Source organism: Amblyraja radiata, chromosome 4 (genome assembly GCF_010909765.2).
Source record: "Amblyraja radiata isolate CabotCenter1 chromosome 4, sAmbRad1.1.pri, whole genome shotgun sequence".
NCBI classification, from domain to species: domain Eukaryota; kingdom Metazoa; phylum Chordata; class Chondrichthyes; order Rajiformes; family Rajidae; genus Amblyraja; species Amblyraja radiata.
In genome coordinates, this window is record NC_045959.1 from 81228773 (window position 1) to 81359517 (window position 130745).

At 44.9% G+C, this 130745-nt stretch overlaps 1 protein-coding gene across 1 annotated transcript; it reads right to left on the minus strand.

Moving 5' to 3' along the window:
- Nucleotides 1-20822: 20822 nt before the first annotated feature.
- rab31 (RAB31, member RAS oncogene family) lies at nt 20823-118005 on the minus strand. The gene is made up of 7 exons (XM_033019824.1): nt 117858-118005; nt 82982-83061; nt 82801-82882; nt 59873-59944; nt 49355-49461; nt 48148-48257; nt 20823-21007 (listed from the first exon to the last, which is right to left on the minus strand). The coding sequence occupies exons 1-7, from the start codon at nt 117942-117944 to the stop codon at nt 20910-20912; spliced, it is 636 nt and encodes a 211-aa protein (XP_032875715.1). The 5' UTR covers nt 117945-118005; the 3' UTR covers nt 20823-20909.
- Between the last annotated feature and the right edge of the window lie 12740 nt (nt 118006-130745).

Sequence of the window (130745 nt, forward strand, 5' to 3'; positions counted from 1 at the left end):
CCCCCCCCCCCCCCCATCAGTCTGAAGAAGGGTTTCGTCCCGAAACGTTGCATATTTCCTTCGCTCCATAGATGCTGTTGCACCCACTGAGTTTCTCCAGCATTTTTGTGTACCTCCTCTAAAACAATATTAACTTCAGATGAATAGGCAGAAGCATACTGTTAATTTATCAATTACAATTGATAATTATGGGCATTGTATTATTTTACACATTATGAGCATAAAACACTCATGTGACGGATATGACTCAATGTGATGGAAACGGTCAAGTTCGGGAGTGTCGCGTGACGGAGCTGACTAAGTCTATCTTTAGGGCCAGGGTTAGGGTTAGGGCTAGGGCTAGGGCTAAGGTTAGGGTTAAGGTTAGGGCTAGGGCTAAGGTTAGGGTTAAGGTTAGGGCTAGGGCTAGGGCTAGGGTTAGGGTTAAGGCTAGGGTTAAGGCTAGGGCTAGGGCTAAGGGTTTTTGAAAAATTCAGAAGATTAGTCAAGCATGATTTCCCCTTCATAAATCTGCCTTCTGTCCCAACAGTTTATGCTAACTTTGAGCAATCCTGTCACTGCTTTCCAAATGTGCTGCTATAACATCTTTATTAATCAACTCAAGCAACTTCCCCACTACCGACATAAGCCTGACTGGTCTATAATTCCCCATTTTCTCTCTGCCTCCTTTCTTAAAAAGTAGTGTTACATTAGCTACCTTTCAGTCCACAGGAACTGATCCAGTGTCTGTCGAACATTGGGAAATGATCACCAATGCATCCAGGATTCCCAGAGTACTCCTTGATTTATGGAGTTCTTAAAGTCTTTGCCATTGCAATGCGATCTTTAAGTCTTTGCCATTGCAAGTCCAATGTCAACCGTTTAAGTATAATTTGTCAGTCTATCCTAGCCAATTCCCATCTCATACATTCAAAGTCTCCTTTCTTTAAGTTCAGGACCCTAGTCTCTGAATTAACCGTATCACTCTCCATCCTAATGCAGAATTCCACCAAATTATGGTCACTGTTGCCCAAGCGGCCTTGCACAACAAGACCATTAACTAATCCTTCCTCATTACACAATACCCAGTCTAGGATGGCCTGACCTCTAGTCAGTTCCGCTACATATTGGCTTAAAAAACCATCCCGTATACATGCCAGGAAATCTTCCTCCTCAGCGCTGCTACCCATTTGGTGGGCCCAGTCTATATGTAGATTAAAGCCACCCATGATAACTGCTGTACCTTTGCTACATGCATCTGTAATTTCCTGCTTGATGCTATCCCCAACCTCCCTTCTTCTGTTTGGTGGTCTGTATACAACTCAACAAGCATTTTCTGCTTTTAGCTATTTCGCAGTTTTACCCATCTCTCCTTGCTATTGCATTAACCTCCCCTTTGACCAGCAATGCCACCCCACCTCCTTTTCCTTTCTGTCTATCCTTCCTGAATATTGAATACCTCTGCCTGTTTAGCTCCCAGCCTTGGTCACCCTGGAGCCATGTCGGCATAATTCCATCTATATCATATTCCTTAACTACTAACTGCGCATTCAATTCACCCACCTTATTACGAATGCTCCCCGTCTTAATGCACAAAGCTTTCAGGTTTGTTTTTCTTTTCTCTCTTCTATCTTTCGCTTCTGCCCTCCTTTTATGGCCCTCTGTCTCCTTACATTGGTTCCCATCCCCCTGCCCTGTTAGTTTAAACGTGACCTTTCTGACACTCTTTCCCGTTAACTGCACGCATACGTTATTGACCCCTCCCCTCCCCCCCACCCCCCATTCCCCCCCACCCCCCCACCCCCCACTGTTTAATTTAAACCCACCCGTGTGGCAAGGTGACTCCTGTGACTTACTTCCATTCTGGTTTTGTAAGGGTTTGAGGTGGCTCATGAGGATAATGAGGTAAGTGTAAACTGGTGGTGGTGGCTGTTAGGACAGATGGATCGATAGTATGTGAGACATGGCTCACTGAGTTGCTCCAGATTTTTGTGTCTATCTTTGTTGTAAATCAGCATCTGCAGTTCCTCCTCCCTCGCACCATGGACCCGCTGCAGTGCGCATACCGTCCAGACAGATCCACGGATGATGCGGTCTCCAAGGTTCTGCACACTGCTCTCTCTCTCACCTTGACAGCCAGAAGGAGGACTATGTGAGGATGCTGTTCATTGACTTCAGTTCAGCTTTCAATACAATAGTCCCCACCAGACTTGCTGAGAAGCTGCTGGAACTGGGGCTGAACACTCCCCTGTGTGCCTGGGTCCTGGACTTTCTCACCGCCAGGCCCCAGGTGGTCAAGTTGGGGAGGCATACCTCCAACCCCCTCACCCTGAACACGGGATCCCCCAGGGTTGCGTCCTTAGCCCTCTACTGTACTCCCTGTACACACATGACTGTGTGGTCAGGTTCAGCTCCGGGACGGCGAAATCCTGTACCGACGGGCGCACATGTCTCTGTACCTTGGAAGTCTGGCATGGGATGCAGGAACGAGCCCATGCTGTGACCTGCTTCCTCAATCCATGCCAGATGAACTTCGGCCAGATGAGCCAAGGCAGAGGTGGCGCGAATGGACGGGTGTGCTAGGCTGTGGATAGTGTCGAAAATCTGACGCCGCCAAGCAACCGGGACAATGCCCGTGGAGATATCGCAAAGGACTCGCATGCCGGCGGCGCCGCAAGGTACCTTAGCCAGCTTGAGACCTAATCCGGCATTGCGGTAAACCTCCATACCCTGGCATCCGCCTATTGGGCAGCGGCCAGCTCCTCGTAATCTACGTCTAGACTTAGCGCTGAAACTTCGGGCAGCGCTGGACGGGACAACGCGTCAGCCACAATGTTCAGCTTCCCTGCCACATGCCAAATATCGGACGTGAATTCGGAAATGTAGGTGAGGTGCCGTTGCTGTCTGGCAGACCAGGAGTCAGATACCTTGGTCAAGGTGAACGTGAGTGGCTTGTGGTCTGTGAATGTGGTGAAAGCGCGCCCCTCCAGGAAATAACGAAAATGGCGGATCGCTAGGTAGAGTGCAAGGAGCTCCCGGTCGAAAGCGCTATACTTAACTTTGGGGGCTCGTAGCTGCCTGCTGAAAAATGCCAGCAGCCCCCAGCGACTACCTACGCGTTGCTCGAGGACGGCGCCTACCTCGACGTCGGAAGTGTCCACGGTGAGGGCTGTTTGGGCTGACGCCCTAGGGTGTTCTAGCATAGTGGCGTTGGCCAATGCAGTCTTAGCCCCCTCGAACGCCTTCTGCGCCTCCTTGGACCAGACCAGGTCCTTAGGCTTACCGGCCAGGCATTGGAACAACGGCCGCATGATGGCGGCTGCTGACGGGATGAATCGGTGGTAGATATTAACCATCCCGATAAACTCCTGTAGCCTCGGGAAACGACGGATAGCGTCGACCTTCTAGGGAAGTGATGCTGTGACCCAAGAATGAAATGGAACGCAATCCGAACTGGCACTTCGCGGGGTTGATCACCAACCCGTGTTTGCGCAGCCATTCGAAAAGCAGGCGGAGGTGCCTGACGTGCTCTGCCTGCGAGCTGCTGGCCACCAGAATATCATCGAGGTACTTGAATATGAACAGCAAACCCTGACCGACCTGATCCATTAACATTTGGAACGCCTGAGCAGCGTTCTTCAGGCCAAAAGACATTGTAGGCCATTCGAAAAGGGGTGATGATGGCCGTCTTAGCGACGTCGTCGGGATGGACCAGAATTTGATTATACCCGCGAATAAGGTCAACCTTCGAGAAAAAGGTTGAGCCTTCCAGATGGGCCGAGAAATCCTGGATGTTCGGGACTGGGTACCGATCGGCTGTGGTTACCACATTCAAACGCCCGTAATCACCGCAAGGTCTCCAACCCCCGGACGCTTTAGGCACAATGTGTAGCGGGGAAGCCCAAAGGCTATCCGACCGCCGGACAATCCCCATGTCCTCCATAAGCTGGAACTCGTCTCGTGCGATGCGCAGTTTATCGGACGGGAGACGGCGCGCGCGGGCGTGTACCGGTGGGCCCTCGGTGGGAATGTGGTGGACCACGCCATGATGGGGCGCGGCCCTGTCGAACTGGGGCGTGAGCAACCCTGGGAAGTCGGCGAGCAGGGCTGCAAAAGGTTGCTGGATCTCAGCTACCTCGTTGAGTTGCTGTAGGGGCATGGACGGAACGAGCGGCTTGGCAGGGCACAGGTCCAACAGAGGGACCATGCGTCCGCCTCGCACATCGACTAACAGGGAGAACGCGCGCAAGAAATCGGCCCCCAGGATCGGTTGGGCAACGTCAGCAACGATAAACTTCCACCTGTACTGGCGGGAGTCGTAATTTAAGTCCGCGGTCTGCGTACGGTAAGTGCGAATGTCGCTCCCGTTAACAGCCGAGAGGACGGGTCCTACTTTACTGGCGCGAATATCTTGGGCGCTCGGAGGCAGGATGCTGGCATGGGCACCGGAGTCCACCAGGAAACGGTGGCCGGAATAGCGATGGCGGAGGTAGAGGAGTTTGTTTGGGCCGATAGCGTTTGCCTCTATGGACGATCGGCCAAGGCATTTCCCTGGTATGAGCAGGGGCTCTGACATCTTCGAGCTTCGGGCCCGTAGCGTTGATGGTAGTAACACCATCGGTGTTGACGGTAGACCACTGGCCGCGGCGATGCTTCTTCGGCACTGGGCTGGGCTTCTTCCTCCTCCCGATGTTGGCTCGGCTGCACCCGCTGAGTGACCAGGGGGCGGGCGAAAGCAAACACTTCCCACTGTGCCCACAGTTCATCAGTTCTCTCCGCGAGTTGTTGCCCAAATATGTTCTCTTCCCCAATCTACTTTATCTTCTCACATTTTATCCCTCATTGTGAGTTCCCTTAAACCCCCTTTTGTAAGCCATAAGACAATTTTTCATCTACCTTCATTTCCCTCACACAGCACATGCTTCAACATCTTTTTGTTTGCTTGCAAACAGTAATCTTGCTTCATTTGCATTTTAAAAGACAACCTCCAGGGTGACCAGGGCTCCAGGGTGACCAAGGCTGGGAGCTGAACATCCAGGGATATTCAATATTCAGGAGGGATAGACAGAAAGGGAAAGGAGGTGGGGTAGCATTGCTGGTTAGAGAGCAGATTAACGCAATAGAAAGGAAGGACATTAGCTTTGAGGATGTGGAATCGATATGGGTAGAGCTGCGAAACACTAAGGGGCAGAAAACGCTAGTGGGAGTTGTGTACAGGCCACCTAACAGTAGTAGTGGAGTTGGGGATGGCATCAAACAGGAAATTAGAAATGCGTGCAACAAAGGTAAAACAGTTATAAGGGGTGACTTCAATCTACATATAGATTGGGTGAATCAAATTGGCAAGGGTGCTGAGGAAGAGGATTTCTTGGAATGTATGCGGGATAGTTTTCTAAACCAACATGTAGAGGAACCAACGAGAGAGCAGGCTATTCTAGACTGGGTATTGAGTAATGAGGAAGGGTTAGTTAGCAGTCTTGTTGTGCGTGGCCCCTTGGGCAAGAGTGACCATAATATGGTTGAGTTCTTCATTAGGATGGAGAGTGACATCGTTAATTCAGAAACAAGGGTCCTGAACTTAAAGAAAGGTAACTTTGAGGGTATGAGACGTGAATTGGCCAAGATAGACTGCCGCTTGATTCTTAATGGGTTGACGGTGGATATGCAATGGAAGGCATTTAAAGACTGCATGGATGAACTACAACAATTGTTCATCCCAGTTTGGCAAAAAAATAAATCAGGGAAGGTAGTGCATCCGTGGATAACAAGGGAAATCAGGGATAGTATCAAAACAAAAGATGAAGCGTACAAATTAGCCAGAAAAAGCAGCCTACCAGCGGACTGGGAGAAATTCAGAGACCAGCAGAGGAGGACAAAGGGCTTAATTAGGAAAGGGAAAATAGATTATGAAAGAAAACTGGCAGGGAACATAAAAACTGACTGCAAAAGTTTTTAAAGATATGTGAAGAGAAAAAGATTAGTTAAAACAAATGTAGGTCCCTTGCAGTCAGAAACGGGTGAATTGATCATGGGGAACAAGGACATGGCAGACCAATTGAATAACTACTTTGGTTCTGTCTTCACTAAGGAAGACATAAATAATCTGCCGGAAATAGCAGGGGACCGGGGGTCAAATGAGATGGAGGAACTGAGTGAAATCCAGGTTAGCCGGGAAGTGGTGTTAGGTAAATTGAATGGATTAAAGGCCGATAAATCCCCAGGGCCAGATAGGCTGCATCCCAGAGTACTTAAGGAAGTAGCCCCAGAAATAGTGGATGCATTAGTGATAATTTTTCAAAACTCTTTAGATTCTGGAGTAGTTCCTGAGGATTGGAGGGTAGCTAATGTAACACCACTTTTTAAAAAGGGAGGGAGAGAGAAAACGGGGAATTACAGACCAGTTAGTCTAACGTCGGTAGTGGGGAAACTGCTAGAATCAGTTATTAAAGATGGGATAGCAGCACATTTGGAAAGTGGTGAAATCATTGGACAAAGTCAGCATGGATTTATGAAGGGTAAATCATGTCTGACGAATCTTATAGAATTTTTCGAGGATGTAACTAGTAGAGTGGATAAGGGAGAACCAGTGGATGTGTTATATCTGGACTTTCAGAAGGCTTTCGACAAGGTCCCACATAAGAGATTAGTATACAAACTTAAAGTACACGGTATTGGGGGTTCAGTATTGATGTGGATAGAGAACTGGCTGGCAGACAGGAAGCAAAGGGTAGGAGTAAACGGGTCCTTTTCACAATGGCAGGCAGTGACTAGTGGGGTACCGCAAGGCTCAGTTCTGGGACCCCAGCTATTTACGATATATATTAATGATTTGGACGAGGGAATTGAATGCAACATCTCCAAGTTTGCAGATGACACGAAGCTGGGGGGCAGTGTTAGCTGTGAGGAGGATGCTAGGAGGCTGCAAGGTGACTTGGATAGACTGGATGAGTGGGCAAATGCATGGCAGATGCAGTATAATGTGGATAAATGTGAGGTTATCCACTTTGGTGGCAAAAACAGGAAAGTAGATTATTATCTGAATGGTGGCCGATTAGGAAAGGGGGAGATGCAACGAGACATGGGTGTCATGGTACACCAGTCATTAAAAGTAGGCATGCAGGTGCAGCAGGCAGTGAAGAAGGCGAATGGTATGTTAGCATTCATAGCAAAAGGATTTGAGTATAGGAGCAGGGAGGTTCTACTGCAGTTGTACAGGGTCTTGGTGAGACAACACCTGGAGTATTGCGTACAGTTTTGGTCTCCTAATCTGAGGAAAGACATTCTTGCCATAGAGGGAGTACAGAGAAGGTTCACCAGACTGATTCCTGGGATGTCAGGACTTTCATATGAAGAAAGACTCGGTTTGTACTCGCTAGAATTTAGAAGATTGAGGGGGGATCTTATAGAAACTTACAAAATTCTTAAGGGGTTGGACAGGCTAGATGCAGGAAGATTGTTCCCGATGTTGGGGAAGTCCAGAACAAGGGGTCACAGTTTAAGGATAAGGGGGAAATCTTTTAGGACCGAGATGAGGAAAACTTTTTTCACACAGAGAGTGGTGAATCTCTGGAATTCTCTCCCGCAGAAGGTAGTTGAGGCCAGTTCATTGGCTATATTTAAGAGGGAGTTAGATGTGGCCCTTGTGGCTAAGGGGATCAGGGGGTATGGAGAGAAGTCAGGTACAGGATACTGAGTTGGATGATCAGCCATGATCATATTGAATGGCGGTGCAGGCTCGAAGGGCCAAATGGCCTACTCCTGCACCTATTTTCTATGTTTCTATGTTTCTAACCACTGTTATCATATCAAAACAATCTTTCCCAAAAGAACTCACTCAGAATCAGTAATCAATAATACATTTTATTTTTCTCTGTAATTTTGACATTTCCAATCTCATTTAACACTTTAATCGGGATGTCTTTTTTTTTAACTTGGCTCAAAAGATGTATAACAACCAACACCTTTTATCATTTGAGTATAGCTCCGCCCCCCATTCATGACTGTTTCTTAACGGAACACACCATAACCTGTCTGTCCATTTGCATTTTAAAGGACAAACTGTTCTTAAAGCGACACACACTTTTGCTCATTGCTTCAAATTTCATACATTCCACATAAAAAACATTGTTTTACAAGCAGTACATATACAAAAACATTGTTTTACCAGCAGTATATAATATTTCATCTTCAAAGATGTCTCTTTGTAATTTACTTTCCCTTTTTCTGACAAGACTTCTGTTTACCAAAATCCTGGTTACCTAACCCTAATTGGACATTGATCCAGATCATGATTAGTCAGACTCCCCGTGACTTTTCAGTCTCCCTACCCTATCCTCATTTCTCCACCGAATTTTCCTTCATCCCCAATTTTTTATAACATAGTTGCCTGTCAGAAAAAGGATTTACCCCGGGGTAATTTTGTTTTGCAATCCCCATTGACTCTTTCCACCATCCCAGATGCCTGTGGGTGGTGTACACAGTGAATTGCTGTCGGATATTAAAATGTGCACATTTTTCCTTATTAATAGTGGCAATAAAATGAGGACCATTGTCTGATCTTATGACAGTAGGTAGGCCAAACCTGGGATTAACGACAATGTTACTGTAGTTTCAGCAGTATTATTAGTGGTTGGTAGAGCTTCACTCCACCTGCTAAATAAATCTTAAATCACTAAGCAATATTTATAACACTGGGCCCTTGGCATTTCAATCAAATGAATCTGTATGCATTCAAACGGTCGTGATGGCATTGGCGTCACCCCTGAGGCTATCTTATTTGGTTTGCCTGGATTACTTTGTTGGCAAATTTTACATTCAGAGGCCTGCCACCACGTTTCCTTTGTTATCCTATCATTCCCTCCTTACCAGCATGGGTAAGACGGATAAAAATGTATCGAATACACCAACTTGTCCAAGCGGGATGTGCTGAATCAATGGCATAGCCCTCTTGTTTCCATAGTTATTTTTATATATAAGAGGCATCCCTCTGTAATGTACATACCTCCCTCATGTTTGGCAGGACCGTTCTATTTGCTAGCATCTGTTTACGTGCTGTCACTACGCATTTGGATGTACAGGCTGCACTGTTTGGATACACTATCGGCAACTCATTGCCTTTTGCTATAGGGTCCCCAGCACCAGTGTGTGCAGCACATTTAATAATGGCCAGCTGTTCTGGTAGCATCAATGCCTCAAGCAAATTATGCACAGAAAGGCATTCCCGTGCTCCCAATCCTGGGGAGCTTTGTAAGGTCAGAACTTCGAGGTATAGGGATGTTACTGACGGAGCTGCCACAGGTAAGGATGCCATTGCTACTGGTAGGACATAGGGAGGTGGACATCTCCCAAGATTATCTAACTCCCCATCTTCACTACCAAATAGGGTCGTCGTGCCAGACATGAAGTCTCCTCCAGATGATTTACCAGTACTGGGTTTATTTTTTGCTAACCATCACCTGTTTCTCACCTCCTGTCTGTCTTTTAATTCTTTTCTCTTGTTCCTCTGCCCACTGGCATTCTAGTTGCAATACTTTCCATCCTTTCATAGTGCTATCCTTGTTTTTTAACTCTATCCCTTTCTTACATACAGTATCCATCCAACGTCTAACTCTGCTCTCCTCATGCTTCTTCTTTGCTTCTTCTTTCCATGTTTTAATTCCTTTCTTCCATTTCTTTCCTGCCTTCCTTTCCCATATAATTCTCTCTACATTCCATGTGCCCCCTACTGGCCAGGCTTCATCCCCTAACCGTTTGGTCAACTTGTAACTTAACATTCTAAATTTCTTATTATACTTAGGATTCAAATAACACATATGTTGGACTGTTATCCAGACTTCTTAATTCTGAATCGTTCCAAATATATCAACCAGGCCGACCCGCTAAACGAGACCCCAGTTTCTCAACTTGGCAGACGTCTTAATACTTTAATATACAACGCCACTTATTTCTCAATCCGACAACTCTTCGGATGTCTCAATAAGCCAGACGCACACCTCATCCCCCGTATCTCAACCCGACAAATCATGGATGTCTCAACGAGGCCAATGAGCCCTTAGTAGAGAGAGAGAAAAAGAGAAAACAAAGAGAGATAGACAGAGAGAGAGAGAGAAAGAGAAACCGCTCAAGTCCTTCTTAAAAATATACACAAGCCCATCTTAAAAATACAAACACAATTCTGTCTTAAAAATACATACACTATCCCTTCTTTAAAAAAACCCCATATAAAGCCCAACTGGTCTTACCTTTGTCTGTTTCTAAGAACCTCGGCAGGGAACCAATTCAATGTCTGATGAAGGATCACAGATGTTCCCGGGAGTTTCTAGGGAGTCGGTTTTACAAGGGGGCCGATAGAGCTCAGTTATCTCCCTTCCAATCCCGGCAACCTCTGCAACCTCTTGCACAATCAGCTGTTGATGTGGTCCCAGCGAGGCCTGCATAACTACGCCAATGAAAAAGCTACTTTTATAACAACTAAACAGGTTCGCTTCTTAATAAACAGACACCACACAAACTGTTTGGTAGACCAGTTCAAAACTTTACTTATTATCGGCCGATGGAAGGGAGGGAGAACTCCAGTCAAGTGACCACTGTAGACACTTGACCGTCCTCAGTCCACTTCCCTGAACAACAAAATTACATCGCATTTTATAGTGTTTCTTTGTCACCTTAGCACATTCCACAGACATTAGTCATGGTCAGAGGTACAGGAAAAGGTTTCTACAGAATGCATCACATCAAAGGCATTTTGTCACATGGTACAAGATATATTAAAAACATTGGCCATTTGGTTTACGACATTTTATCTTTCTACTCCCCTAGTTCCTCTCTTCCTCTCTGTCACCTCCTCCCTCATAAACATAGGACACGGTTTACGACATCTTACTTTTCAAATACATCAAAGAGATGTAGCATCTCTGTCACCTCCTCCCTCATAAACATAGGACACTTGGTTTACGGCATCTTACTTCAAAGAGATGACTCAGCTCTTTCTCTCTTCCTCTCTGTCACCTCCTCACTTGGGAGACAATGTTATAGTATTTATTACCTCACACACCGCAACCTGAGGCAAGCCTAATGTGGGACTAAATATAAGCTGTAAGCTAGCCCAGAAGCCAATTTAATATCTTCTTATATTTTAACTAAAATTCGGCTTCATCACACGCAGGAACATTGGACCAAATTACGGGAAATTTTACTGGCCAATTTGCACCTTAGAATCATTTTGTTCATCTAATTCGTAGTAATGATCATTGAGGAATTGATGCAAGCACATTCATTGTTTCCCATCTGAAACATGCCCGGCATCGCATGAAATCACCTGTAGAGCTGCAATTTTGTGACTATCAGCAGAAATTGGACTTCAAAGGTGCGTTCAAAAAACCTGCACTCACAAAAACACGAAGACCAAACCCAACAGCAGCTCCGCAAAGACACAAACACACTGCTCCCTAAATCTGCCAGCCTCAACTATAAGTCCGAAGAACCCGTCGCCTGTCCACAGATGGGAAATGAGTGCGGCAGTGGTGCAGCTAGTAGAGCTGCTGCCTCACAGTGCTAGAGACCTGGGTTCGATCCTGATTTAAGTTATTGTCTGTGTGGAGCATGCACGTTCCCTCTGTGACCGCGTGTGTTTCCTCCGTGTGCACCAGTTTCCTCCAACATCCCAAAGGCGTGCAGGTTTGAAAACTAATTGATCTCTGTAAATTGCCCCTAGTGTGGAGGTAGTGGATATGAAAGTGGAATAATATATAACTAGGTTGAACAGGTGATCAACGGCCAGCATGGACTCGGTGGGCCGAAGGACCTGATATCCTTCTGTATCTCTGAACTAAACACGATGGCTGATCCGCTGAGTTCCTCCAGGCTGTTGCGTTCAGCTACAGCTTCTACTGCTCAGAGTTGCTGGTTGAAGCCCTAATACGCATTAATACGGATAACATAGAGATCTCTACAAGAGTCATGGATGGTACCATGTCTTGCAATGTTTGGGGGCCACACTTGCAGCATGATCGTCATATATGTGTCGATGATTGCAGGGTAGGAGTGAGACACATTCTCCCCCTCCCCCCAAGCTCCCCCTGCCCCCCGCCCCTCCCCAGCATTTTCTAAATGTTCCCTTATCTCCATGGCAACCTTGCAATTGCTCTGCAGCTGTCATGGAGAGAGATCTGACACAGTTCGGCCTTCCCCTACGTTGCAGTGACAATGATGCATCTGTAAGCCATGCAGTTGCTGCTGTTGGAAATTACAGGTAAAGACTTACCTGTGTGGTAAATGCTTTTTTTTAATAAGCCCTTTTACCAATTTCCTAATTTTGATTTTGTCGGTCACCCGATTACACCAAAATCATTTTGAGAGAAAAAAAATCATGAGAAAATCATGGCGGCACATTGGCAGAGTTGCTGCTTCACAGAAGCCAGATTTGATCCTCACTATGGGTGCTGGCTGTAAGGAGTTTGTACGTTCTCCCTGTAAGTGCATGGGTTTTCTCCAGGTGCTCCAGTTTCCTCCCACATTCAAAAGATGAGCAAGTTTGTAGGTTAATTGGCTTCTGCAGAATGATAATCCATCTCAGTACTCATTTAGGCAAGTCCCAAGCTATAAATAATTTCCCCCCACCCTCAATCCCCCTCCCCCAACCTTTTTAACGCAATTAGTATATTGATTATTGTGTTGCTTTCAAATTTTCTCAGAAGCCTGAACAAATATTCTGCAAAAGCAAAGAAATGATCTTAGTCAATAACAAGAAATTGCATTTAGATAGATAGATAGATCCTTTATTGTCATTCAGACCTTTCGGTCTGAACGAAATTATGTTACCTGCAGTCATACACAGAATCAATAATAACAAAACATACAATAAACACAAATTAAACATCCACCACAGTGAGTTCACCAAGCACATCCTCACTGTGATGGAGGCATAGATAGCGTCTCCAACCAGTCAAGCTTTCCACATGGACAGGTGGGAGAGTTATAAAACAGTATTTGATAGGAAGGAAACGTTACAGCAACTGAGTAAAAGATTGGTCAAATGGTAGGTTCAATGAAGATCGGGTGAGGGGGATTGGGGGTGGAGGAAAAGTATCTATAGCTTGGGACTTGCCTAAATGAGTACTGAGATGGATTATCATTCCACACCATATTTCTTAGACCGTTTATGCAATTATCACAACATTATGCTGGATATGGATCAAAGGACTATGTATGGTACATAGAAACATAGAAACATAGAAAATAGGTGCAGGAGTAGGCCATTCGGCCCTTCGAGCCTGCACCGCCATTCAATATGATCATGGCTGTACATGCTTGTAAATTAGTAAAACAAATGTTCTTCTTTAGGTACTGTTGTTTCTGGGATGGGGTGACTGATTACTAGAGCCAGGATGTTTAGGCACTAAAAATCTCTGTAATAGGCAGGCAAAAAGGCAAAATAAAATTACAAAAAAGGCCTGAAAAAGCATTTATAGACAAAAAAGGCATAAAAAGGCATTTATTTCCACCACCAAAATATGGTTAAAAATGATAATTATAAAGGTATACTACATTAAATGACCAAAGTTGCCTGGTTGCACATAACTACCAGCAATTTTTCAAATTATCTGGTGTTAAACTATGCCGTCTGTCAGACAGAATATGCTACAGTTGTGAAAAACTTCTTTCTACCCCAGCTGAGGTCACTGGTGCATTCCTGAAACAAGCTACAAACTCTACATTCATGTCGATATCTTGTGCATTACAACTACCTTTGAGAAATTTAGTTATGTTTTGTACTTCTTCAAGATCTTTGTTAGCTAAAATGCCCCTCTCACATTTTCCTTGTATGTCTTTACCTACATCGCCAGGAACTTTAAGTACAAAGTACAGCAAGTGAAGATGTAAACAACTGAACAATAGTTGTGCTTTATGACTTCTCCAATACATCCAATGTCAAGAAATACTCCTTTGATGGTTGACCTGCCTCCAGTTTACCGATGGCACATTGGACAACATATCTCCCCACAGCATTGGTTGTCTCGTCTATTGAGATCCATATTTTGATGCATGCAACTTCATCTCTAATTTTCTGCACAACAATGTTGAAGTTGCTGTCAACATAATTTTTCTGTAATGATGACTCGCTTGGTATAGGTTCCTCTGTGTATTTCCCTAAACAACCTCTGAGAGATTTGTTTTCCAATTTCCACAGTGGAATTCCAGCATCAATGAATGCTTTGCACAGATCACTCGAAAACTCAGATTTGCGATTGGAGCCAGCAGTAAATGTTGTGAGGAGACAAGCTTGCTTATTTCCCACCTTCAGTTTCTCTGCCGTCAACTTGTGTTTAGCTGTCTGTACATGCTGGGAGACGAAATATTTCTTCTCGTGATTCACTGCTTTCTCACATGTTGTGCAAAACTGCACACAGTTGTCTGGAGAGAATATATCACTCCCGTACACTCTCACCAAATTGTTCAGTTTTTTACAAGGCGTTGACTTGACTTTAGGCATTTTGACGCTTGCAGGGGTAGATCCTACAGGAGCAGGGATGCAGACCTCTACAGGCAAGCAAGTACAAGCTGAGAAGAGGAATCAGAGCTGCCAAGGAAAGGTACTCTGAAAAGTTGAGGAGCAAGTTCTCAGCAAATGACTCTTCTTCAGTGTGGAAGGGCTTGCAAGAAATCACAAGCTCCAAGAGGAAAATCCCCCGCTCCGTGGGCAATTGTCAGATGACCAATGACCTGAACGAGTTCTACTGCAGGTTCGATAAACAGAAACTTAACCCTGGTACCCCACACCCCATCCACAACCAACACCTCACACCTACTCACAGCTTGACTCCAGTTTGAAAAGACTAGATCTTTCCCCACCTACTCCTCCCCAATCACCACTTCACACCTACTTAAAGCATGATTCCAGTCTGCAAAACCTGGACCCTTTCCCAATCACCCCTCTCCAAACACCACTTAACACCCACTTACAGCCGGGTTTCACCCTGGTGCTGTAAAATTTCTTGTAATGTTACGTTAAAATGGCAAAAAAAAAGGCTGATTTAGGCACTCAATCATGAAAAAGGCATTATCATCCTGAAATCATCAAAAAAGGCATGAAAAGGCACATGGCATTTATGGCAAAGTCCTGGCTCTACTGATTACAAATAACCTACATTCTATATTTTGTCATAATGTGGCTGAAACAATGGCATATTTTGTGATATTTATTGAGATAGAAAGATACAACTGAGTTTAGGCAAGATATTACCTTGCAACATTCTGTATGTCTGATAGATATTGTGAAATGGAACTCAGAAATTATGGGAGGATTACATAAAACTACAATTCAAAGGTAATGAATATACAGAGTGTTCTTATTTCCATCATGAACATACAATAGTGATATAGGACACCAGGTCCTACTACGGTAAACTCACGAGCTACTAGGGTAAACTCACGAGCTACTACGGTATAACTAGGAGTTAAAAAGTATCAAATTTTTCCATCACGAGTATATTTTACTCGTGGACATTTTTCAATGTTGAAAAATCTTCATGAATTACCACGTTTCCCGAGTACCTGCCGTTAGCGCTAAGAGACGTCCCGAGCTACGTGCTTACCACGAGTTTGATTTTTATTTAAACTCGTGAGAGCTCTTGGGTGAACTCGCACAGTGGGACAGGGCTTTCAGACTGTGACCGCAAGTGAGATCCACATCTGGAGACTGGGGGAGGATTGAAAAGGAAAGTGCTTTCACCTTCATTCCCTCTGGTGACTTCACGTCCTGATTGTCCCAAGATGTTCATTGAAACGACCCAGTTCTGGACTGTTAAGATGCTACACTTCACTGTTGCTGCATGCCCAGGCCCAGTTTGATACAATCCCATGAGTTTTACCATAATTGCTGATTCTCAATAAAATTCATAATTCTTCTGAAATGTTAAAATCTTGGAATTGGAAGAAGGGTCCAACCCAAAATGTTACCCACCCATGTTCTCCAGAGATGCTGCTTGCCCCACTGAATTACTCCAGCAATTTGTCTTTTTTTTGCAAACCAGCATCTGTAGTTCCTTGTTTCTATAGGAGAGACTACTTGACTTCTTGTAATAATTTAAAAATCTATTCATGTTCATTTTCCAGGCTTTATATGTCAATAAACACAATGACCTATAAAGATGACAAAATCATTGTTCTTTCCTATACCAAAAAGCTAATGATTACACAATGGCATTAAAGAGGCTATTCAAGCCATTGAGTCTATGCCAGCTCTCGGGAGAATCCACTTTTGTCACGGTGATCTGTTCTCTCTCTCATGTACATTAACACCGTACTGATTCTCCTATCAGTCACTTGAGGGTAATTAACAGTGGTTAATCAACACAACAACCAGTAGGCCTAGATATGGTAGGAAACTGGAACACCTAGAATAAGCTTGTGCAGTCACTGGAAGAATGTGCAAACCAGATGTACCCAAAGTCTGGTTCAAAACAGGGCTGGTTTAGGATCAACAGCTCTAACAACCAGATACTCTAAACTCCAGCAAAATCCAGGAGGAACTGAGCAGGTCAGCAGCATCTATGGAGGGAGTGAACAGATGACGTTCCAGCTCGGAACCCTTCTTCAGTCCCGACATGTAACGTCGCCTGTCCATTCCCTCCCTAGAAGTTTGGTTTGGTTTGGTTTAGTTTAATTTATTGTCACGTGTACCAAGGTACAGTGTAAAGCTCTTTGTTGCATACTATCCCGTCAGTGGAAATACTATACATGATTAGAATTGAGCTATCCACAGTGTACAGATACAAGATAAAGGGGATAATGTTTAGTGCAAGATAAAGCCCAGTAAAGTCCAATAAAAGATAGTTTGAGGGTCGCCAACAATGTAGATGGTAGGTCAGGACTGCTCTAGTTGGTGAGATAAGGATGGTTCGGTGGCCTGATAACAACTGGGAAGAAACTGTCCCTGAATCTGGAGATGTGCGTTTTCACACTTCTGTACCTCATGCCTGATGGGAGAGGGGAGAAGAGGGAGTGTCTAGGGTGTGACTCATCCTTAATTATGCTGGTAGCCTTGCGTGAAGTGTAGTTGGAGTGAATGCCAGGGAGGTTGGATTGTGTGATGGACTGGGCTGCGTCCACAATTCTCTGCAATTTCTGGCATTCCAGGATGGAGCTGTTCCCAAACCCTGCTCCTGACCCACAGAGTTCCTGCTCCTGACCCACTGAGTTCCTCCAGCACTTTGTGTTTTGCTCAAAATTCCACCAACTGTAGTTTCTTGTGTCTGCTAAACCCAAACTATTCGCAGAGTTTAAGGGTTTTTTTCTCCAGTCTTCTCCTTATAAGACCATTAGCTTCCTGCGAAGGCATCTGTTCTGTTTATCCTTTGAATTCAGGGATCAATTGTGTTTGACCTCCAGTAGACAAGTCTTTCTTTGGAATAGAAGGTGTCATAATCCAGGTGTGGTAAGGATTTATAATTATTATTACATTTCTAAACCTGTATGGTGATTCGTAACTTTCTTCCCATATAGTAGTGTATTGATCATCTATAAAATGAAGGTGATGAAATAAAGCATTCACTTTTGATTGTTATGAAATATTGTTTATTAAAGGTACATTAAAACTGCTTATCTGGCCATAAGGCACCATTTCTTAAGCCACATCACTATTTCAATAGTCGTACTATACAGTATTAGTAGAGAGTAACACAGACATTGTACCCATTCAATCGGCATGTTCTACATGGGGCCAGCCCAATCTAAAAAAAAATAAAATATACTTGGCATAAAATAAGATACACTTGAATGACAAAATACCTAAACTGTTCCAGCTGTGTCAAGTCACCAAAAACATTGTTGTTCCTATTGGTGAAGACTTATGTGAAAATAAATTCTTGAATCGCAACTGATTGATTCGGAGAATAGATTTGCCTTTACAATGGTAGTCACGTTTTCCAATGTCACATGAGCAACATGCAGATTCATTTGCACTATCTATATAATTACAAATATATCAAAATCAAAATTTAGTTGGGATGTTTTTATACAAAGTTACACCAGAGAACCATAACATTCAGTCATCATTCTCAAAGACTACATGATATCAAATCAAGACAGTTAAAGAAATCAAAGGCAGCAAAGATTCAATAATTATACAACAAGATATGTTGCAGTATACATTTATGTTACAGTTATACAACACATCAATGAGGCTGTAGAAAGATGCCATTAAGTTGGAGCGGGTGCAGAGAAGATTTATGAGGATGTTGCCAGGGCTCGAGTTGTAGGGAGAGGTTAGGCAGGTTAATACTTTATTCCTTGGAGTGCAGGAGACTGAGAGGTACATAAAATCATGAAGGGAATAGATAGGGTGAATGCATAGTCTTTTTCCCAGTGTGGAGAATCAGGAATTAGAGGACATCGTTTGCACTTACCTGTAAAACTTGCAAACATAATTCACATTTCCAGGTTCAGGGTCTGTGGAGTTCATTAACAAATCTCCAGTTTAAATGCTGAGGAAGATCTACAATTACTTCAATGACCAAATGATCTCTAGAAGGTGTTGCACGGTGTCAATCTCTGATTCACACCCGCCTACTTAGCGAAAGCTAATGGAAATTAAACAGAAAAGGGAGGAGATATGTTTACACTCTCCAGTTTACAAAGGTAACTGGATAACATTTTGGAATAACTAGTTAAGTTTACTTTCGATATCATTCTACCTTGAATCATTACTTGATTTAACATAATTTAATGGCTGGCATTTATTGTACACCACGATGATTCAGAAACTGGTAGGACCATTATATTATGTTAATTAAAGTAATGATTCAAGGTAGAATGATATTGAAAGTAAACTTACCTAGCTATTCCAAAATTTCATCCAGTTACCTTTGAGAAGCAAACTATTCAGTGTCAATGGAAGGACCTGGATTGTAGGACGGAATGGCTCTTTCAAGTTTTAGCAAGATAAAGGCCAAGAGCATAATCAGTTTGGAGCAGTTTCAATCCAGATCCAAATATAGGTCTGCATCAATAATCTATTCATAGTTCAAAACCAACTTGGACAAAATCAGCAGTCATACTCAACTGGCCCTCAAGAATAGCCAGTTATAGTGTGCAGTTTTGGTCTCCAAATTTGAGGAAGGACATTCTTGCTATTGAGGAAGTGAAGCGTAGGTTCACAAGGTTAATTCCTGGGATGGTGGGACTGACATATGTTGATAGAATGGAGCGGCTGGGCTTACATACTCTGGAATCTAGAAGGATGAGAGGGCATCCTATTGAAACATATAAGATTATTAAGGGATTGGATGTTGGGGGAGTCCAGAACTAGGGGCCACAGTTTAAGAATAAGGGATAGGCCATTTAGAACGGAGATGAGGAAAAAGTTTTCACTCAGAGAATTGTGAATCTGTGGAATCCTCTGCCTCAATAGACAATAGACAATAGACAATAGGTGCAGGAGTAGGCCATTCGAGCCAGCACCGCCATTCAATGTGATCATGGCTGATCATCCACAATCAGTACCCCGTTCCTGCCTTCCCTCCATATCCCCTGACTCCACTATCTTTAAGAGCCCTATCTAGCTCTCTCTTGAAAGTATACAGAGATCCGGCCTCCACCGCCCTCTGAGGCAGAGAATTCCACAGACTCACAACTCTCTGTGAGAAAAAGTGTTTCCTCGTCTGTGTTCTAAATGGCTTACTCCTTATTCTTAAACTGTGGCCCCTGGTTCTGGACTCCCCCAACATCGGGAACATGTTTCTTTGGTATTAGGAAGATGGTTCAGGATTTAACATATGGAACACATTGAGCCATCTGTACTTAGAGCATTATTTGTTTCATCTTTTGAACCTACTACTTCTTTGTAAATTAAGATGTGGTTATTTTTCCCATTCATAAAGACTGTGTCCATTAATACTATATTCCACCAACCTACCCACCCACACACTCTTCTAAACTTCTCTTCTGAAGCCACTGATACATATTGGGGATCGACCAGCCTCTTCTAGTATAGGAACATATTCAATGAGTTGGGTAAACTATGTATCCTTACCAACAACGAAACTCCATTCTGTTGAATAGGAATCACTTACTAGTAAAAATCCTAACATAATTTCTCCAGATGCCTATTCACATTCAAGTTCAAATCAGATTGCAGTAAAAGTCATTGTTCCATCTTTATGAAATTCATACCACATTGCCATACACAAATAATCTCTGGATTATTTTAGGGTACATTTTAATTTTTATATGGCCATGCATCTTAACAGATTTTAAATATGGAACATGTCATTAGGAATAGGAGTAGAATTGGGCCATTCGGCCCATCAAGTCTATTCCGCCATTCAATCATAGCTGATCTAGCTCTCCCTCTAAACTCCATTGTCCTACCTTCTCCCCATAACCTCTGACACCTGTACTAATTAAGAACGGTTTAAAGTCAGTTTTTGCCTTTGACAGTGTATTTAGTTATTAATTCTTGAAAATCTTAAAAAGTGCCATTTAAGATTGAGGTTAACATTACAGATAAAGTATTTACCTTTAGATCAGGCACATTAATTAGTATCATAGCAAAGGAAAAACATAATTTGTGTCTGGATATTTGCAAAGTGGATTAAAAAAAAACTTCAATCACTGCACTCAGAAAGCAAGCAGAAAGTCCAGAAAAGAAATCTGAGGATGAACAAAGGGAATAACTGGCATTTTAATGTTGGCATTCATAGTGCATCTATTCTCTGTGGAACTCCTTACAGGAACCTAATGAAAGCAGGTCAACAGTGTGCTGGAATGAAAGAGCCAGCAGTCCAACAATTGACAACTGACCTTGAGACTGCTAAGTAATTCAAACAATAACACAAAAACAAGTATTGTTTTTCTTTTTTTCCCCCTGTTTAACTGCTTGGTCCGAGGGTGATGATTCTATACTGCTGCTTGGCCTTGTTCTCCAGCAAAACTCAGCAGCAACGCTTACTAGATTGTACTGTGTGCCTTCCGACTTTGAATGCTCCATTGCTGCTGATCTGAGCGGGATCCAGAGGTGGAATTTGCTGACCTGAAAAAGCAGAGTAAGATTATTACTGATCATTGATCAAAGATCTCTGTGGCTCTATCAGGTGGGACTAGTGAAGGTCGGCATGGGCAAGTTGGGCCGAAGGGTCTGTTTCTGTGCTGTATGTCTCTATGACTTGTTACACATGGTACAAACAGTTTTAACATCTCACAGATTCTGGGTTTACTGGAATAATAGCTCATGAACTCATATGTAGCAGATAGGGACACAGTGCTGATATAACTCAGCGGGTCAGACAGCATCTCTGGAGAAAAAGGATGAGTGACATTTTGGGTCAGAACCCATCTTGAGACGATATGTTCATATACAACATTTGTATAGAAATGTCATCTCCCTTTTCATTAAGAGATTTATGTAATTGAGTTTAGTTTAGTTGAGAGCTACAGCATGGGAACAGGTCCGTTCGCCATCCGAGTCCATGCTGACCATTGATTGCCCGTTCACACTAGTTATCCCACTACACACGTTAGGGGAAACCTACAGAGGCCAATTAACCTACAAACCCGCAGGCCTTTGGAATGTGGGACGAAACCCATCGCGGTCACAGGGGGAACGTGCAAACTCAACACAGACCGCACCCGAGGTCAGGATCGAACCTGGGTCTCTGGGGCAGTGTGGCAGTAGCTCTACTGTGCAAGTTCTTTAGTATTTCTAGTTCCGGTTACACGGCGATCAGCCTGCAGCCAAGGCAGTAAACTCTCGACTGTTGCAACGATATATGGAAAATCATACCAAGCCAACCAAGATGTCCCATGTAAGCTAGTCCCATATGCCGGCACTTAGCCCATATCTCTCTCATCCTTTCCTATCCATGTACCTGTCCAAGTATCCATTCAATGCTGTCATCATAACTGTCGCAACTACATTCCTGATATCTTGAGGAGCGTCCGTATTATGGTTGGATGTCCTAAGGCATATGTAGGTAGATAAATCTCCTGGGCCTGATCAGGTACATCCAAGGACACAATGAGAAGCTAGAAAATAAATTATAGTAGCCCTAGCTGAGATATATCTTTAAAACTTCATTCCCTGCATATCCATGTGTCAATCCTTGCCACGGAAGGCTGTGGAGGCCAAGTCAGTGGATATATTTAAGGCAGAGGTAGATAGATTCTAGATTAGTACGGGTGTCAGAGGTTATGTGGAGGAGGCAGGAGAATGGGGTTAGGAGGGAGAGATTGATCAGCCATGATTGTATGGCATAGTAGACTTGATGGGCCGAATGGCCTAATTCTTCTCCTACCACTGACTTAAAAGCCTCTTAAACGCCATAATCATATCTGCCTCCACCACCATCCCAGGTAGCTTGTTTCAGGCACTCACCCCCATCTGTGTAAAAAAACATATCCCACACATCTGCTTTACATTTTCTTGCTCTCAGCTTAAAGCTACAAGGCGGCACAATGGCACAGGGTAGAGTTGCTGCCTTACAGTGTCAGAGACCTGATGCGAACCTGACTGCGGGTGCTCTCTGTACAGAGTTGGTACGTTCTCCCCGTGACAGCGTGGGTTTTCACCGGGTGCTCCGCTATCCTCCCACGCTCCAAAAACGTACAGGTTTGTAGGTTAATTTGCTTGATAAAATTGTAAATTGTAAATTGTCCCGAGTGTGTAGGATAGTGTTAGTGTACGGGGGAATCACTGGTCGGCACGGACTCGGTGGGCCGAAGGGCCTGTTTCCACGCTGTATCTGTAACTCTAAACTCTATGCCATTTTTTGTATATTTGATATTTCCATCCTGGGAAAAAGACTCTGACTGTCCACATTATTTACATCTCTCATGTTTATATACTTCTATCAGGTCTTTCCTCAACCTCCGATGTTCCAGTCACAGTGTATGTATGTGTCATCTACAACGTACTTTTCACCATTGCTGGCCTCCATCCCCATTCTAATCTGCTGGCCTCCATCCCCATTCGCTTTTTTCACTGCCTGCTGCACCTGCAAGTAGGCATGCAGGTGCAACAGGCAGTGAAAAAAGCGAATGGTATGTTAGCATTCATAGCAAAAGGATTTGAGTATAGGAGCAGGGAGGTTCTACTGCAGTTGTACAGGGTCTTGGTGAGACCACACCTGGAGTATTGTGTACAGTTTTGGTCTCCAAATCTGAGAAAAAACATTCTTGCCTTAGAGGGAGTACAGAGAAGGTTCACCAGACTGATTCCTGGGATGTCAGGACTTTCATATGAAGAAAGACTGGATAGACTCGGCTTGTACTCGCTAGAATTTAGAAGATTGAGGGGGGATCTTATAGAAACTTACAAAATTCTTAGAGGGTTGGACAGGCTAGATGCAGGAAGATTGTTCCCGATGTTGGGGAAGTCCAGGACAAGGGGGTCACAGTTTAAGGATAAAGGGGAAATCCTTTAGGGCCGAGATGAGAAAAACATTTTTCACACAGAGAGTGGTGAATCTCTGGAACTCTCTGCCACAAAAGGTAGTTGAGGCCAGTTCATTGGCTATATTTAAGAGGGAGTTAGATGTGGCCCTTGTGGCTAAAGGGATCAGGGGGTATGGAGAGAAGGCAGGTACAGGATACTGAGTTGGATGATCAGCCATGATCATATTGAATGGCGGTGCAGGCTCGAAGGGCCGAATGGCCTACCCCTGCATCTATTTTCTATGTTTCTATGTTAATGAATAGAGTGACGAAGCATGTGACAGATTTCCCAGCATTTTCAAAACCAGGGGAAGATGGAGTTTTGTTGTCAAACACCATGAGCAAAGATAGACACAAGGTGCTAACTCAACGGGTCAGGCAGCATCTCTGGAGAAAAAGGTTGGATGACGTTTTGGGTCGGGACCCTTCTTCAGACTGAAAGTATGAGGTGGGGGGGGGGGAGGGAAAGTGAAGAGTTGGAGGCAAGAAAAGAGCAGAACAAATCAGGGCCAGCCACAAATGACCTCAGGCAGGGCGGTGCATAGTAGGTCCATTATTGGCTAGGGAAGGTGTGCTCTCGAGAGAAACAATGTGGAGATCTGTGCAACTGGTAAAATGACTAGGGAGCAGGAAGGGGGCAAGAAGGGGGGGGGGAGGGGGGGGGGGGAGGTGAAGTTACATAAAATTGGAGAATTCAATGTTCATACTGATGGGTTGTAAACTAGCTAAGCAAATTATTTTCTACATGGAGAGGTAGAGCAGGCTAGGACTTTATTCCTTGGAGTGTAGAAGGATGAGGGGTGATCATACAAAGGTGCATAAGATAACGACAGGAACAGAGAGGGTAAATGCAGTCTTTTCTCTGGAGTAGCGAAATCAAAAGTCAGAGGACATAGGTTTAAGTTGAAGGGAGAAAAGATTTAATAGGAACCTGAGGGCAATTATTTTTACACAAAGGATGGTAGCTTTATTAGCATGCCAGATGGATTTTACCACAACACGGAAGTTGCAAGGTTAATAAAGTTATTTTTAAAAATTCCAGATTTATTTAATTACTGCTTTCTAAATTGTCCATCTGCTGTGGTAGGATTCCAATCTATGTCACTGGGTTAATGATCTGGAACTTTGGCTGGATGTCTGGTAAGTTGACCACAACTGTGGGCGGCATGGAGACACAGCGGTAAGGTTGCTGCCTTACAGTGCCAGAGACCTGAGTTCGATTCTGACTAGGGGTGCTTTTCACTGTACCTCGGTACTAGGAATACAGCTTTTCACTGTACCTCGGTACTAGGAATACAGCTTTTCACTGTACCTCGGTACTAGGAATACAGCTTTTCACTGTACCTCGGTACATGTGACAATAAATTCAACTAGACTAAACTGTAGATGGGGCATGTTGGTCATAAGGTCATAAGTGATAGGAGCAGAATTAGGCCATTCAGCCCAATCATGGCTGGTATATTTCTCAGTCCTAATCTCATTCGCCTGCCTTCTCACCATAGCCCCTGACACCTGTACTAATCAAGAATCAATCTATCTCTGCTTTAAAAATATCCATTGACTTGACCTCCACAGCCTTCTGTGGCAAAGAATTCCACAGTTTCACCACCCTCTGACCAAAGAAATTCCTCCTCATCCCCTTCCTAAAGGAACGCCCTCTAATTTAGTGGAAATATCCTCTCCACATCCAATCTATCCTAGCCTTTCCCTATTCAGTACTTTCAATGAGGTTCCCCCCTCATTCTTCTAAACTCCGTCAAATGCTGTCAAATGCTCACTATAAGTTAACCCACTCATTCCTGGTATAATTCTTATAAACCTCCTCTGGTCCTTCTCCAGGGCCAACACATCCTTCCTCAGATATGGCACCCAAAATTGATCACAATACTGCAAATATGGCCTGACCAGCACCTTATAGAGATTCAGCATTACATCCCTGTTTTTGTATTCTAGTCATAGAGTCATAGTGATACAGTGTGGAAATACCAACTCGCCCACACCAGCCAACAATGGGCCAGCTACTTTAGTCCCACTTGCCTGCATTTGGTCCATAACCCTCCAAACCTGTCCTATCCATGTACTTGTCCAACTGTTTCTTAAACGATAGGATAATCCCACCTAGCCTCAACTATCTCCTCTGGCAGCTTGTTCCATACACCCAGTCCCACCACCCTCTGTGAGCTCTTGAAATAAATGCTAGCATTGCTTTGCCTTCTGTACTACTAATTTGACTTGCTGATTAACCTTTTGGGAATCCTGCACCAGCATTCCCAAATCCCTTTGCATCTCCGATTTTTGGATTCTCCCCCCAATTAGAAATTAGTGTATGCCTTTATTCCTACTACCAAAATGCATGACTCCCCATTTTGCTACATTTTATTTCATCTGCCACTTCTCTGCCCACTCTCCCAACCTGTCCAAATCTTTCTGCAGAGTCCCTGCTTTCTTTGCACTACCTACTGCTCCACCTATTTTCGTATCATCTGCAAACATGACCACAAAACCTTAAATCCCTTCTTCCAAATCATTTATACAATGTGAAGAGTAGCGGCCCCAGCACCGACCCCTGCGGAACTCCGCTAGTCACGTAACCAACCAGAAAAAAACCCCTTTATTCCCACTCTTTGCCTTCCGCCATCCAGCCAACCTGCTATTGGTTGGCGTGGGCAAGTTGGGCCGAAGGGCCTGTTTCCACACTGTATGACTCTATGACTCTAAGTTAGCCAGGAGTATCTCCTCTTGCCAGACTGCAATTTCTTTGAAAAACAGATTTTTAGATCTGGCCAACTTGTCCATGGACCAACTTGCCCATGCTGACCAGCAAGCCCCATCTACACTAATCATACCATGAATCCATGTCTTTAATCAGACTTTACTCAACTTTATCTTGCACTAAACATTGTACCCTTTATCCCCATTTACCTGGACAGTGGATGGCTTCATAGTAACCTTGTCCAGTTTTTTCACTGATTGGATAACATACAACTAAAAGCTTTTCACTGCACCTCACTACATGACGATACTAAACTAAACTAAGATATTAATTTCTTGAAGACACCGACCCAATACTTCACATATCCATATCCTCCAGAAATGCTGCCTGACCTGCTGACTTACGCCAGCACTTTGTATTTTACTCAAGATTCCAGCACCTACAATTCCCCATTCATTTCTTAGGTCAAGTCAAGTTTATTGTCACATGCATGAGTACAATGAGATACAGCTACTAAAATCTTGCTTGCAGCTGCATCACAGTCACATAGACTCAAACACGCAAAGCATAAATTATACATAAATTACACACTGCATTTTGCAAGAAAGTACGAAAGGAGAAGTCTGTGTAAAAAAAACCCAAGTCTTTAGTAAACAACACAAATAGAGAAATAAATCTGGCCATGGTAGTACAAGAGGTGGTCTGTCATGTTCTGTTTTCAGTAGGATTAGGGTTAGCCTGAGTTCGGTGGTGGGAAAGATGCTGGTGTGGCGTCAGCTAATACACGGGCCACTTATGGCCAAACACTCGTCAGTAGATACGAGGGCTGGCACGTGATGTCATGGGCTAGAGGGAGTGTCCTGCTACTTAAGGTTATCTCACCTCGAGACCTTAGCAGTCAACAGGTAGCTGAGCCCGAGAGAACAACCTCGCTCAGCTACAGTAGCAATGATAATATAGTTAGCGCACCAACCTAACGTGTAGAACCAGAATAAACGACTGTTTGAACCTGCCTGACGTCTGGCTTTATTCACCACGTTTGGTGCCGCTACACTGGAGTCAATTATTAAAGAAGTAATAATGGGGCATTTGGATAGCAGTAAAACGATTAGTCCAAGTCAGCATGGATTTATGAAAGGAAAATCATGCTTGACTAATCTTCTGGAATTTTTTGATGATGTGACAAATAAAATGGATGAAGGGGAGCCAGTGGATGTAGTGTATCTAGACTTTCAGAAAGCCTTTGATAAGGTCCCGCACGGGAGACTGGTGACTAAAATTAGAACACATGGTATTGGGGGTAGGGTGTTGACGTGGATAGAAAATTGGTTGGCAGACAGGAAGCAAAGAGTAGGAGTGAATGGGTCCTTTTCAGAATGGCAGGCAGTGGCGAGTGGAGTGCCGCAAGGCTCGGTGTTGGGGCCGCAACTGTTTACCATATATATTAATGATTTGGAAGAGGGAATTAGGAGCAACACTGGCAAGTTTGCGGATGACACAAAGCTGGGTGGCAGTGTGAACTGTGAAGAGGAGGTTGCAGGGTGACCTGGACAGGTTGAGTGAGTGGGCAGATGCGTGGCAGATGCAGTATAATATAGATAAATGTGAGGTTATCCACTTTGGTGGCAAAAACAAGGGGGCAGATTATTATCTCAATGGGGTTAGGTTAGGTAAGGGGGGGGGTACAGCGAGACCTGGGTGTCCTTGTACACCGGTCACTGAATGTTGGCGTGCAGGTACAGCAGGCAGTGAAGAAAGCTAATGGAATATTGGCCTTCATAACAAGAGGATTTCAGTATAGGAGTAAAGAGGTTCTTCTGCAGTTGTATAGGGCTCTGATAAGACCACATCTGGATTATTGCATACAGTTTTGGTCTCCTAATTTGAGGAAGGACATCCTTGTGATTGAGGCAGTGCAGCGTAGGATCACAAGATTGATTCCTGGGATGGCGGGACTGCCATATGAGGAAAGATTGAAAAGACTAGGCTTGTATTCACTGGAGTTTAGAAGGATGAGGGGAGATCTTATAGAAACATATAAAATTATAAAAGGACTGGACAAGCTAGATGCAGGAAAAATGTTCCCAATGTTGGGCGAGTCCAGAGCCAGGGCCCACAGTCTTAGAATAAAGGGGAGGCCATTTAAGACTGAGGTAAGAAAAAACTTTTTCACCCAGAGAGTTGTGAATTTGTGGTATTCCCTGCCACAGAGGGCAGTGGAGGCCAAATCACTGGATGGATTTTAGAGAGAGTTAGATAGAGCTCTAGGGGCTAGTGGAATCAAGGGATATGGGGAGAAGGCAGGCACGGGTTATTGATTGGAGACGATCAGCCATGATCAGAATGAATGGTGGTGCTGGCTCGAAGGGCCTAATAGCCTTCTCCTGCACCTATTTTTTATGTTTCTATGTGTGGGCCGAAGGGCCTATTCCTGTGCTGTACTGTTCTATGTTCTATATTTGAAGGATCGTTTGTCTGACATTAGTTGGATAGATTCAGGCAACCTCCATTTTAGGTATAATTTTGGTCTGTAAATGCCATTATGCGTCGTATTTGAGAAATATATTTGGGCAGGGCAAACTATTCTTCATTAAGATTACAGTAGTATTTTTATTCAGATGCCATGTTTGGATGGCTGACGTGTTCACAGTGTTTATATCTGATTGTTTTTTGAACTTTTAAATGGAAAATCATGTGGTTTTGTTTGGATGAGAATGTCTTAAATTGTTTTTTCCTGTGATTGTTGAAGTCTGTGAATGACTCAGGTTATTAATCAATTATCTGGCTTGTGTGTCCGAACTAAAATATAAACAGATGTAGAAGTAAAACAGAGAGCATATCACCGATTACACATAGCAACAGAATTGCCATCTGGAGTTTTGTTTCATGGGATCAATTTTTGAGTATTTAAATTAATAATTACAGTAACAAGAAAACCAATATACCTCTTTGGAATGTTTTTAGTTTAATATTCAGGGTAGCACACAGTGGTGTAGCTAGTACAGCCACAGCGTCACAGCGCCAGAGGCCTGAGTTCAAATCTGACCTGTCTATGCAGTTTGGATGGAGTTTGCACATTCCCCCTGTTACTGCGTGGGTTACCTCCGGGTGCTCCGGTTTCCTCCCACATTCCAAAAACATGCATGTTGACAGGTTAATTACCCATTGTGTCAAGAGTTGTGAGCATTTTATTGTTATACTAGGCTAAGTGGGACCCGTTGGGTCTGGTCCCCCAACGCAACCCATTCCCCAACACAATATTCCACCACTCACCCGTTCTCCCAACGCAATATTCCACCAATCACCCAAAGCCCCTAACTGCGCTGGCGCGGCTCATATGCCCCAGTATGTGGGAGGGGGTGTATGGAGCACAGGAGAACGGTGAATGAGCTGGCGAAAAATCATAGAGCTATCGCGTACCGTTTTTGCACAAATAGAAAACCCCCGAAGAGCACAATATCAGAGTTTTAGTTATGTCCCGAAACAAAACAATTAATTTCTTTTTTTGCAGCAGCTCAACAGATATGGTCGGTGAAACACATTCCTCCAGATTCAGGGACAGTTGCTTCCCAGCTGTTAGCAGGCAACTAAACCATCCTCTCACCAGCTAGGGTGCAGTCCGGTCCTCCCCATCTACCTCACTAGAGACCTTTGAACCAGCTTTAATCAGACATAACTGGACTTTATCTTCCACTGAATTTTGTACCCTTTATCTATTCTTCGGATGGCTTAACTGTAATCATGTATAGTCCTTTATTTGACTGAACAGGAAACAAAGAGTAGGGATTAACGGGTCCTTTTCAAAATGGCAGGCAGTGACGAGTGGGGTACCACAAGACTCGGTGCTGGGACCACAGCTATTTACAAAATATATTAATGATCTAGATGAAGGGATTAAAAGTAACATTATCAAATTTGCAGATGATACAAAGCTGGGTGGCAGTGTGAACTGTGAGGAGGATGCTATGAGGATGCAGGGTGACTTGGGCAGATGCATGGCAGATGCAGTTTAATGTGGATAAATGTGAGATTATCCACTTTGGTGGCAAAAACATGAAGGCAGATTATTATCTAAATGGTGTCAAGTTGGGAAAAGGGGAAGAGATCTGGGGGTCCTTTTTCACCAGTCACTGAAAGTAAGCATGCAGGTACAGCAGGCAGTGAAGAAAGCGAATGGCATGTTGGCCTTCAGAACAAGAGGAGTTGAGTATAGGAGCAATGAGGTCCTTCTGCAGTTGTACAGGGCCCTAGTGAGACCACACCTAGAGTATTGTGTGCAGTTTTGGTCTCCAAATTTGAGGAAAGACATTCTTGGTATTGAGGGAGTGCAGTGTAGATTAACGAGGTTAATTCCCGAGATGGTGAGACTGTCACGTTGACAGAATGGAGCGGCTGGGCTTGTATACTCTGGAATTTAGAAGGATAAGAGGGGATCTTATTGAAATATATAGGATTATTAAGGGTTTGGACACGCTAGAGGCTGGAAACATGTTCCCGATGTTAGGGGAGTCCAGAACCAGGGGCCACAATTTAAGAATAAGGAGTAAGCCATTTAGAATGTGGAGGCCAATTCTCTGGATACTTTCAAGAGAGAGTTAGATAGAGCTCTTAAAGATAGCGGAGTCAGGGGATATGGGGAGAAGGCAGGAATGGGGCATTGATTGTGGATGATCAGCCATGATCACAGTGATCACAGAGCTGGCTCGAAGGGCTCCAATGGCCTACTCCTGCACCCATTGTCTATTGGCTAATGGATTGCACTGTAACTTGGTGCACGTGACACTAATATACTAAACTAAACTAGTTCTCTGCATCACTCAATGATAGATTCAGAAGGAAGTTGAGGAAAATGTGGGGGGAAAAAACAAAATGTGATTATCGTAGCATTAGTGTAAACAGGGTCAGCATGGATGTGGTGGGCTAAAGAGGGCCTGTTTCTGTGCTGTATCTCTCTCTCGCTCTGAGATGTGAAAGGTTCAGAGAAGGTACCATAACTTTACAGCAAAAATGTTTATTGGTGGTTTACTTTTTAACTTTAGGGTTTAAATCTCTTTTCACTGGCAGTTCATTTGTCAGAGTGTGAAGTATTTTAGCCAAGGGTGTCACCTGGCAGTGTGATTTGCCGGGTACTTTGCTGGGGTGGAGGACCTGGGGTGAAGTGTTTCCTACATGGACCAGCAGTTTATTCATGATGCAGAGTTTTAAAACAACCAATCCTGAAATCTGGAAGAACTCAGTGAGTCAAGCAGCATCTGTGGAGGACATGGATAGGCGATGGGTGGGCTCAGTATCCTTCTTCAGGCTGACTGTAGTGGGGGCGATGGAAGGGGATGATAAAGCTAGAAATGAGAGCTGGAGCAGGATAAAGCCTAACAATTGAATCAGAGATGGGGAGCGGTGGGAGGGGGTGTCACAGAATTCCCGTCAGAGAGAGGAGGTGAGCTTCTTCTAAGTAGCTTTGTTTTAGGAAGATTTTGCAGTAAAATGGGGCTACAAGAAACTGCTGATAACTGGAATCTTGAGCATACCTAAAATGCTGGAGGAACTCAGTGGGTCAGGCAGCATCTATTGAGGGAATGGGCGGATGCCTTTTCAGTTCGGGACTCTTTGTCAGACTGATTATAGTAGGGGGTAGAAAGCTGGAAGAGAGAGGTGGGGGCAGGACAAAGCCTGGGAAGTGAATCACAGAGGGGAAGCAGTCATTCCCCCCACAGATGCTGCCTGACCGGTTGAGTTCCTCCAGCACTTTGCTTTGCTCCAGATTCCAGCATATACAGTTCCTTCTGTCTCTAATCTTGAAATCTGTTTCTCGAAGAAATTGCAGTCTCTAAATGACTTCATAATCATGGGCCAATTTGGAACGTCCTGGTTGAAACTTCTCTTCTTCCTGTCATTTGATGCGTGCATCCTTCAAATGGTTTCCAGCTAAGTTAAAACAAACGTTGAAACGCAACGACTGGCAGTGGGTGAGGATTTGTATTTACTTTTGGCAAGTGGTTAACATATCTCAGGAGTTTGTCATTCACTACTGATTTGGCCCATCTCGCTTGTGGAAATAAAAACAAAGAGAGGCAGGAAGTCTCAGAGCACTGCTGAGTTTCATTCCAGACAGCTTCAAATAGTCTCTGCCCGCTTGGCCACCCTCCCAGAGCCACAAGCAGCTGGAGCAGCTGTAGCGAGGGCACAACACTGCTTCATTGCTCTTCTCCATCCACTGCCTGCCAACTCACTCGCTCGCCTATCTGGTAAATCCTCTTCTCCATTTTATCATTGAAACTGTTGGCCTCTTGTACTGCAGTTCTAGCTACACCTGTCACAGTCAGTCTTTAATGAGAAATAGGCGTTTGGTCAGTTTATTGAAAGAAAATCCAGTCCAACTGGTCTCTGACGTTCAAGAGCTATTAAACTCTCAAACCATATATATACACATCAGTACATATTAAGGGCAGCACAGTGGCACAGCAGTAGAGTTGCTGCCTTACACGCCAGAGACATGAGTTCGATCCAAACTAATGGTGCTGTCTGTATGGAGTTTGTACGATCTCCCTGTGACCCTGTGGGGTTTCTCTGGGTGCTCCAGGTTCCTCCCAGATTGCAAAGACATGCAGGTTTGTAGGTTAATTGGTGTCTGTAAATTATTCCTCGAGTATATGATATAGTGTACGGTGATCGTTGGGCAGCATGGACCCGGCGGGCCGAAGGGCCTCTTTCCACACTGTATCTCTAAAACTAAGCCTGGCACTGGGCAGGTATTAGTGCTATAATTCACTGAACTCAATTTCAGGATCATAAAACTGAAGTCTGCAGTAAATTTATGAATCGCTGGTCTCAAATTTCAAAATAACACAGGCAGACTGATCAGCTGCTTTAATCTGGCACAAATTGTTACCAATGATTGGAGAAACATATTCTGAGGGGTGAGTAAAAATGAATCCGATTTTTTTAAATTGTTATAAAAGAAATTGACGTTTTTTAGTCATAGAATCATACAGCGTGGAAACAGGCCCTTCAGCCCAACTTACCCACACTGACCAACATATCCCACCTACACTAGTCCCACCTGCCTGCATTTGGCCCACATCGCACAAAAACTATCCTATCCATACATCTGCTTAAATGGTTCTTAAACATTGTGATAGTACCTCCTCTGGCAGCTCGTTCCATACACCCACCATCCTTTGTGTAAAAAAAGGCACCCCTCAGGTTCCTATTAAATCACTCCTCCATCAACTTAAACCAATCTCCTCTGATTCTTGATTCCCCTACTCTGGCCAAGAGACTGTGTGCCTACTCGATTTATTCCTCTCATGATTGTGTACACCTCTATAAGATCACCCATCATCTTCCTGCGCTCTGAGGAATAGAGACCCAGGCTGCTAAACCTCCCCTTATAGCTCAGGCCTTCAAGTCGTGGCAACATCCTCGTAAATCTTCTCTGCACCCTTTCCAGTTTGACAACACATTTTCTAATAACATAGTACCCAAAATTGAACACAAACGTGGTTTCATCAATGTATTATACAACTGTAACATGACCTCTCAACTTACATGTTCAACACTCTGACTGGTGAAGCTCAATGGGCGAAAGCATTTTTGACCACTATCTACTTGTGACGCCACTTTCAAGGAACAATGTGCATGCACTCCCAGATCCCTCTGCAAAACAACACTCCCCAGCGCCCTACCTTTCACTGTGCAGATCCTGCCCATATTAGACTTCCCAAAATCCAAAATCTGTATTAAATTCTATCAACCAGTCCTCAGCCCACCTGCCCAACTGATCAAGATCCTGTTGCAATATTTGACAAACATCTTCACTATAATAATAATAATGATGGATGGGATTTATATAGCGCCTTTCTAATACTCAAGGCGCTTTACATCGCATTATTCATTCACTCCTCAGTCACACTCGGTGGTGGTAAGCTACTTATGTAGCCACAGCTGCCCTGGGGCAGACTGACGGAAGCGTGGCTGCCATTCTGCGCCTACGGCCCCTCCGACCACCACCAATCACTCACACACATTCACACACAGGCAAAGGTGGGTGAAGTGTCTTGCCCAAGGACACAACGACAGTATGCACTCCAAGCGGGATTCGAACCGGCTACCTTCCGGTTGCCAGCCGAACACTTAGCCCATTGTGCCATCTGTCATCCCCAATGTGTACAATGTGTACTATGTACAATACCATTCACTTTTGTGTCAATGTGTGTCAAGTGTCGGCACGGTGGTGCAGCAATAATGTTGCTGCCTTATAGCGCTTTCAGTGCCAAAGACGCAGGTTCGACCCCGACTATGGGTGCTGTCTGTGCGGAGTTTGTACGTGCTCCCTGTGACCGCATGGGCTTTCTCCGAGATCTTCGGTTTCCTCCCACACTCCAAAGATGTACAGGTTTGTAGGTTAATTAGCTTGGTATGAATGTCAATTTCTCTAGTGTGTGTAGGAAAGTGCTAATGTGTGGGGGATTGCTGATCGGTGCAGACTCGGTGGGCTGAAGGGCCTCTTTCTGCGCTGTATCTCCATAAACCAAACTAAAAGAAGTTGCTAATCGTGCCTTGTACGTTCTTTTCTTTGCACTCTTCCAATGTTTGAAAAATGACTTTACGTTTTGTTTTTGGTCTAACCAAATATGTGTACACAAAATAAATGTTATTTGCATCTCATGTGCTCTGGACAAGAAAGCTGGACTTACTGATGTCCGGTTCAAAATACAGAACAACTTTCACTTCAGACCGTGAGACCACACATCGGCAGCAGATGGCAGTATAGCGCTACATCGCCCAGAGATGTCACACCTTTAAAAAACATATTCTGCATGGGTTCAACCCAATGACATGAACATTAAGTTCTGTAATTTCAAGTACCCAGTAACCTTTTCACACAAAGGGTGGTGGGTGTATGGAACAAGCTGCCAGAGGAGGTAGTTGAGGCTGGGACTACCCCAACGTTTAAGAAACAGTCAGACAGGTACATGGATAGGACAAGTTTGGAAGGATATGGACCAAGCACAGGCAGGTGGGACTAGTGTAGCTGGGACATGTTGGCCAGTGTGGACAAGTTGGGCCAAAGGGCCTGTTTTCACACTATATCACTCTATGAAGGGCCTGTCCCACGAGCATGCGACTCCATGCGGCAAGCGCGACCTAACGTGGTCGCTTGAGCCGTACGGCCTCGCGGGGCCCGTCCCACTTCGATCGCCGGAACCGTATGGAGTTGTGCGGAGCTGGTCCCGACATCGCACGGGGCTCCGAAAAACTGACCGTGTTCAAAAATTCCGCGCGGCAACGGCCTGTCGGCCCGCAGTCGCCTCGACGGGCGTGCGCAGCATCTCAACGCCGTACGCATGTCTTGACGCCGTACGTCACGCGCGAACTTCCCGCGGACTTCGCTCGAACTTCACGTCACTCACTCGATATCCGCGCGGCCCCCGCTTCCGGTTTGGTCGCGCTTGCCTCATTCAGGCGCATGCTGGTGGGACCGGCCCTGTACGGGGATCACTCGACCTCCGCGCGGCCCCCGCTTCCGGTTTGGTCGCGTTTGCGGCATGCAGGTCGCATGCTCATGGGACAGGCCCTTTACTCTAACCTGCTCCCCCTGTCCCTCTCTCTCTCCTTCTGATCAATCCTGTTACTTACACACACATTCCAGATTCAGGGACAGTTTCTTCCCGGCTGTTATCAGGCAACTGAACCATCCTATCACCAACTAGAGAGTGGTCCTGAGCTACTATCTATGTCATTGGAGACCCCCAGACTATCTTTAATTGGACTTTATCTTGCACTAAACATTATTTCCTTTACCCTGTACACTGTGGATTGTAATCATGTAATCATAGTATTTTCACTGACTGGATAGCATGCAACAAAAAAAGCTTTTCCCTGTACCCGTGACAATAAACTAAACATCTTTTGAACCACATCTCCATGCTCCTTCTTAGAAACCATGTAGAAATAAACAACTACAGAAGGATGCTGGTTAACCCTGTTATTATCCAGTTTCTTTCCACTCCCCCACCCATTCCACATGTCCATACGATACAATTAGATACGATAGAACTTTATTCATCCCCGGAGGGAAATCACCCTCTTACTACCCCCACTTCCCTTCCCAGTTCCCATCTGCCCATTCAACCTGTGTAGGAAGGAACTGCCGATGCAGGTTTAAACTGAAGATAGACACAAAAAGCTGGAGTAACTCAGCGGGACATGCAGCATCTCTGGAGAGAAGGAATGGGTGACCAAGAAGGGTCTCGACCCAAAACGTCACCCATACTTTCTCTCCAGAGATGCTGCCTGTCCTGCTGAGTTACTCCAGCTTTTTGTGTCTACCTGTTCTACCTCCCTTATTTGGTTCTATGTTTCATAGAAAATAGGTGCAGGAGTAGGCCATCCGGCCCTTCGAGCCTGCACCGCCATTCAATATGATCATGGCTGATCATCCAACTCAGTATCCCATCCCTACCTTCTCTCCATACCCCCTGATCCCTTTAGCCACAAGGGCCACATCTAACTCCCTCTTAAATATAGCCAATGTACTGGCCTCAACTACCTTCTGTGGCAGAGAATTCACTTCCCTTTCCCATCTGATTCCATCAAATGCAGCCATTCCCCCACCTGCTACCTCCCAACCCGTTGCTTTTTCCACCTTTCTCTCCCACATCTGACTTTATCTGCCAATCAGCCCCTTCTCGACTGAATGCATCCATTGCTTGGTAGCTCCTGTTGCTCTCCTCCCCCTCACCTCATTGTGCTGGTTGTCTCCCCTCTACTCTATCAGCCCAGGTGAAGGGTTCTGACCCGAACCATTGATTGTCCATCTCCTTCCACAGATGTTGCCCAACCTGTTGCATTCCTTCAGCAGATTGCAAAACACACAGTCTACTGTGGTCCATTGAAAGTAAAATAGGAAAGCTTGAAACAAAAATATTCATTAAATAATCTCACTACAAGATAAGGCTTGACCCTTTTAACACCCAATGAACTACATCCCAATGCTTCCTCATCCATGAATGTTGGTGCCGCATGCAATCACATTCAACCAATATGATCCAAATGGACCAAACCATCAGCCAAGGAGATTCCTAACAACCTTCAGATGATCAAAAGTTCATAAATTATAGGAGCAGAATTAGGCCATTTGGTTCATCAAGTATATTTTCTTCCATTCAATCATGGCTGATCTATCTTTTCCTCTCAATCCCATTCTCTTGCTTTCTCCTCCTAACCCTGACACCCATACTAATCAAGAATCTATCAATCTGCGCCTTAAAGAATAACCATTGATCTGGCCTCCACAGCCTTCTCTGGCAACCTGTTGCAGCTCACCACTTGATCTCTCTTCCCATTGAATTGCAAACAAGTTAAAGGGGCATTCATTCTAGGATGCCACCAGATTCGAGGTAGGATGAGTCAGTTCATGGATTTCCCAATAATTTGGTTTGTGAACCATTCTTTTGGTATTAGCATGCAAGGATAAATTCTGAAAAAGGGTTCTGGCCCGAAAAATCACCTATTCTTTTTCTCCAGAGAAGTGCCTGATGTACTGAGTTACTCCAGCATTTTATGTCTACATACATCTGTCCTGTCTGCTTTGCTCCCTGGAGAACAATTAGACAGTATATGTAGATACAATACTAGGATCATGAGTACCATACCATGGAACCGTTCATTGACTTGAGAGGACAGAGCATACATATCAAAAGGATTAAATTGTGAGGAGATATCTTATTAAACAGTAATGTATTCACTAGGACAAAAAAACCTGCTAAAGGGACTCGGTGGGTCAGGCCGCATCTGCGGAGGCAGAGGCATTGTTGACATTCAGGGTCAAGTCCCTGCAGTCTCACATGCACATTGGGAGTTAGGGTAGAGGTTAATTTGACAAACATCTTCAAGGTGTTAAGTAGAACTGATAGGGAAGAAGAGAAATGCTTCTGCTGATTGGGGAGTCTGGGAGAGGAGATTAGAGATTACAAAATTAAAGCCAGGCCTTTCAGGATTGAAGTTAGGAAACATGGCTCGATTGTAATCATGTATTGTCTTTCTGCTGACTGGATAGCACACAACAAAAGCTTTTTCACTGTACCTCAGTGACAATAAACTAAACTGAACTAAACATTTCTATATGCAGAGGGTGATAGAAGTTTGAATATGGTTAAAAGACGTCACCTATTCCGTTTCTCCAATGATGCTGCCTGACCCGCTGAGTTACTCCAGCACTTTATGTCTATCTTTGGCATCTGCAGTTCCTTCCTACACTCAGTCAATTCTTCAGTTTAGATCTAGGATTATGGTATTTTATTAACCTGTGCTAAGGGATATGGAGAAAAAACAGGTAAACAGGTCATGAATTAGCCCTGATTTCACAGAATCATGGCTTGAGATTAATTAGCCTACACCTGCCCTATATCCCATTACAATCAAAAGGAATAATTTTAACATATGTATTCCCAGTTTGCTTACATCACTCCTCCTTAAATATCTCTAATGATTTACAACTGATAGCACATTAATAAATCTATGCTCCTTACTCCTCTGTGCCGTATGAGTTGAGGAACTGAACACACTGTTCTTATTACTCACTTCATCAAAATATCACAAGGATTAATTAATTTGTTAAACAATGCTGGGAAAACTAACCAAACAAATGCAAAAAAAAAATGATAGTTGATAGAATTCGGCAGGCCAGGGGGCACATTGGTGCAGCGGTAGAGTCAGTGGCGGACTGGCCAGGGTGTCAGCTTGCCCGATGGCAAGTGGGCCCCTGATGAAGTGGGCCCCCTTTGTCTCCTGGCAACCAATATTTTTAGACCCAGTCCTCCACTGGGTAGAGTTGCTGCTTTACAGCGCCAGAGACCCGGGTTCCATCCTGACTACGGATGCTGTCTGTGTGGAGTTTGTACGTTCTGTGACTGCATAGGTTTTCTCTGGGTGCTCCGGTTTCATCACACATTTCAAAGACGTGCAGGTTTGTAGGTTAATCTGTAAATTAATCTGTCCCTCATGTGTGTAGGATTGGACTAGTGTACGGGTGATCGTTGAATGCTAACCAGTCAACTGAAACACTGTACATGATTATAATCGAGTCATCCACAGTGTACATTTACAGAGTACAGGGAATAACATTTAGTGTAAGATAAAATCTAGTGAATTCTGATTAAAGGTAGTCAGAGAGTCTTCAATTAGGTAGATAGTAGCTCAGGAACACTCTTTAGTTGTTGAGTGGTTCAGTTGGGAAGAAATTGTCCCTAAACCTGGAGATACCTGCGCGTATTTTCACACTTCTGTACCTCTTGTCTGATGGGAGAGGGAAGAAGAAAAAGTGACCAGGGTGGGAAATGTCCTTGATTATGCCGGTGGCCTTGCCGAGGCAGCGTGAGGTGTAAATGGAGTAACTGGAAGGGAGGTTGGTTTGTGTGATGGCCTGGGCTGCGTCCACAATTCTCTGCAATTTCTTCTGCTCAGCAGAAGGACATTTTCTATGGCATATATGATTCTCTGCCTCAGGAGTTACAGTGTCAGTTACAGTATTCTTTCTGTGTTTTACTGGCAACTCAACCGAGAGCAGTTAATCCAGCACAAAAATGTTTAAAAGGAAGATTATTGAAAAAAAAGGCATCCCCTTTGAAGTAAATGTCAGGAATGTGAAGCACAAGGTAGCAGTTTTTTTTCCTCAGAAGAAATCATATGTACGTTTATATTTTAAACCTGCTTTCCTGAACACATCTGCATGCACACGTATGCACATAAGGATCAGGGATTTCACGGTTGTTAAAGTGAGCCATTTCTTTCCACTTTTGCACTGATGGCCACAGTCAGCGTTAGCAGGTCAATTGGATGCAGCCATCTGCCTGAAATGGAGTCTCTGGAGCCCTCTCCTGCACACGCTGTGGCTTTTCCATTTCCTGCACCATCTGGTTTATTGAGCAGTGTGAAGGTTAATCATTTTCAGATTCGCTGCGATCCTGCTTTAAGAAGGTATTGAATTCTAAATTGCGCGACACCAAATATTGCAGCAAGCCGCAGTTGCAATTTAAATGCAAAATGTAATGAAAATGACTATTCATGTAACATTTTGCATTGTGAACCTTGAAAATGTCAAGCAAATTCACTATATACCTGCAACACAGATTCATCAAATCTTTTCAGCAAATGGCTGACATTTCCAGCACTGTGTTCAACTGCTCCTGTCAAATGTCTGACAGAATTATCAATAAGATTGATAATTCACCTGTATAGAGAGAGACAGAGAGAAATATAGCACAGAAACAGGCCCTTTGGCCCATCAGGTCTGTACTAACCATCAACCACCCCATTTATGCTAATCTTGCATTAATCCCATTGGAACACTTAGCACAGGAACAGGCCCTTCAACCCAGGCCCTTCTGTGCCAAGCATGATGTCGAGACCAACTCTCATCTACCTGCACATGGTTCAATGGTGATTTTATGGTCACGTGCAAATGCACAGTGAAATTATTTTCTTACACACAGTCCAGTACAGTATTCCCATAGCTAAGCACATCCTTGATTAGCAAGTGTACAGAGATAGTCTAATGAGCCCGCATGCAAAAGGCACAATGTTTTGGCGCCATTTTCAAAGTTCAGTCCACGCTCTAGTTCTTATAGGAACAAAGAAACATTAAAAAATAGGTGCCATTCGGCCCTTCGTGCCAGTACTGCCATTCAATATTATCATGGCTGATCATCCAAAAATCAGTAACCCCGTTCCTGCTTTCTCCCCACATCCCTTGATTCTGTTAACCCTAAGAGCTACATCTAACTCTCTCTTAAATACATCAACGTGTATTCAAGAGAATACATCAGGAATAGTTGGGGCTCATGTTGTCGTGGTGAGCCCTGTCAACTGACCTTAGTCTGGCGAACGACAACAAACAGAGACAGCAGCAGCACCGCAGCTTGGCACAAACCCAGAGCATGCGCCCTTTGGAGGGCGGGCACCTAAGGATGTCGAACCAGATGGCATCAATCACCCTGCCGCAGACTTCTGCTGCCTCAAATGCAAGAAGATTAGGAACAGTGAATTTGAGCGGTGCCCGATCCTGGCAAGCCCTGGGCTGCATAATCCATACCCTGCCATTCCCTACATATCTATATGTCTATCCAAAAGTCTCTTAAATGGCACTAATGTATATGCCTCTACCACCACCCCCAGCAACATGTTTCAGCCACTCACCACCCCCTGAATGAAAAAAACTTGCTTTGCACGTCTCCTTTAAACTTACTCCTTTCTCCTTAAAGCCATGCCCTCCAGTATTTGATATTTCCATGCTGGGAAAAAGATTCTGACTGTCTACCCAAAATTCAATCAACCCTTCCCAGATTCTGCCATTTACTAAGGAAAATTTGCAATGACCAATTAATTTACTGATCTGCTCACCTTCGGCGAGGGAGGATACAATTAGGACTGAGATGAGGAAATACATTTTTTAGGACTGAGATGAGGAAAAACTTTTTCACCCAGAGAGTTGTGAATCTGCGGAATTCTCTGCCACAGAAGGCAGTGGAGGCCAATTCACAGGAAGATTTCAAGAGAGAGTTAGATTTAGCTCTTAGGGCTAAAGGAATCAAAGGAATATGGGGAAAAAGCAAGAACAGGGTATTGATTTTGGATGATCAGCCAGATCATATTGGGCGGCGGTTCTGGCTCGAAGGGCCGAATGGCTACTCCTGCACCTATTTTCTATGTTTCCATACCAAAGCAACCAGGTGAAGCCCGTTCGATCAGAGGGAGGATGTACCAACTTCCCACAGGTAACATCTGACGTCAGGATTGAACCCTGGCTCTCTGGCGCTGTGAGGCAGCTGCTATAATGGCTATGCCATTGTGCTGCCCCATCGCCACAAGTTTCTATCACTATGAATTCTCCCTGACTCAAAGTTTCTGAAAAGAAACTGCAATACTACAACCAGAAATAAAAACAGTAAATACTGGAAAGAGGAAGGTTTACGAGGATGTTGCCAAGACTCAAGGGTCTACGGTAGAGGGTAAGTTTGGTCAGGCTAGGAGTTTAATTCCTGAAGTGCAGGAGACTGAGAGGTGATCTTATAGAGATGTGTAAAATCATGAGGAAATAGATAGGGTAAATGCACACAGTCTTTTATCCAACGTTGGGGAATCAGGTACTAAATCAGCCATGATCATATTGAATGGCGGTGCAGGCTCGAAGGGCCGAATGGCCTACTCCTGCACCTATTTTCTATGTTTCTATGTTTCTAAAGGACACAGGTTTAAGCTGAGAGGGGCTAGATTTAATAGGAACCAAAGGGGCAACTTTTCACTCAGAGTATGGTGGATACGTGGAATGAACTGCCAGAGGAAATCGTTGATGCAGGTACTTTAACAGTATTCCCAACATATATTAGTGTTTGACTCTATGATACTTGGGACAGGTACATGGATAGGAAAGGTTAAGAGGGATCTGGTACAGGCAATTGGGATAAGCTTATCTGGGACAGCTTGGTTGGCATGGATGGGTTGTGCCAAAGGGCCTGTTTCTGTGCCATAAGACTCTATGGTTTTTGGGCGGCACAGTGGCGCAGCGGTAGAGTTGCTGTTTTACAACGCCAGAGACCAAGGTTCGATCCTGACTATGGATGCTGTCTGTAAAGAGTTTGTACATTCTCCCAATGACCGTGTGGGTTTTCTCTAGGTGCTCCAGGCTCATCCCACACTTCAAAAACGTACAGGTTTGTAGGTTATTTGGCTTCTGTAAATTGTAGATTGTCCCTTGTGTGTAGTGTATGAGGTGGTCGGAGCAGACTTGGTGGGCTGAAGTGCCTGTTTCCAGGCTGTATCTCTAAAGTCTAAAACTATAACTCTACTCAGCTGGTCAGTAAGGATCAGAACTTTCTCATTAGAGGTTACCGACTTAAAATGCTGTCTTTTTTCCTTTTGCTGAGTATCATCTAAGACCTACAGAAAGAGCATAATTAGGCCATCCAGCCCTTCAAGTTTACTCCACCATTCAATCATGGCTGATCTATCTTTTCCTCTCAAGCCCATTCTCCTGCTTTCTTAAAAACTGATATATTTAAGGCATAGATTCTTGATTAGTACGGGTGTCAGGGGTTATGGGAGAAGGCACGAGAATGGGGTTAGGAGGGAGAGGTAGATCAGCCATGATTGAATGGCGGAGTAGACGATGGGCCGAATGGCCTAATTCTGCTCCTGTCACCTATGACCTTGTGATCTTATGAGCCAAACGCAGGCAGGTGTGACTAGTGCAGATGGGATATGTTGGTCGGTGTGGGCAAATTGGGACGAAGGGCCTGTTTCCACAACTCTATTACTCTATTTCTCAGGTATTCAGTTCTTTCTATCCACTACCTTTCTGCTCTGGGATTCTTCCATGTCCAGCTCCTAGTTAGACAGACGGCCAAATGCTGCTTTCTAACACCAGTGCTTGGAACTCAAATATGTTGTGATTGTGTTTCACTAAAGAGGCTCCAAGGGCTAATTAAAACTTATCATCCATCTGTAAACTGATATGCCATGTGGATTCATTGTACGTTTAATTCAGGGACATTGATTCTAAAGATTAACAGCTCACAAACTCACCAAAATTACCAAAAGGTCAGGTTTTAAAGGCATGGACACAAGGAACTGGTTTACAACAAAAAAGACATAGTGCTGGAGTAACTCGACAAGGCAGGCAGCATCTCCGGAGATCACGGAGAGGTGACATTTTGGGTTGGGACCCTTCATCAAACTGAATGTGGTGGGGTAGGGGAAAGAAAGCTGAACGAAAGGTGTTAGACAAAAATGCTGGAGAAACTCAGCGGGTGAGGCAGCATCTATGGAGCGAAGGAAATAGGGTGGGATACATTGTAGAAACTAAGAACTGCAGATGCTGGATTTTACTAAAGATAGACTCACTTCAGACATGAAGAAGGGTCCCGACCCAAATTGGCACCGATCCTTTTGCTCCAGAGATGCTGCTTGACCCGCTGAGTTACTCCAGCATTTTGCGTCTATCTGTGACAGGATACAGTCGAGCAAGTCATAGGTGGATACAGGTGAGTGGGGTGTTTGTTAGGCAGATGGTTGGACAATGGCCAGACAATATGTAGGTGATAAGGGTATTGTGAAAAACTTTAGGCCCCATACATGAGGATGGATGAGCTGTCTCGCACGAGGGTCCAGGGGTGGTTTACAAGAATGATCCTGGGGATGACTGGGTTAATATATGAGGAGTGTTTGAAAGATCTGAGTCTATACTTGCTGGAGTTTAGAAGCATGAGGGGGGATCTCATTGAAACCTCCAGATACTGAAAGGCCTGGATAGAGTGGATGTGGAGAGGAAGTTTCCATGAAATATGGAAGTGGTGGCGCTGCCTTGCAGCTGCGGCTCGCCTGCAGTCCGTTTGTCTTTTCTGTTTTTTGTTTTCTTTTGTCCTGTTTTTACAGTTTATTTCGGTTTATTTAGCTGTGTATGTGTGGGGGGGTTGGTGTAACATGTTTTTTGACTCTTCCTTCGGGGGGATGCGACCTTTCCTGCCATATCCCCGTCTCCGTATCCGTCTGCGCTGAGGCCTATCGCGGAGCTGGCGGCCTCCAACTGCGACCGACCTCGAGGCTGTGGAGGCAGAGCCAGGACTTACCGGCGCGAGCCTGGCCGACTTCGGGGTTGTGGTTGCGGTGCGACACAACTTCCGACCCGACTTTGGAGCCTCGGAGGCTCGGCCGCGGGCCAGTGGTCGACATCATCGGGAGCTCGAGTTCTGTTTTCCGGAGCTCCCGCAACTACAGCTGCGTCCGCTGGACTGGAGGACGGCAGCATCGGCAGCTTCGACCGCCCCGGGCCGCGGAGTTTGAACCAGCCCGTTTGCGGAGCTCGGATTCAGCCGCGGGACTTACCTACCATCACTCGGCGGGGTCACAACATCGGATGCTTGGATTGCCTCAGCGCAGAGGGAGAGCAAGGAGGGAAGGGACAGTGACTTTGGGACTTTAAACTGTGTTGAGAGTTTGTTATTTATTCTATGTTATGACTGCAGGCTAAACCATATTGTTTGTTTTGTTTTGTTTTTGTCTTTTGTTTTGTCTCTTTTCTTATTGATTGATTGTGTTGTGATGTGTTTACCTTGTTTACCAGAGGGACTAAAGATGGAAATTAGCTACTGGCTACAATCTTGCGTATTACATGTAAATGTTTATTAATATGCACTGTCCCTATACAAATAAAACTTAAACTTAAACTTAAACTTAATAGGAGAGTCTGGAACCGGAGGGCATGTGCCTTAGAATAAAAGGATGTACGTTTAGAAAGGAGATGAGAAGGAATTTCTTTAGCCAGAAAGTAGTGAATCTGTGGATTTCATGGCTGTGGAGACCAAGTCATGGTGAGAGGGAAAAATAAATCAGCCATGATTAAATGGCGGAGTAGACTCAAAGGGCTGAATGGCCTAACTCTGCACCTATACATAGATACATAGACAATAGGTGCAGGAGTAGGTCATTTGGCCCTTTGAGCCAACAGCACCATTCAATGTGATCATGGCTGATCATCCACAATCAGTACCCCGTTCCTGCCTTCTCCCCACACCCCTTGATTCCTCTGGCCCCAAGAGCTCTATCTAACCCTCTTTTGAATCTATCCAGTGAATCGGCCTCCACTGCCTTCTGAGACAGAGAATTCCACAAATTGAGGGAGTGCAGCTGGGTTCACGAGGTTAATTCCAGGATTGGCGGGACTGTCATATGATGAAAGATTGGAGTGACTGGGCTTGATTTCACTGGAATTTAGAAGGATGAAATTTGGACCTTATAGAAACATATAAAATTATTAAGGGATTGGACACGCTAGATGCAGGAAACATGCTCCCGATGTTGGGGGAGTCCAGAACCAGGAGCCACAGTTTAAGAATAAGGGGTATGCCATGTCTCAGCCACATATCTAAGATGTTGACGCCATAGATAAAGTCCCAGCCATGGTGGTAATTCCCAATTACATTCAAAACACAAGCTGCAGCACTGCATTTGACATTTTAAATTTATTTGTGTACAGGATGTAGGATGCCACTAGCAATATCAATATTTACGGTTCATCTCTATTTGACCCCGAGTGGAGGAAGCTGTTAAGAGTGAATCACATTTGTTAGTTGCGCCTGAATTTATATTCTAGGCAAAACTGGGAAGAACCTAACCTCTACTGGATGGGTTTTTACAAGAATCTGGTACTCTGTAAAATAAATATTTGGGCAATGCTCTGTATTATTACAAAAGAAGCCTGAATCATAGGCCAGGCTGAAAGGGCCTGACTGGGTAAGAGGCCAGATATTGTGTATTGTGTATGGGGATGCACATTGTTCACATATAAGTTAATAAGTGATAGGAATTAGGCTTTTCAGCCCATCAAGACTACTCCGCCATTCAATCTTTCCCACTCAACCCCATTCTCCTGACTTCTCCCCATAACCCCTGACACTCACGCTAATCAAGAATCTGTCAATCTCCGCCTTAAAAATATCCATTGACTTGGCCTCCACAGCTGTCTGTGGCAATGAATTCCACAGATTCACCACCCCCTAATTAAAGAAATTCTTCCTCATCTCCTTTGTGCATCCCTTTATTCTGAGGCTATGGCCTCTGGTTCTGGACTTTTCTAGTGGAAACATCCTCAACACGTCCACTCTAACCAGGCCTTTCACTATTCGGTAAGTTTCAATGAGGTCTCTGCCTCAACCAACTAAACTACAGTGACTACAGGCCCAGTGCCGTCAAATGCTCATCCTATGTTAACCCAATCATTCCTTTGTGATGCTCTGATCTGCTCATTGTGGGATAAGTTGGTGCTGAAAATATGCAGCAGCTTTACAGGGTTGGTACTTTGTTGCTCGATATACCTGGTGTCTGCTCCTGACATGGAACAAGGGTTCATTTCCTGCTTTCTTCTGAGTTGGAAGCTGCCACACCATGAAGTCAAAGCTGCTGTTACACAATTCTACTTCTGCAATCCCGACTTCCTCTTTCGAATTTCAAAATTGTTTGTCCCACTTAACGTAACAGCAGGATGACAACACATGTACAATGCAGGATGTACTCAGTGTGCAGAAATATATGTTCTTGAAACATTTAAATCTCAGCCATTAAAATCACCATTTCATGAATTACTATTTCATCAATTAACTTGCAAGATGTCGTAGCGCAGTGTTTGAATTTTTGAATTGCTGTCCACAATCCTATATTATTAAGTCATAGAAAACGGAACAGTACAGCACAGAAACAGTGCAGGGGCAAGACACATGTGCACTGGTGGAGTAGCCGCCAAAGACCCAGGTTCAATCTTGACCTCATGTGCTGTCTGTGCAGAGTTTGCACATTTCCCCCTGTGACCGCGTAGGTTTTCTCTAGGCACTCTGGTTTCCTCCCACATGCCAAAGACGTGCAGGTTTGTAGGTTAATTGTCTTCTCTAAATGATGCTGAGTTTGTGGGATAGAACTAGTGTACAGGTGAATGCTGGTTAGCATGGACTTGGTGGGCCGAAGGGCCTGGTTCCATGCAGCATCTCTAAACTAAACAGGCCCTTCGGTCCACAATGATGCCAATGACTGGCTATAAAAGTTCAAATTCCGTAACTTCAGCTGGATAAATTTAAATGACGTTAACTAAATAAATCAACAAATAGGAAGCTTGAATTTGCTGCATTTGAGAAAATGTTCGACAGTTAACTGAATACGTCAGTCAGTGGAGGGGCAATACATGCTGGCATGATTGGTACTGCATGATTGAACTTTTAGAACCAGTAAGTTTGTATCATGTTCAGCACAGTCATCGTGGGCCAAAGGGCCTGTTTACTTTAGAGATACAGCATGGAAACAGGCCCTTCGGCCCACCAAGTGTGCACCATCCGGCATTGTTACTCAGGATGGTGCAGAGACAATATTCCTTAACACAGGCAGTTGCTCTAGTATGTTTACATAAGGCTTTGTGGAAGGACTGCTGTTCACACGATAGTTTTGTTGACCGGCAGTATAATAACAAAGGAAGAAATATAACTTACTGATCATTTCAAACAGCTCAGCAATATTCATGGCATTCTTTGCACTTGTTTCGACAAAAATTGCGTCTATGAACTTGACGTATTCCAGGGCGTCCTTTAACGTGACCTCCCTGCAACAGGAAAGAGGATCATTGTCAAGCACATATTGATTAGCAATTGAGAGATTAGACACAGGAAAATGTCTAGCCATGAGGTTGAATAACTTTCTGACATTGAGTTATTACTCATTCACACATATGGAGTGATCTTTCTTTTTAAACGCATTCTATCTGCCTTATGATGTTGTACCTACCTTACATTGAATGACGGCCTCTTATAGTGAAGACTGTGCACATCATTTCCAGAATAATAGACCATAAGACATAGGAGCAAAATAGGCCATTTGGCCCATTGAATCTGCTCCGCCATTCGATCATAGCTGATCTATTTTTCCCTCTCAACCCCATTCAACCAACGAGTCCATTATGGGCATCAGACCACCTTTCACCCGAACACCTTTTCTATCCTACACATTAGCAACAATTTATAGGTCAATTAACCTACAAACCTGCACGTGTTCGGAATGTGGGAGGAAACCGGAGCACTTGGAGAAATTCCACTCTGTCACAAGGAGAACATGCAAACTCCGTACAGGCAGCACCCATAGTCAGGATCGAACCCGATTCTCTGGCACTATAAGGCAGAAACTCTACCACAGCACCTCTATAACCTTTAACTTATCTATTATAATTTTCCAAAACAATGAACCTGTTGGCAGTGTGGCAGAGAGCTGAACAGAGTGACACCAGTAGATAGACACAAAATGCTGGATAATTCAGCAGGTCATCTGTGGAGAAAAGGAATTAGGTGACATTTCAGCTCGAGACCCTCTTCAGACCCTTGCGAGTCTAGGTTAAAACGTGGTCGGAGAGCCGGAGGAATCACAGAGGGGGTGCAGCGAGAGAGGATGTCGCCGAACGGCCATCGGAGAGAGGAGGAGAAGTCAGCATACCTCGAGGAGATTTTGCAGTGGAGCAGACAAAATGTGCAGGAAGGAACTGCAGATGCTGGTTTACCCCAGCTGGTTCACCAGCATCTGTAGTTCCTGCCCACACTAAGTGACAGCAATGTTTTGCACAGATGCCATACCAAGACTCTCATGGACAAAACTAATCTACATTGTATCTTCTTTTCAAAGCAACATTGTTTGTGCAGTGCAGGTACCAACCTGATGTCTGCCAGGTCACACTTGTTGCCAGCGATCGCCACCACGATGTTCTCAGGCCCGTGCTCCTTCAACTCTTTGACCCATTTCTTCAAAGTGTAGAACGATTCCTGAGGGAAAATTTGCCAATTTGATAGAGCTCCAAATAAAACAGATTGTTCTCTCACAGTTCAATAGTTTGGTTTTAGAAATTAAAATACAACATGTTAGGGCTGAAATTCATCTATCTGTGCAAACCAGTGATGCGTGTGCAAGGAACTCCTAAAATTCATCTCCATTTAAGTCAATTTAACCCTGCCCATTTTGGGAATTTTTTTTCAATTCTCATTGTCTATTTGGTTATTCTATATTATTATTTTTCATACATTAGAGATGCTGCCAGGAAAAAGGTTCTTCAGCCTATCCGTCTGAAGTCTGATTTAGCAATCAGAAGAAGGCTCCCGACCCGAAATGTCACCCATCCTTTTTCTCCGGAGATGCTCCCTGTCCCACTGAGTTGCTCCAGCACTTTCTGTCTATCTTCAGCCCATTAAGTCCACGCTGTCCATCGAGCACCTGTTCAAGCTAGTTCTATGCTATCCTATCTTCTCATCCACTCCCTATGCACTAGGGGCAATTTACAGAGGACAATTAACCTACAAACCCGCATATATTTGCAATGTGGGAGGAAACCTAAACACCCAGAGGAAACCCATGCGGTCACTGGGAGAACACGCAAACTCCACGCACACAGCACCCGAGTTCAGGATCAAACTCAGGTCTCTGGCGCTATGAGGCAACAGCTCTACCAGCTGCAACATTTAATCAATATTTATTTCCTTTATCTCACACCAATTACCAATGAGAATGATGTTGATGTTTACTAACCGTCACCATATTCCTTTAGCAATGAACAATATACTGGAGAAACTTAGTGTGTCCAATTGTTGCCACTCTTCCCACTGAGTACAACCTTGGATTGCAACCTTGGTCGTGGTCGGGGAGCGTATGTGTCTCAGTGACCCTTAGAGCTATGCCAGCGGGAGATTCGTCTCCTGTTAGGGTCTCCCATGCGGGACAGGTCGAAGGGTAGAGGCGAGATGAAGAGCGGTCCACTGGTCCTCCAGGTTGGAGGTTGAGCACAGGGCTAACAATCCTGTCTCGTAAAACAAATATGTTACGGAAACAGCAACTGAAGGAATCAACACTACTGGGCGTGATGGACTTCCAGGACTTTCGACAGATGCTAGGATGAATGTACCAGACAGCATCCCAAGGATAGTCCTGCACTGGACACCGGAGGGGAAAAGGAGAATGGACCTGGCCTGGGGTAGTGTCCAGAAGCTAGCCCAGAACAGACAGGAGTGGAGGACCTTCGTTGCTGCCTTACATGCCAGGAGGCATAATAGGCAGTAAGTAAGTAAGTTCCCATTGAGTTCATTCAGCAGATTGTGGTCCTAGATTCCAGCATTTGCAGTCCCTTGTGCGTCTATTTTCCATGTTCTCTCTCCACTACAATGGTCACTGTTTGCTTTCTTCACTTGATCGTGTTTCACGACAACTCTCTATTGCACAGAATAATTGGATCCAACAGCACAATAGTCTCCATGAATCATCAGTAGTCCAGGCCTCTGGATTATAAACCGCCGTAATATGTATAACACAAAATGCCCTCTGCAATCTTTTATCTTTCAGACAGAAACCACCATTTAAATATTGGAATTTTGAAAAGTAACCTATTCTTGTTCATTTTTTTCACCCAAAGGGTGGATGTAATCTGGAAAACACTGTCCAGCTGTGTGGAGGAAGTTTAAGAAGTATCAAGAAAAGCAATTGAATCGTCAAGTACTGAGAAATAGGATTGATATAGATGGGTACTTGGCGTTCACCATGGTTGAAGGGTCTGTTTGTGTCCTGTCCTACTCTAAGCCTCTGGAGGGAAGGGCTTGTTGTTCAATGCTCCTCTTTGGTGGGCTAACCAGAGGATTTCATTCCATGGGGCGAATCATCTATTTTGTTTATGTTGCATCATCGTCATAATCACACAGAACAGAAACATGACTTTCGGCAAAACTTGTCCATGCCGACCAAGATGCTCCATCTAAACTAGTTCTATTTGTCCACATTTGGCCCATATCCCTCTAAGCCTTTCCTATCCATGTACCTGTCCAAGTGTCCTTTAAATGCTGGTATAGTACATGGCTCAACTACCTCCTCTAGCAGCTCGTTCCATATACCCACCACTATCCCTTTGTATAGGTATGTTGCAAAGCCTACCTGAAGCGTCGTTGAATATCTGCCGCTGAGGTTGTGCGCGATTTTGGCGCCGTTTAGAGGGGGCGGGTTTAAAACGCGATTTTCTCTAAGCTGTTCCAATCGAAAATGTTCAGCCTAGTTAATTATTAACGAAAAATCGCTGATAGACCCCGTCGCAAAAGCTATTATTAGGTTTAAAGGCCTTGAATAATAGTTATAGTAGTTTAAAAATCAATCTTTAAACCCGCGACCGTCAGCAACCGCAGCGTCTCATAAAGCAGACAGCTGAAGGTAGGCTGTATATTTTTACATTCAAAAGGGCTTCTAAAGATCCTTTTATACAAAATTTAATATTGCGAGTAGCTCAATTTGGGCCCATTATATCGCGCAGTATTTTTCTCGGCATTTGAGGCACAAATCTACCGCAATGTGAACGTTCTAAACCAGCGCGTTCCACAGGGACCCACTGGAAAGCTGATTTAAATGGGCATTTATTTACAGCAATTGAACACTGAATTCCTTCCATTTGGCCTATAAATTAATGTAAATGAGATTTTAAAATCATGTTTTATTGTGAATTATTTGTGAATATTATTTGGACATTTAGGCTATTTAAAAATGTTAATCATTTATTAAGAAATGGATAGATGTTTAGATCTAGTAATTGAAGTCTGAAATTAGCTACAATTAGGTAACTAACTAATTATATGCTTTAATTTCAGGTCATCCAAGTAAGATTATTTTATATTTGTTTCAGAATGCTTCAATCTATGATAACTGAAAATTTCATTCAGTTCTCTTAATTTTTAAGAAAGTTATGGGCTTTTGACTGTTCACGATCACAACTTTTTTGTTATGTCCAAAGAAAATCAATAGGGAACAAGATGCTCATTTCCGAGTATGAAAATGGCCATAACTTTTTAAATACTTGAGATATGAAAGTGAATTAGATGTCAAATTAAACTTATTTTTATGCTTTATCTGATGGGATAAATTACAGACTTGATTTTTAAAATCTCAAAATTTTGTAACATTGCTACTTTGTATGTTTCTATGTCCTTCAAATTGAACTCTCTCACCATAATACTAACCATCTCTCTCAATAAGGCCTAGCAGGCTGATCATACTTTGGTACCAAATCTGGTGACTCGAAAAATAATTCCACTGTGTTTTACACATGTGACAATAAAGCACCATTGAACCATAATAGAAACATAGAAAATAGGTGCAGGAGGAGGCCATTTTGCCCTTCGAGCCTGCACCGCCATTCATTGTGCTCATGGTTGATCATCCACAATCAGTAACCCGTGCCTGCCGTCTCCCCATATCCCTTGATTCTGCAAGCCTCTCCAGCTCTATCAAGCTCTCTTTTAAATTCATCCAGTGAATTGGCCTCCACTGCCTTCTATGGCAGAGAATTCCACAAATTCACAACTCTCTGGGTGAAAACGTTTTTCTCATCTCAGTTTTAAATGGCCTCCCCTTTATTCTTAGACTGTGGCCCCTGCTTTTGGATTCCCACATCATTGGGAACATTTTTCCTGCATCTAACTTGTCCAGTCCTTTTATAATTTTATACGTTTCTATAAGATATCCTCTCATCCTTCTAAACTCCAGTGAATAAAAGCCCACTCTTTCCAATCTTTCCTCATATGACAGTCCCGCCATCCCGGGGATTTACCTCGTGAACCTATGCTGCACTGCCTCGATAGCAAGGATGTCCTTTCACAAATTAAGAGACCAAAACTGCACACAATACTCCAGATGTGGTCTCACCAGAGCCCTGTACAATTGCAGGCTGCAGATCAGGCGCAGACAGATGGTCCAGACATGACAGACAGGCTTTTCACACCAGGGTGACCCTCCACCGGGAAGTGATGTGGGGTCTGTTTTGTTTGCCTGGAGCTGCACATCTGGACCAGTATAATATCAGAAATGTTGCAGATGAGATTATGGCTCTCTCTGACCCCAGCGCATGCAATCAGAAATAGACACCATTCAGGTTGGAAAGATTACTATTTGAGATACTTTACCATGGTCCAGCTGTCCTGGGATGCTGAACACTAGATTTCGTCAAGCATTGCAGGTAAGTGCGAGGTGTTGCAGATTGGGAAGTCAAACCAGGGCAGGACCTTCACAGTGAATGGTTGGGCTCAGGGGAGTGTTGTAGAACAGAGGGATCTAGCAGTGCAGGTACATTGTTCCTTGAAAATGGAGTGACAGGTAGATAGAAGAAGAATTACCTTTATTGTCATTCAGACCTTACGGTCTGAACGAAATTTCGTGCCTGCAGTCATACATACAATAATACAATAATAAACAACAATAAACACAAATTAACATCCACCACAGTGAGTCCTCCAAGCACCTCCTCACTGTGGTGGAGGCAAAAATCTTAGGGCTGCAGTCTCTTCCCTACTCTTCTCCCTCTGCGCTGAGGCGATACCCCACCGGGCGATGGTACAAACAGTCCCGCGGCTCACCGAACCCCGCAAACGGGCCGGCTCAAACACCGCGGCCCGGGGTGGTCGAAGCTGCCGCCCTCCAGTCCAGCGGACGCAGCCGCTGGCCCGCGGCTGAACCCCAGACTCAGGTCGCCGCCGCCAGAACGCCGTCCCAGCCACCGGAGCACCGTTCCAGCCCCGAGCCCGATCGCCCTCACGTGAGTGCCGTTCCTCCCTCGAGCTGGGCCGCTCCGACGGGAGCGCCGTACCTCCCTCGAGCTGGGCCGCTCCGACGGGAGCGCCATACCACCCTCGAGCTGGGCCGCTCCGACGGGAGCGCCATACCTCCCTCGAGCTGGGACGCTCCGACGGGAGCACCGCACCTCCCTCGAGCTGGGCCGCTCCGACGGGAGCGCCATACCTCCCTCGAGCTGGGACGCTCCGACGGGAGCACCGCACCTCCCTCGAGCTAGGCCGCCCCGACGGGAGCGCCGTTCCACCCGCGAGCTGGGCCGCTCCGACGGGAGCGCCACAGCCCCTCACGGGAGAGTCTCAGCCCCGCGCCAGGCCGCCCTCACGGGAGCGTCACAGACCCTCATGGGAGCACCGTTCCAGCCCCGAGCTGGGCCGCCCTCACGGGAGCGAGCCCAGGGCAAGTCCTGACTGGCTCTGCCTCCGGAGTCTCGAGGTCGCCAGTTCCGCCATTAGGCCTCAGCGCAGACGGAGGCAGAGAAGGGGGATACGACAAAAAAGTCGCATTCCCCCGAAGGGAGAGACAGCAAGCCCCGTTTCAACCCCCCCCCCCCCCCACACACATAAACACAACCTAAAAACCAAAAACTTAACTAGACAAAACAAAAAAAAACAACACCAAAAAGTAAAAAACAAACGGACTGCAGGCGAGCTGCTGCTGCCAGATAGTATGGTCATGATGTCTTTCACCATATTGGCCTTCTTCAGATAGGGCATTGAGTACAGAAGTTACCAAGTTGTGACCCATTCATTATGAATGGAAATTTACTATGCGGCTTGTGTTTTGCTCAGAAGATAGACACACAAAAGCTGGAGTAACTCAGCAGGTCAGGTAGCATCTCTGGAGAAAAGAATAGATGGTGTTTTGTGTCAGGACCCTTGTTCAAACTGACTTTACCTTGCACTAAACGTTATCCACGTGATTCCCTTTATCATATATCTGTACACTGTGGACAATCCATTATAATCATGTATTGTCTTTCCGCTGACTGGTTAGCATGCAACAAAAGCTGTTCACTGTACCTCAGTACACGTGGCAATAAACTAAACTCAAAGTTCTCATTAACAAAAAGCTACCTTTAGGAAGGAGATGAGGAACTTCTTTAATCAGAGGGTGCTGAATCTGAGGAGAAGATAGATCAGTCATGATTGAATGGCAGAGTAGACTGAATGTGCCGAATAGCCTAATTCTGCTCCTATCACATGAACTTACATTCCAACTTTCAAATTACACTTAATTTCACCCTAAAATACGCTAAACAAGCATTTTCCCCTCAGACTGATAAGATCGCTCCGACCATATCTTCAAATCCTTTAAACCATGAGCTTCTTCCGTTCACTGAAAGATATGATGTTTCCTGCAGCTGTGAAAACATCTCTTTATCTGTTGGTTGCTACATAGAAGATGTATTCCCAATTTGACCCTTCAGCCATTTTAACCTTAACCTCTCCCTTTCATTCTTTCTACTCAGCATTCGTCCAAACCATCTCCTATTTGAAGCTTTACTTTACGTACATATTCTTACAACACAAAGCAGCATTGCTCACGATCTCTCTCTCTCTTTGAAGTTTCACAATCAATCCGGAACTGTTATCTTTCCTTTTGTAGACACAAAGTGCTGGAGTAACTCAACAGATCAGGCAGCCTCTCTGGAGAAAAAGGATGGGCGACTTTGCGGGTTGGGACCCTTCTTCAGACTTAAGAAGACTGCAAATGGATGGGTCACTTTTTGGGTCGGGAACCTTCTTACATAGAAACATAGAAAATAGGTGCAGGAGTAGGCCATTCGGTCCTTCGAGCCTGCACCACCATTCAATATGATCATGGCTGATCATCCAACTCAGTATCCTGTACCTGCCTTCTCTCCATACCCCCTGATCCCTTTAGCCACAAGGGCCACATCTAACTCCCTCTTAAATATAGCCAATGAGCTGGCCTCAACTACCTTCTGTGGCAGAGAGTTCCAGAGACTCACCACTCTCTGCGTGAAAAATGTCTTTCTCATCTCGGTCCTAAAGGATTTCCCCTTTATCCTTAAACTGTGACCCCTTGTCCTGGACTTCCCCAACATCAGGAACAATCTTCCTGCATCTAGCCTGTCCAACCCCCTAAGAATTTTGTACGTTTCTATAAGATCCCCCCTCAATCTTCTAAATTCTAGCGAGTACAAGCCGAGTCTATCCAGTCTTTCTTCATATGTGATTTGCCACCAAAGTGGATAACCTCACATTCTTGAGACTTCTTCAGTAGAAGAAGGGTCCCGACCCGAAATGTCACCCATCCTTTTTCTGCAAAGATGCTGCCTGACCTGCTAAGTTACTCCAGCACTTTGTGTCTATCTTTGCACCTGTAGATCCTTGCTTCTACTTCCATCCTACCCTTTGGACCTGTTTGCTATCTTCTTTGCTAACTGTACATTAGTAAACAAAAATATCTCAATTTATCTTCAATCCCTTTAAAAATGTTGTTTTTTCCCCCCACTCGCTATGTGGTTTATTTCAAAGACTTAATTAATCACTGGTGCTTCCTGGTCGCATGCTAATCTTTTCCTGGACATTTTAAAGAGAACAAAGTAGAAAGACACGGAACTGCAATTGCTGGTTAATACACAAAAGGACACAAAGTGCTGAAGTAACTCACAAGGTCAGGCAGCATCTCTGGAGAACATGGAAAGGTGATGTTTCCGGTCGAGACTCTTTTTCAGAGAAGCTTTATTAATAACATATCTCTCTAAAGATTGGGAGATTTGTTCCTGTGCAGCACAGTGGCTCAGCGGGTAGTATTGAGGTCTCACAGATCCGGAAACCTCTGGTGTTACCTATTTGGAAGTTGCCTGTATAGAATTCCTCCAAGTGCTGTCTGATTTCCTCCCACATTCCAAAGACAGTATGTGTAGGAAGGAACCGCTGGTTTAAACCAAAGATATACACAAAAAGCTGGAGTAACTCAGCGGGACAGGCAGCATCTCTGGAGAGAAGGAATGGGCGACATTTCGGGTCGAGACCCTTCTTTGACACACAAATGCAATGACCTGCATTGCAGCCCATTGCAATGCAGGTTAAAACAGTAGCCTGCAACATGGTGCAAGTCAAGTCAAGTTTATTTGTCACATACACATACAAGATGTACAGTGAAATGAAAGTGGCAATGCTTGCAGGATTGTGCAAAACAGAACAGAACAGAGCAGTACCAGTATTTACATTAAAAAAAGAAGACACAACAGTATTTACGCCCTGGTGAGATCAGAGTTTAAAGTCCTGATGGCCTGTGGGAGGAAACTCCAACTCATCATCTCTGTTTTCGCAGTGTGACAGCGGAGGCGCTTGCCTGACCGTAGCAGCAGGAACAGTCCGTTGCTGGGGTGGTAGGGGTCCTTCATGATCTTGCTGGCTCTGGATCTGCACCTCTTGGTGTATAGGTCCTGAAAGGGGTGGGGGGGGTGGGGGGGGGGGTGAGTGTAGTTCCCGTGGTGCATTCGGCCGAACGCACTACTCTCTGCAGAGCCTTCCTCAAGAAAGGCTCCCTGTGGTTCCTCCGTAACCACAAATGAATTGATGTAGGATGAGGAGAGGAACATCTGCAAGTGATCTTCCAGACTTTATACATCTAGATAGACACAAGATAGACACAAGATAACTCAGCGGGACAGGCAGCATCTCTGGAGAGGAATGGGTGACTTTTTGGGTCGAGACCCTTCTTCAGTCTGATTAAATTATACATGAATACGTGGATTGTTTCAAACATCTGTACAGACAGCACCCATAGACAGGATCGAACCTGGGTCTCTGGCACTGTAAGGCAGTAACTCTACCGCTGCGCCACCTCCTCTGGCAGCTCGTTCTATATACCAACCACCAAGATGTGTCCATGGCGTTACGGTCCTGTTGAGGTTTGGAAACTGGAAGGGGCGGGCTTGTTTTAGGCTCTGGTATTTCTGACTTCACCTTCCCAAACTAGGCATAAAGTGCTGAAGTAACTCAGTGAGTCAGGCAGCATCTCTGGAGAAAAGGAATAGGTGAAGTTTTGGGTCGGAACTCTTCTTCAGACTGAACGTAGGGAGGGAAGAAGGGGGGGGGGGGGTGGGGAGAGAGAACTAGAGGTAGGAAAATGACAGAACAAGTCAGGTCGGGGGGAGTTCCCCCTGCCATGGGTACCATGTAATCCCGTGCTACCTGCTCCATAGTCGGATAGTCGGCGACTAAACCGTCTCCCCCACTTGGTTTGCCAGGTGAGGAGGGGGCTGTGGACCCCCAGCAGGACCAAAAATAAGACCTGTCAAAGGGCGGATGAGCTTCCAGCGAGACAACATCCATCCACACTTCTGTAGAAGTTGCGATCACTGTCGTACGTAGCATTGTAAGGAATTATGATAAAGCACACACACCAAAATCCTATACTTCCAGCAGCAGAAGTCCGCAGGAACTGGAGGACAGAGATGTGCGGTGCGTCTGTCACCGTTCCCGTTGGAAACCAGCGCCATTGCGTCGCTAATGTTTTCAACGATGATGAATGAATGAAACTAAACTAAAGGAAGTAGTTGAGACAGGTACTATCACAATGTTTCAAAAAAAACAAACTTGGACTGGTACATGTACAAGATAGGTTTAGAGTGAATGGGACAAATACAGGCAGGTGGGACTAGTATAGATGGGAGATGTTGGTCAACGTGGGCAAGTTGGGCCGAAGGGCCTGTTTCCATGCTGTATGACTCTATGTATCAGAATTCCTTGCTTCTATTTCTGCTCAGGAATTAATGGTCAATGTCAAGGTCAGGCAGCATCTCTGGAGAACAGGAGAACATGGATAGGTGATGTTTTGTGTCGGGACCCTTCTTCAGACTGATTGTAAGGTGGGAGGGGGGGGGGAGGAGAAAAGGAGATGGAAAGGGGGAGAGGCAGGACAAAACTTGACAGGTAATAGGTAGCCTAAGAGCAGCAGGATTCACGAAGGGAGCAGTGAGAGAGGGGCAGGTGGTGTTCCAAACAAGAAAATAGGAGTAGGAGACATGAGAAATTGCAGATGCCAGAGTCTTGACACAAAAAAAAAACAAGCAGCTGGAAGAACACAGCGGGACAAGCAGCCTCTGGGGAGAGAATTGACAGACAGTGTTTTGGGTTGAATCTTTGTCGGTCTGATCCAAAATAGGCACATGATGCAGGAGTACCTTAATGGGTTAGGCAGCATCTCTGGAGTGCCCTTAGGATCAGGTGTGGGCCACCAGACTCTCCAAGCCTTCTCCTTCTTCAGACTAAAATGTCCCGACCGGAAACATGTGACCACTTCCCTCCGCAGATGCTGCCCGACCCGCTGAGATGTTTCAAACACATCTACCCTGTCGAGCCACCTTAGGATAGTATATATTTGAATAGTGGATTATACTTGCATAGGACTATGTTAGGGACCTAATTCAAAATACCATTTTCATGTGTGAGATAAAAGGTGGTTTGCGAGAATGATTCCAGGAATGATTGGTTTAACATACGATGAGCGTTTGATGGCACTGGTCAAGATCCTGCTGCAATTACCTCCATAAACTGCTTTTTCTAAATCTGAAACCGGGTTTACAGCAAGAGTTAACAGCAGGTTTACCTCATTGGTGATGTCATAAACTATAACAGCCGCAGCAGATCCCCGATAATACATTGGAGCCAACGAGTGGAACTAATGGAGGAAAAAAAGAGGCAAAAATGAAAGATGCATTTTCAGAATGACAATATTGTTACTGTATAACAGAATTACCACAGACCAGCCAGTTTGCATGCCCACCATTTATACAGCTGCAAGTATATTCTGAACCTAGTAGCAGACAGTCAGGGTGGGCAGTAGGACATCAAAAACCATAGCCGTGAGCACTGGCTCGCCCCAAGGCTGTGTCCTAAGCCCCCTGCTGTTTAGTCTACTTACACACGACTGTACTGCTAGACTCAATAACAACTTCATCAACAAGTTCGCTGATGACATAACAGTGGTGGGTCTCATCAGTGACAATGATGAGTCGGCGTACAGGATGGAGGTGGAGCTGCTCACAGGATGGTGCAAATCCCACAACCTCATTCTCAACGTGGGAAAAACTAAGGAGATGGTGGTTGACTTCAGGAGGGCGGGAAAACAACACCATACACCTCTGCACATCGATGGAGCTGATGTGGAAAGGGTCAGCAGCGTGAAGTTCCTAGGACTCCACCTGTCAGATGACCTGATGTCCACAACCAACACCACAGCACTGGTCAAGAGAGCCCAGCAGCGACTACACCCTCTCCGAAGACTACGTAAAGCAGGTCTCCCCACTACACATCTACGAACTTTTTATAGGGGGACAATCGAGAGCACATTAACCAACGGCATCACTTCCTGGTTCGGGAGCTGCAAGGCGTACGAACGGCACCAACTTGACAGGATTGTGAAGACCGCCAGCAGGATTATTGGTGCTCCACTCCCTTTCTTGCTGGACATATACAGGAAGAGATGTATCAACAGCCATCTCCATCATCAAAGACCCCTACCACCCAGCGCATCACATATTCTCCATCCTGCCATCTGGGAAGAGGTACAGGAGCATTAGCTGCAAAACCAGCAGGATGCTCCTCAGCTTCTTCCCGCAGTCTATAAGACTGTTAAACGGACTTTGCCCCCTGCCAAAGTATCGCGCACCAACCACCAACCTGGACAGAGCCACTGTCGTGCCGCTGCCGATCGGAACGCCTGTTGATGTTTAGTTGAGAGTAGTGTTAAACTTGTTCATGATATATGTATTTTTATTTCTATTTATTTTTTACTGCACACTGAATGGACACTGGTTTGAGTAAAGTTTTTTTGTTTCCTCTGGGTATGTGAGTGCTCAGGAAAATAACAATAAAGATATACAATACAATACAATACAATACAAACCTCTGATTAACTTGTGGAATAAAATGAGCTCCATCACTTACACATGGCGGCACAGAGGCTCAACTGGCCGAACCGCTCCATCTCACCACCAGAGGGTTCGATCCTGACCTTGGGTGCTGTCTCTGTCTAGTTTGCATGTTCTCTCTGTGACCGCGTGGGTTTCCTCCGTGTGAAAAGGATGTAAAGCTGGCAACGTTGGTTTTAAGTTAAAAATCCCACCCAATGAAAATATTATTGCACTAACGTACTGTCCTGTTGGGAAGCTTAAGTTAACAACTATGAACCATTAGGTAGACACAAAATGCTGGAGTAACTCAGCGGGTCAGGCAGCATCTCTGGAGAGAAGGAATGGGAAGCTGCCTGACCCGCTGAGTTACTCCAGCATTTTGTATCTACCTTCGATTTAAACCAGCATCTGCAGTTCTTTTCTAAACTATAAACCACTCGCAGATACTGGTTCTGGAACCAAATTTTATGCGGTGACAATACCACTACAATTGCCACATACAGCTGTAGAGGCTGAATCAGTGGATATGTTTAAATTGGAGATTGACAGATCTTGATTAGTCAGGGGTTATGGGAGAAGGCGGGCGAATGGGGTTGAGAGGGAAAGATAGATTCGCCATGATTGAATGGCAGAGTAGACTTGATGGATTAAATGGCCAATTCTGTGCCTAGAACTTATGAATTTACCCCTGCATTCTGCAGGCTATTTAACAAGTAAAACAAATATTTTGGCCCATGACGTCTGTGTCAAACATGATGCCAAATTAAACTAATCTCTTCTGTCTGCAAATGATCCATATTCCTCCCTTCCCAACATAATCATGTGCCTATCCCAAAACTTCTTAAACAGCTCTATCATATATGTTGGGAGCTACCATTCACTATGTAAAAAATAACATGCCCTGCACATCTCCTTTAAGATCAACAAATATTAACCCCCTCAATGGTGCAGTAGTTTTCCTGCAACACCTGCCAGCATTTGTAGTCCCAGACAGTGAGAACATAGAGAAGGCAAATTAAATAAGATCCACATCCCACATGAGACTGATCTCCAAAGTTAACCCATCAACATAGAAGGACACGTTTTACTGCAGTAACACTGTAGTTCACCCATGTAAAAAGTCAGTCATTTATTTGCTTTTTTTTGGCAGAGAGTCAAATCAAGTCAAATCTCTGAACATCAACCATGTTTTCAAGATTTATCTGATTATTACTGGAGATGTCCTTCCTTTAATCAGTAAAAGAAACAGAACTTACTGAAAATATAATAACCAAAACACTGAAGCTATCACTATGCTGTTCCATGTATTGTAGTGTACATTATGGCAAATTCATTCACAATCAAACTTGGATTGTTTTCTTTGGAGCCTGAGGGAATACTAGACCAAAATGTAATTTTTTTCAGTATAGAGATACAGCATTGAAACAGGCCCTTCGGCCCACCAAGTCCACGCCAACCACTGATCACCCATTCACAACAGTTGCATGTTATTCCACTTTCTCATTCACTCCCTGTACACGAGAGGCAATATAACAGAGGCCAGTTGATCTACAAACCCGCAAGTCCTTGGGATGAGGTCGGAAACTAGAGCACCCGAAGAAAACCCATGCGGCCTCAGGGAGAATGTGCAATCTCCACGCAGACAGCATGAAGCCTGTACTCTGGTGCTGTGAGGCAGCAGCTCTAAAGGTAAAATGAATGACAAAATTAAGAGAGGAATAGACAGGACATACGGTCAGAACTGTTTTCCCAGGTTGAAAATGTCAAACTGGTCTGAACCCATATCTGAGGAAGGATGTGCTGGTGTTGGAGAGGAGGTTTACAAGAATGACCCCAGGAATGATTGGGTTAACATGTGATGAGCGTTTTACGGCACTGCCCCTGTCCTCGCTAGAGTTTAGAACGATGAGGCAGGACCTCAATGACACTTACCGAATAGCGAAAGGCCTGGATAGAGTGGATGTGGAGAGGATGTTTCCACAAGTGGAAAGAGTCTAGGACCAGAGGCCAAAGCCTCAGAATAAATGGACATACCTTTAGAAAGGAGATGAGGAGCAATGTATTTAGTTAGAGGGAGGTGATTCTGTGGGATCATTGCCATGGAAGGCTGTGGAGGCCGTCAATGGATATTTTTAAGGCAGAGATAGATTCTTGATTAGGATGGGTGTCAGGGGTTATGGGGAGAAGGCAGGAGAATGGGGTTGAGTGGAAAGGCTTTTGACACATTGGCCTTCATCAATCAGAGATTTGAATATAGAAGCTGGGAGATTATGTTGCAGTTGTATAAGACATGAGGCCGCATTTAGAGTCTTGCGTTTAGTTATAGGAAAGAGGTTGTTAAGTTGGAAAGGGTGCAGAAAAGATTTACGAGGATGTTGCCAGGAATCGAGGGCCTGAGCTATAGGGAGAGGTTGAGCAGACTAGGACTCTATTCCTTAGAACGCAGGAGGATGAGGGGTGATGAGGGGACATGAGAGCAATAGATCGAGTAGATGCACAGAGTGTCTTGCCCAGAGTAGGGGAACCAAGAACCAGAGGACATAGGTTTAAGGCGAGGGGAGATTTAATAGGAACCTGAGGGGTCATTTTTTCACACAAAGGTTGGTGGGTGTATAGAACGAGCTGCTGGAGGAGGTAGTTGAGGCAGGTACTTTCGCAACGATTAAGAAACATTTCGGCAGGTACATGGATAGGACAGGTTTAGATGGATATGGGCCAAACGCAGGCAGATGGGATTAGTGTAGATCAGACATGTTGGCCGGTGTGTGCAAGTTGGGCCGAAGGGCCTTTTTCCATGCTGTAAGACTCAATTACTCTATGACCATATCTCAATACAATCAAGTCAAACTCGTGTACAATAGATAGAGCAAAAAGGAAAATACAGAGTGCAGAACATAGTTATCAGAATTGTAGCACATTGTCGCACATCAGTTCAGTTTAGTTTAGTATGTGTATCGAGCTACAGTGAAAAGCTTTTTCGGTGCATGCTATCCAGTCAGCTGAAAGGCTATACATAATTACAATCAAGTCGTCCACAGTGTACAAATACAGGACAAAGGGAGTGAAGTTTAGTGCAAGATACAGTCCCGTAAAGTCCCATTAAAGATAGTCCGAGCGTCTCCAATGAGGTAGATGGTACCTCAAGACTGCTCCATAGCTGGTGATTCATTTGTCTGATAACTGTTCTGTTCCATGGACCAAGTCCAATGCCCTCAATGGGGTAGAGGCGAATCGGACAGGACCTTAGCTTATGGAATGACAATTCAGAAGCCTGATAACAGAGCAGAACAAGCTGTTCCTGAGTCTGGTGGTTTGCACTTCCAGATGTGTTGTAAATGTAAGTCGTCGTTGAAATGGCAGGACAGCCACACTGATTTAAAAAACCAGGCTCGGCTCAAAACAGCCTGTTCAAGCAATCCTTCCTCCCCTGAAGAACCACAAGTACCATGACCTCATGATCAACAGGGCCAGAAGTTAACAGTTTACTGAAGCTGGATTGCATGCTGTTATGTCAGAGACATGTTTCCTAATAACATAGGAAATGAAACGCACAGCCTGTTCCTGGTTTAGTCACAGATGGTGGAGGTTCCTGAATGTTTTCATTAAATTTTCATTCCTTTCATCCCAAACCCAGGATCTGTAAATCCAACAGCTCTCACAAATGGAAAAAGATCAAGATGCCCGATGGATCGTGAGTGAGGATGTGACCTTAGGATACGGCCTTGAACTCATTTACCCTTTCACTTGCCGAGGGCAGCTTCAACCTCCCATTCCTTGTGCTCGGCATTAAAAGCATTGCTGATGGAAATAAACACTTTTAAATGGTAAAGAGAAAATGCTTTTCCAACTGCCTGTGGTTCCATCGGCAGAAGCATTAGGCAATGACTCACTTTCCTGTTGAGAAACCGACTTATTTTTGTTGCTGGTTTTATTAACGTAACCAACGTATTTTATTGGAGGTTGACAGAAAAAATGTTAATGGAGGTTGACGGCAGAAAACAAGATGTTCTGATTTTTCTGATGATTTGCCAGATATGGAATATTTCCTGTCTGCTTCAGATTTCTTTTCTCTTTCATTTTCTCTCAATGTTACATTCAGCAATCTGAATCCTGACGCACAACTATGTCACTAATCACCCCCTACTTCCCCGAAAAAGCGATGTGCCCACACGCACACAAACAGTTGACTACTTCCCCCATCCTGGAAATCTACAAAGAGATACTTGGCTTCCTGTTTGATGAGAACATTGAAGAGATCTGGGGCTTAATTACTTTGAAATGCTAGGAGTCATTGGACTGGAAACATTATCATGTCTCAAGGGAAAAATACAGCAAGCTCACTGCTATTTGAAGACCAAATTCCAATAAAAATACTGACCTAAGAAACTGATGGTGGAGAGAATAAATTCTTGAGATCCAACTAATAGTCATGATGTGCATGGATTCTTCAGCACTGTTGAGACTAGATTGAAACCAAACAACCAAGGACTCATCCAGATGAAGTTCATTAGCAGATAAAATCACATCCACAACAGAAAAGCAGACAGAATTTGAGGACATCCTCAAGGATGTGGCTGTCACAGCCCCCATTCCACAGAATCACCGCAATCTTGGCATTGTTCCAGGCTACTAAGAGATTGCAAAGGCCTCCCAACAGCTCAATAACAACAAGCCTCTGGGGAGATAAGCTGACCAATAATGTACCAAAATGTGGCTGAGAGGTACGTCGAATAAGAATTCATGAACTCACCCGAAAGATGGAAGCATTCTGGGGGAACCTTAAAGGTGCCATGTCATGACCATCTTCAATAAACAAGACCTGTGGTAGACCCTTAGCCTTCTTAGCAAGAAGGGGCATTGATGTACTTACTGGGCCATTACTACAATATGGCTAGTCCAGGACAAGTTGCTGGTATATTTACTCCTAGAAAGCTGAAGATTTTTGACCATCTCTATTTCGGCACCATCAATGTATACCGGGGTATGTGTACCACTTCACTTCCTGATGTTGAACACCATCTCCTTTGTCTTGCTGACATTGGTGGGCAAGAGAACGGCTGTTGTCTTGACACCAGGTTACAAGGTAACAACCTAATATGGCGACTACCTGCGGCAACATTTTGTGAACGACACACTGAACTATATTCTGTTGTGCTGAAGCAAAGCAAGAATTTCATTGTCCTATCTGGGACACATGACAATAAACTCTCTTGAATCTTGAAAGGTTCTCAATCATTGCACTGTACATAGTGATGGTTGCCTGGAATGCATTGCCAGAGGTGGTGGTGAAGACAGATACAACAGTGGTGTTTAAGAGGCTTTTAGAAATGCAGGGAATAAAGGGAAATGATTATAATGTATTCATACATATTCATGTGTATGTTAATGAGTTGGTGTTCAATATAAGCAGGGAATGCTGGGTAATAAATCTTCCTCTCGTGATCCAGGCAACCAGTGTGTAAGTCTTGTTCTTCATTCTGCCGTCTGGAATATAACAAAATTGTCGACGAGGATGGAATAGAGTTTGTGAACTCATCCTTTAAATACAGTGCAGGACTGTTTTGCAACATGCAGTATTGTTTAACATTTTAAACAGCAAATACGGAGTTGTGTCGCAGCTGTTTCCGAGCTGGACACGATAGGCCGCAGATCCTTCTATGTATGGGACTGTAGTTTAAAACAGCATCTGTACAAATCGGCGCGAGTTTGTCAAGCCTTCTCTATGTTGGGTCTACGTGGCAAGATGGCGTCCTTGGGATTGTATAGGATTTTAGACTGAGTTTTTCTTTTGTCAAGTTCCTCAAGGTGAAAAGCCTTTGTACAGCTAAGTTTTAGGAGAATTGCCATACCAGAACAAACAGGAAAACGGGGTTTTTAAACGGACTTGTAAAGAAAAGAGAACGACACGATGGCAGCGTCCACGGGCTACATCGGAAACCTTGGCACTTTCGACAAGAGTAAAGAGCTGTTCAGCTCCTATATGGAGAGAGCGAACGTGTGTTTCACGGCAAACAACATAATGGAGATTAGCGGTGAAGTGACTGAAACAAATAAGGCCACTTGCGAACGCATGAAAGTGATTCTGCTCATGGAGATCGGTCCTGAAGTGTACAGCACACTCGTGAATCTCCTTGCGCCCATAAAGGCAAAAGATGTGCCATTCAATGACATTATGAAGAAGTTGGAAGAGCACTTCAACCTAAAGCCTCTACAAATTGCAGAAAGCTATAAATTCAGCACTAGAAACCAGAAGCAGAATGAGATAACGTCTATGGAGCGAAGGAAATAGGAAATGTTGCCTATTTCCTTCGCTCCATAGATGCTGCTGCATCCACTGAGTTTCTCCAGCACTTTTGTCTACCTTCGATTTCCAGCATCTGCAGTTCCTTCTTAAGCAGAATGAGACAATCAATGAGCACATTGTTGCCTTGAAAAAATTAACTTTGCACTGTAACTTTGGAACCTTTCTCAGACGTGCACTACTAGACAGATTTATTTGTGGTCTAGTGGCTGAACAATTTTCGAGAAATCAAGCAAGATTGCTACCACAATGGAGATGGCATCAAAGAATGCTCATGAGTTTCGTCCACCACAAACTGCAGTGGCCGTTTACAGTCACAAGGCAGTGCCTATGGCCAAATCTAGAGGCGCTAAACCAAAACCAAAAGTATGGTGGGGAGCCAAGTCAGCCAGTTGTTATCGTTGCAATGGTAATCACTAGAGCCAGGATATTTAGGCACGAAAAAACTCTGAAATAGGCAGGCAAAAAGGCATAATAAGATTACAAAAAAGGCACGAAAAAGGCATTTATTTACAAAAAAAGGCATAATAACGGCATGTATTGCCACCACCAAAATATGGTTAAACATGATAATATAAAGGTATACTATGTTAAATAACCAAAGTTGCCTGGTTGCACATAATTACGAGCATTTTATCAAATTATCTGGTATTAAACTGTGCTCGCTGTCAGACAGAAAAAGCTTCAGATGTGAAAAACTTCTTTCTACCTCAGCTGTGGTGACTGATGCATACCCGAAACAAGCTGCAGACTCTATATTCATGTCGATATCTTGTGCATTACAACTACCTTTGAGAACTTTAGCTATGTTTTGTGTTCCTTCAAGATCTTTGTTAGCTAAAATCACTCTCACATTTTCCTTGTATGCCTTTACCTACATCACCAGGAACTTTACGAATATCGTCAGTTACTTTGTTGAAAACCTGCAAGTTGTTCACTAATGTTTCGCCACGTTTCTCAAGGGAAGTGGTAGCTTGTGGCAAGATTGCAAAATTGGAAGCAATAAATAGATTTTGGAGAAGACTGAACCAGCGGGCAGCGGCACGAACGAATGAACGACCGACGGTGGCGCCCCGGTGGTGGAAATGTTCTTGTAATTAACACGTTAGTAATAACATTAATATTAACGTGTTAACATAGAAAACGTCATTGTAATCACGGTTTAACTAGAGAAAATAGCACAACCCTTTAGCAAAACGGCCAAAAAAAGGCTAATGTACGCACTTGATCGTGAAAAAGGCATTATCTTGGTGAAATCATCAGAAAAGGCATGAAAAGGCACATGGCATTTATGGCAAAATCCTGGCTCTAGTAATCATTCATCCCAATTTTGTCAACTCAAAATGGCCAAGTGCTATAACTACCAGAAGAAAGCCCATATCACCTCAGCATGTCAGGCCAAGCTTAAAACAGGAAACCAACAACCTGCGGGAAACAAGCAACAACACCAGAAAGGAGTTCACAACTTGGAGTTGAACCCAGATGGAAATGAACTTGGGTTGTACACCATTTATGCAACCAACATCGATAAGCCTACAACCAGCCAAGGCAAGAACTTTCGAACTAAACTATTGATTAATGAACAGCTAATCGATATGTGTATTGACACGGCAGCAGATTGTTCGGTCATGAGCAAAGACCTGTATGAAACAAAGTTCCCACAGACACCATTGTTTGAGAGTAAGGTCAAGCTGAGAACCTACTCGGGCGAAGTTTTGGAGACATGCGGACAAATGAGCTGAAAGGTTCAGCATAATGGTCAGTCAGTAACACTGCCCATCATAGTAGCCAGCTACAGAAATACATCAACCCTCATTGGAAAGGATTGGCTGAGTAGAATAGAGTTAGACTGGAAGAACATTTTCAGCGTCGATTTGTCCAAATCACGTCTTGAAAACGTCATAAGCAAACATGCAGAAATATTTGCCGACAGTTACACGGGAATAACAGGGTACTCTGCACATATTCGACTTAAGCAAGATGTGCAACCTGTGTATTGTCGACCAAGACCTGTACCATATGCACTAAAGCAACAAGTGGAGGAAGAACTTAACAGGTTAGAGCAGAATGGAGTCCTCGTGAAGACAGACCAGAGCAACTGGGCAACGCCAATTGTGGCCGTACCCAAGGCCGACAAAACTGTTTGACTATGTGGTGACAAAGTCACAATCAACCAAGCCGTTGACGACGAACAATATCCGTTAACAACCTCGCATGATCTGTACGCAGAACTTAGCAGAGCAAGAATCTTCACTAAACTGGATTTGTCTCACGCTTACGCCCAACTCAATGTCGACAAGGATAGCCCGCAGTACTTGACTATCAACGCACATAAGGGCTTGTATTCATATACAAAGCTTCCCTATGGTGTGAAATCCTCCTCGAAATTCTTCCAGTCTGAAATGGACAAAATGTTACAAGGCATTCCACACTGTGTGTGCAACCAGGATGACCTACTGATATTCACAGAGGGCATGGCAGAACATCTGGATATTCCTCGAGCAAGTTCTCACACGCAAGAACTGCCACAATGTCAAACTGCGACAAAGTAAATGTGCATTTGCGCAGTCAGAAGTTGTCTACCTTGGACTCGAAATAGACGCCATCAGACTTCGCCCTGTGAAGGCGAAAGTTGAACCAATAGTGCATGCTTCAAAACCCAACTATGTCTCAGAGCTCCGATCATTCCTTGGGATGGTGCAGTTCTATGCACGATTCCTTCCAGATTTAACCTGTGCTAAAGCCACTACATAATCTGCTACAAAAAGATGTGAAATGGACGTGGGGAAAGGGACAGCAACGTGCATATGACATCTGCAAGGAAAACTTGACAAGTGACAAACCCCTTGTTCACTAAGATACGACACGCGAGATGAAACTTGCTTGTGATGCTTCAAGTTATGGTGTAGGTGCAGTGATCTCCCACGTAATGAATGACGGACAGGAAAAGCCTATTGCTTTTGCATCCCGCACCCTATCACCGAGTGAGCGTAATCATGCACAGATAGAAAAGGAAGCACTCAGCATCGTGTTCGGAATCAAGAAATTCCATCAGTTTCTTCTCGGCAGACCATTCACCCTAGTGACTGATCATAAGCCACTACTAGTGATACTTGGTCCCAAGTCAGCTATACCTTCCATGGCAGCATCAAGGATGCAACGCTGGGCAGTTTTGCTGTCCCAGTATGACTACAAGGTTGAGTACAGAAGCTCCAAGTGCAACGCAGTTGCAGATGCGTTGTCCCGGTTGCCCCATGAGAACTCTGACGTGGGAAGTGAGAACTCAATCTACACACTGCAAGTTGTAGATGAAGACTTTCCAGTGACTGCAACAGAAATTGCAGCAGAAACAGAGAAAGACACTGTGCTGAAGTGGGTCTATGAACAGACATTGAACGGTTGGACTGAAATCGATAGTGGATTGAACTCAGTTCTGAACTCGGAGCTGAAGCCTTTCCATAATCGACGCCATGAATTATCATGTGAGCAGGGATGCATTAAGTGGGGTTACAGAGTGGTTGTACCAGAGTCTTTGAGAAACAAAATTCTGAATGAACTTCATGCCGAACATCCTGGCATAGTAAGCATGAAGTCAATTGCCAGAAGTTTTGTGTATTGCCCTGGTATTGAAAGTGACATCGAGTCACTGGTGAGCAAATGTAGCATCTGCCAAAATTGCCGGAGTAAACCACCAAAAACACCACTGCAACCCTGGTCATGGCCAAGTAGACCTTTTCAGAGAGTTCATGTAGATTTTTGTGAAAAGGGTAATGATAACTTTCTGGTACTAGTAGATAGTCATTCCAAATGGATTGAGGTTAAGCATATGGGGTCAAGCACTACTACTGAGTGTACCATAGTTGAGATCAATTTTTGCATGCCATGGTTTACCGGAAGAACTTGTTTCTGATAACGGGCCTCAGTTTCGTTCAGAACGGTTCAAAGAGTTCATGCAGCGGAATGGTGTAAAACACACACTTGTTCCCCCATACCATCCAGCCTCCAACGGGGCAGTGGAAAGGTCTGTTAGAATTGTCAAAGATGCTCTCAAGAAACAGTTTTTGCAGGGTAGTTCAAAGCTCAGCATGAAACATTGTTTGGCTAATTTCTTGCTGAAGTACAGAACCACATAACATACAACACGGGTTACTCACCTGCAGAACTGTTGATGAAGAGAAGGCTAAGAATACGCCTAAGTCTAGTTCAACCCAATTTGGTCTCGAGAGTTGAGCAAAAACAGTTAAGTCAAAAACGCCATTTTGACTCCCACAAAAAGGAGAGGAACTTCAAGCCAGATGAGCAAGTTCGTGTTCTCAGTCCTCCCAACAAGTCCAATCGAGACAAATGGGATGTTGGGAAAATAGTGAAAGTGTGTGGAACAAAAAGATACTTAGTTGAAGTTGGAGATAGGATCAAAAGTGTTCATGTTGATCAAATGATTCCAGCCAAAGATTAACCTAAAACTAAGCATGAGGTCCTAACCCCTGAGTTTTTATCTGAAAGTGAGTTGGAAGAGACCTCTGTGATTGAAGCACAAAGTTCAGTTAGTACAGACAGAGAAACAGATTCCTCTGGTCAAAGTCAGGGTACTAAAACAGAGCCAAACAAGCCTACAGTTGAGTCAACACCTAAACCTGTACACCTGTTACTGTTAGACGATCAGACAGGATCCGTAAACCAGTAGTCAGGTTAGGTTTGTAAGTTAAATAACTCACTGCACAAGTAAAGCAAAAATGTGTTGATATGTAACATAAATACTGGTTTAAACCAAGTATCACAACAACAAAATTGTAACTGAGTACTTAGATTTAATACTTTAAAAAAGGAGAGCAGTAATGTATTCATACATATTCATGTGTTTGTTAATGAGGTGGTGTTCAATATAAGCAGGGAATGCTGTGTAATAAATCTCTCTCTCGTAATCCAGGCAACCAGTGTGTAAGTCATGTTCTTCACTCTGCGGTCCGGAATATAACAATGAGCATGTGCAGGCAGATGAGAGCAGTTCAGCTAGACATCATAGTGGAGCAGACGAAATGTGTAGGAAGAAACTGCGGATGCTGGTTTAAATCAAAGATAGAGACAAAATGCTGGAGTGACTCAGCGGGACAGGCAGCATCTCTGGATAGAAGGAATGGGTGACGTTTCAGGTCGAGACCCTTCTTCAGACGGCTAGACATCATGTTCAGCACAAATATTGTGGGCTGAAGGGCCCGTTCCTGTGCTGTACTGTTCTATGTTCTAAGAAAGTGGGACTAACTGGATTGCTCTTACATGGAGCCCATATGGATTTGATGGGCTGAATGGCCTCCTGCTCATTAGACATGGCCATCCTGGACCAGCATACATGGAGGTTTCCTCCATTAAGTCGGAAATGTTTGTCTCATGGAACGCAACGCCCAGATGACCTTCCTTGACTTGTTATGATCAGACGTGCCAAGAAAGCTCATCCTCTACATTAGCGCTTTACTTCTGCAGAGAACGTCAAAAATTGCCCGAGTCAAATTATAGTTCAAGCTCTTAGACATGGTATTAGGAAACGTTTTCAATAAGCTCTAATAGCTTAGTGCAGTTTCGTTTATTGTCACATGTACTGAGTACAGTGAAAAGCATTTGTTGCGTGCTAACCAGTCAGCAGAAAGACAATACATGATTACAATTGAGCCATTTACAGTGTATAGATACATGATAAGGGAATAACGTTTAGTGCAAGGTAAATCCAATAAAGTCCGATCAAAGATAGTCTGAGGGTCACCAATGAGTTAGATCGTAGTTCAGGACGGCTCTTTAGTTGTTGGTAGGATGATTCTGTGGCCTGATAACAGCTGAGAAGAAACTGTCCCTGAATCTGAAGGTGTTTGTTTTCACACTTCTATACCTTTTGCTTGATGGGAGAGGGGAGAGGGGGGGAGTGATAATAATTCCTTAGGTAACCTCAATGTCTACAATACCGTCACACTTTTAAGGTCCTTCCAAGCTGTATCCATGCAGTTCACTCCCATTCAAACACATGTCCTTTTCAGAACAGTGACCCAAGTTTTTGGATGATGCTGTCATGGAGCTCTTGTAGTCCAAAAATATGTTAGTAGGGATGTTCATTTGGCTGCAAAATGCATAAAATGCATTCAGCAAAGTTTGGCAAGCGACCCACTGAATTTAAAATTAATGGTTAGATATTTCTCTCCAATGTTTTCCAAAATATTCTCAACACAAATTCTGCAAAGAAAATCTATTGGAGTCAGCAGAGGACACAGTTTAGTTTAGTTTATTATTGTCACGTGTACCAAGGTACAGTGAAAAGCTTTTTCGTGTGAGCTATCCAGTCAGCGAAAAGACTATATAAGTGATTACAATCAAGTCGTCCACAGTATATAGATACAGGAAATGGAATAACTTATAGTAAGTAAGTAAGTTTATTGGCCAAGTATTCACATACAAGGAATTTGCCTTGGTGCTCCGCCCACAAGTAACAACATGACATACAGTGACAGTTACGAATGACTCAGAAAACACTAAATATTAATAATAATAAAACATTAATGATAAAACACCATTGATCAAGCATGTGAACCAACAAAATACCAGCTCTAAGGGAGGCTACAGATTTTTGGCTGTTGAGTAGAGCAACTACTCGTGGATAAAAACTGTTTTTATGTCTGGCTGTGACAACTTTGACAATCGCCTTCCAGAGGGAGACTTTATAGTACAACATAAAGTCCAGTAAAGTCCGATTAAAGATAGTCCGAGGGTCTCCAATGAGGTAGCTCAAGACAGCTCTCTTGTTGGTGATAGGGTGGTTCAGTTGCCAGATAACTGTTCAGTTCTATAGACCAGGTCCAATGTCCTCATTGGGGTAGAGGTGAATTAGACAGAACCCTAGCTTATGGAAGGACAATTCAGAAGCCCGAAAACAGAGGGGAACAAGCTATTCCTGCGTCTGGTGGTGTGCACTTCCAGATATGTTGTGAACATTAGTCATTGTTGAAATGGCAAGATAGCTACACAGGACCACTCACTAGTTGTTGATAGGATGGTTCAGTTGCTTGATGACAGCTGGGAAGCAACTGTCCCTGATTCTGAAATTGACTTCCTTTGTCAATACACATCTTGGAGAGATTGACGGTAACAAAGTCTTGGTACAGCCAGCCTCCAGCCCCTACCAGCCTCCAGTGCTCAGTTCTCAACTGCAGGATGGATAGAGCCACAGATTTCCAAGAAATACCACAGAGGTTAAGGAGAGAAGGCAGGAGAATGAGGTTACGAGGGAGAGATAGATCAGCCATGATTGAATGGCGGAGTAAACTTGATGGGCCAAATGGCTTATTTCTACTCCTATTCCTTATGACCTATGACCAAGCAGAGATCTAAAAGCAGATCGCACCCAACCTCACATTTTAGTTAAAAGGGAAGTGAGAAAAGTCCAAAAGCAAATTCCATTTCAAAATGTTCCACTCCAAGTATCGCCTACCCCATTGCGAAATGCCAACTGCACCAGTTGTCCAAAAAAAATGCATTGTGCATTTGCCAATCGCAAACTGCGCTTGTGCCTTAAGACTGTCCTGATGGCTATGGGCAAGGGCGGGGTGCGAGGGATAACAGGCTAATTCTCCCCATAGAGTACATCTCTTGTGTCTCCACCCTTGAACTGGTTTAACTTAATTACCTGAACATACCCTTGCACAATGGGTTAAAAAATATTCAATATTTGAAGATTGAATCTCATTTTTATTATTTTTAGTTAGTTGAGTTTTTTGTTCTGGAGTTCTAGCCTTTTTTATGTGGGGGGAGTGGGGGGGGGGAAGGGGGAAACTGCTTTTCAGGGTCCCTACCTGGTCGGAGAGGCAGCTTCTCTCCGGGCTGCACCGTCGACCCGTCCTCGCGGCATACCAGCGGGCCTGAAGCGGCGTTTCCTGTCGGGGACCGCCCAGAACCTCGGCTTCGGCAGCGGCACAGCGCTGGAGCGCTATCGCGGAGCGGAGCTGGCGATGCCCTACCCGGGTCGCCGCGCTGGAACTCCAGTGAGCTGAGAATGCCGATAAAAACATCGCGGAGCTGCAGGTCTTTGGAGCGGCCGGCTGCGGGCGGCGGCACTGACTTTAACATCGGGAGCCTGGGATCTCTCAGCGAGATCACCAGTAGTGGAGCTCCATCCGGCGCGGCCTTGTTGGCTTCGGAAGCCGCGACCTCCAGTACGGAAGCAGCCGTTCCAGGTGTCCCATGCCGCTGTGAGGATTCTCCTGATGCTGGAGCACCATCACCCGGCGAGAACGGCCTGGAACATCGGGCCTCCATGGAGGCAACTGTGGAGGCCTCAATAGGCCCGACTATGGGTGAACTGGGGATGGGACTGGACACTGTGCCTTCCCTCATAATGGGAACCATTGTGGGGGGATGTTCTTTATGTTTAAATCTCTTATTAATGTTATGTCTGTATTCTTTCTTTATGTGCTGCATGGCAAGAAGCATTTCACTACACCTAGGTGTATGTGACCAATAAAATAACCTTTGAACCTTTGATTTAATTATTTTGATTTAATACTTCAGGATCACTAGAGTGGGGTGCTGACCTCCCATCTACCACATCTAGCTTTAAACTATCTTTAATCAGACTTTATCTTGCACTAAATATTGTACCCTTTATCTGTACACTGTGGATGGACGGGTTATAATTATGTATAGTTTTTTGTTTGATGGGATAGCACTCAAACAAAATATTTTCACTGGAGCTCGGTATACGTGATAATAATAAACTAACTAAACTAAACTATTTTTCAAAAGCAAAATATTTTTAAATCACTTTTACCAAAATGGACTAATGATTTAAATTGTGTGCCTTTCAAGATATTAAGCATATCCATCTAAATTTTTTTTCCTAGTACTAACATCAATTATGGTTCCTTTTCTTTTAGTTGGCTCGTTCTGCTCGAGTTTTGTTAGGGAAGAATTAATCACACTGATGTGGATTCAAAAATCATAATTCAAAACAGTTTGTGATTGTTTTTCTCATAATCCTGTTTTCGCTGGAATTCACTCAAAATTGCCAAAACCTGTGTAAAAGCAACCAGAATTTTAAATGCAAATGTTTTGCTTGGTGTTTGCGCAGTTTTACTGTACATTGTTTCAAACCAGGACATGCCCAAAAAGCTGGCTCGTCTCCAAGATAGATAAATCATCATCAGGAAATGAGAAGCAAAAGAACTGTAGATGCTGTAAATCCAAAATGAAATCAGAAAATGCATGAAACAGGAGGTCAGGCAGCATCAATGGAAAGTGAAACAGTAAAGTTAAGGGTTGAAGACCCTTCTCACCAGGAAGGCTGCACTTTCAACTGCCACAATCCCTCTGTACTACAGTGAAATGCCCATGTCAAAAAAAAAAAAACACAACAAAATAACAAAAACAGACTTGGTTGGCAGTCCCCTTTCTGCGGAGTTTAATGTTATAATAGAGCGATTGTTTCTCCTTTCTTTTTCCTTCTTTTCTAGGGTCTTCTTTCTTTCTTTACTTCCTTCTCTAACTTCTTTTCTAAGGGGCTTTCTTTTCTCAACACTCTCTTGCACCTTCACGACTCTTGCGCACTTTCTTTACTTTCTTTACTTCTATCTTTTTTTTAAAGCTCAAAAAATGAAGCGGTACAAAAAATGTATTAAGACATATGTGTTGTGTAGTATTGTAATTTACCGTACTTCTAATAAAAAAATAAATTAAAAAAAATTAAAAAATTAAAAAATAATTTAAAAAAAAGAGTCAAAGAGTCATAGAGCATGGAAACAGGCCCTTCGGCCCACTTGACCACACCGACCAACAGGTCCCATCTACAGTAGTCCCACCTGCCTGAGCTTGGTCCATATTCCTCTAAACCTATCCTATCCATGTAACTGTTCAAATGTTTTTCTTAAAAGTTGCAATATTGAAATTTGAATATTGCAAAATTGGCAAAGGACAAACAATAGTACATGTCAGCAACTTAGTGGGCAGATCTTTCAATGTTTTTGTTGAGCAGCTACCCACAAAAACAATCCTCCTGTGAGAAAGAGAACATAAAGCCACAATAAACCAGTCTGTCTGTCTTTCACTGTGACTCAGAAAACCATAAACTAATGAAGTATAAGAAACTGGAATGTCCATGTACCCTCTGGAAATCTCAGCAACTAAACAACTTAAAAACCTGAAATTTTGCACACAAGTTATGTTTAGGTCAAGGATGTGGACTACATTCTTATTTTTTCTAAAACTCCCACAGGAGGCCCTCCATAGCCCAAAAGGGGCCTAATTATAATTTTCTCAATTGAAAATTAATGGATTTTTTTGTCAGATCCATTTTTTGAAGTCATTGTAAAAATCATTTGAATTCAACATTGGTGTCCCTCGGATTATCTTTGATCGGACTTCACTGGACTTTGTCTTGCAGTGAACATTATTCATGTTATTCCCTTTATCCTGTATCTGTGCACTCTGGAATGCTCGATTGTAATCATGTATAGTCTTTCTCCTGACTGGATAGCACGCAACAGTGGCGCAGCGGTAGAGTTGCTGCTTTACAGTGCCAGAGACCTGGGTTCAATCCCGACTACAAATGCTGTATGTATGGAGTTTGTACGTTGCATGTGTTTCCTCCAGGTGCTACGGTTTCTTCCCACACAGTTTTGTAGGCTAATTTGCTTGGTAAAATTGTATCTTGTCCCAGTGTGTCGGATAGTGTTAGTGTGCGGGAATCGCTGGTCGGCACTGACTCGGTGTGCCAAAGGGCCTGTTTCCATGCTGTATCACTGAACTAAACAAAATAAACTAAACTAAATGAAAGCTTTTCACTGTACCTCAATACACGTGGTTTTTGGGGTAAGGGAGTGTAAAATGCCCATTTGACTTTCAAATTCCCTTTAAATTTATCAGACGTGGAAACTTCAATATGCAACTTTAATTGGGGAACAGCGAACTAAAGATGTGTGTTTTTATTGGTAATTTTAGTCAAAACACATAATTTTCAGTTAATTATATTTATGGAACAATTAAATATTTGTTAGATTTTATTTAGTTTATGGTTTCTACCCATTTCTATTGGGTGGGGTTGTAGACAGTGAGGAAGGTTGTCAAAAGATGCAGCAGAACATAAATCAGTTACTGATATGGCTGGAGAGATGCCAGATGGAGTTTAATCCAAGTAAATGTGAGGTATTGTAGGGTCCAAATGTGATGCTCCTGGAGTTCAAATCCATAGATCCCTGGAAGTGGCAACTCAAATAGATGGAGTATTAAAGTACGCTTGCCTTCATCGGTCGGGTATCAGGTTCAGGAAGTCTTTATAAAACTTTGGTTCGACCGCATTTGGAATATTGTGCGCAGTTCTGGTTGCCCCATTGCGGAAAGGATGTGCAGGCTTTCGAGAGAGTGCCAAAGAAGGTTACCAGGATGCTGCCTGGTTTAGAGCTTATTAACTATAAAGAGGGGTGGAACTAACTTGGATCATTTTCTCTGTAGCAATAAGAAGAGACCTGATGGAAGTGTATAAAATTATGAGAGGCATAGATAAGGGAGCAAGACAGAAACATTTCTCAGGATGGAAATGTCGGAGACTAGAAAGCATAACTTTACAGGAGAGAGGAGCAAAGTTTAAAGGAGATCTATGAGGTGGGCTTTTTTTATTTACACAGAGAGTGGTGGGAGCATAGAATGCGATGTTAGGTGTGGGATGGAGGCATTTAAGAGGCCTTTAGACAGGCATCTTGATATGCGGTGAATGGAGGGATATGGATCTCGTGCAGTCAATGGAGATGAGTTTAATTTGGCATTTTATTTGGCATAGAAATGGTGGGTCAAAGGCCTGTTAATATTCTGTACTGCTCTATGTTTTAATACAGACCAAACCTGTGTAGCTGGCTTAATATGGCAATTTCTCACCCCAAGAATTAGCATGGTGATTCTATTGGGACTGCCTCCAATGCTATTACAGGTCCACCTTCTTTAGTCTGGACAAAATTACAGGAAAATTAAAATCACTTGAAATCCACCCCTGGAAGTCCCCTTGAAGATGTGTCGCCTCGGTGGCCTGGGTGGACTGTCCCGGTACTGTTCGAGTCCTTTTAGAGGCCGTGACCTCTGTTGGTCCGGTAATCCGACAAGGCTCTGGAAACACGGGTGTCGGGAAAAATAAAAATTGGTGGTGAACCTATATATCCTTTTTGAGCTAAGAGAACCAAAATTGTGCAGTCTTGAGCACATAATCTAAATATTAACTGTGCACCTGACCTTCGGTGGAAGTACAGAAAATGAGTGCTGTCTCTTTTACTACCGTATTTCCCGGCAATGAAGACGCTATTTTCTACCCAGAAATAATGCACAAAAAATTACCTGCGTCTTGGAGGCCGAGATTGTTAGCCAAGAAAGATAGGCTTGGCTATCCCTCAGCATAGCAACATCAAGAATGATGTTGCTTTACTGAGGGATAGCCAAGTCCATCCCTCATTGCTGGCAGCTGGTGGGAAGCGCTGTAAATTGGGAAGCGGCTACTAAAGGACAGCGCCACTGGGGGGGGGGGAATAGTTCCTTTCACAGCGTGTGGGGAGTCTGGCCTGGGCTGAACAAAGTAGTAAACTTGGTTGGGCTGCCAGGGGTAAAGTTGCGGGGAGGGCAGGAGCGTTGACAAGGAGGGGGTCGGGGATCATGCCAGCAACTCACTCAGTAGCCGGGACCGGACAGTGGAACCATCCGCCACCTCAGCGCCTTCTGCTGACCTGCCCGCCAGCCAGCAATGGTGTCCTTCGGCACAGGCGCAAATTGTGGAGGTGATGGTTGGCGGGTCGCTACTGGGCGCAAGGCTGGCTGCTCCGTCTCTCTCTCTCTCTCTCCCCGTTATGTGATCTCCCTGAACCAAGATGTCCATATCCCTCTGACCTGAACCACAGTGCATTGTGGGACAGGCAAAGATGGAGGCCCCCCAGTCTTCATTGCCTCCTTGAAGAAGTTTCACATTTCCTTTCTACTGACAAAACCAAACCCTTGATCCTGTCCCGCCAGCCTTTTTTCAAAATTTAGCATCTCAAAATGGGGGTGCATCTTCGACGCAGGTGCGTCTTCATTGCCGGGAAATACGGTAAATAAACATGTATGCATTCTACCCAGGCGACAGATTTTATGCTCCCTTGTCTTGATCAATCACTTTTTTTGTAGCACTTGAATGTCACCTATTCTTTTTCTCCAGAAATGCTGCCTGACCCAGTGAGTTACTCCAGCATTTTGTGTCTATCTTCGGTAAATAAAAGGGAGTTTACTTGAAAATATTTAACACAATATTAAGTCCTGAGCGTTAAAGTGTCCCCAGTCTAAAATTGAAATTCTGCTCCTCAAACTTATGCCAGGCATTGTAGGAGTCCAAACACAGAGGGATCGAGGTGGGAGTGGGACAGAGATTTAATGTGATAGGCAGCTGGAAGTTCACCAAAGATATAAACAAACTGCTGAAAGAACTCAGTGGGTCAAGCGGCATCTGCAGAGGCAGAGTGGTCCTGTGCTGGAAACTGAACACACACTTGCAAACTGAACGAACGTTTTCTGAAGATGGCCACCCAACCTGTGGTTTGAAACAAAAATAGTTTGGAGGGCCTGGTGCAGTGAGGTTATTTGGAGCCTGCGTGTGAGTGTGAATGGGTTGAGTGAGTGGGTGAAACTTGACAAACCGAGTTTCGGGTGGCTAAAGACTAAAGTCACTATAATTTAACAACACATTAAGTTTTCTCCCAAATTGTGAAATCAACTAGAGCAAGGCAAAATGCCCAGAAAAGTGTCACCCTTTGGCTGCACCATTGCTTCCAGCAAAAATCACTGAGCGAGGCCCTGAGCCAAGAAAACCCCACCCACAAGGAGCAAAGCCAGACAGTATTGACCTGATGGAAAAGAGGGACAAAGCAGTTATTTATAAAGTGTGACGGGGAAGGAGACTAGCAAAATACCTTGCATTGAAATTAAAGCTCTCACAATAGCTCAAAAGGCATTTCCAAACCTGGAATATTTAAGCCTTCGTCTGAAGTACATGTTACATACAGACTCAGCAAGGAAGCAGGGTCTGCACCCATCAACAATCGCCTGAAAACTAGTTCTATCCTACACACTAGTAACAATTTGCAGAAGTCAATTAACCTACAAACTTGCACGTCTTTGGAATGTGGGAGGAAACCGGAGCATCCGGTGAAAACCCATGCGGCCACAGAGAGATCGTACGATAGTCAGGATCGAACCAGTGTCTCTGGCGCTGTAGGTCAGCAACTCTACCACAACACCACTGTGCCTCCCTTACATTGTGGGCGACAACACCTCACACTGTGCTGTTCTTATATTGTAATCCCAAAACCTAACCTCCTTATCCATTAGGGCAGCACAGTGGCACAGCTGGTAGAGTTGCTGCCTCACAGTGCCAGACAACTGAGTTAGATCCTGACCTTGGGTGCTGTCTGAGTGGAGTTTGCACGTTCTCCCTGTGACCGCATGGGTTTCCTCCGGGTTCTCCAGTTTTCTCCCACATCCCAAAGGCGTGCGGGTTTGCAGGTTGATTGGTCTCTGTAAATTGCCCCTCAGTATGTAGGGAGTGGATGAGAAAGTGGGATAATATAGAAATCGTGTGAATGGGTGATCAATGTGCGAGTGTGTACTCGGTGGGCCGAAGGGGCCGCAAGGAATGGAAGGGGAGTGAAGAGATCACGATGATTAATGTCATGCTAGCAGTTGGAAATATAAAGGTCCAGCTAGGGTAAAAGGCCGTCAGGGGGAGTCCAAGAGGAGGTGGAATGTTGGAGATGGGAGAAGGCTCTGAAGAAGGGTTACAGAGTGATATAGCATGGAAACAGGCCTTTCGGAACAACTTGCCCACATCGGCCAACATGTCCCAGCTACACTAGCCCCACTTGCCCGTGTTTGGCCCATATCCCTCCAAATCTGTCCTATCCTTGTACCTAGGGTACACAAAAAAGCTGGAGAAACTCAGCGGGTGCAGCAGCATCTATGGAGCGAAGGAAATAGGCAACGTTTCGGGCCGAAACCCTTCTTCACTCACAACCTCCTATCCTTGTACCTGTCTGTTTTTTAAATGAAGGGGACCTTGCCTCAACTACTGCACCTCCTCGGGTAGCTTGTTCCATACACCCACCACCCTTTGTCCTGATCTGATCCATGTTCTCGAGGCTGGTGCCTGACCCCACTGATTTACACCAGCACCTTGTGTCTTTCCTACTTATCCACAGCCAGATTTCCCTGGGTCACGGTGTAAATAACGTGTTATATATTGGGGGGTTTTCCCCGACCCGCAAACAGTAAAAGTCCGGAGTTACGTACCCGCTCTTGTCCAGCCGTATCCCAAATCAGAAACTTGTGGAGCTCATTCCCACAACTCACGGTCTTAGTCATAAACGATGCGCTGTAAAGTAATCCAGATGAGACAACAAGTCAGTTCAACAATAATATGGGATGAAAAATCCAGGAATGTGCGAAACGCCATTAATCCATCCATACTCACCCAATTGTGGGCAGAGTATTGACATCGAAGGTGTCTTGGACGAATCGGCACACTATACTCGACTTCCCAACCCCTGTATCCTAAAATCATTTAAAGAGAGAGAAATTCAGTCTTGAGATCACAGGAGTCATTAAACAAAAAAAGAATTGGCTGATTATGTGTGTAGCTGAGCGAAACACAAGCTAGATAGTAAATTTCCATTCCTAGTGAGTGGGTCACAACCAGTTATCTGTGGCTGAGCAACATTAGATAATTCAAGGGCTTTTTGTTCTTTACTTTAGAGATACAGAGTGAAAACAAGGCCTTCGGCCCACCGAGTCCGCGCCGACCAGCGATCACGCCGTTCACCAGCACAATCCTGCACACCTGCAACAATTTACAATTTTTACCAAAGCCAACTTACAAACCTGCCTGTCTTTAGAGTGTGGGACGAAACCAGAATACCCGGAGAAAATCCACGCGGTCACAGGGACAATGTGCAAACTCCGAGCGGATATAGCCATAATCAGGATTGGACCTGGGTCTCTAGCGTGGTAGGGCAGCAACTTTACCACTGTGCTGCCCATTTTGAGTTATTCTATTTTCTGCTCTCTCTTCTCCTCCCTCTATTGAGCCTGGATTTAACACACATTCTCAAATTAACTAACTCCATTATAATCAAATCTACAGTTCGACCCTCGACTGTACTGCCCCTGACTTTACCTATGGAGCAATGGAGGCATTACGGTTATTACGGGAGTTATTATATATCCCAAAGGAGACCTTAAATTATTTCCACGAGACGTTTGTAATGCGACACCATCATCCCCTTCGTCATCTTCATCTAACGCTACCTACCTTCCAATCTGTTTCAGATCTTCCCTCAGTTTTCTACATCCCTCTTCTCCATGCATTATCTGTACATCTCTCGTCTTCCTGGTCTGATGAAACATTAAATCTGTTTCCTCTCTCTTTAGGTGCAGTCTGATATACTAAATATGCAATATTTATTTCAGACTTTCAGCACCTCAGAATTTTAGTTTTGTCAAACAACAAGATCAACTGAAAAAGGGTTCCGAGCCAAAATGTCGTCTCTCCATGTCCTCCAGAGATGCTGCCCGACCTGCTGATTTACCCCCACTCTTTATCTTTCACACAGAGGGTGGTGGGTGTATGCAGGGCTGCCAACATTGGGTGAGAGTTGGGAGTGAGAAATTTGCGAGAGACCAAGCCCGAGGGAGCATCGCGACCGGGGGGGGGAGTGGGGGGGGTGGGGGGAGGGCGTATTTCAGCTTGAAATTGTGCAATATGGTTTATACTGTAGCGAGTCTCATAACTTACACTTAATAATAATAATAATGCATTTTATTTGCTGGCGCCTTTCTGGACACCCAAGGACACCTTACAAAAATTAACAGAAGAGAAAAAAAACATATAGTCGGAGAAAAATAAATAAGGACATCATCAATACACAAATTAAAGATAGAAATCGCTCCAAAGACACAAAATCAAAAAATCAAAAAAAAACTTTGAAAAAAAACACAATGTGAAGAGAGAGCAGCGGCAGCCAAAGCGCGCCAGTGTCCACTCTCTCTCCCGACAGCCATCTTGGACACAGACTAACATGTTAACTTACACACAGAAAAATCATCCCCCCACAGTGGATACCACTGTGGGGAAAGGCACAATGTCCAGTCCCCATCCCCAGTTCACCCAAAGCCAGGCCTATTGAGGCCACCGCTATTGCCTCTACGGAGGCCCGATGTTCCTGGCCGTTCTGGCCGGGTGGTGTTGCCCCGGCGTCGGGAGAGTCCTCAAAGCGGCTGGGCCACCTGGAACGGCCGCTTCCTAGCAGGGGATTGTCGGCTTCCGAAGCCGACAGGGCCGCGCCAGATTGCAGCTCCCAGGCTCCCGATGTTAAAGTCGGCGCCGCCCGCTCCGCTCCGCAGACCCGCAGGTGTTGATCTCGGCGGTCATATCTCACCGGAGCTCCAGCGCGTCTACTCAGCGCAGCGACCCAGGCAAGGCATCGCCCGCTCCGCTCCGCGATAGCGCTCCAGCGCTGTGCCGCCAACGAAGCCGAGGTGCTGGGCGGTCCCCACCAGGAAACGGCGCTCCACGCCCGCTGGTAGGCCACGAAGATGGGTCGACGGGCAGCCCGGAGAAAAAAGCTGCCTCACCGACCAGGTAGGGACCTAGAAGTAAGGTTACCTCCTTCCCCCCACATTAAGAAGTCCATTTCTCCAACAAACGAAGAACAAGACTTACTAAAAACTTTTTTTTAAATGAATTAAACGGACGGCTGCTGGTTAGCAGCCGTTCCGCAAGATGGCTCCACCCCCACTTGAATGCAATATATATGCTTTAAATTTGATTGGTGCGTTTTTGAAAGGGGGGAGGCTGTGCGATCACTGATCACTGGCCTTGGGGGTACCCGGTGTGGGAGTGGAGCAACCGAGTGGGGAGAGGGTGTGGAAGAAGGGTAGGAACTTTTTGAAATTTTATGTATTAAAATCATGTTTTAGTGCACTGTAGAAGTATGATTTCAATGTTTATTGTATGAAGTATTTTTAAGAGGTAACTTTTTAAGGGGTAACTTTATCCACACAAAGGGTGATGGGTGTATAGAACAAGCTGCCAGAGGAGGTAGTTGAGGCAGGGACCATCCCAACATTTAAGTAAAAGTTAGACTGATACATGGATAGGACAGGTTTGGAGGTATGGACCAAAAGCAGGTGGCATAGCTGGGACATGTTGGCGGGTGTGGGCAAGTTGTGCCGAAGGGCATTTTTCACACTGTATCACTCTATGACTACATTATACCACCATGCATGAATGCTTCAAAATCAAGTGATCGAGTTTTATTGCCATATACTCAAGAATAGAAACATAGAAAATAGGTGCAGGAATAGGCCATCGGCCCTTCGAGCCAGCACTGCCATTCAATATGATCATGGCTATTCATCTAAAATCAGTACCTCTTTCCTGTTTTTTCCCCATATCCCTTGATGTCGTTAGCCCCAAGAACTAAATGTAACTCTCTCTTGAAAACATCCAGTGAATTGGCCTGCATTGCCTTCTGTGGCAGAGAATTCCACAGATTCACAACTCTCTACGTGAAGAAAGTTTGTCCTCATCTCAGTCCTAACTGCCCCCCCCCTTTATTCATAAACTGTGACCCATGGTTCTGAACGCCCCCAACATCGGGGACATTTTTCCTGCAGTTACAGTAAGTGAAAATCTAGCAGGCAAGCAGGATGCTTTCACCAACCACCCCCATTTGAAGTCCACTATATTCCATCGTTTCTACCCAGTGCTTGGTACTTACTTCCAGCAGCCACTGGTTGTCCTCCAGGATGCACCGAGCCGCAGCCTGATCCATGCCGGTCACCTGGGCAAATTCGACACAGAGACTCTCTCTCTCTCCCCTCTCTCTTCTGCTCTCTCTTCTCTCAACCCCCCCCCCCCTCTCTCTCCCCCTCTATCTCTCCCCTCCCCCTCTCTTTCCCCTCTCTCTCTCCCTCTCTGTCTCTCCTCTCACCCCCTCTCTCTCCCCTGTCTCCCTCTCACTCTCTCCCCTTCTCGTTGCTTTGGACTGGCCACAAGCAAGATCGTACAAATCATCCTGAACTTATTCCTAATATAAAAAGTCACTACCTCTGGATTCTTTTTAAAAGGAGAACGTGTACCAGTCCATCCAGTCCTTTCTGAGAGTTATATAGTCACCAATCAAGGGGGGGGGAGAGGGGGGGGGAGAGGGGGGGGGGGAGAGGGGGGGGGGGGAGAGGGGGGGGGGGAGAGGGGGGGCGAGGTGGGGAGCAGGGAGGGGGAGGGAGGGTGGAGGGAAGGGGGTAGGGGTGTGTGGAGGGGAGGGGGGTTTAGGGGAGGGACGGTGGGGGAGGGGAGGAGGGGGAGAAAAAGAGGGGGGAGAGAGAGAGGGGGAGAGTGGAGAGGGGAGGAGAGGAGAGGGGGGGAGAGGAGAGGGGGGGAGAGGAGAGGGGGGGGAGGAGAGGGGGGGAGAGGAGAGGGGAGGGGAGAGGAGAGGGGGGGGAGAGGAGAGGGGGGGAGAGGAGAGCGGGGGGGAGAGGAGAGCGGGGGGGAGAGGAGAGGGGGGGAGAGGAGAGGGGGAAGAGGAGAGGGGGAAGAGGAGAGGGGGAAGGAGAGGGGGAGGGGCAGGGGAGAGGCGGAGGGGAGAGGGGGAGGGGAGGGGGGGAGGGGGGGGGGGGGGCCGGGGGAGGGGAGAGGGGGGGGGGGGGGGGGGGGGGGGGGGGGGGGGGAGAGAGAGTGCCTTTTTACTTCAACCCAAACCCAAACAACCATTTGCAGGCAGTGCTTTTTTACCTCTCACCATATTTTCATTTTCAAATTAAGGGTACTCACAGTGCTGTAGACATTTGTCAGTGTAATTCAGAGCTCTGATTGAGGCACACCACTTGCAAAGACTGATTGAGGCACACCACTTGCAGAGACTGATTGAGGCACACCACTACCTGGTTTTATAGTCCCTCCCCCTCCCTCCAGCAGGGGCAGCAGAGAGAATGGGGAATTTTGTAAAAACATGAATATCTCTGTCAATTTTCATCGACGGGAAAAATCCTCGGCACACATGCGGCGGAGGGGGGCTCTGAGCGAGGTGGCCAAAAATGACGTCCGTAGGTGGCGGCGTACTCTCGGAAATCACAGCACAGAAAGCCAAAACCGGTCAAGAACAGACTTTTAGTAATATAGATAGATAAATTATATATTGCTATATAGAATTTTATATCATCCTGTGTGATTTAACTATCAGTGTGAGGAGGCAGGAGAATCACCACTGACTCATTGTGCTGAAGGGCATGTTTCTATGCTGTAACCCCCAATGGTTTTAATGCTACACTGGTTCCTCCACAACACTCCATCTCACCCTATTGACATATTCCTCTCTTCCTTTCTCTCACACATACAGTATATCCAGCTTCCCATTAAATACCTCAGCGGTAAAAATGTCAACTAGTCCGTTTATTAATGTCCAACATTTTAACAACAAAGAAGTTTCTCCTGAATTCTTTATTGGATTTATTAGTGTCTATCTTACACGCCTGGGGACGTTGCTTTGGACTGGCCACAAGCAAGATCGTACAAATCATCTTGAACTTATTCCTAATATAAAAGGTCACTACCTCTGGATTCTTTTTAAAAGGAGAAAGTGTACCAGTCCATCCAGTCCTTTCTGAGAGTTATATAGTCACCAATCAAGAGCTTTGAATTGTCATATGTACCGAAGCGGAGTACTAAAATTCTCACTTGCAGCAGCACAACGTAGTACTCATGGATAACATCATAAAATGTTCAATATTTTTTTTTAATCGTTGAGCTGTTCTAACTTCGTGTCAGAGGTTATGGGGAGAAGGCAGAAGAATGGGGTAAAGAGGAAAAGATTGATCAGCCATGATTGAATGGTCCAGTAGGCTTGATGGGCCGAATAGCCTAATTCTACTACTATTCCCTATGATATGGCAACTATGTTACTATCTGTACTTTTATTTTAGTGGAAAATTTTCAATCCTGACAATTATAGTTGTTTGGCAAAAGTAAAGGTATAATTTAGATTCAATGGTACAATGATTCTTCATTATCACGTGTACCAAGGTACAGTGAAATACTTTATTTGCACACAGATCAGTGTGATTATTGCCGTATACAAGTCAGGGGCGGCACAGTTGCGCAGTGGTAGTGTTGCTGCCTTACAGCACGGGTACGATCCTGACTACAGGCGCTGTCTGCATGGAGTTTGTACGTTATCCCTGTGACCACGCCGGTTTTCCCCGGGTGCTCCGATTTCTTCCTACACTCCAAAGACATGCAGGTTTGTATGTTAATTGGCTTCAGTAAAGATTGTAAATCATCCCTAGTGTGTAGGATACTGCTAGTGTACGGGGATCGCTGGTCGGCACGGACTCATTGGGCTGAAGGGCCTGCTGGCATGCTGCATCTCTAAAACTAAACTAAAGTACAATCCTTGATTGAGCACAAAATGGACAGAAAGGCCCACTGAGTCCATATGCAAGTAACCAGGGTTTGGCACCATTTTCAGTGCACAAGATCACAGTTCATGGTCACCATTTGTTGACGTACTAGTAAAATGTCTTGTTTGCAGCTGCACAGAGACTCTTCCCATTTCCTGCTCATAATATCACTGTGGAACAGAAGCCGTGATCTTTAACCTATTTGCTCAAATCCAGTTAACATCCAGTTAGGGTGGCAAGGTGGTGTAAAAATAGCATTGTTGCCTTACAGCACCAGAGACCCGGTTTCAATTTGACTGCAGGTGCTGTCTGTATGGAGTATGCACGCTTACCCTGGGTTTACGCCAGGTTTCCTCCCACACTCCAAAGATGCACAGGTTTTTACGGTAATTTGGCATTGGTAAAAAAAATTGTAAATTACCCCAAGTATGTAGGACAGTTCTAGTGTGCAGGGATCGCTGGTCGGTACTGACTTGGTGGGCTGAAGGGCCCGTTTCCACACTGTACCTCTAAACTAAACTAAAATCAAGTAAGTGTCCTCCGTGTGTAGGCTGAGACTAAGCCCAAAGATAAAAAGAATTCCAGTGGAGATTTGACAATGGTAACTTCACACCCACTTCCTGGTCAGCATGTAAATAAAATGGACAACCTCCAAGAGAGTTAAGAGGTCATTGGCAACGATCAATGTATTTCCCTTTTGATTTTTGTTTCCCCTTGCCAATAGATACAGCAAGAAACCATTTCAGTAATAATATTTGGCCCCAGCTACGGCCAGGCAACACAGACCAAGAATCAAAGCCAAAGTATCCCAGATTCAGAGATAATTGGTTCCTATTTAAACAATTAAACAACAAGGTGTGGAGTAAGTACCGATGAACCGCGCGGTCAAAGGAAGGGTCGTGAGCCCGGCCTCTGCTCATCCCTCAATGACAGGAGTGGAGGGTGGAAGGAGACGACAGTGGACGCAAGAACAAAGGACCGGTAAGAGAGTGAACTAGAGTGTTACCTTCCGCACGCTCAAGGCTGGCTGCAGGAGGCGTCTCACGGCACAGGTGAGGAGAGGGACAACGGTTCGCTAAATGGAGGCCCTGCAGCAGCTTGGGCCTTGCAAGGATCGGGCGCCGCTCCATTAAATCACGCACACCCACCGGACTGGACTTTGAAAATGGCGCCAAATCCTGGCGACTTTTGTATATTGTCTCAGTGGACTATTACTATACACTTTGTACTGAACTGTGCAAAATATATATTATTTCACTATACCTCTGTACTTGTGATAATATAGAACCATTGAATTGATTCTTTAGATAAAAAGCACTTTAGATATCCCAAAATGATGGGCAGCATCTCTATTATTTATTTATTTTTGTTAATCTTCTTTATTTTTGAGATAAATATGACACTTGAGGAATATCAGCGTTCAACTTACTAAATACAGTTTGACAAAAAAAAACCTTTTAGACTAAACTAGACAAAGTGGGACCCGTTGGGTCCCAGCATCACATTGGAGGGCTGGTCCCCCAACGCAATATTCCACCACTCCACCAATTCCAATATTGGTGGCCAGTGGGGGGGTCTTTCTGAAGCGCTAGTATGGGTGTTGTGCGCTGAAGGGACTGGTTTCCAGAGGGCTAGTATGGACATTGTAGGCCGAATGGATTCTTGGGCTGTCGGCTCAGTCACTCAAGCCTGTTGTGCTGGCAGCTCACTCACTCACGGCTGGTGGGCTCGCAGTTGACTCACGGCTATTCCTTGAAATTCCATTTCAAGCAGGGTGCAAGGCCACTAAAGACAGCGAGTCGTGACCTCTCCCTCCCCCATCTTGCAGAGACTGAGCCACGCCCACACTTCCGGGTTTTATAGTCCCTACCCCCCTCCCACCAGAAGGGGCATGGCCTTTATGGCATGATTGACAGGAGAGAGAATCTCAACATTTTTTAAACACTAATAACTTTTATTTTTCATCGATGGGCACCTTCAGCACCTTATGAGCGGAGGGGGACTTGCTTTAGCACTTTCAAAACCAAAGGCAACACAGCTTGCTTTAGCACTTTCAAAACCAAAGGCCACACAGCTTTAGCATTTTCAAACTACATTTTCAAACCACATTAAGGGCACTGACAGGTCAGCAAAACCACTCACAGTTCAGTAGACATGTGTTCAGTGTTATTCACAGCTCAGACTGGGAATTGCGACCTTTCGCTCCCCCATCTTGCAGAGAACTGAGGCACCTCCACACTTCCGGGTTTTATAGTCCCTCCGGAAGGGGCATGGCCTTCAGGAGAGAGAATCTCAACATTTTTTAAACACTAATAACTATTATTTTTCATCAATGCGAAAAATCCACGGCACCTATATGAGCGGAGGGGGACTCTGAGTAAGATGGCCAGAAATCACAGCCGTACGTCGTAGCGTTTTTTTACTAAAATCAATATAAAGTACAAACAGGAAGTGGTCAAGATTAGACTTTTTAATTATAGAGAATGCAAGGCAGCTCTAATTAGGCGGCAGCTCTAATTATGCAAGGCAGCTCTAATTATGCAAGGCAGCTCTAATTAGACAAGGCAGCTTGCTTTAGCACTTTCAAAACCAAAGGCAACACAACTTGCTTTAGCACTTTCAAAACCAAAGGCAACACAGCTTGCTTTAGCACGTTCAAAACCAAAGGCAACACAGCTTGCTTTAGCACTTTCAAAACCATAGGCAACACAGCTTGCTTTAGCACTTTCAAAACCAAAGGCAACACAGCTTACTTTAGCACTTTCAAAACCAAAGGCAACACAGCTTGCTTTAGCACTTTCAAAACCAAAGGCAATACAGCTTGCTTTAGCACTTTCAAACCAAAACACACTTTTGCATTTTCAAACTACATTTTCAAACCACATTAAGGGCACTGACAGGTCAGTAAAACCACTCACAGTTTAGTAGACATGTGTTCAGTGTTATTCACAGCAGACTGAGAATTGCGGCATCTCGCTCCCCCCATCTTGCAGAGAACTGAGGCACCTCCACACTTCTCTGTTTTATAGTCCCTCCGGAAGGGGCGTGGCCGACAGGTGAGAGAATCTCAACATTTTGTAAACGCTAATAACTCTTTTATTTTTCTGTCAAAATCCTCTTGTCCTGCGCAGCGGAGGGGGACTGAGTAAGATGGCCAAAAATCGCAGCCGTAAGTAGCAGTGTTTTTTCTAAAATCAATATACAGAACAACAGGAAGTGGTCAAGATCAGACTTTTAGTAATATAGATAAGAAATCTTAATGAGTGAAACATACTGTCCAAATGTGGCTTAAACCCACAGGTCAAACTGGCATCGTAATAGTTAGCACCGCTGCCTTCCACCGGCTCCAGGTTCAAAGGTGATTTATTGTCACATGTGCACTGCACAGTTAAATTCCTTTTGCATAGATCATACATGCACGAGTCGCCATATTTTGGTGCCATATATAAAAAGTCCAAAGCCCGGTCCACGCAGTTGATGTACTGGAGGGGCTCCCGATCCAGGCTGCTGCAGGGCATCCTCTGTTGCCCTTGACCGGCTCGGCCCACGAACCAATGTCCCTCTCCTCGCAAGACCGCCTCTGTGTCCAGGAGGTACCTTCTGCAGCCGACCTTAAAGGCACTGGAGACAATACCCCGGTCCCTCTCCTATCAGCCCACTCCTCGTGTCCGTCAATGCCAGCGGCTCCCTCCTCAACCGTCAATGCCAGCGGCTCCTTCCTCAGCTTCCAAGCTTCCCTCCCCTGCAGGCTGCGGTCCGCCGCAATTGACAACAGTTGTTAGTCCAGAAACAGGAGTGTTTTATTCTAAAGGGCCTGTCCCACTGTACGAGGTAATTCAAGAGCTCTCCCGAGTTTAAAAAAAATCAAACTTGTGGTAAGCACGTAGAACGTACGTAGCAGGTACGTCGGAGCTCGTGACATCTCTTAGTGCCTCGTAACGCTAAAGGCAGGTATTCGGGAAAGTGGTAAGCTCGTGAAGACTCGTGAACATTTTTCAACATGTTGAAAAATGAAACAAACATGTTGAAAAATGTCCACGAGAGCCCCGAGTACCTACAAGCGGCTATTACCGTAATTCTCCGAGTTCGAATCAGGGGAAACGCGGGGGAGCTCTTGAATTAGCTCGTACAGTGGGACAGCCCCTTTAATCTAACATCCCTTGTGACCCTTGTGGCTAAAGGGATCAGGGGGTATGGAGAGAAGGCAGGTACGGGATACTGAGTTGGATGATCAGCCATGATCATATTGAATGGCGGTGGAGGCTCGAAGGGCCGAATGGCCTACTCCTGCACCTATTTTCTATGTATCTATGTATCTATCCCGTTAAAGATTGAGTCACATTAACAGCTGGTAAAATGGTTTGAAGGAAGTACCAGGAATATCTACAAAATGAATGAACCACTGGTACTTTATTTGAATTCATTATGTTTCACGTATATACATTGATATATTTTTGCAATGGATTTCGCCATTGATTTACAAACTACACTTAACAATTTTTTTTTTTAACTGCAAGCTAAAAATACTAAAGGCTGTTTGTTACGTTGAATAGAGTTAAGTGTTGATTTTTTGCCTCCACAGTGTAACTTGCAGCCTGGGTTCTTAAAGAGGCATCCCATTATAACCAAATCAGCAATAACGAGGGTTTATGGTACATTGTCTCTGGGGATTACGCCTATATTTTTGTTTGGGATCAATTTCTCAAAGTGGCATTAGTTATTTCTATAGTATCTCGGAACCATTTCCTATATTCTATAATTTGCTTCCTTTGTTTTCTTTGCTAAATATTGTGGTCAGTTGCGGATAGGAGACAGCCTTAGTTACTGAGATAAAATTAGAGACAGTGATGGGTAAAAAAGATTTGCTATTTTTTTGTGCCTGTCATCCCTTTTCTGGGAAAATTGCATTATCAATGAAGGCTCTTTCTGTGGTAAAGAGGTCTTCCTCCCAGATAAAGTTGAATTCAATTATTTCAGACCAATTTGCCATGACATATGCAGAAACACGGAACTATAGATGCTGCTTTATCAAAAGCGACACAAAGTGCTGGAGTAACTCAGCTGATCAGGCAGCATCTCTGGAGAACATGGATGGGTAACGTGGTTTGGGTCAGAATCCTTCTTTAGACCGATTTCCTACTTAGAACCCCTGGTCCTAATTTAGGACAGCACTAAGTGTTTGTGTAACTCAGCAGGTCAAGCAGCATCTCTGGAGAACATGGATAGGTGGCGTTTCAGCTTGGCAGCCTTCTTCTGTCTGAAGAAGAGTCCCAATCCAAAATATCACCTATCCATGTTCTACTGAGATGCTGCCTGATCCGTTGAGTTACTCCAGCACTTGTGTTGTTACCATGTCATATGGTCGTTGTATCAACTATGCCGCAGTAGATGCTAGCCTCAGTTGAGGCAGAAGAATGCAAGTTCAAAACTCCCTCTGAACACACGACAAAAATCTAGACTGACACTTAAGGAACCCTTTTTCACACAAAGGGTGATGGGTGAATGAAACAAGCTGCCAGAGGAGGTAGTTGTGGCAGGGACTATCCCAACGTTTAAGAAACAATTAGGGACAGGTACATGGATAGGACAGGTTTGGAGGGATATGGACCAAACGCAGGCAGGTGGGACTAGGGTAGCTGGGACATGTTGGCCACTGTGGGCAGTTTGGGCCAAAGGGCCTGTTTCCACAATGTATCATTCTATGAAAGCTGTATTCTTTCAGTTATGTCAGCAGCTCTCTCAGATGGGCTTAAAAAAATTACAGGGCTGCCAACTCTCACGCTTTGAGCGTGAGAATAACGCATTTGAGCAAATTCTCACGCTCTCACGCTGATCACAAATTACTCACGCTCTGTGAGAAATTCTGTGATCAACGAAAATGTCAAAACTCATATAAACCACATGGTCCGCGGGTGTTGGAGTCCCGGGGCTGAGGGAGGGATGGAAGCAGTGGGCGGAGAGTGTTTGCGGGGCTGGCGAGTGTTTGCCGGGCTGGCGAGTGTTTGCCGGGCTGGCGAGTGGCTCGCCGCAACTCCGGCCATGGAGCAGTCCCAGTTCAAGTCCCGGGCCGTCGGAGGCGTCGGAAGCGTTACGCCGCTGCCGTGAGAGTCTCTGTTCCGAAGGGACAGGGGGAGAGAGAGAGGGAAAGGAGACAGGGAGACAGTGGGGGGAGAGAGAGGGGGGTGAGACAGAGGAGGAGAGAATGGGGAGAGAGAGGAGGGAGAGGGGAGGGAGAGGAGGAGGAGAGGGGGGAGAGTGAGGTGGGAGCGAGGGGGAAGCGAGAGAGGGGGAAGCGAGAGAGGGGGTGAGAGGGAGGGGGAGAGTGAGGGGGGAGAGTGAGGGGGGAGAGAGAGGTGGGAGAGAGAGGCGGGAGAGAGGGGGGGGAGAGAGGGGGGGGAGAGGGGGGAGAGAGGGGGGAGAAAGAGAGGAGGAGAAAGGAAGAGAGAGAGGGAAGAGAGAGAGGGGGTGGAGAGGGAGGAGAGAGGGGAGGAGAGAAGGAGAGAGAGGGGTAGTAAAAGAGAGAGGGGGAAGGAGAGAGGAGGGGAAAGAGAGAAACGGGGGAAAGAGGGACAGAGGGGGCAAAGAGAAAGAGGAGATAAAGACAGAGGAGAAAGAGTGGAGAGAGAGGGTAGAGAGAGCAAGGGGAAGAGTGAGGTGGGAGGGAGAAATGGGGGGGAGAGATGGGGGGGAGAGATGGGGGGGAGAGATGGGGGGGGAGAGATGGAGGGGAGAGGGGGGAGAGAGAGAGAGAGAGAGAGGTGAGAGAGAGAGGAGGAGAGATGGGGAGATATCGGGGAGATAGAGGGGAGAGAGAGGGAGAGAGAGATAGAGGGGGGGAGAGGGGAGAAGGAGGGGGAGATAGAGAAGGAGGGAGAAAGAGAGAGGGGGAGAGAGAGAGAGGGAGAGTCAGAGAGGGAGAGAGTGGGCAGAGAGAGAGGGGAGAGAGGGAGGGGAGGGGGGAGAGAGGGGGTGAGAGGAGAGAGAGCGGGAGAGAGAGGGGGGAGAGTGAGGTGGGAGGGAAAGAGAGGGGGAGAGAGAGTGGGGGAGAGAGAGTGGGGGAGAGAGAGAGGTGGGGAGAGAGGGGAGAGAGAGGGGGGGAGAGAGAGGGGTGGAGAGAGAGGGGGGGAGAGAGAGAGGGGGGGATAGGGGGATATAGAGGCAGGGCTGCCAACATGCATGCATTGAGCGTGAGAATCTCGCATTTTGCCAAAATTCTCACGCTGATCACAAATTTTCTCACGCTCGGTCGTGAGAAATTCTGTGATCAACGAAAATTTCAAAACTCATATCAACTGCATGGGCCACGGGAGTTGGAAGCAGAAGCAGCGGCGGGGACAGGTGCGGACGGGGAGCGGGAATGGCGAGTGTTTGCTGGGCTGGCGAGTCGCTCACTGCAACTCCGGCAATGGAGCACCCTCAGTGCAAGAGTCCTGGGCCGTTGGAAGCGTTGCGCCGCTGCCGTGAGAGTCCTTGTGCCAAATTCGCCCAGGTAATCAGCATGGATCAGGCTGCGGCTCGGTGTATCCTGGAGGACAACCAATGACTGCTGGAAGTAAGTACCAAGCACTGGATAGAAACGGTGGAAGATAGTGGACTTCAAATGGGGGTGGTTGGTGAAAGCATCCTGCTTGCCTGCTAGATTTTCACTTACTGTAACTGTAGGAAAAATGTTCCCAATGTTGGGGGAGTTCAGAACCAGAGGTCACAGTTTAAGAATAAAGGGTAGGCCAGTTAGGACTGAGATGAAGACAAACTTTCTTCATGCAGAGAGTTGTGAATCTGTGGAATTCTCTGCCACAGAAGGCAGTGCAGGCCAATTCACTGAATGTTTTTAAGAGAGAGTTACATTTAGTTCTTGGGGCTAATGAAATCAAGGGATATGGCGAAAACCGGAAAGAGGTACTTATTTTAGATGAATAGCCGTGATCATATTGAATGGCAGTGCTGTCTCGAAGGGCCGAATGGCCTATTCCTGCACCTATTTTCTATGTTTCTATGCTTGAGTATATGGCAATAAAACTCGATCACTTGATTTTGAAGCATTCATGCATGGTGGAGGTATAATGTAGTCATGGAGTGATACAGTGTGAAAACAGGCCCTTCGGCACAACTTGCCCACACCCGCCAACATGTCCCAGCTACGCTACCTGCTTTTGGTCCATACCTCCAAACCTGCCCTATCCATGTATCAGTCTAACTGTTTCTTAAATGTTGGGATGGTCCCTGCCTCAACTACCTCCTCTGGCAGCTTGTTCCATACACCCACCACCCTTTGTGTGGAAAAAGTTACCCCTTAAAAAGTTACCTCTTAAAAATAATTCATACAAAAAACATTGAAATCATACTTCTACAATGCACTAAAACATGATTTTAATACATCAAATTTCAAAAAGCCCCTACCCTGGGAGGGGGGACACCCCACTTCCACACCCTCTCCCCACTCGGTTGCTCCACTCCCTCACCAGTTACCCCCAAAGCCAGTGATCAGTGATCGCTCAGCCTCCCCACTTTAAAAAACGCTCCGGGGTCCCTGATTCAGACGGAGAACACTGCCAGATGTGAGCGGGGAACAGAGGCCAGTTGTCCATGATGTCTGGATCCCAATGCTCAGCGCTTCATGTTTCGGAGTTGGCTACCGTTATTGATTTGTAATTAGCTTGATTTGTAATTAGTTGACAAAACCTTAATTTATTAATCTGGAATATCCAGGGGGTTGGGATAAGTGTAATATTAAAATGACATGCAAGGTGTCAGGCTGTCTGTCACAACATACAGCCCCGATAACCCATTATTTCCTTCAGTTAAATATTGGGAAGGTAGCACTATTGTCATTGGCCACTCAACTATATGTTTGTTTACCTCAGTGACTATTTCTAACCCCCCCCCCCCCTAAATTCCTTTGACAGGTTGAATAGAAATGTCCCCAATCTCGTTGTTTTATTAATTGAACACGTAGATGAACATCCTCAAGGAGTGTAATCAGATGGAAACTGATTCAGATGCGATATTTAAGAGCTTGTTCAAAGAAGGGGCATATTTTAAAGGAGTGACAGAGATACTTGCAGGGGAATGTGTGACGAGATTATTATTTGTCTTTAGTTTTAGCTTGAACCAGGACATCTGAAGATTCAAAGTTTAATATAGTAATTGTACTGATACTGACCCCAACCAACCACGTAATTAATATCATCCATTCCGGAGGTTTGACTTTTATGATGCCATTTAATCTTCACTTGGATTTCAATCACTTCAATGTAAAAGTAATTGGGAATGGGGAGCATTGGAACAAAAATTTCCCCTCAGTACATATTAACTGTAATATAATAATGTATGCATGTTGGTAGGTGCAATCAAAACAAAGATCTTTTTATCACTGTTGTGTTATGAATACCACAGAAAATATTATGTACTCTCAATGTCACATTTAATAGAATAATATTGCTTAAATATATAGTTATTAGACATTTCGGAAAAGTCCCAGCTGAGAGGAAGACAGCAAAATACTGAAAATATTGGGGGTGAAAATGACTTCAGGACAGTTTGTTAGGAAAATGAAAGAAATGGTAACAGAATACTTATGCAGCTGAGTGAGTATAATTTTATGGATGATAAATTGTGTTCAACCAATTGATGACTTCTTTGGCAAAGTAACTAGCATGTTAGATAACAAGGAAGTCAATGGATGTAGCAAATTTTGTTATAGATCATTTGGTCTGTGAAGTGCCCCATAAAAGATTATCACATTAGATAAGTACCTGTGGACTTGAACGTAATAGGTTAAGTCCAGGAGGTCAGATATAGGGCTTTATGTGAGGGCCAGATATATTGTCAGTGCAGAGGGGCTAGGAGCAGGGCCAAGTGTGCATCCAGAGTCAAGGTCTGGGATAGTACTAGGTGTGCAGTCAAAGCTGGGACAATGGGAGTGTTCAGCACTGGGAATCTAAGCAGGTAAGCAGCTATGATCAGGGTAGAATAGGGGGGGGGGGGGGGGGAGGTGTAAGGCTGGACACATGGTCAGGAATGAGAGAAGGTATGCAACTGGAGTCAGGGTTAGGAGAAGTACCCTGCAGTGAGACCCAGGTTGGTCAACATGGGCCGTGTTTGATTATAATCTGATTTCCATACATGAATAGACCCTCTGCAATGTACACAATGTACACCACACTTCCAACAATGCAACAGCATTGACACTCCAAAGGTATCTTGTTAGCTTTGTGTGATTTATTATTGTCACGTGTACAGTGAAAAACTTTCGGTTGCGTGCCAGTCAGCAAAAAGACTATACATGATTACAATCAAGCCGTTCACTGTGTACTGATACAGGATAAATGGTATAACAAAGTCCAATAATGTCCAATTAAAGATAGGTCAAAGGTCTCCAATGAGGTAAAGGGAAGGTCAGGACCATTCTGTAGTTGCCTCATAATGTCTGGGAAGAAACTGCCCTGAATCTAGAGGTGTAAGCCTCCTGCATTGTTAGAGTGAGGCCAAATGCAAATTGGAGGAACAACACCTCATATTTCGCTTGGGCAGCTTACAGATCAACAGTATGAACATTGATTTATCTAACTTCAAGTAACCCTTGCATTCCATCTCTCTCCATCCCTCCCCCACCAAGTTGCACCAGCTTCAAAGTTGGCAGTAACTAATTTTCACCTGGCACACAGCTAACAATGGCCTGATTCCTTTATCATATCATTATTACTATTTTGCATATCTTTCATTCATTTGTTCTATATCTCTCTACATCACCGTCTACATATATTGTTCCCTTTCCCATGACTCTAAGTCTGAAGAAGAGTCTTGACCCGAAACGTCACCTATTCCTTTTCTCCAGAGATGTGGTCTGACCTGCTGAGTTACTCCAGCTTTTTGTGCCTATCTTTGTCATAATTACTCATCTGGTTTACTAATTTATCATGGATGGAAATTTGCCCTACCTGCCTGGTCTTGCCCTCATATGGATCCTGATTCCTCCCGCACAATTAACTTAGTTTATTGTCACGTTGATTTTTTTATTCAGTATATTAGATTATTTAGTTTATTGTCACGTGTACCAAGGTACAGTGAAAAGCTTTTGTTGCGTCCTAACCAGTCAGCAGAAAGACAATACATGATTACAGTCGAACCATTTACAGTGTATAGATACATGATAAGGAAATAAGTTCCGTGCAAGGTATGGCCAGCAAAGTCTGTTTAAGGATTATCCGAGGGTCATCAAAGAGGTAGATTGTAGTTCAGCACTATTCTCTGGTTGTGGCAGGATGATTCAATTGCCTGATAACAGCTGTGAAGAAACTGTCCCTGAATCTGGTGGTGTGCGTTCTCACACTTCAATACCTTTTGCCTGATGGGAGCAGGGAGAATAGGGAGTGGCCAGGGTGCGACCCATTAAAGCACAGAAAATAGATGCAGGAATAGGCCATTCGAGCCAGCACCGTCAGTCAAAATGATCAATGACTGATCATTCTAAATTAGTACCCCATTCCTGCTTTCTTCCCATATCCCTTGATTCCGTTAGCCCTAAGAGCTATATCTAACTCTTTTAAAAACATTGAGTGAATTGGCCTTCAGTGCCCTCTGGGGCAGAGAATTCCACAGATTCACAACTCTCCGGGTTAAAAAGTTTTCCCTCCTCTCTGTCCTTGCAGCGTGAGGTATAAACTTTTAACTGCCCTCTAAAGATGAATTAACAAAGTGTTCATTTTGTCATAGACTACAAACAATGGCCACACTATTGATATCTGTATCCTGAGAGTGAAAAAAAAATTCTTGCTTTCTACGTCTTTGTGGCTTTTTGCTCTCTCTGCCATTATAGGAAGGCCCCCATCTTCCTTTACTCTGCTTACATTTCCTATAAATCGGTGATCACTGTTCCCTCTTGTTCCCTTTCCGTTACTCTTTAGTCTGCTTGAACAATAGTGCCTTGTGGGCACTATGTAGAAGAGTACAGCACAGGAAAGTACGTAGGTCTTGCAAAGTTCATTGGATGTAATCAAAGTCTCTCAATCCCATGGCTTCAAGAAACAGGAACCCAGCATCATTAGGAATGGCTACATTGCAAGATGAAGAGAGTGTAGAAGTTGGAATAGACACAAAATGCTCATCGGGTGCTTGTATTTTTGCCCTTTGTAAATTTTGGTAATACAAAGGTCCAAAATGTGTGGCTGGAAAAGCAGCCACTATTTTGCCAATTACCCTTGCTACCAATCTAATAGATGGTTCATTGATGTCAATGAGGTTGTTGCAGGCCTCAGTTAAGACTGTAGCCTTGTCCTTTGGTAAAGTCACCGACATGTGAACTGAGTCAATTGTGAACCCCAAATAATCCATTATGGTGGAAGGCGTTACTTTAGATTTAACTAGATGGATGATAAACCCCAGTTTCTCAAACAATTGTTTGGTGGCTGATACAGCTAGTTTAGCTAATTCCAAAGTTTTGCCCACAATTAATATATCATCTAGGTAGGCCATGACCATATGTTTTTGTTTCCGAAGAAACGCTAGGGCTGGTTTCAAAATTTTGGTAAACAGCCTGGGGGCTGATGTTAATCCATTGGGTAGAGCTCTATACTGCCATAGCTGCCCCATCCAGTTGAATTTTAAATAACGTCTGTGATCAGTCCGTATAGGCACTGAATAGTAAGCATCTTTTAGGTCGATGCTAGCCATGAAGTAGCCTGTGGAAATCAATTGTTTGGCAGTAACAAAGGTTTCCATTTTGAAATGAATATACTGCACAAATGTATTCAATTTGGTCAAATCTATGATGATGCGACAACCACCATCTTTTTTGTTTTTGGTAAAGATATTAGACACAAATTCCAGAGAATCGTGTTGGGTTTTTTCAATAACCCCCTTAGCGTGGAGTCTCACCAGTTCAGCATGTGCTTCCAATTTTTCTTTTCGTGAAAGTACGAACGTTCGGTTCGGTACATGCTGAACTGGGGGGCTATTTTTGTGCACAAATTCAATGGTATATCCCTGAATACTGTTTAGGATATAAGTGGCTGTTGTTAATGCACTCCATGCCTCCCAAAAGAAGTGTAATCTCCCACCGATATGTGTATTATCCACACTTCCTATAATTTGTAAGGGACCAGACCCACCTACCTCCATGGTTACCAGTAGAAAGTTTACTTCTTCCTGTGTAGTCTTTGAGGAGGTTGAGGCGCCGGTGTCTGGGTTTGGGTTTGGGGTTTGCGCATTTTCCAAGAAGGCCGGTCTGGGCCATGGCCTAAAAAAGACCGCTGTCCTGTATGTCCGGCCTTTGAGCTTTCACCAGCTTCTGATCGTCTTGCTCTGCTGGTGGGTGCGTAAGGGTGCTGTCTTTGAGTGTAGGAGGTCCTTCCTGTTGTCGCCTTTATGAGCCCCAGGGTTTTTGCCTCCTCATCGAGCTCCTTAACCTGTTTGGACAGGTTGCCCCCAAATAATAATATTGGTGGCTTTGTGTCTCCAGGTTTGCACAGGCCTGCAAATTTTGGATTTAAGGCAGGTCGGATGGCATTCTTTCTGATACTATTGATCTCATATTGCGTATTGCAGAAGAGTGCCAGTGCATCCTGTTGTTCTTGCGACATTTCTTTCTCATCCACTGTGCGAGTGAATGCTGTGATCCCTGGTGTCAGTAATTTTAGTACTTTCTGGAGTTTTACATCCAGGCTTCTAACTCCTGCTCCGACGTGTTTCCAAATACAATTGTTCACCACTGGAACATTCAGGGATACACAATTTCCTGGTGCCAAATATTTGGCAGTGGTGTCCATCACAGCCTGTTCCTGTAGTTGCTTGAATGATAGGAAATCAATGCTGGATGCTAGTTTTTGTTCTAGATTTTTTCCAGTCTGATCTGGCTGTATGTATTTGGACACCATGTCCAGTAGGTTTTCTCCTTCCTGCACCCCCTGCACACTTGTTGTTTGTTCAGCAAACCCCTCTTCAGGGTCAGCACAGAATTGACCCCCAGTACTCCCCTCTGACGAGGGAGATGCACTGTGCAGCCCTACGTAAGGTGCTGCTGTGGGTGTTTTGTATAACCCATGGTGACTAGACTCCATCTCCCAGAGTCTGTCACGTTGGAGCATCTGCTCCATAAGCCGCTCCATTCGGCTCCAGCGCTCACGGTCGCTGGCCGCTCGCGGCATCTCCTCAAAGTCGGACTCATCAGAGTCAACGGCTCTGTTAGTTTTCCGCCTTGCCTTCCCGCCCGGCCGCGGTGATGTTCTGGCCAGCGCGGGGGCGAAGTCGGGCACAGCTGATCCCACTACTGGTGATTCTAGTGCCATCAGCCGCTGCTGGCTGCCCACAACTCCGCGGTCCTCCCCAGCCAGCTTTGTCGCAGCTCTAGTCGACTTTTTGGTTTTATCCATCGTTTTCCCACCTGTGAAACAGTATGGGAAATAACAACGACCGCAGAGTAACTCGCTTACCTGTCGGTCTCGGCTTTTAAACGCCGCTACGGGGGAACGTCGTTCCACCCCGCCTGTCGTTTTGCAATGCGTGTAGCGATATGGCACGCATGCGTCCTGGCGGGTTCTTCACGTAGTCACTCACGTGACTCCGAAGTAAAATGCTCATCATGTCAGGCAGCATCTCTGGAGAAATTGGATATTTCGCTTTAGGACCTTTCATCAGACTGATTGTAGTGATGGGTTAGGGAGAAACATAGAAACATAGAAATATAGAAAATAGGTGCAGGAGTAGGCCATTCAGCCCTTCGAGCCTGCACCGCCATTCAATATGATCATGGCTGATCATCCAACTCAGTATCCTGTACCTGCCTTCCCTCCATACCCCCTGATCCCTTTAGCCACAAGGGCCACATCGAACTCCCTCTTAAATATAGCCAATGAACTGGCCTCAACTACCTTCTGTGGCAGAGAATTCCACAGATTTACCACTCTCTGTGTGAAAAATGTTTTTCTCATCTTGGTCCTAAAAGATTTCCCCCTTATCCTTAAACTGTGACCTCTTGTTTCTGGGCTTCCCCAACATCGGGAACAATCTTCCTGCATCTAGCCTGTTCAACCCCCTTAAGAATTTTGTAAGTTTCTATAAGATCCCCACTCAATTTTCTAAATTCTAGTGCGTACAAGCCAAGTCTATCCAGTCTTTCTTCATATGAAAGTCCTGACATCCCAGGAATCAGTCTGGTGAACCTTCTCTGTACTCCCTCTATGGCAAGAATGTCTTTCCTCAGATTAGGAGACCAAAACTGTACGCTATACTCCAGGTGTGGTCTCACAAGACCCTGTACAACTGCAGTAGAACCTCCCTGCTCCTATACTCAAATCCTTTTGCTATGAATGCTAACATACCATTCGCTTTCTTCACTGCCTGCTGCACCTGCATGCCTACTTTCAATAACTGGTGTACCATGACACCCAAGTCTCGTTGCATCTCCCCTTTTCCTAATCGGCCACCATTCAGATAATAGTCTACTTTCCTGTTTTTGCCATCAAAGTGGATAACCTCACATTTATCCACATTATGCTGCATCTGCCATGCATTTGCCCACTCACCCAGCCTATCCAAGTCACCTTGCAGCCTCCTAGCATCCTCCTCACAGCTAACACTGCCCCCCAGCTTCGTGTCATCCGCAAACTTGGAGATGTTGCATTCAATGCCCTCGTCCAAATCATTAATATATATTGTAAATAGCTGGAGTCCCAGCACTGAGCCTTGCGGTACCCCACTAGTCACTGCCTGCCATTCTGAAAAGGACCCGTTTACTCCTACTCTTTGCTTCCTGTCTGCCTGCCAGTTCTCTATCCACATCAATACTGAACCCCCAATACTGTGTGCTTTAAGTTTGTATACTAATCTCTTATGTGGGACCTTGTCGAAATGCCTTCTGAAAGTCCAGCTAGGGAAACAAAATTTCGTTCAGACCGAAAGGTCTGAATGACAATAAAACGAATCTAATCTAATCTAAAGATATAACACATCCACTGGTTCTCCCTTATCCACTCTACTAGTTTCATCCTCAACATTTTTTATAAGATTCGTCAGACATGATTTACCTTTCATAAATCCATGCTGATTTTGTCCAATGATTTCTCCACTTTCCAAATGTGCTGCTGTCCCATCTTTAATAACTGACTCTAGCAGTTTCCCCACTACCGATGTTAGACTAACTGGTCTGTAATTCCCCGTTTTCTCGCTCCCTCCATTTTTAAAAAGTGGGGTTACATTAGCTACCCTCCAATCCTCAGGAACTACTCCAGAATCTAAAGAGAACTACTCCAGAATCTAAAGAAAATGACTGGAAGTGAAGAAAAAAAACAAGACAAATTGGGACCAACAACAGTCAAGGAGGGTCCCTGACAGGCTGATTGGGAAGTGTTGCTCCTCCAATTTGCATGTGACCTCACTTTGAGAAGCATAAAGGTGGATAAGATCATTGGGAGAATTACCCAGAGTCGGGGAATCAAGAACCAGCGGACATTGATTTAAGGTGGGAGAGGAAAGATTTATTAGGAACCGGAGAACAACTTTTTCCACGGAGGGTGTGGTGGCTATATGGAACCAGCTGGCAGAGGAGGTAGTTGAAGCAGGTATGATAACAACATTTAAATAACATTTGGAGAGGTACATGGATAGGAAAGTTTTAGAGGGATATGGGTCAAACACGGGCAGGTAAAACTAATGTAGATGGGGTATCTTGGTCGGCTTGGGCAAATTGAACCCGTTTCCATGCTATCTAAGTCAATGACTCATGCATGTGTGGTCTATGCAAAAAGGATTTTATGATGCAGTGCACAGTACACCATTGAACCATTGAGACCATGCTATGCTTCACTCAACACACTCATACCAATTCTTGCACCTTATTCCCACCACAAACAATTTGTTCTCCATTCTGGTTTCCGTTACAGAAACCTAATCACTGTAATATCACACAGTCTTGTTGATCAAGCATTTGATTTGCTTTCAACATTACAGTGATATCCATGTGTAAAGGATGTACTGGTGTTTAGATTTGGACTGAGAATAATTACACATAAATCTGGCCTCCTGAACCAAATTACAGTGAGTGATTCAGCAGATGAATATCCAATTCACCTGCAAAAGGTATTTTAACTCCATCTCCCACTCTAGAGATACAAGACAGTCACGAGTATTTAATTGTCACATGTACCAACATTGTAACATTTGTAGGTGCGGCAGCTAACAGGCCTGTAAATGCAGTACACACAGATAAATATAAACACAAATTCAATAACTCAATTACTGGGAATACTCATGCAAAAAAAAACAAAATCCCTAGTGCAACCAACAACAACCAATAGTATTTCACAGTTGAGGTTAGTGTTCTGTAGTCAATAGACAATAGGTGCAGGAGTAGGCCATTTGGCCCTTCAAGCCAGCACTGCCATTCACTGTGATCATTGGTGATCATCCACAATCAGTACCCTGTTCCTGCCTTCTCCCCATATCCCATGACTCCGCTATCTTTAAGTGCTCTATCTAACTCTCTCTTGAAATCATCCAGAGGATTGGCCTCCACTGCCTTCTGAGGCAGTGAATTCCACAGATTCACAACTCTGGTTTTTCCTCATCGTTCAAGAGCCTAATGGTCAGTGGTAAGAAGTTATTATTGGGAAGAAGCTATTATTGAATCGGGTAGTCATGGTTTTCAGGCTCCTGTACCCCTTTCCCATTTGTAAGAGCAAAATGAGAACGTAGCCAGGGTGATGCGGGTCTTTGATTACATTGGTTGATTTTTTTTAGATCACCCTCCTGTAGATTCCTACGATGGTGGGGAGGTCAGGACCTGTGGTGGATCGGGCGGTGTCTACCACTCTCTGTAATCTCCTTTGTTCCTGGGCACCCGAGATGCAGAAACAGGCTGTGATACCTGTTTTGGTAATATCAATATAGATCAATTTTATAAACAACAGTGAAGAGATAAGTTCCCAAAAGGTGCGAGAACCTGGTGAAGCAATCACTCTGGCCCTCGTAGTAACAGAGAGGTTCCAGAGGAAGACACCATTCAGTCAATAACTGTATACTCCTCTGGAGTTCTTCTGGAACTTCTTTGTTTCCCTCAGCAAGATAAGCTAACATCATTTAAAAGATGCATGCAAGATAATAATCCAAGGAGTCCAAGAAAGGTACGTATTGTGCATATTGTCAGTGTGCTGCAGCTTCACTGTTTCAGTTTCAGCTTATTGTCATGTGTACCAAGATACAGTGAAAAGTTTTTGTTGCATGCCAACCAGTCAGAAAGACAACACATGATTACAAACTCCAAGTTCCAAGACTCGGGTTTAATACTAAAGGGCCTGTCCCATCAGCATGTGACTGCATGCGGCGAGCGCGACCTAACGTGGTCGGTTGAGCCGTACGGCCTCGCGGGGCCAGTCCCACTTCGATCGCCGGAGCCGTATGGAGTTGTGCGGGGCTGGTCCCGACATCGCGTGGGGCTCCGAAAAACTGACACTGTCCAAAAATTCCGCGCGGCAACGGCCTGCCGGCCCGCAGCCGCATTGAGGCCGTACGCACCACCTCGACGGGCGTACGCAGCGTCTCGACGCCATACGCAGCATCTCGACACCGTACGCAGCATCTTGATGGCGTACGCCTAGCGCGTGCCATTGCCCGTTGACGTCACTGCCCGGCGTGCCGTTGCGTGATGACGTAACCGCCCGACGCCGTGCGACGTCCAAATTCAGTCGGCCCACCTCCTGCCCAGCTGATTGGTGAGTATGATGTCGGGACCAGCCCCACGCAACTCCAGATGGCTCCGCGGTTGGAAGTGGGACCGGCCCCGCGAGGCCGTACGCCTTAAGCCACCATGTTTGGTCACGCAGACGCATGCAATCGCATGCTGGTGGGACAGGCCCTTAACTTTCAGTCCTGCCTGTGTGGAATTTAAATGTTCTCCTCACACATGGACTTACCCGGGTCCCTCGGTTTGCTCCCACATTCCAAGGTGTGCTTGTTAATTGGTTACCATTAATTATTCACACTTTGAATAGACAGCAAAAGAATCAAAGGGGAGTTGATGGATAGGAGGGAGAGAATAAGATGCGGAGCTCCAGGGACAAATGGAATTGTTCTGTCAGGAACCAGCCATGATGGGCCAAAAGACCTCCTTCTACAAAGAGTCATAGAGCATGGGACCAGGCCCTTTGGCCCAATGTCCAATGGTGACCACGATGCCTAACCGAGCTAGTCCCACTTGAGTGGACCCAGTCCATAACACTCCAAACTATTCTTATTCATGTATCTTTCCAAGCACTTTTTAAATGTTATAATTGTACCAAGCTCTACCACCCTCTGAAAACTTGTTCCATGTATACACCACCCAAAAGATGCCACAGGCCACTTTTCAATCTTTCCTCTCTCACCATTGCCCTTGAGTTTAGACTCCCGTACCCTGGGGAAAAGACTGTGGCTACTTATCTTATCTATGCCCCTTATGATTTTATCATGCCCCTTTGCCATCCCTCAATCTCCCATGTGCCAGGGAAGAAATCCCAGCCTATCCAGCCTCTGCTTATAACTCAAAAACATCTTTGTAAATCTTTTTTGAACCCTTTCCACTTTAATGACATCCTTTCTATAGCAGGGCAACCAGAACTGTACACAATGCTCCAATTGTGACCTTACTGATGTCTGTATAGTTTAGTTTTTAGATTAGTTTAGAGATACAGCATGGAAACATGCGTACAGTTTTGGTCTCCAAATCTGAGGAAAGACATTCTTGCCATAGAAGAAGGTTCACCAGACTGATTCCTGGGATGTCAGGACTTTCATATGAAGAAAGACTGGATAGACTCGGCTTGTACTCGCTAGAATTTAGAAGATTGAGGGGGGATCTTATAGAAACTTACAAAATTCTTAAGGGATTGGACAGGCTAGATGCAGGAAGATTGTTCCCGATGTTGGGGAAGTCCAGAACAAGGGGTCACAGTTTAAGGATAAGGGGGAAATTTTTTAGGACCGAGATGAGGAAAACATTTTTCACACAGAGAGTGGTGAATCTGTGCCAGTGAATTCCAGAGAAGGTAGTTGAGGCCAGTTCATTGGCTATATTTAAGAGGGAGTTAGATGTGGCCCTTGTGGCTAAAGGGATCAGGGGGTATGGAGAGAAGGCAGGTACAGGATACTGAGTTGGATGATCAGCCATGATCATATTGAATGGTGGTGCAGGCTCGAAGGGCCGAATGGCCTACTCCTGCACCTATTTTCTATGTTTCTATGTTTCTATGAAACAGGTCCGTCAGCCCACCATGTCCGCAATGACCAGCGATCCCCGCACACTAACACTATCCTACACACACCAGGGACGGTTTACAATTTTATCAAGCCAATTAACGTACAAAACCTGTACGTCTTTGGAGTGTGGGAGGAAACCGGACCACCTGGAGAAAACCCACGCGGCTCACGGGGAGAACTACAAACTCCGTACAGACAGCACCCGAAGTCAGGATCAAAGCCCGGTCTCCAGCGCTATAAGGCAGCAACTCCACCACTGCACCACCATGCCGCCCTCTAAAGCTGCATAGCTGCAACAGGATATCCCAACTCCTTTTACTTAGTACCCTGACTGATCAATGCAAGCATGCCAAACACCTTCTTCACCACACTATCCACCTGTCCACTTTCACTTTCACTATCCACTTTCAGGGAACTATGTACACCTGTACTCTGTTCTACAACACTCTCCAGAGACATACCATTTACTCTGCAAGTCCTACCCTGGTTGTGGTACCAAAATACAACAGCTCGCATTTATCTGAATTAAACTCCACCTGCCATTCCTCAACCCATTGGTGCAGTTGATCAAGATTCCATCGGAATCATAGATAATCTTCTTAATTGTCCACCATCCCACTAATGTTAGTCCCAGGCAGCACAGTGACAGAGGGGTGGAGTTGCTGCCTGGCAGCGCAAGAGGCCCAGGTTCGATCATGACTGCAGGTTCCGTCTGTGTGGAATTTATACTTTTTCCTTGTGACTGTGGGGTTTCTCCGGGTGCTCTGTTTTCCAAAGACAGGTCCCCAGGCTTGTAGGTTCATTGGCTTTGGTAAAATTGTAAATTGTCCCTAGTGTGCAGGATAATGCCAGTGTGTGGGGTGATCGCTGGTCAGCATGGATTTGGTGACAAAAAGGGCCTGTTTCCACGCTGTATCTCTAAAGTCTAAAAATCTGCAAACTTACTAAACCATACTATCTACATTCACATTCAAACCATTAATATAAACAGTGGAGCCAGCAACAATCCCTGTGGTGCACGACTTGCTACAGGCCTCCAGTCTGAAAAACAAGCTCCACCATCGCCCTGCTTCCTACCTTCAACAGAGGCTCAATAGCTGCCAACCACCATGCATTCTGCATCTCACCCATGGCTAGCAATGGTACAAATATCTCTGTTGTTGGAATGAATTGCATATTGTGGTTTAAACCGACGATAGACATAAAATGCTGGAGTAACTCAGAAAGAATGGGTGACGTTTTGGGTCGAGACCCTTCTTCAGACTGAATCAGGGGAGACGGTGATACAGAACTCTGTATCTCCCTCTCCCCTGATTCAGTCTGAAGAGGGGTGGGTCTCGACCCAAAACGTCACCCATTCTTTCTATCCCGAGTTGCTGCCTGTCCCGCTGAGTTACTCCAGCATTTTGGAGTATGAATATCTCCACCGGGGTCCTGCAATTTATTTCCTAGCTTCCCATAATGTCCTAGGATACAGTTGGTCAGGTACTGGGGATGTATCAACTTTTCTGCATTTTAAGATCTCCAGCACTTTCTCTTCTGTACTGTGGACTCTCTTCAAGTCATCACTATTAACCTCCTTGAGTTCCCTGGCATCCACGTCATACTCCACAGCAAATACAGATGTGAAATATTCATTTAACACCTCACCTATCTCCCGGACCACCACACATAGCCAATCTCCTTGGTCTTTAAGTGGCAGTTAAGTGGCCCTACTCTCTTCCTACTTTCTTCTTTGTCCTTAATGTACTTGTAGAAACTCTTTGGGGTTTTCCATTACCTTATCTGCTAAAGCTATCTCCTGTCCCCTTTTTGTCCTCCTGATTTTCCTCATAGTGTACTCCTATAACCCTTATACTCCTCAAGGGATTCACATGATCAAAGCAGTCTACCTATCCTCCTTTTTCTTGACCAGAGACTCAATATCCCTCATCATCCAGGATTCACTACTATTGGCAGTAGTGTCCTTCAAGCTAATATTGCTCTTCATTGGATAGAGTGGATGTTGAGAGGATGTTTCCACTAGCGGGAGAGTCTAGGACCAGAGGTCATAGCCTCAGAATTAAAGTACGTTCCTTTGATTGAATGACTGAGTAGACATGATGGGGCGAATAGCCTAATTCTGCTCCTATCACATGAATTTATGAATGTCATTCTACCATACAATGAATATATCCGCTGAGCTTACAGACAATCCCATTTCCTTTTTGTGCCCTTTCAGGGACTGCAGAGAATTCTCTCCACTTAACGAGACATCATGGTCTGAACGACATTAAATAGACAAATACAAGTTGAGTTAAGTTAATTTTTCCCATACAAGACTTGCTGACATTGTGTCTTCTGTGGAGCCAACTAGAATTGAAGTCCAAATAGATGTGCGATAACAGCACTGCTAGCTCACACAGCAAGGGGCTGTCTGGGCAACTAAGACCAAGAATGAGAACCACTGCCAAAAGCAAAACACAACAGTCCCACATGTTAAAAAAATCAAGTTGCAAATTGACTTCACGATGCAATGATGTTTAGGAAAATTGTCACAGGGATCCATTCACATTCAACATATCATCTTTCTGTTTACTCATTAACAGACCATTCACTACCATTACAAAGGAGACGAGGAGAAATTTCTTCAGTCAGAGGGTGGTGAATCTGTGTAATTCTTTGCCACAGAAGGCTGTGGATGCCACGTCAATGGACATTCTTAATGCAGAAATTGATATGTTCTTGATTAGTACATGTGACCGGGGACATGGGAAGAAGGCAGGAGAATGGGGTCGAGAGGAAAAGACACATCAGCCATGATTGAATGGCGGAGTAGTCTTGATGGGCCGAATGGCCTAATTCTGCTCCTATAATTTATGAACTGAAGTCTAAATGCCAATGTTTATTGTCCGTCCCTAGTTACCCCTGAACTGAAGAGGCAACTGGAGGTCAACCACATTGGTGGAGCTGGAATCATATACTGGCAGTAGGTCTCGGGACTGTCAATATCCTCACCTGAAGAACATTAGTGAATCTGGTTGGAGTTGGATGGCACAGTGGCACAGCGGTAGAGCTGCTGCCTTACAGCACCAGAGATCTGGGTTCGATCCTGTGCTGTCAGTACAGAGTTTGTACATTCTCCCTGTGCCGCATGTGTTTTCTTCAGTTGCTCCAGTTTCTTCCGACATTCCAAAGACATACAGGCTTGAAGATTAATTGGCTTCTGTAAATATTCCCTGGTGTGTAGGATTGAACTAGTGTACGTGTGATTGTGGTTAGCACGTACTCAGTGGGCCGAAGGGCCTGTTTCCATGCTGTATCTCTAAATTAAACTTTAAACAATCCACCAGGTTCATGCTTGCTATTAACAAAACTAGCATTTTATTTTAAATTCCAGATTTATTCCATAACATGAATTAAAATTCTCAGCTGCCATGGTGGGACTCAAGTCTCTTGGTCTGAGGTCCACAACCATAGTTGTTGGTGCAGATACGTGGTTAACATGCCTTAATCTAGTTAAACCAGACTACCCTCAATCAGGGCAGTACAGTGGTGAGTGGCGCAGCTGGTAGAGCTGCTGCCTCATAGCACTAGAGACCCAGGTTCGATCCTGACCCTAGATGTTGAGAAGTGAGTCAGAGGGGTGAAAACAGTTGAAAAGGAGAGGCAAACACAGGCAGACTTTGCTCAGAGCTGCTGTAGATTTGGAAGCAACAGCAGGAGCAGATAAGCAAGAGAAAGCACTGATTGGCTCTAGCCCAAGTGGGAGGAGAGAAGTGAGTCAGAGGGGGGAAAACAGTTGAAAACTGAGGAATTTGGTTTGTAAATTGGTAAATTAGGCAATTTATCAGTCAATATAAGCAAGACGGCTCTTAGGGAGCTGCAGTGAGTGAAGTGCCCTGTGATTAAAGTGCGAGTCTTTGGCTCGAGAGTCTTTGGAGAGGAGGCTACGCAAAACGCTGGAGAGGGAGAGACAAAAGAAGGAGATGTCAGGCAAGCTGATTCAGTGTGATGCTTGCAGTATGTGGGAGGTCAAGGACACTGCTGGTGCCTCTGGCTGTTACAAATGTGAGAAGTGCATCCAGGTACAGTTCCTGAAGGACCGTGTTGGGGAACTGGAGAAGCAAGTGGATGACCTCGGGTTTGTCCGAGAAACGGAGTCGTTCCTCGACAAGTCCTACAGCAAGATTGTTACACCTAAGGTACTGGAAGAGAGAAGGTGGGAGACACTGAGAAAGGGAGGGAAGCATGGAATGCAAACATCCCCGTGTGTTGTGCCTCTTGTGAACAGGTTCACCCACTTAGAAGCTGTCGGGACATAAGACGTTGTTACACTGAGCGGCGGACTGGCTTGCGATGCGAATAGGGCTGTTGAGCCAAAACCAAAGAGGCCAAAGTCAGGCAACGCCATTGTAGTGGGAGACTCCATTGTGAGAGGTACGGACAGGGGTTTCTGCGGCAACAGACGGGATTCGAGGATGGTGTGCTGCCTTCCTGGTGCCAGGATCCAGGATGTCACGGAGAGAGTGCAGAAAATTCTCAAGGGCGAAGGTGAACAGCCGGAAGTGTTAGTGCATGTCGGCACAAATGATATCGGAAAGAAGGGGATGAATATTCTGCAGCGTGACTTTAGAGAGCTCGGAAAAATGCTGAAAAGCAGGACCTCCAGGGTTGTTATCTCCGGTTTGCTTCCAGTTCCTCGTGCTGGCGAGAGCAGGAACAGGGAGATACGGGACCTGAATGTGTGGCTGAGGAACTGGTGCACGGGGCAGGGATTTAGATTCTTAGATCACTGGGATCTGTTTTGGAGTAAGGGGGAACTGTACAAAAGGGACGGATTGCATCTTAACAGGTGGGGGACCAGCATTCTGGCAGGCAGGTTTGCCACTGCTACACGGGTGGTTTAAACTGAATAAGGGGGGTGGGGTGTCAAATGGGATAGTTGAGGATGGAGTTAAAGGGAAAGGGTTTCTTAAATGTGTGAGCGGAGAGACAGAGGGGTGTAAAATGGTGGTAGAAGCAATAGGTAGCAAGGTGAAAAGTAAAAGTGGCAGGCAGACAAATCCAGGGCAAAAATCAAAAGGGCCACTTTTCCAAATAATTATATAAGGGGTAAGAGTGTTGTAAAAACAAGCCTGAAGGCTTTGTGTCTCAATGCAAGGAGCATTCGTAATAAGGTGGATGAGTTGAATGTGCAGATAGCTATTAATGACTATGATATAGTTGGGATCACGGAGACATGGCTCCAGGGTGACCAAGGCTGGGAGCTGAACATCCAGGGATATTCAATATTCAGGAGGGATAGACAGAAAGGGAAAGGAGGTGGGGTAGCGCTGCTGGTTAGAGAGCAGATTAATGCAATAGAAAGGAAGGACATTAGCTTGGAGGATGTGGAATCGATATAGGTAGAGCTGCGAAACACTAAGGGGCAGAAAACGCTAGTGGGAGTTGTGTACAGGCCACCTAACAGTAGTAGTGGAGTTGGGGATGGCATCAAACAGGAAATTAGAAATGCGTGGAACAAAGGTAAAACAGTTATAATGGGTGACTTCAATCTACATATAGATTGGGTGAATCAAATTGGCAAGGGTGCTGAGGAAGAGGATTTCTTGGAATGTATGCGGGATAGTTTTCTAAACCAACATATAGAGGAACCAACGAGAGAGCAGGCTATTCTAGACTGGGTATTGAGTAATGAGGAAGGGTTAGTTAGCAGGGTTTCGGCCCGAAACGTCGCCTATTTCCTTCGCTCCATAGATGCTGCTGCACCCGCTGAGTTTCCCCAGCAATTTTGTGTACCTTAGGGTTAGTTAGCAGTCTTGTTGTGCGTGGCCCCTTGGGCAAGAGTGACCATAATATGGTTGAGTTCTTCATTAGGATGGAGAGTGACATCGTTAATTCAGAAACAAGGTCCTGAACTTAAAGAAAGGTAACTTTGAGGGTATGAGACGTGAATTGGCCAAGATAGACTGGCAGGGAATATAAAAACTGGCTGCAAAAGCTTTTATAGATATGTGACGAGAAAAAGATTAGTTAAAACAAATGTAGGTCCCTTGCAGCCAGAAACAGGTGAATTGATCATGGGGTACAAGTACATGGCAGACCAATTGAATAACTTCTTTGGTTCTGTCTTCACTAAGGAAGACATAAATAATCTGCCGGAAATAGCAGGGGCCCGGGGGTCAAATGAGATGGAGGAACTGAGTGAAATCCAGGTTAGCCGGGAAGTGGTGTTAGGTAAATTGAATGGATTAAAGGCTGATAAATTCCCAGGGCCAGATAGGCTGCATCCCAGAGTACTTAAGGAAGTAGCCCCAGAAATAGTGGATGCATTAGTGATAATTTTTCAAAACTCTTTAGATTCTGGAGTAGTTCCTGAGGATTGGAGGGTAGCTAATGTAACCCCACTTTTTAAAAAGGGAGGGAGAGAGAAAACGGGGAATTACAGACCAGTTAGTCTAACGTCGGTAGTGGGGAAACTGCTAGAATCAGTTATTAAAGATGGGATAGCAGCACATTTGGAAAGTGGTGAAATCATTGGACAAAGTCAGCATGGATTTATGAAAGGTAAATCATGTCTGACGAATCTTATAGAATTTTTCCAGGATTTAACTAGTAGAGTGGATAAGGGAGAACCAGTGGATGTGTTATATCTGGACTTTCAGAAGGCTTTCGACAAGGTCCCACGTAAGAGATTAGTATACAAACTTAAAGCACACGGTATTGGGGGTTCAGTATTGATGTGGATAGAGAACTGGCTGGCAGACAAGAAGCAAAGAGTAGGAATAAACGGGTTCTTTTCACAATGGCAGGCAGTGACTAGTGGGGTACCGCAAGGCTCAGTGCTGGGACCCCAGCTATTTACAATATATATTAATGATTTGGCGAGGGCATTGAATGCAACATCTCCAAATTTGCGGATGACACGAAGCTGGGGGGCAGTGTTAGCTGTGTGGAGGATGCTAGGAGGCTGCAAGGTGACTTGGATAGGCTGGGTGAGTGGGCAAATGCATGGCAGATGCAGTATAATGTGGATAAATGTGAGGTTATCCACTCTGGTGGCAAAAACAGGAAAGTAGACTATTATCTGAATGGTGGCCGATTAGGAAAGGGGGAGATGCAACGAGACCTGGGTGTCATGGTACACCAGTCATTAAAAGTAGGCATACAGGTGCAGCAGGCAGTGAAGAAGGCAAATGGTATGTTAGCATTCATAGCAAAAGGATTTGAGTATAGGAGCAGGGAGGTTCTACTGCAGTTGTACAGGGTCTTGGTGAGACCACACCTGGAGTATTGCGTACAGTTTTGGTCTCCTAATCTGAGGAAGGACATTCTTGCCATAGAGGGAGTACAGAGAAGGTTCACCAGACTGATTCCTGGGATGTCAGGACTTTCATATGAAGAAAGACTGGATAGACTCGGTTTGTACTCGCTAGAATTTAGAAGATTGAGGGGGGATCTTATAGAAACTTACAAAATTCTTAAGGGGTTGGACAGGCTAGATGCAGGAAGATTGTTCCCGATGTTGGGGAATTCCAGAACAAGGGGTCACAGTTTAAGGATAGGGAGGAAATCTTTTAGGACCGAGATGAGGAAAACATTTTTCACACAGAGAGTGGTGAATCTCTGGAATTCTCTGCCACAGAAGCTAGTTGAGGCCAGTTCATTGGCTATATTTAAGAGGGAGTTAGATGTGGCCCTTGTGGCTAATGGTATCAGGGGGTATGGAGAGAAGGCAGGTACAGGATACTGAGTTGGAAGATCAGCCATGATCATATTGAATGGCGGTGCAGGCTCGAAGGGCCGAATGGCCTACTCCTGCACCTATGTTTCTATGTTTCTATGTCTATGTGTAGAGTTTGCATGTTCTCCCTGTGACTGCACGGGTTTCCTCCTGGTGTCCGGGTTCCTCCCACATCCAACTGACATGCTGGTTTATAGGCTAAATTGGACTCCTAATGTAAAATTGCCCCTAATATGTAGGGAGCAGATGAGAAAGTGGGATGACATAGAGCTAAGTGTGAACGGGTAGTTAGCATGGATTTGGTGGGCCGAAGGGCCTGTTTCAATGCTATCTCTTTCATTCAATCAACCTAAGGCCACCACTTCTGCATTGAAATGTTCAGGTAAATCACATCTGTTACACCAGAGTATAAATTGACGTCTAACCCAGTGACTTGTGACATATGGTCAACCACTCTAGCTGGGTCGGTTGGCAGAAGAGGAGGTATTGTTTTTTAAGGAACCGTACTTCATGTAAAAAAAAATCACGAACTAGTTTTTCGGGAAGTAGTGAACGAAACGAGGGAAAATAATATCTGGAAAGTGACTGTTTTCAGAGCTGATGCTGCAGAAAAATGACTCTGTGGAATGTCCCCTTGGAGAATCAAACATTCCTGAAAGATTGAACTCAAACAGACTCTACAACTACGAGCAGCGGGTCTCGGCCAAATGGAAAGTCTTTGAAAGCAAGAAACCGACGGCTCTGGCTCGGGTAACTTTAAAGCTCAACAAGGAAAGACAGAGATTACCGGGAAAGATCACGAAGAAACGCTGAATATATGAAACATATTGAACCTCTGCCCGGCTACTCCCGGTGGCAGCTAAGAGGAAGGAACGACACCTAAACTCAAATAAAACTACACATAAATAATAATAGGAACCGTTATATTAATCTTACTTACCCCAAGGAGGCAGATTTTTAATTCTCTTATCGCCATAATTAGATCTACGAGGCTTGTGTCATGCTCTTTCTGATCTGTCCAGTACATGTATCAAAGTGCGTTCTCTGCGAAACTAACCTCCTCCAACCAGCTAGTTTGCTCAGAGCGAACGGAAACTACTCGGCAATAACTCCAAGCGGTCACGTGGTTCTCCTCCAACCCCAGACACACTCCTAAGTTAACTTAAGAGCATCTTAATAAATCTGTTGAGGTCGTTTAACAGAAGCAAACTGCGGGTAAACCATATTTGCAAATAGCAGAGGCACAAGGAACTGCAGATGCTGGTTTACAGGGGGGGGGGGGAAAGACACAGAGTGGTGGAGTAACTCAGCAGATAAAGGCCAGAGAGGAATGGACAAAAAGTGTGTGATAAAGAGTTAAGGATGGAAGAGTTGTGTATTGTGAAGCAAGGGAAAAGAGTATAGGTGAGGGGGAAATTATTTAATCAGAACCTGAGGGGTAACTATTTTTACACAAAGGATGGTGGGTGTATGGAATGAGTTGCCGGAGGAGGTGGTTGAGGCAGGTACTATCACAATGCTTGAGAAATATTTGGCCAGGTATGTGGATAGGACAAGTATAGAGGGATATGGGCCAAACACAGACAGGTAGGACTAGTGTAGATGTGACATGTTGGTCCGCTGGTCATGTTGGTGATCAGTTTAGAGGGTATAATGGTGTTGAATGCTGAGCTGTAATCGATGAACAGCATTCTTACGTAAGTGTCTCTGTTGTCGAGGTGGGAGAGGGCGGAGTGAAGTGCCGTTGAGATGGCATCCTCCGTACTCCTGTTCTTGCGGTAGGCAAACTGATAGGGATCCAATTTGAGGTGTGCCAGGACCAGCCTCTTGAAGCACTTGGTGATGATGGGAGTAAGTGCAACTGGGCGAAAGTCGTTGAGGCTTGCCGCAGTGGAGTGTTTTGGCACCGGCACGATGGAGGTGGTTTTAAGGCACATGGGGACAACTGCTTAGGCAAGTGACAGGTTGAAGATGTCAGTCCAGACGTCTGTCAGCTGCGCAGCATAGGCTCTGAGGACGCGCCCGGGGATGCCGTCAGGGCCAGCAGCCTTACGTGCATTAGTCCTACTCAGTGCCACGTACACGTCGTAGGGGGTGAGTGTGAGGGGTTGGTAATCAGCAGGGAGCACAGCCTTGATGGCTGTCTCTAGATTGTCCCTGTCGAAACGGCCATAGAAGTGGTTAAGCTCCTCAAGGAAGGAGGCATCGTTGGATGTGGGGGTGGTGTTGGTGGGTCTATAGTCCGTGATGGCCTGGATGCCTTGCCACATGCGTCGGGGGTCGGAGTTGTTGTTGAAGTGCTCCTCAATCCTGAGCTTATGGCAGTGCTTGGCCTTCTTGATGCCCCTCTTCAGGTTAGCCCTGGATGAACTGTAGGCTCGAGCATTGCCTGACCTGAAAGAGGTGTCCCGTGCTTTCAGCAGTAGCCTGACCTCGCTGTTCATCCATGGCTTCTGATTCGGGAATATGGTCACCCGTTTGAGCGAGGTGACACTATTGATGGTGGAGTTTATAAAGTCCAGAACAGAGGATGTGTAGGAATCAATGTCCGTGTGGGAGTCAAGGGTGGCCTGAGCTGTAAACGCCTTCCAGTCAGTGTTTCCAAAATACTGCTGAAGTGTGGAGTCCGCTTCCTCTGACCAGACTTTAACTGTCCTCACAGTGGGTTTAACCCGTCTGATGAGTGGGGAGTACTTAGGGAGCAGGAACAATGAGAGGTGATCAGACTGACCAAGGTGGGGGAGGGGGACGGCTTTGTAAGCTTCAGCCATGTTAGTGTAGACTTTGTCCAGTGTCTTGTCTACTCTAGTGGCGAAGGAGACATGTTGGTGGAGTTTGGGGAGTACAGTCTTCAGGTTGGAGTGATTGAAGTCATCCGCAACAATGAAGGCTGCCTCGGGGTTGTGAGTCTGTTGTTTGCTAATGGCTGTAATGCAGCTCTTTCATTGCAAGCTTGGCATTAGCATCAGGAGGGATATAGGCTGCAGTCACAACAGAGAGCGCACGTTGGCGAGGAAAAGGCTAGGAATCGCTAGCCTGTGTGGGGCTAGCTCTAACCTGGCCTTTAACCCACCTCTGTGTCCCCGGCGGTGCTTTCGTACGCATCGCCGTCTGTTGGTGCTTCCGGTCGGCCGAGCTGGCTTGGTGCGGGCTGGTGTTCTGCTGCTCCGTTGCTCCGCGCCTCCGTGGCTCCGGTGGCGTTCTCCAGCCCCGCGGCTCAGCTGGCATTCTCCAGCCCTGCGGCTCAGCTGGCATTCTCCAGCCCCCCTGCTCCGCTGGCGTTCTCCAGCCCCGCTGCTCCGCTGGCGTTCTCCAGCCCCGCTGCTCCGGTGGTGGTATCCAGCCCCGCCTCTCCTTCAACCTGAGCATCTCCTTCAACCTGGTGAATGCATGGTCACACTCTTTGGATCAGTGCCATTCGACGTCCTGTTTTCGCAGCTTGTTCTTCAACTTGTTGACCATGTTGCAATCCGTGGTAGATGACAATGCCACAGTTGATCCATCGTAGATCAAGGTGTTCATGTCAAGCTTGAAAGCATGGATCCAGTCGATGGCACACAGGGATGTACCTTCTTTACCAACGACGATCAGCGGCAACATCTGTGTCATACCATTACAGGAAATGGCGACAGTGCATTTGCCTTTCGTGGGAATGGGCTGTCGTCAGTATCCGAAAAGGTGGATGTTGGCCAGTTTCAGTTTTGGCGATCCGATCCTCTCCCAGATGTCCTGACCCACTAGCGACACAGCCGCACCAGTGTCCACCTGGAACTGTAGATCGACGTTCGTGACCCGCAGCGAAATCCTCGGCTTGTCGGTGATCGTAGACACACCGAGCACTTCAATAGAAATGGTCTCCGCAATCTGGTCGACTGTGTATTGCGCTTTTTTGCCCTTTCTCAGCTTTCCTACTAATTGACACACAGCCTGGAGATTACCTTTTTGGTAACAGGCATAACAAACGGACTTGATATACGGGCACTCACGGTGATGATGAACAGATGAGCCACACCGGTAGCAGGGTTTCGATCCTCCCCCCCACAGGGGAACGGCTCTTCTGAAACTGTCCCACCTACTCCGGATTTGCTCTGGGTCGATCAACTGGTTTCTGGCGTTGCGAACGAGTCTGATGAACTGTATGCACCGTCTGAGGGAGCTTCGACGCTGTTTTGCCAGCCATTTTGTGCGGTTCTTTATCCAGCAGCTCGGCCATCTTAACACATTGCAGCACATTCTTCAATGAGGCATCCGATTCCTTGAGAATCGCCTGCTGGATGTACGCGTGCCTGCAGCCCATGACCAGTCTATCCCGCAACGCATTGTCTTGGCACTTTTCGCAGAATTGAGTTTTCAAATCACATGCCTTTGCCTTGGTGCGAAGTTCAGCAAGAAATTTGGTTATCAATTGCCCTTTCTGTTGCAACGTCCTGTCGAAATCAAGGCGAGCTGCGAGGAAATGTCGACTTTCTTCGAAATGCAGCTGCAAAGCCGTTGTGATTTCAGCATATGAGGCTTCAGTTACTTTTTCTGTAAGTACATTTCGAAGCAGTGCAAAAGTTTCTGGAGACATTGATGAACACAAGAGAACCCTTCATCCGAGGACCTATATATATTCCACTTACATTCGTTCCTCTGCCTTCACAATTTGCACCAGTTCTATCCTTTTCTCACATGTATTTGTCTCTTAATATCTGGCCTTTGTCCAACCATCTACCGATCAACTCCACCCTCACCTGTGCCCACCTATCACTTTCCAGGCTTTGTTCTGCCCTTGCTCTCTTCCAGCTTTCTCCCAACTCCTCACCTTAATCAGTCTGAAGAAGAGTCCTGACCCAAAACGTCATCTATCCATGTTCTCCATAGATGCTGCCTGAGCCTCTGAGTTACTCCAGCACTTTCTGTTCTTTAATATAAAAGGGTGTTCTGTGCATCGATTGGTCCCAGCATTCCTTTTAAGTTTGCCTGAGGAGGATAATAAATGTCAAAGCAGGAAATGAACAAAGTTCTGGAGTCACACAAAATTGCTGGGGAAACTCAGCGGGTGCAGCAGCATCTATGGAGCGAAGGAAATAGGCGACGTTTCGGGCCGAAACCCTTCTTCAGACTGGAGTCATTCTGGAGTCATTCAGTGGGTCAGGGCAGCATCTCAAGAGAACATGCATAGGTGACGTCTCGAGTGGGGACCCTTCTTCAGACTGATTGAGGGGGGAGGTTGGGTGTGAGGGGTCCACTACCTGACCTGCTGAGTTACTCCAGCACTTTGTGTCTTTTTTTTGTAAACTAGCATCTGCAGCTCCTTGTGTCTTGAAAGGAAGACATTTTTGACTGCAATTGAACCCAGGATGATGGTGTTGTGTTGGTAAGGATGGTCGTACTACTCTCCATCAAAGTTAGAGTCGTGGAAGTGAAAAATCAAAACAAAAGACCTGCAGTTGCTGGAAATCTAAGATAAAAAGATAAAACGCTGGAAATACTCAGCTGGTCAAGCTCCGAACATGGGGTCAATGTTTTTGCCTTTTTGCACTCTTATTCTTTGTTTGTTTATTTAAGGTGTGAGGAGGTCTGTACGTGTATATAAATATATATTCTATGTAGTTTAGACCCTCAGGCAGTATCTCTAGAGAAACAGGGTCTGGACCCTTCCTCAGTCTCAGACTCAAAACCTAAAGGGTCCTGATCTGAAATGTCACAAATCCTTTTTGTGTGTGTGTGTGTTAATACACTGAAATTCTTTTCATTATTATATTGTTTACAGAGTACTATGCTTACATGATCTGTTGTGTTGCTGCAAGTAGGAAATTCTTCAGACTGGAGTAAGGGTTTCCGACCCAAAACATCACCTATCTACGTTCTTCGCGGATGCTGCCTGACCCATTGAGTTACTCCAGCATTTTGTGTTTCTGTGCTGTATAACTCTTGACCAGTACAGCCGTGTCACTAACATTGCCAGCTTACCTCGCATCCACTCATTGTCCCATACCTTTTAAACTTTAGGGATACAATGAGGAAACAGGCCCTTCAGCCCACCAAGTCCACACTAACCAGCGATCACCCCTAGCACTAACACTAACCTACACATTAGGGACAATTTAATAATTTTACCAAAGCCAATTAACCTATTAACCTGTACATCTTTGGAATGTGGGAGGAAATCGGTGCACCTGGAGAAAACCCATGCGGCCTCAGTGAGAACATACAAACTCTTACTTCCTATAAACTCTGAAGACAGGGCTCATAAATCAGGGCTCTAATAGAGAACAACAATAAGTACACTGCATACAAAGTTAGACTGCTCTCTTGTAGCTCTTGCAAGGTTCCATATGGCTAGTATTCATGGGCATCTACCTGAATTCTTGTTAACCAGTACAGTTTGATCCATGTTCACACTTCCCCTGCCAGGGAGAGAACGTGGATTATTTTTTTTTTAAATCACTTTTTTATATACATTCTGAAAACCTCACAGCAACAAATGATTGTGGTGAACAGCATTGATGAAGGGCACAGGGAATAGAAAGGTATGTTGAGATGGGGAGATTAATCGTAGAGTCATGGAGCACAGAAACAGCCCAACTTGGCCATGCCGACCAACACACCACATCTACACTAGTCCCATCTACTCACATTTGACCCATATCCCTCCAACCATTTCCTATCTATGCACCTCTCCAAATGTCTTTTGGTATGTTGTAATTCTTGCCTCAACCACCTCCTCTGATAGTTTGTTCCTTATACCCACCAACCTCTGTGTGAAAAGGTTGCCTCTCGGGTTCACACTAAATCTTTCCCCTCTCAAATTAAACCTCTGGTTCTTGATTTCCCTACTCTGGATAAAATACTATGCTTTCCCCTTATCTATTCCCCTCATTAATTTATACACCTCCATCAGATTTCCCCTGAACCTCCTGCGCTCCAGAGAATAAAGTTTGAGCCTGCACAACCTCTCCCGATAGCTCAGGCCCTCAAGTCCTGGCAGAATCTTCATAAAATTCCTCAACAGAAACTCATGTGGAGAATGGGCACCAAAGTAATAAATTGGGCATAGAAACATAGAAAATAGGTGCAGTAGTAGGCCATTCGGCCCTTCGAGCCTGCACCGCCATTCAATATGATCATGGCTGATCATCCAACTCAGTATCCCGTACCTGCCTTCTCTCCATACCCCCTGATCCCTTTAGCCACAAGGGCCACATCTAACTCCCTCTTAAATATAGCCAATGAACTGGCCTCAACTACCTTCTGTGGCAGAGAATTCCAGAGATTCACCACTCTCTGCGTGAAAAATGTTTTTCTCATCTCGGTCCTAAAAGATTTCCCCCTTATCCTTAAACTGTGACCCTATGGCCTATTTTTCTACAATGGTCATGGTGTGATTCTTTTTCTCTGTATCGTGGAAAGTAACTTGGTTAATTAGACAGAACAAGCAAAACAGGGAGGCCAGAAGTCTAGAAACCTATGCTAAGGCCTTCTCACTCAAAAGCTATATCATTGAATTTGATAACTGATGCTGCAAGCCATCTAAATACTTGTTTTCAGTGTTTTGACGTTGAAATGTATTATTTTACTAGACCAAGTCCCCTCAACGAGCGGTTGCGGGGGGGTGGCCTGTGGCGTCACACACACACTAACCACCACACACACACACACACACACACACACACACACTAACCACCACACACACACACACACACACACACACACACACACACACACACACACACTAACCACCACACACACACACACACACACACACTAACCACCACACACACACACACACACACACACACACACACACACACACACACACACACACACACACCCCTTGATATTATATTAATATTATTCATTTGCTCCTTTTCCCCCATCCCCCGCCCCATCCACTTCTGCATAGCCACCACTGCGCAGGCACAGTTAGAGAGGGATGGGGAGGGGATAGAGAGGGGGAGGGTAGAGTGAGGGGGAGGGGGGTAGAGATTGAGGGGTATGGGGGCACACGGCATCACAGGGGAGGGCTGGTCCCCGAACGCAATACTCCACCACTCACCCATAGGTCTCAATACTCCCTGGAGAGGGGGGGGGGGGGTAGAGAGGGAGAGGGGGCAGAGCGGGAGGGGGTAGAGAGGGACGGGGGTAGAGAGGGAGGGGGGTAGATAGGAAGCGGGAGCAGAGTGGGAGGGGGTAGATAGGAAGGGGGGGTTGAGGTGGAGGACAACTTGTTCTATTTGATCTTATTTGATTGTGCACGCCAGGTTGATTGCATTCGTGGAAACACGTGAAGGTTGCACTCTCCCACCCCTATATCTTTGTGATGTCATATGTAAATGAGATCCATTGTGATTGGACATCTGTGAGATGGCACTGTGACATCATCAATGGAAAGTGCTGCAAAAGTCTCCACTGAAAAGCAGTTTTTTTTTTGAAATAAAAGTTTAAAACTTTAATAACCTCAGAAATATAGGTTGGAATGTGACGGGTAGATATTTATCCCGTCGAGGAAACAAATGTGAGTAGCATGTGTGAAAATGGGAAGGCTGTGGCTAAGCGTTTTGGAAGAAGATACAAATTAAGGAGATTAAAAGAAAGCCAACATAACCCTGCATACACACAGAAATTTAGAATGTTAAGGACAAAAGGAAGAGTTTTAGTATAATACTAGACTAAGTGGGACCCGTTGGGTCCCAGCATCAAACAGGAGGGCTGGTCATCAACGCAATATTTCACCTCTCCACAATTCCAATATTGCTCACCAGTGGAGACAAACTTTTTTAAAAGGCGAGGCAAACAATTGGGCAGCAGCCACCTGACAACCAAAATTACCCAATTGTTTGCCTCGCCTTTTTAAAAAGTTTGTGTTCACAAAATGAATTTTGGTTGTCGGGTGGCTGCTGCCCAATTGTTTGCCTCGCCTTTTTAAAAAGTTTGTGTTCACAAAATGAATTTTGGTTGTCGGGTTTGGTTGCCCTAGCCATAGAACCCTTAGCAGAAAGTATAAGAGTACATCCGGGCATTCACGGTTATAATACTAAACATACCAATAACAAGATTTTGTTATATGCAGACGATGAACTTTTATATATTACCAACTCTCAAGTCAGTATCCCAAATATATTAAACCTTCTAGAACAATTGGGTTCCTTCTCAGGGTATAGAATAAACTGGAATAAAAGTGAAATGATGCCAATAAAAGCTCAAGACCCTTCACCTCCAAAATTTTCCCTTTAGAATTGTCACTGAAAAATGTAAATGCCTTGGAGTTTATGTGACTAGAAAATATACCTCTCTATTCCAAGCAAATTTTCCACCATTAATTACTAAATTAAATGCCCTTATTCAATTTTGGAAACCACTCCCAATTTCCCTTATAGGTAGAGTAAATGCCATAAAGATGATTTTCCACAACTCCTATACCTATTTCAATCAATACCGATTTATCTCCCTAAAAGGTTTTTTTTAAACTTGACTCTGTTATTACAAATTTTATGTGGGATTATAAAACCCATAGAATTCACAAACGACATTTATGTAAACCTAAAGAAAATGGTGGATTAGCACTCCCCAATTTTCTTTTCTACTATTGGGCAACTAATATTAAAAGTTTAATCGACTGGATGGATGATACATGTCAACAGGTAAACTGGTTAAAAATGGAGGGAAGACTGTTAGCCTTTTAATATAGGCGCGATTCTTCTTTCTCCAATACATCTGAATAAATCAACGTATGAGCAAAATACGATAATTCATAGCACCCTACGAATTTGGAAACAGTTGAAATCAAGTCTCAAACTGAGAAATTTCTCTCTCCTTTTACCAATCGCTAACAATCCCTTGTTTAAACCGTCTACTTTAGATAAGGTGTTTGCACAATGGAAAAACTCAGGAATCAAAACGCTGGGAGATCTTTACGAGAAGGGAATTTTCCTTTCGTTTGAAGAATTACAGGAGAAATATCATTTGAAAGCTAGTAATTTTTTTAGATATCTTCAAATCCGAGACTTTGTGAAAACACACACACAAGACTGTAATTCTATGGGCATATATTAGACGAATGCATGAATAGAAATGCGGATACAAGTAAGTTAATGTTCTACATTTACAATACCCTTTTAACTGCACACATCCCATCTTCTGAAATGCTTAGGCGAGCATGGGAAGATGAATTGGGTTTACTAATCTCAAAGGATAGTTGGGAGGAAAGCCTTTTATACATACTGTACATTACTGCTCTCTAAATGTTAGGCACTCCCTGATACAATTTAAAATACTGCACAGACTCTATTATTCAAAGTCCAAATTGAACAAGATCTTCCCAAATGTCTCTCCTATTTGTGATAAATGTCTCCTTCAAGAAGTGTCTACAACCCATTCTTTTGCTTCCTGTACAAAGTTACAAAACTTCTGGAGGGGAATATTTGATACCTTTTCCAAAATACTTAAAATTAAATTGGACCCAGATATAAAACTGATCATATTAGGTATGTCAGAGGCCTGCTCTAAGCCAACGATATTTCAAAGACGTTTCCTCAATTACGGCCTAATAATGGCGAAAAAATGAATACTTAAATTCTAGAAACAGACCACAGTCCCCACAGTGAATATGTGGATTACAGATATGTCCGAGACACTACACTTGAAAAACATTAGGCTTGTCTTGGCGGAAAAACCAGATCAATTTCTTAAGATATGGATACCCTTTACCGAATTTTTACAACAACAGAATGGTTAAACACAAATTTAACTTTAAATCCGATGCCATGATGGGTGAGGTGGGGGGGGGGGGGGGAAGAGTCAGGGGAAAGAGGAACAAGAGATATATACAGTACTAAGGACAAATGAATGGAAGATATGCCTATATCTCCCGTTTCACTTTCCCTTGACTGTCAGTCTGAAGAAGGGTCTCGACCCGAAATGTCACCAATGCTACTCTATGTTCTTTGCTTTCATCCGTCTGTCCGCGTGTTCGCTCCCTCTTGGTGCCGGCGCTTCTCCCCTCAGACTCCGCCACACAACACACACACACACACACACACACACACACACACACACACACACACACACACACACACACACACACACACACACACACACACACACACACACACACACACAGCATGTCTGGCAGCTCGTTGTGGGCCAAGACCATATAACCATATAACAATTACAGCACGGAAACAGGCCATCTCGACCCTTCTAGTCCGTGCCGAACACATAATCTCCCCTAGTCCCATATACCTGCGCTCAGACCATAACCCTCCATTCCTTTCCCATCCATATAACTATCCAATTTATTTTTAAATGATAAAAACGAACCTGCCTCCACCACCTTCACTGGAAGCTCATTCCACACAGCTACCACTCTCTGAGTAAAGAAGTTCCCCCTCATGTTACCCCTAAACTTCAGTCCCTTCATTCTCAAGTCATGTCCCCTTGTTTGAATCTTCCCTACTCTCAGTGGGAAAAGCTTTTCCACGTCAACTCTGTCTATCCCTCTCATCATTTTAAAAACCTCTATCAAGTCCCCCCTTAACCTTCTGGCTCCAAAGAATAAAGCCCTAAGTTGGAGCAGGGAGAAGGATGACATCAAACGGGTTATGACAGCTATAGAAAAAGTCCACCCGAAATATCACCTATTCCTTTTCTCCAGAGATGCTGCCTGATCCGCTGATTTATTCTGGCCATTTGTGTCTGCCTTTGGTTTAAACCAGCATCTGCAGTTCCTCCCTGTACAAGGTATGTGCTGTTTTAACTGAACGCATAACTGAAGTCGGGTCGGGTCAAATATAGGGTCGGGTTTACTGAAATAACGGAAGTTACGCTCCGTTGCGTACTACACGTCAGTCCATTGGATTTTGCAGGAGTGGTCTACCTTGCTCCACTCTAGTATCTTGTTACTCAACCAGACGCAACTACATTTAAGTTAGCTCTTCTTCTCCAAGAATCCTTTTTTGCTTAAGTCCACCCTCCGCCACCTCCAGTTTAAATTCCATTTGGAATATTTTGGAGGACCAAGAACCAAGAACCAAGAATCAAAACTAGAAAGTGTAATGTTAAGGTGAGAGGGGCAAAATTTAAAGGAGATATGCAAGCTTTTTTTACACAAAGAATGGTGGGTGCCTGGAATGCATAGCCTGGGGTGGTGATGAAGGTAGATACGGTAGTGGCATTTAAGAAGCTTTCTGATAGGCACATGGATACGCAGGGAATGGAGGGATATGGATCAACTGCAGGCAGGTGAGATGAATATATCATCGCATCATGTTGGGCACAAACATTGTGGTCTGAAGGGCCTGTTCCTTTTCTGTGCTGTTCTATGTTCTATGATTGCTGTGCCTTTATCTATCCTGACACTCCTTCACTTTCCTTAAGTCTTCTGAAAGATCTGTAACTGGAACAATTAGTTTAGTTTTGTCACATGTACTGACGTACATTGAAAAGCTTTTTGTTGCGTGCTATCCAGTCAAAGAAAAGACTACACATGATTACAATAGTGTACAGATACATGATCGAGGGTATAGCATTTAGTGCAAGGTAAAGTCCAATAAAATCTGATTAAAGTTTGAAGTAGGGTCTCGACCCGAAATGTCACCTATTCCTTTTCTCCAGAGATGCTGCCTGACCCACCTACTCCATTATTTTGTGTCTATCTAAAGTCTGATTGAAGATAGTTCAAAGGTCTTCAATGAGTGGACGGGAGGTCAGGACCGCTCTCAAGCTGGTGAGTGGATGGTTCAGTTCCTGATAACTGCTCGGAAGAAACTGTTGCTGAATCTGGAGGTATACGTTTTCAACCTTCTGTACCTATTGCCTGACGGGAGAGGGGCAAAGAAGGAGTGACCGGAGTGGGATTGGACGTTGATTATGCTGGAGGCCTTGCTACCACAGGCAATTACACCTATTAAACAGCATAGAGTCGTAGAGTCATAGGGTCTTACAGCATGGAAACAGGCCTTTCGGCTCAACTTGCCCACACTGGCCAACATGTCCCAGTTACACTTCCCAACTACCTACATTTGGCTCATATCCCTCTAAACCTGCCCTATCCATGTATCTGTCAAAATGTTTCATAAACTTTGCAATAGTACCTACACCTACCATCCTTTGTGTGAAAAATGTTACCGCTCATATTAAATCTTCCCCCCCCCCCCCCCCCCCCCCCCCCCCTCACCTTAAACCTATGCTCTCTGGTCCTCGATTGCCCTACTCTGGGCAAGAGACTCTGTGCGTCGACCCGATCTATTTCTCTCAAGCATAGTCTTCGTAATGGCTGTCACATCCCAAATTTGTTGCTCACACTCTAATGTTGGGAATGCGATAGAAGGGAGCCCAGAATATTTATGGAATGTTTCATCCAAGAGCATTTAATTGTCACGTGTACCGACAATTAACAATGGGAACTGGCTGCCTTCCTACTAGCATCCATCTCAATGTCGTGTCTAAGTCTTCGGCTGCAAACAAATCCTTTGGGCCCTGAATATGTGTATTTATCCTCACATTGACCCATTGCTTTATCAGTGAGAGATTTCCTCAGGGTCACATTAGGAATTTGTTTGACCCCAGCTATTTACAATATATATTAATGATTTGGACGAGGGAATTGAATGCAACATCTCCAACTTTGCGGATGACACGAAGCTGGGGGGCAGTGTTAGCCAAAGATCTTAGAGCAGAGCAAGATGGGTTACTCTCACGCAAACGTGTAGTACGCTCATGGGCGGATTCATGGGTGATTATAGGACCCATTTTAGCGACCAAGCCCCGCCATCTTGTTCCGCCATCTTGCTCCGCCATCTTGTTCCGCCATCTTGCTTCCGGCCAAAGATCGGATCTTTGTTTC

Excerpts from the sequence above, each read along its gene's own strand:
- rab31 (XM_033019824.1), bottom strand. The coding sequence starts at position 117,944 with ATGTACTGGACAGATCAGAAAGAGCATGACACAAGCCTCGTAGATCTA. Across the intron at positions 59,945-82,800 it reads ATACGGCTGGACAAGAGCGG|TTCCACTCGTTGGCTCCAAT; the intron begins GTACGTAACTCC and ends TTCCTCCATTAG. Across the intron at positions 49,462-59,872 it reads TTTATGACATCACCAATGAG|GAATCGTTCTACACTTTGAA; the intron begins GTAAACCTGCTG and ends ATTTTCCCTCAG.